Consider the following 144179-nt stretch of genomic DNA (forward strand, 5'->3'; position numbering starts at 1 on the left):
CTCCTACATACAAATACCAGGGATTTCAATAAATTAAAGTTTTACTGAAACTTTTCCCACAAAAAATGTCAGTGTGATCTGTTCATCCTGTTCTATAACATCCTGCCGCAGATGAGACGCCATGTTCTATATGACCGGCCCCATTTAAGAATGAATGACAGGAGCAGTATCATCTACTTGTTACAAAAAGTAGTAAATGTTCTGGTATTGATCAGCTGTGACGGGTAACAAGACAAGTTATCACCAAGGACCCCAAAGTCCAGCGCAAGAAATACTGAGGTGTTTGTCCCTCTTTAGGCCACGTTCACACATTCAGTATTCGGTCAGTATTTGTAAGCCAAAACCAGGAGTGGAACAATCAGGGGAAAAGTATAATAGAAACAAGTCACCAATTCTCTATTTATCACCCACTCCTGGCTCTGTCTTACTCAGTATTTCACATCAGTATTTGTGTGTGAACATGACCTTTATAAGTCTCCTCCGGCCTGCAGGGGCTATAAATGCCGCCTAGTGCGGATGAGCAAATCTATTCCCATAGTCCGTGGCCTCAGGACCAATCTCCAAAACTGAATGGCGCATCTTTTGATTTGTACGTGCGATATGACGCCTCATCAGAAAAGATGTCGGCAGGTGCTGTAATTTTGCAGATTCCTGCTGTGGCTGCTGGCCCCTACTATCTGCTCCTCTATATTATACCAGACCCAGGGCAGCGCGCTCTACCACCAGGTGCTCTGGCACAGGACGGCGCGATCTACCACCACGTGCTCTGGCACAGGGCGGCGCGCTCTACCACCACGTGCTCTGGCACAGGGCGGCGCGCTCTACCACCACGTGCTCTGGCACAGGGCGGCGCGCTCTACCACCACGTGCTCTGGCACAGGGCGGCGCGCTCTACCACCACGTGCTCTGGCACAGGGCGGCGCGCTCTACCACCACGTGCTCTGGCACAGGGCGGCGCGCTCTACCACCACGTGCTCTGGCACAGGGCGGCGCGCTCTACCACCACGTGCTCTGGCACAGGGCGGCGCGATCTACCACCAGGTGCTCTGGCACAGGACGGTGCGCTCTACCACCAGGCGCTCTGGCACAGGACGGTGCGCTCTACCACCAGGCGCTCTGGCACAGGACGGTGCGCTCTACCACCAGGCGCTCTGGCACAGGACGGTGCGCTCTACCACCAGGCGCTCTGGCACAGGATGGCGCGCTCTGGCACAGGATGGCGCGCTCTACCACCAGGCGCTCTGGCACAGGACGGCGCGCTCTACCACCAGGCGCTCTGGCACAGGACGGCGCGATCTACCACCACGTGCTCTGGCACAGGACGGCGCGATCTACCACCACGTACTCTGGCACAGGACGGCGCGATCTACCACCAGGCGCTCTGGCACAGGACGGCGCGATCTACCACCAGGCGCTCTGGCACAGGACGGCGCGATCTACCACCAGGCGCTCTGGCACAGGACGGCGGAATCTACCACCAGGTGCTCTGGCACAGGGCGGCGTGCTCTGGCACGGGGCGGCGCGCTCTACCACCAGGCGCTCTGGCACGGGGCTGCGCGCTCTACCACCAGGCGCTCTGGCACAGGACGGCGCGATCTACCACGTGCTCTGGCACAGGACGGCGCGATCTACCACCACGTACTCTGGCACAGGACGGCGCGATCTACCACCAGGCGCTCTGGCACAGGACGGCGCGATCTACCACCAGGCGCTCTGGCACAGGACGGCACGCTCTACCACCAGGCGCTCTGGCACAGGACGGTGCAATCTACCACCAGGCGCTCTGGCACGGGGCTGCGCGCTCTACCACCAGGCGCTCTGGCACGGGGCTGCGCGCTCTACCACCAGGCGCTCTGGCACGGGGCTGCGCGCTCTACCACCAGGCGCTCTGGCACGGGGCTGCGCGCTCTACCACCAGGCGCTCTGGCACAGGGCGGCGCGCTCTATAACTGGGATAGTCAGCTCTGCTACATCTGTCCCCCTCAGTGGTTTTCCTGTATGATGCAGGCTCCACTGCTTCCAATTTAATAGAAGACACTTTTATTTTTTTATTTCCACCATCCCTTTCTGCCTGCTATACAGTACACTGCCTCTATGCTGCACAGATTTGCACGATGCTTCCTCCAGTGCGGGAGCTGTCGTGACCTAGAAAAACCGGCTTTGGTTTCGGGTTCATTATACAGCAAAATCTGAAAAAGGGGCACAAGTAACGGCTGCTCCGTCCTGGCCCGTGACCTTACGCGATAAAATAGCGGAAATGTAAAGCTCGCTGTAATCATCGGAAGCCGGAGCAAGGACAACACGACCACTACGCGCAACCGAGCAAAACTAGTGACCCCGCCCAGCAGCGCAGAGTATATATAGTCACCTGACTATTAAGGCCACGCCCCCTTTCCACTTGTGCGTCTCCGCCCCCTCTTCCCGTCAGGCTCCGCTCTGCGTTCGGTCAGCTGATTTCAGAACTCCAAATGCTCGTCGGTGTTGTGCGCTGCTGGTTCGTGCGCCCGGTGCCATGCAGGTACGTGACCCCGTCCTGCCCGCGCTGCCAGCGGTCTCCCTCCTGCCAGGGAACCGCTGCTGATAGTCTCATCACCTGAGGGTTGTGGAACTGCAACTCCCAGCATGACTCGCAAGTGCAGCGCAGCCATTAATTCCTTCTCAGAGGAGAAAAATACAATCTGCGGTGTGTGATAGCAGCGTCCGGTTTACCGGTGCAGCCGCAGGAACCAATCACAGCGCAGCTTCCGTCCAGAGATGTCAGATTATACAGAGAGCGGCGGCCACAGAGACCTCCACTGAGGAGAGACCTCCACTGAGGAGGGACCTCCACTGAGGAGAGGCCTCCACTGAGGAGAGACCTCCACTGAGGAGAGACCTCCACTGAGGAGGGACCTCCACTGAGGAGAGGCCTCCACTGAGGAGAGACCTCCACTGAGGAGAGACCTCCACTGAGGAGAGGCCTCCACTGAGGAGAGACCTCCACTGAGGAGAGACCTCCACTGAGGAGAGACCTCCACTGAGGAGAGACCTCCACTGAGGAGGGACATCATCAACTATCACCATCACACATGGCAAAGGGGCTGTCCACTAACAAAGTATTAATAGACCTTAGAATGAGGTATTGAAATATTATAATGTTATGTAAGAGCGGAAAAAAACATATGGTCCAATGGCCTAATTTCTGTATGTAATAAAGGATAAAAACCTTGAATAATAAAGTATGATGCCAACAAAACTGGCCCTAAACACAGTAAGACACCCCCACAGTGCCCTCCACATGCACAGTATGATGACCCTACTGTAAACCCCCCCCCCCCCCCTCTTCTGGCAAAGTATGGTGACCTTACTGTACATCCTCCTCAATCAAAGAATAGTGACCCCATTACAATATGATTCTCTCAACTGTAATCCCCACACAGCCCTCCATACAGTATAATGGGCCCCACATAGTCCTCCATACAGTATAATGGACCCCACATAGTCCTCCATACAGTATAATGGACCTACATAGTACTCCTTACAATATAATGGGCCCCACATAGTCCTCCTTACAATATAATGGGCCCCACATAGTCCTCCATACAGTATAATGGCCCCACATAGTCCTCCATACAGTATAATGGCCCCACATAGTCCTCCATATACTATAATGGCCCCACATAGTCCTCCATGCAGTATTATGGGCCCTACATAGTCTACAGAATAATGGGCCCCACATAATCCTCCATGCAGTATTATGGGCACCACATAGTTCTCCATACAGAATAACGGGCCCCACATAGTCCTCCATACAGAATAACGGGCCCCACATAGTCCTCCATACAGAATAACGGGCCCCACATAGTCCTCCGTACAGAATAACAGGCCCCACATAGTCCTCCATACAGAATAATGGCCCCACATAGTCCTCCATGCAGTATTATGGGCCCCACATAGTCCTCCGTACAGTATAATGGGCCCACATAGTGCTCCATACAGTATAATGGCCCCACATAGTCCTCCATGCAGTATTATGGGCTCCACATAGTCCTCCATACGGTATAATGGGCCCCACATGGTCCTTCAGACAATATAATGGGCCCCACATAGTCCTCCATACAGTATAATGGGCCCCACATAGTCCTCCATACAGTATAATGGGCCCCACATAGTCCTCCATACAGTATAATGGGCCCCACATAGTCCTCCATACAGAATAACGGGCCCCACATCGTCCTCCATACAAAATAACGAGCCCCACATACTCCTCCATACAGAATAATGGGCCCCACATAGCCCTCCATACAGTTAAATGGGCCCCACATAGTCCTCCGTACAGTTAAATGGGCCCCACATAGTCCTCCGAATAGTATAATGGGCCCCACATAGTCCTCCGTACAGTATATTGGCCCCACATAGTCCTCCATACAGTATAATGGACCTACATAGTACTCCTTACAATATAATGGGCCCCACATAGTCCTCCTTACAATATAATGGGCCCCACATAGTCCTCCATACAGTATAATGGCCCCACATAGTTCTCCATACACTATAATGGCCCCACATAGTCCTCCATGCAGTATTATGGGCCCTACATAGTCTACAGAATAATGGGCCCCACATAATCCTCTATGCAGTACTGTTGGCGCCACATAGTCCTCCATACAGAATAACGGGCCCCACATAGTCCTCCATACAGAATAACGGGCCCCACATAGTCCTCCATACAGAATAACGGGCCCCACATAGTCCTCCATACAGAATAACGGGCCCCACATAGTCCTCCATACAGAATTACGGGCCCCACATAGTCCTCCGTACAGAATAACGGGCCCCACATAGTCCTCCATACAAAATAATGGCCCCACATAGTCCTCCATGCAGTATTATGGGCCCCACATAGTCCTCCGTACAGTATAATAGGCCCACATAGTGCTCCATACAGTATAATGGCCCCACATAGTCCTCCATGCAGTATTATGGGCTCCACATAGTCCTTCATACGGTATAATGGGCCCCACATGGTCCTTCAGACAATATAATGGGCCCCACATAGTCCTCCATACAGTATAATGGGCCCCACATAGTCCTCCATACAGAATAACGGGCCCCACATCGTCCTCCATACAAAATAACGAGCCCCACATACTCCTCCATACAGAATAATGGGCCCCGCATAGTCCTCCATACAGAATAATGGGCCCCGCATAGTCCTCCATACAGAATAACGGGCCCCACATAGTCCTCCATACAGAATAATGGACCCCACATAGCCCTCCATACAGTATAAAGGGCCCCACCTAAAAAAAAAACTCACCTCTCCTCATTCCCTTGCTGCTCCGGTCTCTGCAGCGCACCTTCGGATCCTCTGCACTGCTCGGTACAATGGGTGTGTTGTAATGACGTCATCGTGCCCACTGCACTGGGACGACAGACGCAGACTTAGAATGATGGCGGAGGGAACATCAGCTCACTCTCCCTCCTCCATAATTGCTTTCAACTGTATCAGCATCCAGCATGTCTATACAGTTGAAAGTGTGATGGCGGCGTCGCGGGCCAAACATACTCAGACTTGGCCTGTGGTCCAGAGTTTGACATGTGTGGGTTAGAGGAATAAAAACTGCGCTGTGATTTGTCGCCATGAGCTCTGAGGTGAGAAGTAGTAAAAAGTGATGGATGACGATCCTGCAATATTGTCTGTGTGCCACCACCGAGTGGGTCTGGTTCACTGTGATGTACATTTAGCACTGTCTGTGCCGATGTTATTACAGGGAGGCAGTACTGTCTGTGCCTTTATTTATTACAGGGAGGCAGCACTGTCTGTGCCTTTATTTATTACAAGGAGGCAGTACTGTCTGTGCCTTTATTTATTACAGGGAGGTAGCACTGTCTGTGCCTTTATTACAGGGAGGCAGCACTGTCTGTGCCTTTATTTATTACAGGGAGGCAGCACTGTCTGTGCCTTTATTTATTACAGGGAGGCAGTACTATCTGTGCCTTTATTACAGGGAGGCAGCACTGTCTGTGCCTTTATTTATTACAGGGAGGCAATACTAAGTGTGCCTTTATTTATTACAGGGAGGTAGCACTGTCTGTGCCTTTATTACAGGGAGGCAGCACTGTCTGTGCCTTTATTACAGAGAGGCAGTACTGTTTGTGCCTTTATTTATTACAGGGAGGCAGCACTATCTGTGCCTTTATTACAGGGAGGCAGCACTGTCTGTGCCTTTATTTATTACAGGGAGGCAGTGCTATCTGTGCCTTTATTTATTACAGGGAGGCAGCACTGTCTGTGCCTTTATTACAGGGAGGCAGCACTGTCTGTGCCTTTATTACAGGGAGGCAGCACTGTCTGTGCCTTTATTACAGGGAGGCAGTACTGTTTGTGTCTTTATTTATTACAGGGAGGCAGCACTGTCTGTGCCTTTATTTATTACAGGGAGGCAGCACTGTCTGTGCCTTTATTTATTACAGGGAGGCAGCACTGTCTGTGCCTTTATTACAGGGAGGCAGCACTGTCTGTGCCTTTATTTATTACAGGGAGGCAGCACTGTCTGTGCCTTTATTTATTACAGGGAGGCAATACTATCTGTGCCTTTATTTATTACAGGGAGGCAGCACTGTCTGTGCCTTTATTACAGGGAGGCAGCACTGTCTGTTCCTTTATTTATTACAGGGAGGCAGCACTGTCTGTTCCTTTATTTATTACAGGGAGGCAGCACTGTCTGTGCCTTTATTTATTACAGGGAGGCAGTACTGTCTGTGCCTTTATTTATTACAGGGAGGTAGCACTGTCTGTGCCTTTATTACAGGGAGGCAGCACTGTCTGTGCCTTTATTACAGGGAGGCAGCACTGTCTGTTCCTTTATTTATTACAGGGAGGCAGCACTGTCTGTGCCTTTGTTTATTACAGGGAGGTAATACTACCTGTGCCTTTATTTATTACAGGGAGGTAGCACTGTCTGTGCCTTTATTACAGGGAGGCAGCACTGTCTGTGCCTTTATTTATTACAGGGAGGCAGTACTGTCTGTGCCTTTATTTATTACAGGGAGGCAGCACTATCTGTGCCTTTATTTATTACAGGGAGGCAGCACTATCTGTGCCTTTATTTATTACAGGGAGGTAGCACTGTCTGTGCCTTTATTACAGGGAGGCAGCACTGTCTGTGCCTTTATTTATTACAGGGAGGCAGTACTGTCTGTGCCTTTATTTATTACAGGGAGGTAGCACTGTCTGTGCCTTTATTACAGGGAGGCAGCACTGTCTGTGCCTTTATTTATTACAGGGAGGCAGTACTGTCTGTGCCTTTATTTATTACAGGGAGGTAGCACTGTCTGTGCCTTTATTACAGGGAGGCAGCACTGTCTGTGCCTTTATTTATTACAGGGAGGCAGCACTGTCTGTGCCTTTATTTATTACAGGGAGACAGCACTGTCTGTGCCTTTATTACAGGGAGGCAGCACTGTCTGTGCCTTTATTTATTACAGGGAGGCAGCACTGTCTGTGCCTTTATTTATTACAGGGAGGCAGCACTATCTGTGCCTTTATTACAGGGAGACAGCACTGTCTGTGCCTTTATTTATTACAGGGAGACAGCACTGTCTGTGCCTTTATTTATTACAGGGAGACAGCACTGTCTGTGCCTTTATTACAGGGAGGCAGCACTGTCTGTGCCTTTATTTATTACAGGGAGGCAGTGCTATCTGTGCCTTTATTACAGGGAGACAGCACTGTCTGTGCCTTTATTTATTACAGGGAGACAGCACTGTCTGTGCCTTTATTTATTACAGGGAGACAGCACTGTCTGTGCCTTTATTACAGGGAGACAGCACTGTCTGTGCCTTTATTTCTTACAGGGAGACAGCACTGTCTGTGCCTTTATTACAGGGAGGCAGTACTGTCTGTGCCTTTATTTATTACAGGGAGGCAGCACTGTCTGTGCCTTTATTACAGGGAGGCAGCACTGTCTGTGCCTTTATTTATTACAGGGAGACAGCACTGTCTGTGCCTTTATTTATTACAGGGAGACAGCACTGTCTGTGCCTTTATTACAGGGAGACAGCACTGTCTGTGCCTTTATTTATTACAGGGAGACAGCACTGTCTGTGCCTTTATTTATTACAGGGAGGCAGCACTGTCTGTGCCTTTATTACAGGGAGGCAGCACTGTCTGTGCCTTTATTTATTACAGGGAGGCAGTGCTATCTGTGCCTTTATTTATTACAGGGAGACAGCACTGTCTGTGCCTTTATTTATTACAGGGAGACAGCACTGTCTGTGCCTTTATTTATTACAGGGAGACAGCACTGTCTGTGCCTTTATTTATTACAGGGAGGCAGCACTGTCTGTGCCTTTATTTATTACAGGGAGACAGCACTGTCTGTGCCTTTATTTATTACAGGGAGACAGCACTGTCTGTGCCTTTATTTATTACAGGGAGACAGCACTGTCTGTGCCTTTATTTATTACAGGGAGACAGCACTGTCTGTGCCTTTATTTATTACAGGGAGGCAGCACTGTCTGTGCCTTTATTTATTACAGGGAGGCAGCACTGTCTGTGCCTTTATTTATTACAGGGAGACAGCACTGTCTGTGCCTTTATTACAGGGAGGCAGCACTGTCTGTGCCTTTATTTATTACAGGGAGGCAGCACTGTCTGTGCCTTTATTTATTACAGGGAGGCAGCACTATCTGTGCCTTTATTACAGGGAGACAGCACTGTCTGTGCCTTTATTTATTACAGGGAGACAGCACTGTCTGTGCCTTTATTTATTACAGGGAGACAGCACTGTCTGTGCCTTTATTACAGGGAGGCAGCACTGTCTGTGCCTTTATTTATTACAGGGAGGCAGTGCTATCTGTGCCTTTATTACAGGGAGACAGCACTGTCTGTGCCTTTATTTATTACAGGGAGACAGCACTGTCTGTGCCTTTATTTATTACAGGGAGACAGCACTGTCTGTGCCTTTATTACAGGGAGACAGCACTGTCTGTGCCTTTATTTCTTACAGGGAGACAGCACTGTCTGTGCCTTTATTACAGGGAGGCAGTACTGTCTGTGCCTTTATTTATTACAGGGAGGCAGCACTGTCTGTGCCTTTATTACAGGGAGGCAGCACTGTCTGTGCCTTTATTTATTACAGGGAGACAGCACTGTCTGTGCCTTTATTTATTACAGGGAGACAGCACTGTCTGTGCCTTTATTTATTACAGGGAGACAGCACTGTCTGTGCCTTTATTTATTACAGGGAGGCAGCACTGTCTGTGCCTTTATTACAGGGAGGCAGCACTGTCTGTGCCTTTATTTATTACAGGGAGGCAGTGCTATCTGTGCCTTTATTTATTACAGGGAGACAGCACTGTCTGTGCCTTTATTTATTACAGGGAGACAGCACTGTCTGTGCCTTTATTTATTACAGGGAGGCAGCACTGTCTGTGCCTTTATTTATTACAGGGAGACAGCACTGTCTGTGCCTTTATTTATTACAGGGAGACAGCACTGTCTGTGCCTTTATTTATTACAGGGAGACAGCACTGTCTGTGCCTTTATTTATTACAGGGAGGCAGCACTGTCTGTGCCTTTATTTATTACAGGGAGGCAGCACTGTCTGTGCCTTTATTTATTACAGGGAGACAGCACTTATTTACAGGGTAAGACAGTATCTCCGTAAGGCTGGGTGCCCACGTAGCATTTTTCAAGCGTTTTTGATGCGGAATTTCCGCAGCGTAAACGCTTGAAAAACGCTTGGTAACACGCACCCCATGGTCCACAATGGGATTCCGCAAGTTCTATGCACATGCTGCGGATTTTTCCGCAGCGTTTATGCTGCGTTCAAAAATCCGCAGCATGTCATTTAATTTTGCGTTTCCGCAAGCAGAATTGCCTTTGTTCAATGCATAAAAAACGCAAGGCAATTCCGCATGTGGAAAACGCGTGATAAACGCGCGAAAAAAAGCGCGATAAACGCGTGCGGAATTCCGCATGCGTTTTTCCGGGAGAGGACTTGCATTTATGCAGCAGAAATTTTCTGCTTCATAAATGCAACGTGGGCACATAGCCTAAATGATGGAGGTACAGATAGTACTGAGGGCAGTACTACTTTTTGGTCAGCACCATCTGTCCCTATATTATTTATAGGGTGGCGGTACTGATCGCAGGAAGAGTGGGGGAGGCAGTACTATCTGTGCCTATAATACTGTGCTGCTTACCAGGTGAGCACTATGTGTATTCTTCTGCCTTGTCACCCCCTCCTCCCCATCATTGTAGATATGTAATGATGTCCTGCTGTCATTGTTTCCCAGCTTAGTGTCAGGAGAGGGGTCCTGCCGCTGCTGTTTATGACCGCAGACTGCGCTGTGCTGGGCGGGTTCATGCAGTAATTAACTCTGTCAGAACTAACCCCGGTGACTGCACTGACAGTAATGGCGCAGTCAGACTCTGCAGAGCTCCTCTACTGCACAAGTGAGAGGCGAAGGGCGTCTGCATCAGCAAAGGGGTAAATCCATCAAACCTGGTGCAGACACAAAGGGGAGCATTGTTCTTTTCATTATTCTTCGGAGCCCATCAGCACGGTTTTGGGTTCTGCCACTCAGATCACATTTGCTTGAATAGGAGCTGAGCTGCAGTACCTGAGATTGGCCACTACACAGGGAGCGGTGCTGTGCAGTTAGCGCTCCGTGCACGGTTTACATCTGACCATCGACCAGAGCTGATCACAGCTGATCGGTGTCGGGCACCCACCCGTCTCAGATTCATCACCTACTCTAAAGATTTCTCTTTTTCTTTCCTCAGATGCATTTTATTTTCTCGGACAATGTGACCCTGTTGTTTGACTTCTGGACGGTCCAGACCTTGGCAGGTAGGCAGAGATGTGATTAGATCCGGTTCTGGTTGCGTGCTGGAACCGATATTTGTATGTGGTTTTTCATGGAGGATTGTGTGCTCTGCACCCGGGCGATTGAAATGTAACCTCCGTCATTAATATGCTTATCTACCGTCTGTCGGTGACGAATACAATTTATCATATTGCACTTTGCCGGAAAAAAAAACCTTCTGGAAATGTCCTCCCCCTGCAATCTTGGTCCTAATTTTGCTCGATTTCGAATCCTGGAGTATTTTGGTTCTGAATGAGCTTTTAACAATAAAGGCACGAGAGCTGATGACGAGCACTAAAAAGCCAAAATACTTCTGCAAATTCATGTCAGACGTCACTCGGGGCCGCAGTCTTATGACTACAAGAATCACTTCCTTTTTCAGTGAATTTGCATTTGGAGAATAAAACAATACCCTCATCACAGAACATTGTTTGCTTTGGGCCAGGTTCACACAACGCAGCTCCGACGATGGTTGTAATGCGGCAACCAAAAACTTAAACCAGGATTTAGTTCAGTAGACCTTTGAGACGTTAAGGCTTCGTTCAGACACCCATTTTCCACAGTTAGACTATAATGGATGCTTCAGACTGTTACATTATTATTAGTGATGAGCGAGTATGTTCTGTTAACCCTTTCGGCGGGCATGCTCGGGTGCTCACCTAGTATTTGCGGCGTGCTCGAATATTATGTTTGAGTCACTACCTGTGCATGATTTGAGACTGTTTGACAGCTTTAATACATGTGAGGAATGCCTAACAAACAATTCCTCACATGTATTAAAGCTGTCAAACAGTCGCAAATCCTGGACACAGTTCGACTTAAACATAACACCCGAGCACGCTGAAGACACTCGGGAAACACCTGAGCATGCTCGTAAATCTCGAGTAACGAGCATGCTCGCTCATCACTAATTATTATGCATAGGATTAAAAGCGCTCTGCCAGATCATTAGAAGAATCGTGCAAGTCAGCGACTATTTAATGCCAATGGCCGCTTCCAAGTATATGCCCAGATAGCAGCCGGTGTCTCGCTGCTCCACATTATTGGACTGCTGGAGCAGTGAATAAACGTTCACATCCCCACTGAATGTAGCAGACTAGTAGCATCCACAGATATAGGTCATGGCTGGCTCCGGGTGCCGATCCACGTAGCAGACGGGTACAGGAGCTACCTGCTGTTTACATGCACTAGTCTGGTCCCTAAATTGCACCGGGCTAATACATTACTGGAATTTTTTTTTTTTTTCAGAAATACCTGAGCTTGATAATAGTCCATGTAAACCAGCACTTGGGAATGAAGAAAAAAATGTCAGCCTATCATACACTGATCGCACCTTAGGCCAAGTTCACACCTTATTTTATTACCGCCGATGAATGCACCTCTATAAATACATGTTAAGGAATTAAATCGGAAAAGGAAAAACAAAATACAGAAAGTATTTCTATGGGATGGGGGTGAACGTTTAAGGAAAACAGCCCAAGGCTCTTGTGCTGTGAGTGTTGGCACCAGGTGACAAGTTGGTAGCCGCAGATCATTACTCAGTTTTTCGTTCCCGGTGTGATACATTGTATTTTCTTCCTCCAGGTCTCGTGCTTTCCTTCGTGATCGTCCTGCTCCTCACCGTTCTCTATGAGCTTTCGAAGGTGTGGAAATCAAACCTCCTCGCCCGGGTCATCCAGACACTGCCGGTGACCCCGGATTCTGTACTTTGCCCCCCACTCATCTCTGACACAGAGAGTAACTTGCCAGCAAGTTCGGACACCTTGCTCACCCCCGATCCTTTGTTTCCTGAGGACCCCCCTGTTCCTTCCGTGCAGTTTTCGTCTTCTACCTGTCGGTAAGTTCCCGTTATGCCACGTTCTTCATATTTTTCGGTTCCTATCTTTAGTACACAGACCCCATTCTCCGCTCTCTCCACACACAGGTGGTGGCTCCTGCACTCTTTTCTTGCCCTCCTGCACACCGTCCAGGTTTTCCTTGGATACACGTTGATGTTGTGCGTCATGACCTACAACGCCGCCATCTTTATAGCCGTCATTCTCGGCTCTGCCCTTGGATACTACATGGCGTTTCCTTTTCTTGCCAAATACCCAAAGCCTCACAGTTTATAGAGGACCGAGACGCGAGGAGTAAGAAAACGTCTTCCAAACATGGCCGCCAAAGCCATTCTGGATAGTTCTTCCTCCATGTCCGCCTGTGGAGCTGAGCTTTTACTCCGGCACCATCAGACAAGCTGCCACGCCTCGCCAGTAACCAGTATAACCAGTCGTGTCTTGCTCACTGCTTTCTCCGCACAGTTCTAATTGCAGGGGTGCGATTCCTCAGTTTGGCGGTCTTCCACTTTTTAGATTGCACTTTAAACTCAGCAAGACGTAGATTTCTATGCTTTTATGATGCAGACGGCCCTTTATAAAGTGAATTATTTTATCGTTGTACAGGCTGTGTATACCTGCACAATATTTTTTTATTCTCCTGCCAGTACAGAAATTTTTATTAACATCATTGGTGTCCATAGAGCTGAAAAGCTTAAATTAGGAGCTGGTGCAAAGTTTTTAAAAAAAAAATTTATGCATTTAGTTGCAGAGGTCGACAGCCTTTTAGGGATTTTTTTCCCCCATGCATTGTATTGTCTGGGCAGGAAAATCTGCGGGGTATTACAATCGCACTTCTTAAAAAAAAAAAAAAAAGAAAAATAATTTGACCAATGCTTCAGATTTGGAATCCGCAGCATTATTAAATGTCGGCTGCAGTTTTTCCCCCTTTTGCAACGCAAAGTGTAAGGAAATTTGCAACGTATTTCTCTGCACAGATGTGTCCAATGGGAACAAACCCTTAAAGCCCCCCCCCCCCACCCAAACGAGGGTTTGGCCGATCACTTGTTCAGCAGTGATCTCCCATACACAGGAGCGCTCCTATGTTCTTTTTGAGAGAGCCGCTGTCCGACATTCTCTGGTGGCGGATTATCTTGGAGAACAAAGGATCGACAGTCTGAAAATCGGACAGGCAGGATCCTTTTATCCCCCCCCCCCCCCCCCAACCTCAGGTCTGAGGACCCCCATACACATTAGACTAACCAGCCGATATCGGTGGCTTTGGCTGCCATTGGTGTATGGAGGGGCTTTATGATAAAGGAGAGTACAGAACTGGTGGAGCCAATTGTACGTGCGGAGTCATTGTTCCTCTTGAATACAACACTGACGTAATGTGTTATTTCTCCAGCTTTATTCTTTTTTGGTTGGTGGTTTATCCAATTTACACTGGACTAAAATGTGTCTCTGTCTCAGGATATGGGGTGTAATCCTCATCCATAAAAATACACAGAAAATGTTTCATACGCCTCTGAATTTCTTATAATAAAGTTTTTATTTATTAATAATTAGAAGCTTTTTTTTGTTATTGTTTGTTTCTTCTTTAAAACATTTAAAAGTTTTAATAAAATATAATAGAGAGAAGAAAATCCGCAGGTGTGGATTGAGATAAAAAAGGCACTGCTCGGTTTAAAACATTAGGTTGCCCCATATTGGCGTGCACGGAGTGAGATTGCTCCCCACTTGTCTCTGTGTCCTCCATGTGTCGACTGGTCGGTGGTGGGTCCTTACTCCTGCCTTTTCATGGAAGGCTAAACTAACATGTCCCCAATCAAGCTTATCTCACGTTGCTTACCTGTGCAAAGCTTAGGACTAAACTGGATCTGGTCTTCTATGACCAGTTCACAAATCAAATTTTGATTGCACAGTCACAAGCCAGCACGAAGAATCGGGGATGTGCAGAGATACCTCAAGCATGAAGGTAGGAAAGAGTGACGTCTGCAATATCATACAGTTGGAGTGTTCGATCTGGTGCAAATCGATGCATAGAACCTAGCCAGTGGCCAGGGCAGTAATCCCGTGCCTGCCAGGGTCCCGGGCAGTAATCCCGTGCAGTAATCCCGTGCCTGCCAGGGTCCCAAGTGCTTCACGCTAGGCCAAGTAATCAAAAGAAGAGCCATGGATGCGGACAAGAAGCTCCTCTTCTGGTTCGGTCACTGGACCGGGTCATGCGAATCGATTTGCACCAAGTCTACGGAGTGTTAAATATAATTATTTCAAATCCAGATATTTTTCTAAGGGCAAAACTTAAGTGATAGGTGTGACTTTTCTCAATCTTGTGTGAAATCACTGTGGCATACTTCAGACCCTTCCACAAGGGGGGGACGACACTGAAGGCGGATGCTCGGGTTAGTGTTTATACAAGTGTGTGCGGTCATGGGCAGAGAACGTGTATACAGGAGGTGGCAGTAATGGAAGTGTGTAAGAGGCGACATCTAGTTAAAAATAATGAAGCTCTAGAAGTGTGATCTGCGTCAGCTCAAATTCCCCTCAGGACGGGCGTAAAGGAGATTTAGTGGCTGCCTTGGTGAATCGGACTAGCCTGATGGGTGTGTATACGGCAGCAGTGTAATCGTGGGGTGCAGTGACGTGTGCTGGTGAACATTAAAAACACTGACAATGGAGGAAAAAAAAAAATAGCAAAAATATCAGTCCTGGCATAGCAGAGAGTAGCAGAGCCAAAAAGCATTTAAATAAGTAGTTTTGTGCCAAAAGGAAGGAGCTCGGCGCCACTTCTGCCCTCCATAGAAGTTCATTGTACAACCTCAGTCTCTTATTACTGGTACTCAGAATTGTGTGATGGCCTCACCACCCTTCCGTGGAGCAGGTACAGGGATTTCTCTGTACCCCTCACCTTCCTCTTCCTCCTCACTTAGGGGTGACTGGAATCCGCTATCGTCAGGAGTGGAATGTACTATGTGTGTGACCGGAGATTGTGGCGACTGTGCTTGGCATTCTTCTGTGGGGGTGACAAGGGAAGAGGTTTCCTCCTGCGGTGATTCGGGATGGGTTGTTCCTTGTACTGTACGGTCTTCTGCTTCATTCTCATCGTGGTCTGGACTTGCACGATCTATTACGAGTTCCAGTGGAGGAGCCACGCTGTCGTGAATTGCAGATTTCTCCTCCGGAGCTAAATGGTCACTGGGCTCCTGTGCAGAATGATCATCTTCGTCCTCTAAGTCGTCTGTTACATGGTGGTATTCGTGGACCTGGTGATTTTCTGGAGCGGCCTCTACACTGTGCACAGCTGGTACGTTGTATTGTGGCAGTGTTTCCTCTGCCTGACTGTGATCTGGCGTATCTGTATAGTGCTCAAGCGGCTCAGCATACGTGTCCGGCTCGGCCGGCGGCACTTGCTCCGTGTGTGGCTGAATCACAGGCGTCACCGCCTCTTCTTCAGGTCGTACCTCCTCAGATTGCTCTGTAACGTCCTTCACTGGAACTTCAACATCAAATTGCTTGACGAGCATGTTGCGGATGGTGTGCACGTCGCTGGACCCTGGTTCCTCTGGGATGTCTTCATTGGTTGGTACTTCTTGGCACGATTCCAAGTATTCTGGCACTTCATCATCTTGAATAATAGAGACCACTTGGCGAGCTCTGGCATGTCGATTTCCAGACACTTCAGTACTGTTGGCATATTCATTAGTCCAGTTGATAGGAGGCCCCTCGCCGAGGAGATGAAGATTGGGGTCACTGTTATTCATCACCATACTATCCCGGTACAGGTTGTGCTTGCGCTGTGTGGCAGCGTCTTTAACAGCTGGAAACAGATGAGAAATATATTCATTATAGAGGGAACTATATGCCGCCCTCACCGCCGCAGCGTGTCCGATCTGTGCTCCATCCTTACCTTGCACTATATCTCTCATTACAGTTTGCAGTACAACTTCTTCATAAATATTCTCCAGCAGCACAAACCGGGACAGCTCCTCAAATATAAGTTCCTGGTAACGGGGTAATTCCTGTAGGAGGACAGAGAACAGAGCCATAAAGCTTAAATGCAGCAAGTCTTGTAGGAGCAGCCCATGTAATGGCAGGCGCTGGCCTCTAGGGTCATCTCCGGGAGGACAATGCTATCGGCAGTTCGAAACAGAACTTTCCCGATCAGCATCTCCCCCGACCATCAGTTGGCCGGCACCCCATACAAGAGGGGATCGCAGGTGTCCAACGTCCTTTTATCCAGTCCAGCAAGAAATACAGCTTTCCTATAGGCCCCATACAGTAGATAAAGGTCGGACAAACATTCGGATGAACGCTCTTTCCCAACTCAAGCTTGGCCAATCACTACTGTGTGCTCTATGAGAGAGCCACTGCCCGACTACGGGCGGGAAATTAAAAGTTCAGCAGCTGAAACTTAACCGGCTGGATCCTTCTTTCCCCTGACATCTATCAGTAGAGTCGGGAGGCCCCCCATACACATTAGATTATATCCTGCCAAACCTTCAGATTTCAGATAACCATGAGATTGGTTATGGGGCCTTCCTGACTCACGAAGGACGATTAAGTCAGGCGGAAGAGAAGGTGTTTCTTCACCGGATCACCTCCGTCTTCATGGGAGATGAGCCACTGTCGGAGGTGTCCGGTGGCTTTCTCAATTCGGCATCACGGAGCACTCGTGTATAGGAGAGAGTCGGGACAGCTGTCTGCCGAATGCACATTTGGGCTACTTATCTCTCAGGTATGGCCAGCCTTAGATTAGAAATCTGCCCACATACAATATTATTCATTAGTAGATAAGGACCACGCAAGGATATGTGCCAGGAGTACGCTGCAGACACAATTGATGAGGGATTTACACCGTGTCCACTTTTCCAGCACATTCATGAAGACTGAATTATCAATGTGTTTGAGGGTAACTTTTGTATCACCAGATAGTCAGGGACTTCCGCTTTCTGTGACCTCTCCCCTCCGCTGTGTTATGTGTCACACAAGCCTTTCTTATCTCTGCTGACATCGGCTTCCTGCCCACGTTCGGCCGCCCGTCCCGCCAGCCCCTGATTTCCTTCTCGCACTCACAGATTTGCAGGTTGGAGCCAACTTCTTCAGTAGAAATGGGATGATGATTTGTAGTAAGGCTTCTTGGAAGAACTTCTTGCGGACGGTGCTGCTGTCGTAATCGTATTTCTGTAAAATACATTAGTCATTAATGCTCTCATACCATGAATTCAATCTTCCAGAAATATTTAGAGGGTTTTTTTTTTTCCATGTGGCCATATGGTATTAATAAAGCACTTGGTAATGTCAGTATGACCATCCAGCCGGCAAGGTAGGGAAAAACTCTGGGCTCACGCACTGCTACCAGCTATGGACACTCATGCAATAATTCACACATATCTAAACTCCACCTAAGTCTTATCTGCAAATTGCAGAGGTGATTGCGTCCGTGTGCGGCTCCGGGCGACCGTCCACATTGTGGACTAGCAAAGTCTCATCTGCAAGCCACATGAGCACTGACCGAGATTACATTAGTCTGATCGTACAAGAATGCAGCTTTACTCCACTAAGGAGAAAATAATAAATCACTGCTAGAAACAGCTCCTAAGGAAACAAAGAATCAGACATGTTGAAGTCTAACATGCCCAACCCTTCGTTCCCCACATAGCTGCCTTTAGGGAACAATAGATTTGCATAATATGCATTACACTGCTGCTATTATCCCCAGGCTTGGCTGACACTAATATAATGTGCGTGGTCAGCTTTAACCCTACACCGCTCCCTTAAAGAGGACCTGTCACTTGCTCAAAAAATACCTTGTATAAAAAAAAAAAAAAAAAAAAAAAAAAAAAAAAAAAAAAAATCGCTGAGCTCCCCCGATTTTGCCGCTCCTTTCTATTTAGCGCTGCATCACTCCATTGCAGAGATATTCATATTTGTTTCTTTCGGAGAGCAGAATGTGAAATCTCTGCTTTGCAGTCCAACTGGGCTTTTCTTTAGAGTCTTCTCTGGGGTGTGCGTTTTCACCACTACCAAACACTGCCCATCACAGCACAGCATCATCCGAGACTGCTGTGATTGGCAGCCTTTAGGAGGAGAGGGATGAAAGTGCGCACCCCCAGAGAAGACTCTGAAGAAACGCCCAGTTGCGCTATAAGCAGAGATTTCACAAACTGTACTCCAAAAGAAACAAATGTGAATATCTCTGAAGTGGAGTGGCGCAGCCAAAAATGGAAAAAAGCTGAAGAATCAAGGATTTTTACAAGGTATTTGACACAATTTTTTTAGCAAGTGACAGATCTGCTTTAAATAATAACTAGGGACCCCTATTAAAGAAGCCCTCCTGCATTTAACCATTTAGTGCAGCACAGGCTACTTTTAAAGAACAATGTATGCCTCTTATGTATGCCTTTTAGTTGATACCCAGCGTATGCCATGTGATGTATACGGCAGAGTCTCAGTGTATCCTATGTGATGTATACGGCAGAGTCTCAGTGTATCCTATGTGATGTATACGGCAGAGTCTCAGTGTATCCTATGTGACGTATACGGCAGAGTCTCAGTGTATCCTATGTGACGTATACGGCAGAGTCTCAGTGTATCCTATGTGACGTATACGGCAGAGTCTCAGCGTATCCTATGTGACGTATACGGCAGAGTCTCAGCGTATCCTATGTGACGTATACGGCAGAGTCTCAGCGTATCCTATGTGACGTATACGGCAGAGTCTCAGCGTATCCTATGTGACGTATACGGCAGAGTCTCAGCGTATCCTATGTGACGTATACGGCAGAGTCTCAGCGTATCCTATGTGACGTATACGGCAGAGTCTCAGCGTATCCTATGTGACGTATACGGCAGAGTCTCAGCGTATCCTATGTGACGTATACGGCAGAGTCTCAGCGTATCCTATGTGACGTATACGGCAGGGTCTCAGCGTATCCTATGTGACGTATACGGCAGGGTCTCAGCGTATCCTATGTGACGTATACGGCAGAGTCTCAGCGTATCCTATGTGACGTATACGGCAGAGTCTCAGCGTATCCTATGTGACGTATACGGCAGGGTCTCAGTGTATCCTATGTGACGTATACGGCAGAGTCTCAGTGTATCCTATGTGACGTATACGGCAGAGTCTCAGTGTATCCTATGTGACGTATACGGCAGAGTCTCAGTGTATCCTATGTGACGTATACGGCAGAGTCTCAGTGTATCCTATGTGACGTATACGGCAGAGTCTCAGTGTATCCTATGTGACGTATACGGCAGAGTCTCAGTGTATCCTATGTGACGTATACGGCAGAGTCTCAGTGTATCCTATGTGACGTATACGGCAGAGTCTCAGTGTATCCTATGTGACGTATACGGCAGAGTCTCAGTGTATCCTATGTGACGTATACGGCAGAGTCTCAGTGTATCCTATGTGACGTATACGGCAGAGTCTCAGTGTATCCTATGTGACGTATACGGCAGAGTCTCAGTGTATCCTATGTGACGTATACGGCAGAGTCTCAGTGTATCCTATGTGACGTATACGGCAGAGTCTCAGTGTATCCTATGTGACGTATACGGCAGAGTCTCAGTGTATCCTATGTGACGTATACGGCAGAGTCTCAGTGTATCCTATGTGACGTATACGGCAGAGTCTCAGTGTATCCTATGTGACGTATACGGCAGAGTCTCAGTGTATCCTATGTGACGTATACGGCAGGGTCTCAGTGTATCCTATGTGACGTATACGGCAGGGTCTCAGTGTATCCTATGTGACGTATACGGCAGGGTCTCAGTGTATCCTATGTGACGTATACGGCAGGGTCTCAGTGTATCCTATGTGACGTATACGGCAGAGTCTCAGTGTATCCTATGTGACGTATACGGCAGAGTCTCAGTGTATCCTATGTGACGTATACGGCAGAGTCTCAGTGTATCCTATGTGACGTATACGGCAGAGTCTCAGTGTATCCTATGTGACGTATACGGCAGAGTCTCAGTGTATCCTATGTGACGTATACGGCAGAGTCTCAGTGTATCCTATGTGACGTATACGGCAGAGTCTCAGTGTATCCTATGTGACGTATACGGCAGAGTCTCAGTGTATCCTATGTGACGTATACGGCAGAGTCTCAGTGTATCCTATGTGACGTATACGGCAGAGTCTCAGTGTATCCTATGTGACGTATACGGCAGAGTCTCAGTGTATCCTATGTGACGTATACGGCAGAGTCTCAGTGTATCCTATGTGACGTATACGGCAGAGTCTCAGTGTATCCTATGTGACGTATACGGCAGAGTCTCAGTGTATCCTATGTGACGTATACGGCAGAGTCTCAGTGTATCCTATGTGACGTATACGGCAGAGTCTCAGTGTATCCTATGTGACGTATACGGCAGAGTCTCAGTGTATCCTATGTGACGTATACGGCAGAGTCTCAGTGTATCCTATGTGACGTATACGGCAGAGTCTCAGTGTATCCTATGTGACGTATACGGCAGAGTCTCAGTGTATCCTATGTGACGTATACGGCAGGGTCTCAGTGTATCCTATGTGACGTATACGGCAGAGTCTCAGTGTATCCTATGTGACGTATACGGCAGAGTCTCAGTGTATCCTATGTGACGTATACGGCAGAGTCTCAGGGTATCTTATGTGACGTATACGGCAGAGTCTCAGGGTATCCTATGTGATGTAAATGGCAGAGTCTCAGGGTATCCTATGTGACGTACAGTACAAACCAAAAGTTTGGACACACCTTCTCATTTAAAGATTTTTCTGTATTTTCTTGACTATGAAAATTGTACATTCACACTGAAGGCATCAAAACTATGAATTAACACTTGTGGAATTATATACTTAACAAAAAAGTGTGAAACAACTGACAATATGTCTTATATTCTAGATTCTTCAAAGTAGCCACCTTTTGCTTTGATGACTGCTTTGCATACTCTTGGCATTCTCTTGATGAGCTTCAAGAGGTAGTCACCGGAAATGGTCTTCCAACAATCTTGAAGGAGTTCCCAGAGATGCTTAGCACTTGTTGGCCCTTTTGCCTTCACTCTGCGGTCCAGCTCACCCCAAACCATCTCGATTGGGTTCAGGTCTGGTGACTGTGGAGGCCAGGTCATCTGGTGTAGCACCCCATCACTCTCCTTCTTGGTCAAATAGCCCTTACACAGCCTGGAGGTGTGTTTGGGGTGATTGTCCTGTTGAAAAATAAATGATGGTCCAACTAAACGCAAACCGGATGGAATAGCATTCCGCTGCAAGATGCTGTGGTAGCCATGCTGGTTCAGTATGCCTTCAATTTTGAAGAAATCCCCAACAGTGTCACCAACAAAGCACCCCCACACCATCACACCTCCTCCTCCATGCTTCACGATGGGAACCAGGCATATAGAGTCCATCCGTTCACCTTTTCTTCGTCGCACAAAGACACGGTGGTTGGAACCAAAGATCTCATATTTGGAGTCATCAGACCAAAGCACAGATTTCCACTGGTCTAATGTCCATTCCTTGTGTTCTTTAGCCCAAACAAGTCTCTTCTGCTTGTTGCCTGTCCTTAGCAGTGGTTTCCTAGCAGCTATTTTACCATGAAGGCCTGCTGCACAAAGTCTCCTCTTAACAGTTGTTGTACAGATGTGTCTGCTGCTAGAACTCTGTGTGGCATTGACCTGGTCTCTAATCTGAGCTGCTGTTAACCTGCGACTTCTGAGGCTGGTGACTCGGATAAACTTATCCTCAGAAGCAGAGGTGACTCTTGGTCTTCCTTTCCTCATGTGAGCCAGATTCTTTGTAGCGCTTGATGTTTTTTTGCAACTGCACTTGGGGACACTTTCAAAGTTTGCCCAATTTTTCGCACTGACTGACCTTCATTTCTTAAAGTAATGATGGCCACTCGTTTTTCTTTACTTAGCTGCTTTTTTCTTGCCATAATACAAATTCTAACAGTCTATTCAGTAGGACTATCAGCTGTGTATCCACCTGACTTCTGCACAACACAACTGATGGTCCCAACCCCATTTATAAGGCAAGAAATCCCACTTATTAAACCTGACAGGGCACACCTGTGAAGTGAAAACCATTTCCGGTGACTACCTCTTGAAGCTCATCAAGAGAATGCCAAGAATGTGCAAAGCAGTCATCAAAGCAAAAGGTGGCTACTTTGAAGAACCTAGAATATAAGACATATTTTCAGTTGTTTCACACTTTTTTGTTAAGTATATAATTCCACATGTGGTAATTCATAGTTTTGATGCCTTCAGTGTGAATGTACAATTTTCATAGTCATGAAAATACAGAAAAATCTTTAAATGAGAAGGGGTGTCCAAACTTTTGGTCTGTACTGTATATCGCAGAGTCTCAATGTATCCTCTGATGTAAATGGCAGTCTCTCCAGCTATCTCAAAGCTTTTTTTAAAAGTTATTTAATTTTTTTTTCTTTTTGTTTTTTAGTGGCAGATTTGGAGGGATGTATAGATGTAACTGAGGAGGGATGAAATAAATTAAACAGAGAGAAAGCATTATACATGCAAAAACATTTTCAAACCTATGACTAAAAACCCCAGAGTGCACACAGTGCCTTTATTACAGCAATCATCAGCATGCCTGCTGATAGACGCCTACACATCTTGCATGTCACTCAGAAAATGTCAAACTTTCCCTCCACTGTAATTATTCTATCCGGGGTGACATAAGGTACCTGACGATCACAGGTAAGTTCATAGAATTTAAGGGATTTTCTATTAATAGGTTTTTATCCGCAGATACTTGCTGTCCGGGCCTTTATCAACAGGCTGCAAAGGTGACGAGTACAGCGCACGTGACCACTGCTCCCCATCACAGGACTCTGTGTTAATTCTGATATAGTCAGCAAAAGACCGCCAATGACAGTGATTGACTGCATCGGTCATTGTGTGCTCAGTCATGATGCCAACAAACACCAGCGGCAGAGGGCGAGTAAAGCTGATTATTATTATTTATGACCCAGAACAAGCATATAGGGATAGGAGACTTAGTACAGATAAAACCTAACTCTTACATTTATGCATTAAGAATGTTAGCAGAAATTTGTAGACTTAAAAGGGGTTGTACCAAGTTTGGAAGTAATTCCCTATCCAGAGGGTAAAGGATAACTTCAATTTCTGGGGGTCTGATCAATGCTAAGAACCAGGGGTGTGAATGGAGCGATGATCGATCATGCGCTCTCTGATCCATTCTTTCCTAATGGGAGAGCAGAAGACCAGCCGGAATCAGCGCTCCGCTATCTCGGGTGGTCCCATAGAGAATGAATGGAGGGGCAGTGCGCATTTTTGGATCGGCATGGGTACCTGCAATCCTAATGAGAATAGATAACTTCCAAACTTGGAACAACCCCTTTTAAATATTCAGTGAAAGCGGACAGGCAGTATGGAGTCTGTGATCGCCGCTCTCCTGAGGGTCGTCACATATACACCCCACTAGAATAGCCGGAAGGTATACTCTTACCTTAAGGACTCGTTCCAGTATGCGCTGGATGTCTCTGCACAGGTTCTCCGTTCCTTCAGACTTGCCCAGCTCCTGATGGATCAGCTGCTCAAAGGTGAAAACTGCATTGTCTGTTTGCTACAAAGAAAAGATACTGCGTTATTATCCGTCATCCTCCACCACAGACTGTCAGAGAATACATTGGAATTGGCTGCAGCATTTCTGAGGCTGGGAACAGACGTTAGGGAGAGGGCTCTACCAGATTTATGCTGCATCAGAGGATCGCCGTCACGCCACACGTTGGATATGGTACGTGTAACATCAGAAAACCCGAGACAGTTGGTAAAACCAAACACATTTGTGCCTTTTGTCTGCAACTATTGTAGAGCTATTTGAAAAAAATAAAAATAGATTGCAGACAACACAAGTCCCCGTTGCAAGCAACTTACACCAGAGACAAGGATGGCAAAGTCTTTGCAGCCAAAAAGTTTGGATATTTTTTCGCAATGACGATCACTACATGGGGTGTCACGATGAGACGCTGCGATCTTCGTACAGATCAGACCTAACTTTATCCTATCAGCGTAAAGGGTGTACTAAGCAAATGGAGGCCGTGTGTGGTGCAGGAATCCACTGCTCCATGCAGACACATTAGAAATGATCTCGGTGTAGAAAGACTAACAAGGGTTCACCAAATGACACACCATCACAAAAGACCACTAGATGGAGCCACTGTTTCACTGTGATTGTAAAATACAGCATTGCCTTTTAAACCCCATCTCCCTCCACCACTGCCCCAAAAGGGATTTTCCAAAATATAGAAAAAAATTTGCTAACTGCATGGAATGCTCGATAATAAAATAAAAAAAATATACAAAATAAACAAACATTACTCACAGGTTCAACCCCCCCCCATCGCTCCTCCGGTGGTTCCCCGCAGCAATCACATGCCATCTACTCCAGCACCTCTGCTGAGACCGGTGATTTGGCTGCAGAAGTGTGCGGCACAAGAGCAGCGATCGCCATGTGATCACTGCAGGGAAGCACCAAAGCTGCTGCGCGTTGGTTTACATGAGTTATTTTATTTTTTAAAGCGTTCCCTGTAGTTAGGAGTTTTCTTTTTTTTTTTTTTATATCATGGAGAACCCATTTAAAAACTGCAACTCCAGTACATTTTTTTTTTTTTTTTTTATTAATCAGATTTTAAAAAGAAATATATCAGAAAAATTACCTATTCTTTATATTCAGTTTTTTGTTTCATGTACAGTATATGTTAAATTTGCTATTTTTGTCTTTTTTTTTTTTTTTTTCAAAATCACAATCTATAGTAAAAGAAATAATTACTGAATGAATAATCTTGCCATTTTCCCACTACTGGGGCTATTTTAGACTCTTACTTCCTGTCCTTTCAGGAAGAGTTTTCAGCAGTTTCTTTATCAGCAGAGACAGGATTACAGTGACAGGTTACACCTCTATGCACAGCTGATTGGATCCACCAATCACAATAGGCGATGTCACAGCTGTAAGTTGGGAGGAAGAAGATCGGTGCGCTCCTGAAGATGAAGATACGACCCCTTTTAATGGGAAGAGGTTTTTTCTTTTGCAATTTTTTTTTTTTGGTTTACTTCACATTTTTCTTGCAGTTTTGGCCATGCAATTGCTTCATCACTAAAGACAATAGACTGCAGTACTTTAGTATTGCAATATATTATGGCTGTATCTGCCACTGAAACCCCCAAGCACCCTGCTATCCCGATGGGTTGACAGAGAGCCCTTCTTCTGTCTTAACCCTTAGATGCTAAGGTCATTATTAACCGCGGCATCTAAGGGTTTATACGTCCAAGATCGGAGCTAGTAACTGCTACTATCCAACCCATTATAACAGACCCTGCACCATTCACAGTAATATCTACAGTGCTTCATGCCAAGACCCAGCTACCAGCACCAGAAATGTACAGCCCAGGGTGGGAAACATAAGACCTACCAGATGTAACACCACCAGCTCAGCTTATTAGTTCTGTTACCACTGTGTGCAGAGTTTTTGCCTTGTGACTCTGTGGCTTTGATGATGCATACAACTGAACATTTTATACTCTTATTATCTACTCTAGATGGTTGATAATCGCTGTGTACATGAATGCAGTCACTTGACGTCACCATCACTACAGACCATACAGTCCCCACACATCTTATAGATGTGTCGTAAGCCCAGAAGCTGTAGTCAAACAAGTGCTTAAATCATTATTGTGTGCATTATTATGCATTGAAATGCAGCCTGATATTAGGAGGTACCAAGACCACCTTACACACAGCCATTTGTGGCTTGTAACCCTGCAGGCTCACTCTACCCAACCCCGCAGGCTCACTCTACCCAACCCCGCAGGCTCACTCTACCCAACCCCGCAGGCTCACTCTACCCAACCCCGCAGGCTCACTCTACCCAACCCCGCAGGCTCACTCTACCCAACCCTGCAGGCCCTGTATGTGTTTACTCACCTCTCGCATGAGAATTTGTGCCCTTTGCTTGAAAACAGACGGACTTCCGACATCAAACCTCTGCTGCAGGCCTTCTAGGTTCAGGTGATCCATCTTCTCATAACACTGCTGCATTTTAACAGGATGATAACCCAGCTGGGATATTTTCTCCATATGCTGGTGGAAATTACACAAAAGACATTTTAATTATTTTTTTTCCCCATAAATCAATAGTAAACATGAAAATAAGAAACTTAGCTTTTTGCTCCTCCAGGACTGATCTTTCACTCTCAAAATTCTCAGTTCATGGGTAAAATTTGTCTTCAGTGAATACAGACTTTCCCATTACTGAGCAAGGAGATGACATTTGGTGCTCATAAAGTTCTATGGAGAACTTACAGTAGAATGTTGGTGTCGGCCTCTAGTTCCTCCGTAGAATTTTAGGAGCACCGACTGTCATTTCTTATTTCTGTAATGGGAATGTCTGTCTTTACAAAATACAGATTTTACCCATGAATGGAGAATGAAAAATCAGTCCAGAATTCTCTGATAAGATATATTATAAAGTTTCGTGACGGCTAGTCTTTAACGATAACGCCACTGTGTGTGCCCCAGCCTTTCTCCCCTTACCTCACCCAGCTTGTCCCGTCCTCCCTCATTCACCAGGTTCTTGTTCATTTCTGTGGCCTCAGTAAAGACCAGTTCTCGTACTTCAGAAAAGCCCTGACTTGTTGGCACCATCAGAGCCTCCAGAATAGATGGGATGTGGGACTGGACATGGTTTCTCACACACAGCTCCGCTTTGGGCAGCACCGCCGCTGTTAGAGAAAACATCTGATTCAGGATCAAGCATGAATAAAGTAATCATTTATTTATGGGTCACGTATAGTAAGTGATTTCCTCATTAACAGGGCTTTCTTGTAGGCCCCCACCAGCCATTGTAGTCCATTGTCTTTAATGCCCAACAAAATTTAATTCTTAACACTAAGGTCACACGGTGAAAATATAAACAGTAATTGAAGATTTAAGAGAAATAAATCTATGATGCATCTAAATGAATCGGCTCCTCCTGTACCTCGAATCTTGTTGGACACGTGCTCCTTGCAGGCAATGATCTGGTCCATGTCAGTTCGGATCTGACTCTCCATCTGTGCTCTCCTGTCACCACATCGCTTTTCCAGTCCCTCATAAAACGCACGTGCCTGCTCGTGGACCATCCGGTACACCGTATCAGAAATCTGTACAATAAAAAAAAAAGAATAAAAATTGTTTAAGGCGCATATCTATCTTATTACAGCCCAGCCCAAAGCTTTCTACAGACGTCTTTTCATAATCTAGCAGGTTTAGCAAGCGGACGAGGGTGGAGCGCAGCCAGACAAATGTGGAGCCTGCTTATCTCAGGGGAAACAATAAAGATTGTATAGAAAAATACAATAGAGATTTCCCTGCAAGAAACTAACCAGACCGACATCACCCATAGTAGTGACCCAAAGCCCACACACTACATGGCTGGCAGCTATCTAGCCAGACTGTCCCTGCTGAGCACTTGTGTTTTCTCTTCAAGAGGACCGCTGCCAGGCATCTCTCGTGAACGAAAAGATCGACAGTCCGAAATTGCCACCCATACATACTGACCATTAGCTGAACCCATCAATATCAGTGGGTTCAGCAGACATTAGTCTGATGTCTATGGGGGGTTTATGACAAACCAAGTAACTATTTCCAGGCAGCCGGCCAGACGACCGCCCAGCCGGCAGCCGGCCAGACGACCGCCCAGCCGGCAGCCGGCCAGACGACCGCCCAGCCGGCAGCCGGCCAGACGACCGCCCAGCCGGCAGCCGGCCAGACGACCGCCCAGCCGGCCAGACGACCGCCCAGCCGGCAGCCGGCCAGACGACCGCCCAGCCGGCAGCCGGCCAGACGACCGCCCAGCCGGCAGCCGGCCAGACGACCGCCCAGGTATGAGGTATCTGCATTTTTCTGGTATTTTTTGCAGCAGCCAATTTGCAAAATGACACAAATTTACTAAGATGTTAACGGAAGTTAAAATTTCTTAATAAACTGATGTTAAAAATCTCTCCGTCAATGACTGAATAGGGTGGCAGAAAGGACACTTAATTCTTACTTTGTGAAATAAGTGTACAAGAAGTCAATATGGCCGCACTTCCTATTTAAGAAGGAAAAAAACAGAACAATGGCAATATTGGTAACGTCTGATACAATAAATGGCCCGTATACATTTCCTGTCCATGATCAATTCTCTATTATGTATGGCCCATGTAAAGTTCCATGTATGAATGGGATTTGGCGATCGGTGTCCTCAGGCTCTTCTTGCCCGATCTACAATACACATTGTATCTGGCGCAGGGCTCTTGTGTCAGTCAAGTGTTTTCTCTGCCCTTATCTCGCTGAGCACTTGGGTTACAGATAATAACTGGCAAATACTTCAGCTTCACACCGGCGCTATCAGAGGGAAGGGAGCAGTCTCAGGAAATAAGTGACGGCCTCAAACGGCTGAGTAATAAATGGCAGATGCTACATTATGTGCACTAAAATCAGATGTTAATATGCAGATTTTATATGATGCTGCTCCTCCATATGTCAGTAATGTCAGCAGCTCATCTAACGCCCCAAAAGACACATTAGCCGGGGCTTCAATGCAGAAATCTCCCAGCATGCATTGTGCAAAGATTTAAAGGGGTTGTCTGGATGTGCGTCTGCACATACTTCAGGGACGCATGCAAGTGTCCTACTCTAATGAGCAAGATGGGCGCACGATACCTGCCGATGCAGCCCGAGTCCCGGCGGGTTTGTGCAGAAGCAGCGTCACCATCGCTGCCACTCACCTTCCCATGGGAAGTAATCAGATGTAGAAAGTAAAACTAACTACTACTCCCTCATAGGAGCTCGGCTGATCTGCTACGAAAGTGTGACAACTAACTTCTGGACTGTTTCTGACAACAACCAGCAAAATTGTAATTGCAGGCTGTAATTCAGAATCCATAAAATATACATAATGGAATTTCGGGCTTGGTTTCATCTGTGTTGTGGCTTTGGTTTACAACAGAAGCCGCAACAGCAGATCTTTTACATTATAGACCCCAGCGGTACCAACAGTCCCCACTTAGAATGGGGTCCATCATTTTGACATGGGGAAAAAAATATAGCAGCAAAAGGGCCTGTAAAACAGATGTGAACTGAGCCCTAACTCTATATATAGACTAGTGTTTAACGGTGGACATACCTTTCAGGACTGACAGGGGAAGTTATATTTTAGGAATAGTGACCTTTCCTGAAATGTGAAATGACAAGTTGCACTCCCCCATCTTACAGAAATTCATCTGCAGTTTCCTCCAATTGACTTTCACAGGAGAAATCTATTGTACGCTGAAAAATAGCACAAAAGGCCAAATACCCTGTGTGAGCGGCTCCTGGAGAGCCAGAAGATAGTGCATACAGTATTGTGTCCCCCTAGTCACCTTAGACTGAGTTCAGACACATGTATTTTCAGTCTGGGTGCTCTTTATATACACATGACAGACTGCTTGCGGGCTAACGAAAATCAACGGCACCAATTCAGACTGCTCGCGGACTAGTGAAGGTCAACGGCACCGGTCAGACTGCTCACAGACTAGTGAAGGTCAACGGCACCGGTCAGACTGCTCACAGACTAGTGAAGGTCAACGGCACCGGTCAGACTGCTCACAGACTAGTGAAGGTCAACGGCACCGGTCAGACTGCTCACAGACTAGTGAAGGTCAACGGCACCGGTCAGACTGCTCACAGACTAGTGAAGGTCAACGGCACCGGTCAGACTGCTCACAGACTAGTGAAGGTCAACGGCACCGGTCAGACTGCTCACAGACTAGTGAAGGTCAACGGCACCGGTCAGACTGCTCACAGACTAGTGAAGGTCAACGGCACCGGTCAGACTGCTCACAGACTAGTGAAGGTCAACGGCACCGGTCAGACTGCTCACAGACTAGTGAAGGTCAACGGCACCGGTCAGACTGCTCACAGACTAGTGAAGGTCAACGGCACCGGTCAGACTGCTCACAGACTAGTGAAGGTCAACGGCACCGGTCAGACTGCTCACAGACTAGTGAAGGTCAACGGCACCGGTCAGACTGCTCACAGACTAGTGAAGGTCAACGGCACCGGTCAGACTGCTCACAGACTAGTGAAGGTCAACGGCACCGGTCAGACTGCTCACAGACTAGTGAAGGTCAACGGCACCGGTCAGACTGCTCACAGACTAGTGAAGGTCAACGGCACCGGTCAGACTGCTCACAGACTAGTGAAGGTCAACGGCACCGGTCAGACTGCTCACAGACTAGTGAAGGTCAACGGCACCGGTCAGACTGCTCACAGACTAGTGAAGGTCAACGGCACCGGTCAGACTGCTCACAGACTAGTGAAGGTCAACGGCACCGGTCAGACTGCTCACAGACTAGTGAAGGTCAACGGCACCGGTCAGACTGCTCACAGACTAGTGAAGGTCAACGGCACCGGTCAGACTGCTCACAGACTAGTGAAGGTCAACGGCACCGGTCAGACTGCTCACAGACTAGTGAAGGTCAACGGCACCGGTCAGACTGCTCACAGACTAGTGAAGGTCAACGGCACCGGTCAGACTGCTCACAGACTAGTGAAGGTCAACGGCACCGGTCAGACTGCTCACAGACTAGTGAAGGTCAACGGCACCGGTCAGACTGCTCACAGACTAGTGAAGGTCAACGGCACCGGTCAGACTGCTCACAGACTAGTGAAGGTCAACGGCACCGGTCAGACTGCTCACAGACTAGTGAAGGTCAACGGCACCGGTCAGACTGCTCACAGACTAGTGAAGGTCAACGGCACCGGTCAGACTGCTCACAGACTAGTGAAGGTCAACGGCACCGGTCAGACTGCTCACAGACTAGTGAAGGTCAACGGCACCGGTCAGACTGCTCACAGACTAGTGAAGGTCAACGGCACCGGTCAGACTGCTCACAGACTAGTGAAGGTCAACGGCACCGGTCAGACTGCTCACAGACTAGTGAAGGTCAACGGCACCGGTCAGACTGCTCACAGACTAGTGAAGGTCAACGGCACCGGTCAGACTGCTCACAGACTAGTGAAGGTCAACGGCACCGGTCAGACTGCTCACAGACTAGTGAAGGTCAACGGCACCGGTCAGACTGCTCACAGACTAGTGAAGGTCAACGGCACCGGTCAGACTGCTCACAGACTAGTGAAGGTCAACGGCACCGGTCAGACTGCTCACAGACTAGTGAAGGTCAACGGCACCGGTCAGACTGCTCACAGACTAGTGAAGGTCAACGGCACCGGTCAGACTGCTCACAGACTAGTGAAGGTCAACGGCACCGGTCAGACTGCTCACAGACTAGTGAAGGTCAACGGCACCGGTCAGACTGCTCACAGACTAGTGAAGGTCAACGGCACCGGTCAGACTGCTCACAGACTAGTGAAGGTCAACGGCACCGGTCAGACTGCTCACAGACTAGTGAAGGTCAACGGCACCGGTCAGACTGCTCACAGACTAGTGAAGGTCAACGGCACCGGTCAGACTGCTCACAGACTAGTGAAGGTCAACGGCACCGGTCAGACTGCTCACAGACTAGTGAAGGTCAACGGCACCGGTCAGACTGCTCACAGACTAGTGAAGGTCAACGGCACCGGTCAGACTGCTCACAGACTAGTGAAGGTCAACGGCACCGGTCAGACTGCTCACAGACTAGTGAAGGTCAACGGCACCGGTCAGACTGCTCACAGACTAGTGAAGGTCAACGCCATCTTTAAGACTGCCCGCGAACTAACAGAAGTTACAGTAAGCGTAAAAAAATATATAGCATGCACTAGTCAAGTCATAGTTGAGGAAGACTCTTACATTTAGCTCAACAGGTGCATAAAAAAGAAAAATGGAGACCACAAGGACACAGAGCATTGTGGACATGACAGAACAGATGTTATCCATATGGGGTTGGTGTCACAAGTAATTCTTTCAGGATGCAAAACAGACAATTTTTAATCTGCTCATCAGAACTCAGACTTCGATAAGTTCTGACCAAACACTTGTTCAGCTGACGGCAATCTCTCCTGACCCCGCTCCTACATATGCACGCTCAGTTCTGCCGAGCATACATGTGGTTTCAATGAGGAGAGCAAAGGAAGACATCTCTAGCGTCAGCTTGTCTCCTGCAGGAACAAGAAGACCAGGTGTGGAAATTCAAGAGCCCCCTATACATGAGATGGTCTGTTACTCCCAACCCTTCCCCCTAATGTTGTGTTTCATGGCATTGCAATACATCGCTATAGAACAGACACGATATTACATGACTGCTAGGAAACTAGAAGTGATCCTACAAAATACAAGACCGGGAAGATGAGAAATACTGTTCGAGCCACATGTACGGTGCTCGTGTAGGGGAGGGCGGCTACAAGCTTCGGTTTCATAACTCCAATAATTATTTTATCCATTATATTTAGAGGTCATGATTGTGACTCACCAACCACCAGGTCCTCTGCCGTTCTTGGGGTTTACCCCTTAATCTGGGGCCAATGATGTTTTTCAAATCAGGAATAAGATCCTCCATCACCAGATTGCAGAGGACCTGCACAATAAAGACAGACATATGATGGGAATATAAACAGTATCCTGAAACTATAACAATAGAACAGAGTCGGATTTTGTATAGAACAATACATTTTATTGGTCCGATGGCCGTAGATACGTATCGTACCTGTACTTGGTTGCCGCACAACATGTCCCAGGTGCCATACTGATCGCGTGCTTGTCTGTACAGCCTGACCGAGTCTGTAAAAGCTGCCGATTCCACGCGAGCGTCTTCAGGGATTCCTGAACGGTAGAGAGAGAAATCTACTATTAATCTTCACCTACTGTCGTTTCCAACCATATTGTGTTCTGGGTGTTAAGATTAGGTGGTTGACAGTGTTAAAAACTAAGGGTAGACATGATTATTAACAGTACAGTTTAATTGGACACTGTAGTTTTCTTTACTTTTACTTTGAGAACTTCAGGTTTGGATAAAATTAGGACCTCAGCCATCTTTCTACAACTTAAATCAGTCAGCAGGTTTCTTCTATGTAATCTGACAGTAGCATGGTGTAGGGGCGGAGACCCTGATTCCAGCAATGTATCACTTTGTTTACTGGGTGCAGCAGTTGTGATACAATCCCTGTTTTCTCTACTGCAGATCTAGCAGAGCTCTGAATGCTGAGCTATGTATAACCCCACCCACACCACTGATTAGCAGCTTTCTACATTGACAGCAAGCTGCCAATCAGTGGTGGGGGGCCTGGTTGGACCAGGAGGCATGAGACACCTAGTCCTGTAGTGATAATCTCCTGCTAATAAAACACTGATTGTATTGAAACAAAAACACATAGTCTAGTCAGTGACATCACTGGAATCATGGTCTCTGCCCCCTACATCATGATGTTCCCAGCTTACATAGCAAAAACCTGCTGATAGATTCCCTTTAAAAGGTGGTTGTCCACCCCTTATTAAATGCTAAATTCCCTATATAAAATTAAAAAAAAAAAACACTTACTTGTCACCTGGACCAGCACTTCCAGCATTGTTGCATCACGTGAGCGCTACAGATAATCAGCAGCGGCCCTCACACTTCAGATTGAACTGTGAAAGTTGCAGCTGATCAGCGGTCACTGATGGGCTGCAGTGCTCTTGTCACAATGTTGCGACTGCCAGGAGACACTGCCCCGATATCGCTGGAACGGCGCCGGTCCAGGAAGTAGGTTTTTCTTTTCCATTTTTATAGAGCACTTTAGCATTTAAGAAGGATTTGGCAAGTAGTGGACAACCACACGTACAGATATTTTACATGGGACTGCTACCAATTGCTGATCTACAGGTAATGTGACGCGCCATGTGGCTATAACCTGTGTTTAATGAAGCCCATTGGCACACAGACTTGTGAAAGTGCAGAATTATTGTTGTGGAATGAGAGGAAATCAGCAATGGACGTCCCAGACATTGAATAGACTTTTCAGACAGCTGGATTGTGAAAGGATAAATGCATGCATAGCCGTAGCCCAAAAAAAGTTTGACATTTGCATGAAACAAAAAGACCGAAAACTACGGCATTCTCTGCTCGCTGTGTATCCGCACTACAGCGCACGGCTCTCTACCTCCCCTGCAGACAGGGATTTGTATTTACAGGTGTGCACTATAGAGGTGTAATTGTGTGCATCAAAGTGTACAGCGGAGTGCACGAGTGCGGAGGACGCGGCAGAACAAGCGGGAGACGAAAGAATAGGAAAAAAAAGTCTACTGAGATAACAAGGCACAGTCCATGGAGTGGCTATGTAGTAAGGAGAAAAGAATTGGGATGAGTTCAGGACCTGAAATTTTCCACCAGTAAAATGCTGGGCTTCATCCAGTCTAACCAGTACGAGCTCAACCACAGGCGTGCTAATTTCTGACGACACTATAGTCAATGTTAGACTTATTACAATAATGTAACGTGTCCCCTGTAACATTTTCCGTGCCTCCTTACCTATTACAGTTTATTGCAGGCTCCATACTTACCATTATTGCAATGACGTACACAGTCCTGAAAAACGGCGCTCCATCGCTGTTGCTCACGCTCGGTCATAAAACAGAAGAAGTAATGACGGCAGTACGGGTGCCACAAGATTACGGGGAACTGTGTTGCACATCTCATCTGTGCACTGCCTGCCTTTGCTTTTCCACCTGCACATGACATGAGCATCAAATTATATTCATTCCTTGTGGTTTTACAATATCATACAAACAGCAAAGAAGCATAAACTTGAATGCTGTGTAATACACCAACTATCCAGTCATCTCATTGCTACCTGAATTTGCCATGTTTCAGGACCCCACTTATGAACGGGCTCTTCAAAATTAGGATAAAAAAAGCCGCCGTCACACATTTCAAGTGGCAAGCCACCATGACATATGTGACGGCGGCTATTTTTATCACATTCTCGGAATACCCCTTTAATGCATTGGGATCGAACACAATGAGCTTTATATGATGACCAAAACATTGCATAGTTCAGACCTTGACATTTAAGGAAAGGCTTAAGCAATTTCAGTACATAAGTGACGGCACAGTTGAAAAATCAAGAATCCAGACATAGGAACACATGATATACTGCATCCACCACCTTATGAGAAGAAGTACATACCTGGAATTGTGCTATTAAGTATTTCTGTGTACTGATCCAGGGAGGTGAGGACTCTGTACCCAGCGCAGTTGATGCCAGCTCGGGGTTGCAGGCCACGCTCATAAGCCTAGTATGATAAATTACATTTTAGTAGCTAGAACCACCTGTAGGCCGCTCATGAGGACTATGGACAACACTTACTATTTTATTCTCATACAGTACTGGGCCATAGTGGTGAGGAACGACGCAGAAACGGTTCCTCCACTTTTTCGTATCATCTAGATACTGGAATAGGTTCCCAGAAAAGATCACCCTGTCCTTCAGCGGGATCTTAAAAATGAGAACAAGAAAGAACAAAACGGATTTATTTTCTTGTCCTCTTGAGAGTTGTACATCTTGAAGTCCCATATACACCTGACAGTACATGCCCAAGGGTATGAAGGAGGAAGCTACTTGACAATCCAATCTTCAGAGTTTGATATTTTGCCATTCCTACCTTTCGATGGAGTAGTTGTGTCTGCGGACCTCCATTCCCTTCAATCTCATAACGGACACTGTTAAACAAAGCAACTCCATATTGTTCCTCGTATAACTTCCCAAATTCTGCCAGCAGTTTTCCTGACCGTTCTGTAATAAGAGAGGACAGACGGTCAACGTCTAGAAAAATGAGTATATCCTTTCATAGATGTATTTAATAAACTTGGGACAGCACATTTCTCTTAAAAGGGAGTCAGTCAGTCACCCCCAGTACTCCGTGTAAACTAATCAGATTGTCATGTAGAGGACTTAGCCCTTATAAATCACATTCCTGTTAATTTTTTTTAGTTTTATATTTTCCAGAAAATTACCTTTAATCCCTAAGCAAATGTGGGTGCTCAGTGCACCCTTGGCATGGCTGAAAATATCAGTCCCCCTTTACTGATTGCCAGTGCTGTGCATTTAGGGTTTTGGCCATGCCAAGGGTGCACCAAGAACTCACATTTATATAAGGACTAAAGAGAATTTGCTGGATAATCAAAGCTAGGAAAAGTAATCAGATATGGTTATAATGGGGGCTAAGTCGCCTATATGGCCATCTGATTAGTTTAAACTGAGTTTTGAGGAGTGACAGACTATACTTCATGGAAACACATAAAGACGGACTCCTCTACCATGAAGTTCATCTTGTCCATGGTACCGAGATTTTTAATATGTATTATGACATTTCGCACATTTGTTAAAGACTGAACTGAGTAGCAAATAAAAGCAATTTTCACACCAATTTATTATAAGGCTGTAATAGAGGACAGTAATGGAAATGTCCTGCGGGTATGTGTTCAGACTTGCGTGCAGCGCCGGAGTGAGACCGGGATAAGTCATCAGATCCATAAAGAATACTTTTGGATTGGGGATCAGCGTAGATGCACGAGAAGAAGAACTCATTGAGGATTATCGTTTGACTAATGTTGCCAAAATCATAATAATGCGGAGAGCAGCTGACTAAGACCGAGGCAATGTGCGAGTTGTCACTGTCCGCACACCCCCTGACAGCATGAGTCACTGGTCATTGATCATATTCCAATGAATAAGATGCAGAAAACATCCGATAAATATTCGGATTACCAGTTCCTGTAATTGCCCTGACCGGACTGGAAGCCGAGCAGCTGTGGTATTAACCAGAAAAACAGTGCGCTCTTTCTTCAGGAGTGCACTGCTCCCCTATCTCCTAGCTTGTGCGCTCCTGCAGGTCGACAGATCCGGCTGGCGGCATGTCTCAGCCACTGTCCTCTACAAGGGTGCTGGAAGAGTCAGCTTTGCCTCTGTAGCATCGTAGGAGCGCAGGGGTACGGAGGCTGTTCAGATCCAGCCAGCTTTAGAGCTGCGCTTGCAAGCTGTATAGCAAACCGCTTGTAAGCGCTGCCCTTTTTGCCACTGCTGATAGACTTCAGAAGTGGCCAGAAACCTCAGCAACAAGCAGTAAACTATTTCAAATTAGAAATCCCTCTATTCCTGAGAAGGGAGAGAATTTTTAAGAAGTGGTAAAATGTCAAAGTTGCTAATTTCTACAAGAACTTAACAATTTTATCCATTTACACAGTTGAGACAACCCCCTTTAAAAAAGGGAATCTATCAGGATGTTTTTCATTCTGAAACCTGATATATGGCTGAATAGGTAGGACAATAAAAATAATGACAACTGTCTTGCAGTAATCCAATATGTCAGTGCTAAGAAATTAAGCTTTGAAGAAACATGTAAATTAGCCTGGAAGTGCATTGATGCCCTCTGAGTGCATTGACACGCCCCCAATGCACTTCCAGGGTAATTTACATGTAACTTTAAAGCTTGATGTCTATGTAATAGGTATCGTGTTTATTGTTCTATACAATCATATCACTAGTTTCAGTAGGAAAATCTTCCTGAAATGATCCTTTTAACTCATCCAGCTGTGCATCCTTTACAGAGAGGTGCCAAACCTTAGGCCTCTTTGTATCCAACTTATAGGCCAGGATAGTACAGGCAGCAGTCTATGTACTATCCACTCTATTCTGAATATACCAAGCCAAAAAGAAAACTATAAAGTACATTATGCATTACAGGTCACATTGTAACCACCATGCTTGGCCATATAACGCTGTGTTAACAATACCTGATTATATGGCTACATCTTCATTATCACAGTGATTTTAGTTATAATTAAACCCTACCTGCAATTTAACACAGTCACACCCGCTATACTACATGACTGCTCACAATACTTGTTTGCCACGTGCTCGACATGCATTAATAGGTGTATCTGAAATGACCGATACCATAAAAAAGTGCAGGTAGGCTGAACCAAGAGCGAGATAAACAGTAATGCCCCGTTCACACCCTGAGCTCGGGAGTTGTTTTCAGAGGTTATTAGTCAATGGGATTTTATAAATCTCAAATCACATTGTAATCTAGCCAACCAATTTTTATATTAAAGAATCTAATAATATTTCCTGCAACCGGTGATTGGCTGCAGTGGTCATATGTCAGAGGAGGTAAGGAGACCCAGGCAGCGATGGAAGATCAGTGGCGGAGGATATCAGTTGGGTGAGTATATTTTCAGACAGTAATCAATTCTAGGAAAAAATTGGGGATAGAGGAATCCCTTCTGTCATGGTATTAAAAAAATAAATAAATTGAAAAATATATGTATATTTGCAGAAGGAACAATCCCCATCAAGAAGGAAGGCCATTACTATTGTCGCATCTGATCCGATTGTCATACAAGGGGACAACGCTAGCTGGTTCTTCTGTACAATGTTGGGGTAAAAGCTGGTAACCTTTGTATCACATCTGTTACAAAGTATCATCGATCCAGTTATGAGACTTTAATCCGGTTCTATAACAAATCATATATTCTACCGAACCACCTCACTCTGTCCGGGAACACGTTATTTACAGCAGTCAAACGGTTTCAATGTACTGTGACTCAGTATAGGAAAATGCAAATCATTTCATGAATTCAGGACATTTAACATACAGTGCACCCGTCTCCATATCTTAAGAAAAGGAGGACATTCTTATGGATACAAAAAGGTGGCTTACACCAGGGATCAACTTATTGCAGAATCGGTCTGATCCTAAGGCGCTGGGTATACCATAGTGTTATACTAGTCCCTGGCTGAAGGTTGTATGTCGACATTATTACATATAATGATAGTCACACTCCCACGAAAAATGGCCAGTGTACATCTAGCAGTAACCACCTCAGCTCAAGAAAACAGTATGGCAATTTAAGAATTAATGCCGCCCTCATACACAGACTAAAGTTGGACGAACTCGCCAATTTCAATGGGACTGGCTGATCATCTGATCCATGGGAGCCTGCCGACTCCACCGGACAGCTGACCGGGAAGAGGAGAATGAGTCCATGGGACCGCTCATTTTGTTTCCAGGGAAGATAAGCCGCTGTTATAGGTCTCTGGCAGCGGCTTTCTCCTCTCGCCTAGTAGAAAATGCAATCTTGTGCATGGCGGCGTTGGGAGCATCTGTGACCTGGAGTGATATCTACAGAAGGGTCCTTTTTTTTTGAACAAGCGTGAATTAGGAAAATGCCTTTTCAGCCAAGAAGGGAAATTTGTGATAATTTTTCATTGCACCTCTTAAAATGATTGTGTGAGATCAATGTGCCTGGCAGAGAACACAGTGCAACTACCCAAAAAAAGGCAGCTACGTGCAAACATCGGGAGATCCGAACACATATGAACCAACTGTATAGAAAAAGGAGGAGAAAGCATTCTTGTGCTTGAGGCCCCACATGAACGTACAGTAGGAGGTGGAAAATAATGGAAACCAGAATATCATCCTGATGTGGCCCGGCATTAATACATATGGAGGGCAGATTGCTGCTGCGGCAAAGAAAAAACACTCAGCCTCAATATCCGTTATGAAACTTTACATCACAAGTAGATTCCAGTCCAATCGGTCGTGAATATCATGAATTTCTACAAACCCCACAGCATCATAAACCATCTGCTGGACGGATGCTCCGCCGCTGTCACTTATACTAAGAACTTCTGTGAAAGGTCAACATTTTTGGCCTTCGTATCCCCTGTGGCCGACACGAAGCATTTGGTCTACGCCAAATACACGTACACTGTGTTTTCATTCAAGATTCTGAGCTTAAAGCATCTACGAGACACAAGTAAAGCCCGGTGGATTAACCCTTAAAACACTTTTTTTTTTATGACAGCAGAGGCTGCAAGAATCACCACAATCCGTGGCCTCGATTCATCATTGCCGTTTTGCCACTTTCCTTGAGTAATTTCCTCATTTTTTTAGTATCCGCAATTTATTCTTCGTTTCGCAGCACTTTTTAAGTTGTTACTCTTCTTTCCCTGAACAACTTTGCTTATCCAGATGTTTTAGTCAAGAGTCACGAAATGCTACTTTTAGCTAGAGGAGGCATGGACAACCATTGTGCCACCAATGTAAGTCAGAAAACTAGTAAAAGGTTCTAGATGAAGCCTCAAATGGATGCGCCTGTTAATAAACTTGTCGCGCCATCATCCAACGCGCTTTAGGTTCATGACTTGTCTTGATTCATTTTCCTCTTTAAGTGATAGAATCCAAAAAACAAGCGGAGAATTTTAGTAGCCAAAAATAAAAAGAATGCAAAGCAACCAGTATTTACTAGGAAAGAGACAAGAAAAAGGCAATTTATCATAAGAGATGAAACTTTCCAGACCTTTCTGCACCTTTACCTCTTTAACGCGCCTTGCTTCTTTTGGCTGACCTCCTTACTAATAACCCAGTGAGGTTAACATGGAACACAAAAACATCCCAAGTATTTTGGAAATTGCAACACATTGAAAGTCACCCTCCCTGCCATCAGGACACGTATAGAAAGGGTTGGAGACAAAATACAAAATAGCATAGAAAACAAAAACATCCAAAAAGAAGGCATAACCGTGTCCCACAGCCAATCGCCAGACCAGTAAACTGTGTCGCAACCAATCAACAATGTCCGCTTCTGTGTGGCGCGGCGTAGTATGTGGTTGGAAAATTAAAGGTGGTTTCTGAAACCCGCTCCCAAGATTTTTTTTAATGAAATCACTGACTGGTCCAGCTTCATTTTCAACCACTTCGGAGGCTCCGTCAGAAAATCCGCTATGTTTGATGGGAAGAATAGCGCAGCGCACAAAACTGCTTTTCCTGGGAAACATCACAACATAAGACCATCAATGGGGTCCATCAGCGCCCTTGTTGTAATAGCACTGGAACTTTATTATTTTCGTTTTTTTGCTCCTATGAAATAACTTTAAAATGTATTCACCCACAGTAACACAAACCTGTGTGACCCTTTACATGGCTCACTCCCTTCTTCTTTCCATCCATCTTTTGTGCCGTCCAAGCATCCGGAAAATGAAACCTACAAGCCATGAGCTGGCATAGATTTCAGCTACAATGCCTGTTTTCTGGTGCCCATTATGGTACACTTGTTGTGTATGGATAGGTTGTGCCCTATTTTGGTATAGGGGTTATCCGGCACCATCCAAAGTTTCTCACTTTCAGCATCAGAAGTGAGAGGCGTCAATGACATCCCGACCCGCACACTTGCACAATCGTTAGATATAATGTATGTGTCTGGCTCATCAGAAGAGACAAGGTCCACGCGTTTTGACAAATATGTGGGTAGTAACCTCACCGGCACAGATCACTTCCAATGCAGAAGTGAGTGGCTAAGAATGTCGCCAGATAATTCCTTTAAGCTCCACCAACTTTTTTTTTTTTTTTTTTTTTATAGAATAGTTCCGGACAAAGCAAAAAGGGCAAAAAGTCTGAAAATTTGGCGTAGAGATGATGCCCCCAATGTGCACAGATATGAATGATCCGGGAACATAGGGGCAGTATAATCCATAGGTCTAAGTTCTGGTGCCTTTGTAAAACCTCACACATGGTAAGAAGAAGCCACTGAGATACTAAAGACTTTACAAGAATCCGGCTTGTGCCGTTTCCTGCAGAGCTTGTTGCTAATAATTGGACCAAACACATCCAGCGTACGGAGGGATAAAAATATTCCTCGAAGAAGTCCATGTATCCCATAAAAAATAAATAAGACGTCAAGATTTCTTTTTGCTACCGGAGATTCTCATCTTAGACCTGAAGGCCTAAGAAAAGCAATAGTCTCTCGGATGTTTATCTTCTGTGGTCACTTAAAGAAAAAACGTTACGAGGAGGAGGTGTGGACTTTTTATAAATTTGGCTCTGATCTATTCTGAGAAACCACAAGAAATGTCCACATTAAGACTCAAACAAGACGAAAATGTGGTTGAAAATTAGCCTTAGCAATTCCTAGCCTAAATCGCCAACCCCCGCCCTGCTAACCCACCTACTCACCCCTACTGGAATTTCATTACTGGAGTATGACATAAGCATGTGCAACATCTGGTAAAAATGGACGGTCTGCATGCGCCATGCATTTTTTCCATCGACCTGAGTTGGCTAACATACCTAAAAGTGACCATATATTTTTTGGTATAGTCACCCTACTTGGTGGCGGCTGAGGAAGAGGAGGGGGTTCACAAATTGGTAACACCTGCAGCTTAACCACAAGCAGCAAGTTCTTCCTTTTCTCGATTCACTAAACATCTCAGCAGAAAGTGCAACTGGAAAGATCTTCTCCGATAAAAATAGACGAGGCTGCACAGAATGTGACATTCAGGCCTGAAATTTCTAGAGAGGCCAATAAAGCTACCGGCGGTCAAACTCTGTTTATGGAGCAGAATTTTACTCAGGCGGGATGTAATACCAGGCACCACCCATGAACAAGGGTGGCACAGTTTCTGGAACAAGAATATCTTTACACTCCTTCATTCCAAGTACTGTGCTAAATGTCTTGTGGATTTTTAATTATATATACATATATATATATATATATATATATATATATATATATATATATATATATATATATATATATATATATATATATATATATACATATACATATACACACACACACACACACAATATCTACATGGCTTGTCGGTGAACATTGTCACTTTCGACAATAAAGCCATTGGTGACAACAAAACAATCACTATCTGCCTTGATCTTGGGTTTAGTATGGGTAACACATTACTGAGAAAGGAGATGACAGTTGGTGCTTTTAAAATGCTATGGAAGGGGAAGAAGCTAGAGGCCGACAGACATTCTACTGCAAGTTCTCCATAGAATCTTACAAGCACCAACTGTCATCTCCTATTTCACTGATGGGAAAGTCTGTATTCACTGATGACACATTTTATCCGTGAATTGAGAACTTGGAGAATGATCAATCCAGTACAGTAGAAGTCATACGAGTAGTATCAGTACTGATGGTGGTAGTAGCATCGGCAGGATCACTAGTGATAATTGCACCAAACATGCCAGTATTAAGAGACGCAGCAGAGTTAGGGAAGGGTTTACACTAGTCGGTGGCGGCCTTTATGTGGGAGCTGATCAGTAGTCATTTAATAGCCTGTTAAGGTTGCATTCACACTAGCCGGTCATCATGAACGAATGTTCTTTTTCCGATAATCAGCCAGCGTAAACAGTCTGCCAGTCAAAATGCTTGTTCTGTGTGCATGGAAGTGTGGTCGGCCCGTCTACATAGGATATAAAACAACTGCTAATCAGCTGGCATGGAGCCTGATCGGCAATCGTATGACAGCCACCATTGGCTAGCAGAAACCTTCCCTTAGATATGCTGACTAAATTCCATGTGTACAGAACGATCTGGAACAGACTTACATTGTTCTCGGCAGCACACGTCCTGTTTACTCAGTATGATGTGCTGCCGAGAACGATGATTTTTTATGCATTTTGGTTATCCATCAGGCGTCTGGAGTCTGCTTACACTGGAGGAACGGGAAACAAGCGTTCCTGGGGATGCTTGTTGCCGATAATCGATCAGCGCAAGTGCATACCAGTAGTGATAAAAGCCATAATAATATTACCCGTAATGATAACAGAAGTAGCAGTAGAAGTTCAGGGAGTGATCTCAGCTGTAATAATGTCCAGATGTCCCAAACTGTCTGAAGGGGGCTTCAGAGAAAATAACTTTACCCCAGTTCTCTGCAGACTATTACCTGCACTTCCTGCAAAGTTATTTTTTCGGATGAAGCCCCCTTCAAAAGTTTGGAACATCTGGAAGAACAGTTGAGCGCTACCATGAGTCCTGTGTCTGCAAACAGTAAAGCATCTCGAGACCATTAGTGTGTGGGGGCTTCTCATCCAAGGAGGGGTCTCCCTCACAATTCTGCCTAAGACACAGCCATGAATAAAAAATGAGATCTAAACCTCCTCCAAGACCAACTTCTCCCAATGATCCAGGACAAGGTGGTGAAGATGCTTTTTCCAGCATGAAGGAGACCAGGTCACAAGGCAAAAAGGGATAACTAAAGCGGCTGAGTGAACAAAACATTGACATTTTGGGTTCAAGGCCAGAAACTCCCCAGATCTCAATCCTGGTGAGAACCTGTGGTCAATCCTCAACAAGCAAACAATAATCACCGAAATTGTGATAAACTCCAAGAGCTGATTAGAGAAGAACGGGCAGCCATCAGTCAGGATTTAGCCCAGAAGTTGGGATTCAGCTGCCAGGGCGAAGGGCAGAAGTCTTGAGAAATAAGGGGCAGCGCTGGAAATATTGAGTCTTTACCTAAACTTCATGTACTTGTCAATAAAAGTGTAAAAACTTATGGAATGTTTATAATTGTCCTTCAGTAACCATAGAAACATCCGACTAAAAGATTCCAAAACACTGAAGCAACCAAACCAAGATTTGTGTTAGTCTCAAAACTGTAGTATCAGTAATGATAGGAGCAGTAGTAGTTACATAAGTACAAGCTTTTTACACAAGATAGGATATCGCCATGATGCAAAATGCCCTAGGTGCGGGATTGAGGAGGGACACTTGATGCACATGATGTGGGAGTGTACACAGATAGGTCCATTTTGGGATGAGGTCATCTCCTTGATAGAAAGGGTGCATGGAGTGAAATTGTTAACAGATCCACGTATATGTATATCTGGAATATTTGAAGATGAAATGGATCCCAACTTTCCCCTATTCCTAGGTATCTGTCATATCTTATTTCAGGAACTTAAACTTATTGCATTTCACTGGTTAGACGCACAACCTCCATCTACGGGAGAGCTACAACGAAGGATAAATAATATAATCAGGTTGGAAAGAGGAGTCCATCATAAACGTAACTATTCGCAAATTCAAAAAGATATGGAGTCCTTGGTTGGATCCTCCAGGGCTGCCCACAAATCTTCTAATTAGAGATAGAATATTTACGATGCTATCCCTTTAATTGTTGGTCACTTTTTTTTTTTTTTTTTTAATCTTCTTTCCCCTTCTACGAATTTTATAATCCATTATTCTAGAACTGCTCCGAAAATGGTCTCCGGGAATTGTTGGGATTTGGGTTTAGGAAATTGAAGTTGAGATACTTTGTTCATGTTTTATACTATGGCATTCCTAGGTCATTTACAAGTGCTTCTCACTAAATTAGAATATCATCAAAAAGTTCATTTATTTCAGGTCTTCAAGACAAAAAGTGAAACTCCTTATATTATATAGAGTCATTACAGAGTGATCTATTTCACGTGTTTATGTCTGTTAATGTTGATGATTATGGCTTACAGCCAATGAAAACACAAAAGTCATTATCTCAGTAAATTAGAATACTTTATAACAACAGCTTGAAAAATGTTTTAAAATCCGAAATGTTGTCCTACTGAAATGTATGTTCAGTAAATGCCCTCAATACTTGGTCCGGCTCCTTTTGCATCAATTACTGCATCAATGCGGCAATGTGGCATGGAGGCGATCAGCCTGTGGCCCTGCTGAGGTGTTATGGAAGCCCAGGTTGCTTTGATAGCAGCCTTCAGCTCATCTGCATTGTTGGGTTTGGTGTCTCATCTTCCTCTTGACAATACCCCATAGATTCTCTATAATAGATTCTCTATGGGGTTAAGGTCAGCCGAGTTTGCTGCCAATCAAGCACAGTGATACTGTTGTGTGTAAACCAGGTATTGGTACTTTTGGCAGTGTGGACAGGGGCCAAGTCCTGCTGGAGAATGACATTTCCATCTCCAAAAAGCTTGTCGGCAGAGGGAAGCATGAAGTGCTGTAAAATGTCCTGGTAGACGGCTGCGCTGACTTTGGTCTTGATAAAACACAGTGGACCTCCACCAGCAGATGACATGGCTCCCCAAACCATCACTGATTGTGGAGACTTCACACTAGACCTCCAGCAGCTTGGATTGTGGCCTCTCCACTCTTCCTCCAAACTCCGGGACCTTGATTTCCAAATGAAATGCAAAATTTACTTTCATCTGAAAACAACACCTTGGAGCACTGAGAACAGTCCAGGTCTTTTTCTCCTTGGCCCAGGTAAGACGCTTCTGGCGTTGTCTATTGGTCATGAGTGACTTGACACAAGGAATGTGACACTTGTAGCCCATGTCCTGGATACGTCTGTGTCTGGTGGCTCTTGAAGCAATGACTCCAGCAGCAGTCCACTCCTTGTGAATCTCCCCAAAATTTTTGAACGGCCTTTTCTTAATCTTTTCAAGGCTGCGGTTATCCCGGTTGCTTGTGCACCTTTTTCTACCACACTTTTTCCTTCCACTCAACTTTCCACTAATATGCTTGAATACAGCACTGTGTGAACAGCCAGCTTCTTTAGCAATGACATTTTGTGGCTTACCCTCCTTGTGTAGTGTGTCAATGACTGCCTTCTGGACATCTGTCAAGTCAGCAGTCTTCCCCATGATTGTGGAGCCTACTGAAACAGACTAAGGGACCTTTTTAAAAGCTTAGAAAGTCTTTGCAGGTGTTTTTTATTATTTTAATTCACTGAGATAATGACTTGTGTTTTCATTGGCTGTAAGCCATAATCATCGACATTAACAGAAATAAACAATTGGAATAGATCACTCTGTGTGTAATGACTCTATATAATATAGGAGTTTCACTTTTTGTACTGAAGAACTGAAATAAATTAACTTTTTGATGATATTCTAATTTAGTGAGATGCACCTGTAGTAGTATCAGCAATAATAGGAGCAGTAGTAGAAGTAGTATCGGCAATGATAGGAGAAGTAGTAGTATCCGTGCCAGTAGTAATGGCAGAAGTAGTTACAGGATCTGTGTTAATACAAATCACCAGATGTGATAATAATCACCAATGGATAAAGCACAGTACAGTCTGAAATATCAGCACAAATGAATACTGAATAATCCTTTGATAGGAAATGTGTATTTAGGGACTGACACCTGCGGGTATTTTACATATCCGTATAGTATGGATAGTGACTCATCACCATCAGATTATTTCTCACGCTTACTTTATATATTTGAACAAATAAAATCCCTTAAAATAAAACTTTGCAGATCGATAGAGCATTTTTTTTGGTATTTTTTTTTAGCATTTTGATTTTGCGGTGGGAAGGATGTCATAGACAGGAAGAAGGAGTTCTGCTAAGAAATGTGTGATTCACCAACACCCCCATGTGACTCATACAGACATCTGCTCCTGGGCACGTGACCGAGCAGCCTGGAGCGCGGACCCCAGTAATGTGTAATACAGACAATACAGCTGCGGTGAGCGCTATGGTCAGCCGTACATGTGAATACAGCCTTGTCCCTGGATACTCTGTGTATCCATCACTATTTCGGTTGCAGGTGTGCCCACTGCCTTGTTTATTCACTCCAGTTCTGTAAGCGTGCCACATGTCACAGCCTGCGATCTCGGGGCGCTCAGCCACGCGTTTGTGGGTTTTACCAACATATCATTCCTTTTCCATCTTCTGTTTACATTTAAAGGTTATTAAAAGTCATCTGAAACAGTTTTCAACAAATATTGATATGTACATGGGACCCTCTGTTTTCCCTCAAGGGCAAATTTCGAGATGCCCGATCCTACATTCTCATAAGAGACAAGCGGCCTCCAGTGATGTCTACTCATCGAAATAAGTATGGATCCTCTTCTCAAGCAGAAGGCAGATTAAATCTTTGCATTATGGCAGTATCCTAGCAAGTAAGTGAAAGGGGAGCGGGCCTCATTCCTGTAGTCTCACACTGACCGGAGGAGAACAGGCAGGTAGAGGTTGTAGTGAAAAGAAGGAGCAAACACGCCAGGAATGTAACCTTGTGCTGGAAGGGTCAGAGAGTGGGTCAGAGCGATAAACGCTGAGAAAATATTCCACGAGTCCAGTACTAAACCCGGCCTCAAGGCCTCCAATACATAGAGGAAAGTCAGCCGGGCCCACCTTCTATAGCGGGACAGGCTGACCACCTGATGTGTACAGGGGGGTCCAGACTCTTCCCCTAATCCAAACACCCGATCCTTTTATTATCCGACTAGATAGATATGTCCAGCTTTCTCTCCTCTCCCCATTGAAAACACACGCACGCCTCGGTCAGCTGATTACAATATTCACGTGTATGGGAAACTTCGGGAAAAATGGGGGTCAGCTGAAGGAGTTGTCAGAAGTGCCTGGCAGCAGCTCATCGTCACACCCTATTGAAATAAACATGCACGCTCAGCCAATCCCAGCACTCTTTTCAGCCTAGCGTATTTTCGGTGCCGTGTTGGTCAGCCTGCAGATCGTTGTGCACAACCGACCAAAGAAAGTCAACGAACTAAAGCGCAAGAACGATTTTGAAAAAAAAAATTGCACCATGCAAGTTAAATAGCGGACAGCTCCAGCACCCATCCGCAACGTGGACAAGAGAAAGAGGAGTACAGGGAACCAGTCACATCCAAGAATGGCCGGCCAAAGGCTCATTCTCACATACATTTTTCGCATACAAATTCTGCGTTTTTCACGGACAGAACTCGTACCCATTTCTCCGTTTACATGTCCATGTATTTTTGCTGACCAAATTGTTCAGAACCTAAATTCAGACACATGTGCAATTTTTATCCAAGTCACAGATCAAACTCGGTGATGCAAGGCTATGGGTCCATGAAAAAAATTGGATAATATTCGGATGCCATCTGTGCGCTGTTTGTTCACAGTCTGAATGGAGAAGCTTGAGAAACCTCCATTTTTTTACATATAAGGAAAGTTGACGGCAAAAACAGACACGCTGACCAAATACTGATGAAAATTGGCCTGTTTTGTTTTACATACGAGAAAAATCGCTGACGTCTGAATGAACCTGAATAGTGATAACAAGGTTAACATTACAGTGCCCGGGGGGATTCTCAGGGTCTCTGGTGACAACCTCTCTGGTAACTGTAATGGCGACCATTGTGGTTTTCAGTTGTTGCTCATTTTATATGGAAATTCTCCGTAATCATTCATGTGTGTAAGAACCACGTAATGCCGTTCTCCATGTGACTCATTTGTCAAGTTTTCCTTTTTTTTATGTGACCTGGCATTGACTTTAGCACACAGCACATACTGTATAGCTCCGATTGCAGGGACCACAATTGCAGAGAAGCTGGGGGCATTGTCCTTATCCGAACAAATGATATTTACACGTGAATGTCACTTCAGATAAGGCTAAGTGTGAAGAAATATTTCAAGAACTCTATAGTTTATAGGACTCTTTGATTGTTACTCACCCCCCATTAAACCAGCATCCGATACGCGTGCAGATTAATACCCCGGGTACGGTATGCATCATGTTCACGTTTTAAAGAAGCAGCAAAGAAAAGGGAGAAGGGACACTGGACGGGAAACAGAACAGGCAGGAAGCTGATGAACGCAGGACTGTTCAATGTTTGACAATAGCAATAATATACAACAGAAAGTGACTGCAGGCGATCCTGGGACACCAGCAACTGTCTGAGATTCCTAAAATATCTTCTGTCCATATAGTATACATCACATACTGGGGAGAGAACAGAAGTATGTGCCCCCTTGTAGATGTGCATTATATCTACAGGAGCTTTTGAAACATACATAGACATTAATATGCAGTCTGCTCCTCTGCAGATATAACAGCTCCTGCTCTTCTGGGAAGGATTTCTACAAGATTTTGGAGGCGTCTGTTTGAATTTGTGAGTATATGTGAGGTCAGAACCTGATATTGCGGAGACATCGAGCTCACAATCCCCGTTCTAGTTAATTGTTAAGTTGTCGGAGGGGATTCAAGTTGGGGCTCTGTGCAGCCGATCAAGTTCTTCCCTCCAACCATGTGCGTATGGACCTTGTGCACTGGGCAGAGTCAAGGGTGACAGAAAGGGGCCTTCCCTAAACTTTTCCCCACAAAGCTGGAAGCTACAACTGTCCACAATGTCTTGTGCTGAAAAATTTAAATTTCCCTTCACTGGAACTGAGGGGCCGAGGCCAACTCCTGAAAAACAATCTTGATTATCCTTGACATCAGTGAGTTCTTTACCACCAGGCGGATGGTGCCATCCACCGGGGAGCGAGGGCCCGGATGGTGCCATCCACCGGGGAGCGAGGGCCCGGATGGTACCATCCAAAGGTGGGCAATGGGTGCATCCCAATACTTTTGACCATTTGCCCCGTGAGGCATGTGATAAATCAAGCAGCATCAGCTGCCTCCATTGAAAAAAAAAAATAAATAAATGGATGTGGCACTGCAATGCGCTAGTTTCTCTGTTACTGGAAACTGCCAATAGAGGGAGAGCACCGTGCTGCAGATAGGAGAGAAAATCTGAAAAAAAAACAGGGAGGCAGGAGTATAGAGATCCTTCTATAACATTTACAAGTGACTTTTTGTGCGATTTTAATCACCTTGAAAATACAAGTCCTTGAATTGACCGATGGACTTCTTAATATAGATTTATTTTTTAGGTTTAGTATGCGTTTCATTTTTTTCCCAAAAATGTTACGTTAACTGTCATCGAAATCAACAGCAAGTCGCTCGCTGTCAATCATCTTTCCAACACTTCAAAAGAAATGGGTGCGCACAGATACTTTCACTACAACACAGTGCCGGGTCAGAGGCTGGGTGCTGAAGGGCCTCCGCCTTAGGTCACAAGCCCAGAGTCCCACTTAGCATACCAGTGACTTAAAGGACATCTCCCAACCTGAGACACCACAAGAGGCTCAGGGTTACGCAGGGTACAGGCACAGCAACCCTGGATCACACAAATATGATCATCTTGCAAATCTACACATCTAAGCCAAAAAAAATGTGCTTCTGGCAGCAGACATCAGACATTTGTACCATTGCTATGAAGATTAATGAAATCTGCTCAGGCTGAGTACATATTCTCTGTTCTCCCACAGCCGATTTTCTGTGTAACAGTTGCTATATTACATTGATCAGCCATATTGTTAACACATGTCGGATTTGCAAAATGCAACTACAGAATCGGCAGCAGAAATGTAACAATCTCTGCTCTGGAGGTGCAGTCTGAAGTGCCATCAATCTTCACATGCGCCGGATTTTCAGTGTAAAACCCACGGGTGGCCTCATTTTCTTGTGGACAAATATCTGAATTTTGCATAGTTAGTGAATTGGGTTGAGCACATCCATTCCCGTGAATAGGCTGCTTACCCTCATTTCTTGCAGTAGGGATCGAAGCAACTTTGACAAAGGCCAAATTGTGATGGCTAGGTGGCTCGGTCAGAGCATATCCAAAACAGAAGATTTTATGGGGTGTTCCTAGTTTGTAATGGTTAGTACCTACCAAAAGTGCAAGCGGTATAGCGCTTAGCCATCTCTGCTAGTCCTATAGACTTAGGATAGTGCAGCACGGCACATGCACAACCAATGCTTCATTCAATCGGATGGCACGGGGAATCCTATTCTTGTGATCGGTGGGGATTTCAGTGGTGGAATCACTTGTATATCCAATAGATAATGTTTCCAGAATCACAGCCTAATTTAATAGGACCTGCATACTCTCACATCCAAAGATGGCAGCAGTCGGTTATAAACATTTCTATTTCTTTTGCCACATTTCCAAAATTACAGTCTGATTTAGATGTGTGCAAAAAGACATACAAATGAGGGTTAAAAACTCCAAAAACACAATTTCCAGGCTTCCAACCCCTTTAAATGGAATGTGTCAGCAGTTTTTTTTTGTTCTGTAATCTGAGAGCAGAATGGTGTACAGCAATGTGTCACTTACTAGGTTGTGTTTTGCTTTTTCAATGCAATCAGTGTTTTATCAGCAGGAGTTTATCACTACAGGACTAGGTATCTGGTTCCTCCTGGTCCAGCCCCGCCCCCATCACTGATTGGCTGTTTTCTGTATACATTGCATAGTGACAGAAAGCTGCCAATTAGAGTTATACACAGCTCGACATTCAGAGCTCTGCTAGATCTGCTGCAGAGAAAACAGGGATTGTATCACAACTGCTGCACCCAGTAAACTAAGTGACACATCGATGGAATCAGGGTCTCAGCCCCTACATCATGCTGAGGTCAGATTACATAACAAAAACACTGCTGACGGATTCGCTTTAAAGAAAGCCCCTGGTCCTTTCTGCACCAGCAGACACGTGATTTATTGCGTTGGCTTTTACATCCTGACATTCTTAATCCAATGCACAAATCAGTAAAATACAATAAATTACTCAGATGCACCAAACAAACAGACACGCCAATGCAAACACATAAAAGGAAATTAAAACACAGACAGATTTCCCAAGAAGAATATTAAGTGAGTAAGCGGAACAGGAGAATGAATGAGCGCCTGTCTGCTTGACGTTAGATCTAGATCTATCCGAGAAGTCATCCGCAGTATATCACTTTATGCTGTGGTTTTGGACCGCAGGCTTCACCGCTTTTCCATAGTGCAGTTCACGCGATTTGGTGCAGGTATTGTCGCTGTGGAAAATCTGCAGCACATAGGTCCTGTGTGCACATGCCCTTAAGTGACAGAGCAGAGAGTGAGGCTGCAACTCTGCCCACAAGGATGGCAAACGATCACATGATAGTCAAAATTGTGCGGCCACAGACCACCTCCTTATCTGACCCTTAGGCCACGGCCCCACTATCAGTGTTCGGTCAGTATTATTTCTCAGGAGTGGGAGCCAAAACCAGGAGTGGGTGATAAATGCAGAATTGGTGACTTGTTTCTATTATACCTTTTCTCTGTTCCTCACCTGGTTTTAGCTCTCACTCCTGAGCGCGAATAATGACCGAATACTGATAAAGAAGCCATGGCCTTACACTTACACTGTAATGACAAATCTGCTGTGATGTGCAGCCATGAGAGAATAGGAGCTAATCTACAGTAAAAGGCCAGAATTAGTAACAGCTGATCAGTGGGGGTGCCAGGTGTCAGACCCCCACCGATCTGATGTTGAGGACCTATCCTCCGGATGAGAGGACAGCCATTTTAACCGCTAAAAATAAGCGCTAATTTTTTTCATATTTATTAGATTAAAGTATTTAAAAAAAAACTTTATGATTAGTAATAATCAAGTCCCTAATAATTAATGAGCAATGGATGCAATTTCTATCTGTTGCAAATAATGATGATCAATTTGATTGGCGCTGCACTGATCCATCATCCAGTCCGATCTTCACTTCTGCACCCTGCATCCTCGGTCTGGCATCCTGGCCAAATGGGGCTTAATCTGCCCAGCGGCCACATGACATAGTGGGGCCTAATAATCGCCAGAGGTGCCCAGGATCCCCGGGCACAAACGTGAAAACCAGCTGGACGACAGACAATCGAATTGCTCATCTCCAGACAGAACAAATAGTTACACACCAACAAGTTTTAGTGATTGTTTTTTTTGGCCGCTGTTGACGTTTTTGATACATAGGCACCTAGAGCAAGGAGCGTACCCCCAAAAACGTCACCCTGTAACACCAATCCTGGTAATTTTGCAATTTGAAATTCCCCCTGGGGTAACATCATTGGTGATCTATAGTATCACTGTGGAGTCCCGGCTTTTATGTTCCAGAGACTATAGGGTACAACTCGAGCATGAGAGGAGACAGAATAGACGGCTGGAAGCCGAGCACATCACACACGGTATAACAAATACCCACGAACGTCCTCGTCACGGTGAGGGAGCTCTATTGTGATGCGTCTTCTGAAGAGAAGAACTAGCCACAGGCTTTTGTTGCAGGTCCAGACCAGTCATAATTGTCTAGTACAGCCTTTAAGACTGTAACCCTTTCACGACGCTTCCAAAATTACATTACATTGCTGCCAGTACCTTCAAATATTCCCATCTAGGAGCTAGGGAACCCCTAAAATGATGTGGCCCGATGGTAGTTACTGTGATGTATGCTCGTATTGTAGCCATCAGGTTTGACGTACCGAGGCCAAGTCATCTTCACGTTCCCAAAGGTGGAGAGATCCACCCGAGACGCCTATAGCCAACATCTGACTTCCTAGGTCATGGTAGCCTGCAGCTTTTTTAGTAATCCATCAACCGTGCTCATTTGATCCTGCACATCATTGCAAAAAGGGGTTCATGACTGGTCCAGACAGATCGGCTCTCTCAATGGAAAGCTGAAGAATAGGGATGAGCAGACCTATGGAAGTTCAGGTTCTGGTATCCTACCTGAACTTTATTACAAAATTCGGTTCTGGTAACAGAAATTTATGCAAACTTCAATCAGAACCCCATTAAAAACAATGAGGACCTGAATTTTTGAGCTGGAAAATATTCATTCTCTCTCTCGCTCTAACTTTGTAACAGACTTCCAGGAGAAGTCTGTGTTCGGAGTTAAGCACCGGACACTAACCGTCCGGTACGAACCCTGAACTTTTAAGTTCAGGTTCACTCATCTCTACTGTAGACTAGTATATGTGGTGGCCTGGACATCTCATATTCTTGCCATGTTCTCTTACACTAGTCATTGATAACGTATGCAAGGAGAGAAGGCGGTCGATGCAGTCAACATAGGTAAAGTAGCCTTTCTAGATTCCTCACTTGTTATGTGACATGCAGAAGAAGTGTTGAGCTTCTGAAGCATCCAGCAACTAGAGGGGTTAACACAGTCACAGGAGATAGGGAGTGTTTTAGCAGAGCCCCAGGGGGATTGTGGGGAACTTGTTATTGTTGTCTGGCAGAAGCCGAAGAGAAAGGTAGTGTGTTATCTGGATCTGACAGTAGGCTACTGAACAGGATTCAGATCAGGAGAGAAACTAAACACAGGTCATATAAACTCCCTGAACTAACAGTGCAGAGTATTATCAGGCAGGAAGATAAGGACTGGAAGGAATTGTGTCACAGGGATCATCTCCCTCATCAAACCCTCCCCCCTCCATCTCCATGCAGGATAAAGAATTCTGTGTACTATTGTGTCCTTGTGAAGGAAAAGCCTGTGGTTGTGTATGTATAGAAGTGTGCTGATAAGAGACCTAATCTATGCAGAATTATGCTACTGAAGAGACTAATACTGTGCCTTGGGAAAAAACTACTGTATTGTTACTGGAGCCGGTTGCTCAAGAAACTCAGACTGTACTGTAATGAAGATTATTACTGTAATATCCCTGAACTGCACTGGCCGTGCTTCAGATTAAATTCCACTTTTAAACTGTTAAAAAAAAAGACTCTTGTCAGATGTGTCTGGTCAGCAATTGAATCTATCATGTGCCTGAGAGAAGCTGCAGCACATGGTCTATGGTCGCCCTGAGTAACGGTTCCCCCAGGATTCCAAAGAATTCATGAAACCCGTCTCGCCCTATCTAAACCTAGTGGCGTGCGTGTAACACTTAGACAAGTTAAAGAGTTCATTTTTATTTCCTAAAGCAATAGTACACATGAAACTCTAATATATCTTATCAGAGAAATCTGCTTCTTTCTCCTCCTGGATTATTCAAAATTCATGGGCAAAAATCTGTAAAATCTGAATTCAGGAAGGACAAATTTTCCCATTGCTGAGATAGGAGATGGCAGCTGGTGCTTTTAAAATTCTATGGAGAGGTAAGAGCTTGTGGCAGACATTAACCTGAAACAGTTTTATTTCTCCATAGAACTTTATAAACACCAACTGCTATCTCCTATTTCAGTAGTGGCAAAGTCTACATTCACTTAAGACAGATTTTACCCATAAAATTGACAATTTTAAGAATAAAAGATCTGTCCAGGAGGAGAAGGAAGCAAATATCTATAATAAGATATATTACAAAGTTGCTTATTTTCACACGTACTATTGATTTATGTAATTAAAATGATGGTTACTCTTTAAGTGTCAATAATCTAATAATGTGCATCCAGGACATTTGGAGCCTCCGCTGTCCTGCAGGACTGACACCTATCGGAATTGTTGCCCAGTGTGGCAGATGCAGCAGAAGAATCTTGCCCGACCAGACCTGGATGAAAACAAATATATATTGAGCCAAGATCAGTTCTCCACCCTGAATCCTGTCAAAGAGAGAGATGAAAAGCACATTCTGTGCCAATACCCAACCACACGCCTGCTCATTAAATGACGACAGCCCTCAATTACTGTCCACGCCCAGACCCCGGGGAGAAAACTTACTCTGCCTCTCTGAAATCACAATGAGAAAACCGCTCTGTTCTCAGAGTAATTTCCGATATAATCCTGCTTCCTACAGCTAGATTTATTCATGTGTTATTTACAACAGCGCCTTATGAAATCCAGATGACCTGCGATCCACAGGTACCAGCTCTTCTGAAAAATCTGAACCCCTCCCCTACCGCCACACCCTAATTCACACTGTAATGCAGCCCTCTCGTCTACAGGCAGCCATATACACAAAGGCATTTTTCTTTTTTCTTTATTTAATTTACTTTTCTTTTTTTATACTGCATTTATTGACTTTTTTTTGCACCAAATTTTAAAAAAATGGTGCATGCGGTTTATGACTTTTGCACAAAATAGACAGAAATAAATTAAAGAGCAATTTTTTTTAAAACATTTTCTGCAACTCATAAGCTCAAAAAGTTGCACGTTCCGCTAAAATGTCGCACAAATTTCAGGCGAGGACGAAACGTATTGTACAAATTGAAATAGAAAGTACCTAATTCCATCCACCATCTTATAGATTTTCTTACTTCATTTTATGCGCAAACTATCATTTTTCAGGCGGATTCCGCCTGGAACCTGCTTGAAAAAAGTGCTAAAAAAAAATGCCAAAAAGGAGGAAGATATGCACACCAATGTCAAAATGATATTGCTGTGGACATGTCCCATTCCTTTTTCATGTTGTTTTACTGCTTAAGGCTTCGAAAGCCGCAAAGCGGTTTAAAATAAGTGACCAGTCTGTTCTTGAGGCGGCTTCTGCTTGAAAGATGCCAATAAGTTATATATAAAATTTAATGCTACAAAAAGACACCAAAGATGATGCTTCAGGAAACACACCGCTGGCATCTTCTGCTTCAAAAACGATGTGTGTGAACCAGCGTCTGTGACATTGTGTGCATATGCCCTTAGAGGGGTCAAGAACAGAGCCTACAAAAGTTAAGCTGCCATCAGGACCTGAAGGAGGGTTTCCAATGGCACAATTTGTGCCAATGGATATAAAAGGACATACGGTAATTTGTGCCAACGTTCTACATTCAGAAAGTTCCCTTCTCTCTCTCTCTACCCAATATTTTCCCTCTCCACATGTACAGCTACTGTATAACCTACTTCACTAGTCCGGTAACTGGGTATGTACATTGCATCACCCACATTCCCTCAATATGGAGTTATAGCCTATAATATACTCCAGTGCTGCATTCATAATTCTGCAGGCAATCAAAACGTACAATAGAGTTGCGTTGTGGCATAAGGAAAGCCACAGAATACAGCTTGTTTCACTCATATGGCAAACACATTTGGTACCCCAATGACTTATACTAGGGTCCATCGATGTGTCTACCACTTTCACAAGAAAGGTAGCGTGGCACCCAATGATATTTTTCCTGTCCGACAGACATTAGATGTGTACAGAGCTTTAGCCGAGCTCTAATAGTGGGACGGGTATGTTTTTCTCTATAAGACTACCATAGAGTGCACAAGATAAAGGCTTATTACTACACCAAGCTGTGAACACTGTATCTACTTACAATGTCACCAAGCATTTTCTGTATAGTTTATGGCATACAGCTGTGTATAATTAATATTAATCTGATGAAATGGTTCAAGAAAATAGATGATTTAGCAAGTACTGGTGCCAATAGGAGCTGTGCGACGAGGCTGGGCCGCATTAAGCAATTGGATTGGAACAAGCATGGGAATAAGCACAGAAACTGGAGAGATGATGACATTGTATCTTGGCCACAGAACGCAAGACTGCAGTTGCAAAATTCTTCTGACCTTTTCTTTAAAAAAGGAAATTTGGGGAAAGGGTCTTGTTTTATTAAAAAAGATACCCAAACTCCGATTTGGCCACCCGCCATCTATACAGACTCTCCCTTACACACACTACCCGTGGCAGCGGGTATCGGCAATTCCCATAGGTCATTTAGTCTGAGTATTTATTGCCAAATGCAATGGACATTAGTTGGATTGCATCCTTTAAATTCACCCCAACTCGTGCAAACTCTTTTATTTCCAACTTTGACCTGGAGAAGGGAACCTGACATGTTGAAAACTGTATCTGATCTGCAGACGAGATGTTATAGAGCAGGAGGACCCGATCAGACCCATAGATATTTTTATGGGAAAAGTTATAGTATAACTTGTATTTTATTCATTGAAATCTCTGGCATTTGTATGTAGGAGTCCAGTGGGCAGTCCTACTCTGTGGGCGGTCCTACTCCATGATTGACAGTCTTTCTTGGACCACCTACTAGACTCGTATTCTTCCAGACACTCACCACAAACCTTAATATCATTCTGATCAGCTTCTTCTCTATACCATTTTATGGCACTGGAATGTACAACTTGACAGGTCCCCTTTAAAAGCGTCCACAGACACACATCCAGTTGAAGTATATTGCGGTCCACAGACCCATCGGGTCCATGCAAAACAAGACACACTGCTGGCCAATCATAGGCCAGCATCTGATGTAGGAGGGCACGTGACCGGGGGCGCATGGAAGTGACGTCATGCGTTCCCGTCGCACGCCGAAGTCAGCTGCTGGCTTCAGCAGATGCGCAAAGGAAAGTATTTTTTTAAATCAGTGGCCATACTAGTACGTGGATGACTATGGGGAGTGCATTATACTACGTGGAGGGCTATGGGGAGTGCATTATACTACGTGGAGGGCTATGGGGAGTGCATTATACTACGTGGAGGGCTATGGGGAGTGCATTATACTACGTGGAGGGCTATGGGGAGTGCATTATACTACGTGGAGGGCTATGGGGAGTGCATTATACTACGTGGAGGGCTATGGGGAGTGCATTATACTACGTGGAGGACTATGGGGAGTGCATTATACTACGTGGAGGACTATGGGGAGTGCATTATACTACGTGGAGGACTATGGGGAGTGCATTATACTACGTGGAGGACTATGGGGAGTGCATTATACTACGTGGAGGACTATGGGGAGTGCATTATACTACGTGGAGGACTATGGGGAGTGCATTATACTACGTGGAGGACTATGGGGAGTGCATTATACTACGTGGAGGACTATGGGGAGTGCATTATACTACGTGGAGGACTATGGGGAGTGCATTATACTACGTGGAGGACTATGGGGAGTGCATTATACTACGTGGAGGACTATGGGGAGTGCATTATACTACGTGGAGGACTATGGGGAGTGCATTATACTACGTGGAGGACTATGGGTGGTGCATTACACTACGTGGAGGACTATGGGGAGTGCATTATACTACGTGGAGGACTATGGGTGGTGCATTACACTTTATGGATGACTATGGGGAATGCATTATACTATATGGAGGACTATGGTGGTGCATTATACTATATGCATGACTATGGGTGGTGCATTATACAACATGGATGACTATGAGCTGTGCATTAAACTACATGGATGACTATGAGCTGTGCATTATACTACATGGATGACTATGAGCTGTGCATTATACTACATGGATGACTATGGAAAGTGCAGTATGGAGGACTATGGTGCCACCTCCTGCACCGCTCTTCTGTACTCAGCGCAGCGTCCTGTGACAGCCTGCCTGGATCAACGTCTGACCGAGGCGTCACGTGACCACTGCAGCCAATCAATGGCCATCAATTGGCTGCAGTGATCTCAAATTTAGTCTTACTAGAGAGGAAGAAACTATAACTTACGGTGGCGTTGAGTTCGGAGAAGCGGTGCTGGTCTGAGGTGTGTTTATCGATTAATTTTTTCTTCACCTCCCGGTGCCCATTATTAAGGGATTGTCTAGCAGTGAACAATCCTTTTAAGTTAAAATACCTATTAATACTTTTCTTGTACCGATCTGGAGCTGTGACTCATTTTTGTCACCATTTACACTAACAGTGTGGGTACATGTGTCACAGCTTCCATCTTCCCGGCCGGTAAGGTGACCAAAAAGCCCAATTCTAACCCCGAAACTGGCACCTGAGTTTTAGTAACTGGAAATGGGAGGAATGATGAGCCTTCATCTCAGTAATGAGAAACTCTATATTCACTGAATAAGATGTTACCTTTGACTTGAGAGTTTTGAAAATAAATGATCAGTTCAGTTGGAGAAAAAAGAAGCAGATTTCTCTGATAAGATATTACAAAATTGATTATTTTCACGTGCACTATTGATTTGTGAAATAAAAATCAAAACGACGGCGATTCTTTAATCAGATGGTGCCGAAACTGAACAACCCTGTTCCTGGTTTGAATGAATGGAGACAAATTCAGTGCTAATCCACATTGCTTAATGGATGAGACATAGATTTGTTTTATTCAAAGGGCGCTGGCCAGAAGCCAACAATGAGAAAGAATGATATCATGCAAGAAAGGTTATGGGGTTAATGAGAGACGCGACTTCTCCGCTGCAGATTATCGCTCACATTGAGAACGGCATGAAGAACAGTGGCCCCAGCGCCTCGTCCCAGTGCCACGATAGCCGGGTAGATCTGAAAAATCACGTCATGGACAGAGGCCCCATCACAGATGACTTTATATATGGCCCACTGATTTTCCCATACAAATCTCACATTATCTTTTATGTTACCAGTCAACAAAATCTCAACAACTGGCTCCCTGAACTCCACCTTTAGCACCAGGAGAAATAAAAAATTAAAGAAAAAATACAAAAAAAGTTTCATATATATTACTAAATATTTCCACCACTCCCCAAAATGTCTTCATCTAAACGTACACAAACAGCGAGCCGCTCGGTGCAACAGAGGTGTCATTGTGACGCCGTGTACAAGGGAACCTGTGACAGGCCCAGCGGGCAGGACTCGGGACATTGCCACCTCCTCCAAATATCTGCAAGACTCACAAAACAAACAGAACCAGTTTACACCAAACACCGGCTCTGCAGTTTAAACTCTTCGCTGGCAGGGATCTGCCTGCATAATACAGGAGCTTCTGTGTGCAGGTTATGAATGCCGGGGTGTATATCTAGAAGGCACATGGGTGTAGCCACTTCTATATCACCGCATATACCCGAAAGATTGAATATACGGATAAAGAAAAGTTATACACACAGTCATGGGTAAAAAGAAATAAAAAGCTAGAAAATAATAAAAAAATAAGTTTGTCCAACCCTGCAGATATTCTGCTAACCATACTCATCCGCTGAACCAATTTAATCGGCGGACCATCGAATGTTTATGCAGCCCATTAGCTCATCATAATGCACAATTCCACCTGCTTTGGGGTTGGGAATGGCCCTTTACCTCTTGGGCCACTGCAACAAAAATCCAACAGCGGATTTCAATTGGTCAAGTTTTTTGTTCTTGGGTTGGCCATAAATGAAATAGCCGTCATTTGGCGGCCTGATCTCTCCCGGCTGCCCCATGCACATAAGTGCTCGTCTCATCCAAGCCTTCATGTTCTTTCAATGGGGAAAGTCAATGCCACACTCTTCTGGTAGTGGCTTATCTTACCTAAAAATAAAGGGATCAGGCATTGATAATCAAGCGACCCAATGCGTATAATGTTGGGTGAGAGGCAGGTGCCCCCCATATAAATCAGATGGTCGTCCAGTCCTACTGACCATCATCTAATGAGTATGGTGGCCTTATTCCCCACTTCTCCGTGAAAACACATACATGTTGGGCCAAGCCTTTATGGGAGAGATCATTACTTACTAGATTGTTAATGTGCTCTACCTTTACCGTTCCTACGGGTGGCCATGCCTATCAGAAAGCTGTAGGGCAAACCGTTCTCTTGGACCCTGTACACATATCTGCTCAGTATGGTCAAGTACGTATTGGGTAGAAGAGAGTAAGTCGCTGAGGGTGGCTTATCTCCAGGGAGAGCTATAATTCAATATGGCCCATTCTTTCCATGCCCCAGAAGATAAGTTGGGAGACCCCCATATATGTTAGATGATCGCTCCTAGCAAGTTTGGTTGAATTCACCAGTGAATGTGGGATTTTAAAAGGGTTGTCTCATCAGCAATTTTTTGGCCAGTCACAAAGTCATCATCAGAGAACTGGAGACATCGTGGCACAGAGCTTTCCTAGCGCCTCAGCCACCATTACATCGATCAGATCGCAACATTCAGATCCTAGTAGTTTGCCATCAGTGTGCAAAGTAACAACCCTTCTTGGCAGCTTTACATTGGGTGCTAATCAGGAGAGGACACAGGAGAGGGCCCCAGTGCAAGAACAATATATGGGCCCTCTGCAGCCCATTAGCTCATCATAACGCACAATTCCACCTGCTTTGGGGTTGGAAGTGGCCCCTTCCCTCTTGGGCCACTGCAAGAAAAAAAAAAAAAACAAACACAATCAGCTAATTTAGAAAAAAAAAAAAAAATCAACCAACAAGGAATAAGATGGTCACTGTTCAGTAATGTCACACGCGGATATCTGACAGTTAATGCTCATTGTGTGCGCTGACATTTCATCAGACAGCCCGGCGCTCTGGAATTTAGTTGCCACAAACACGAGAGTAAGCGAAGAGCAGATGTCTGCAGCACAGCCTCAGATTTTATGTATGTCATCTGTGCATTTATAGCAATATACCACTGGGGGAGGGATTCGAGGTTATTGCTGTTTTGGTGAGTGGCGGTACATTTTGGAGTGACAGGCGAGTGTATACTCTATGTGCTGACAGTTTGGTGACATACCCGTTATAGATATAGTTATAGATACCAGACAATCAGTTCCAGATGAATCTCCTCCATCAGTTCAAGTCTTCTGGCTGCCAGACCCAAAACGACCAGACATTCCCCCCCCTTCAAAGACTTTTTACAGTCTTCAATGTATAATCCATGGGGGTCCAACTGAAGGAGAGGGCTGGACCCCCCACTGAGTACATCATTGTGACCTATCCTTGGGGTGGTTACTTTATAGTCGAAGCATGCACACACTTTTTACCCTGCATGTTATATCCAAGTCATCTTCTGTAAAATCAGATACACTCTTACCCCCTTCCCCCACGCAAGGCGACACTCTTCCCCCTCACCCCCTTCCCCCACGCAGGGCGACACTCTTCCCCCTCACCCCCTTCCCCCACGCAGGGCGACACTCTTCCCCCTCACCCCCTTCCCCCACGCAGGGCGACACTCTTCCCCCTCACCCCCTTCCCCCACGCAGGGCGACACTCTTCCCCCTCACCCCCTTCCCCCACGCAGGGCGACACTCTTCCCCCTCACCCCCTTCCCCCACGCAGGGCGACACACTTCCCCCTCACCCCCTTCCCCCACGCAGGGCGACACTCTTCCCCCACGCAGGGCGACACTCTTCCCCCACGCAGGGCGACACTCTTCCCCCTCACCCCCTTCCCCCACGCAGGGCGACACTCTTCCCCCTCACCCCCTTCCCCCACGCAGGGCGACACTCTTCCCCCTCACCCCCTTCCCCCACGCAGGGCGACACTCTTCCCCCTCACCCCCTTCCCCCACGCAGGGCGACACTCTTCCCCCTCACCCCCTTCCCCCACGCAGGGCGACACTCTTCCCCCTCACCCCCTTCCCCCACGCAGGGCGACACTTTTCCCCCTCACCCCCTTCCCCCACGCAGGGCGACACCCCCCCACCTACACAGGGTGACACCCCCACCCCCTCCCTATGCAGGGCGAGAGCAACAATCTCCCCCCATATGCAGGGCGACACTCTCACTAATTGAGAGCTAAGTTTAAAGAACGCTTTCCTAATAATCATCTCCATAAGGACTAAAATTAATTTATGGTAATCCAACCGCACAGAGAGATTTAACATTTTCCTAACCAAGAACAGTCCGTAAAACAATAAAAACCATCTGCTGCCCACCCACTTTGAGCCAGAATGGAGAGGTGATTTTGTAGGAACGGGTCCCATTTTTGAGCTATCCATGTATTAATGATTTCTATTCACCTGTCCCATCAGACACCTGGGAGAGTGATGGTGTCTGATGGGAGGCCACCTTCACAGAACCCTCTTAGGTATATCAAATTCTGATGTTAAAATATCCACAGAAATGGTTTATCCAGCAGCTCTCGCTTTGGCACAGGGAGGCGAGAGGCGCTGCTGACGTGGTGGCTGTTGGCTGCTTGCACTTGTCCTATTACCTAGAATAGGACCATGCACAATACCTGCAGATACCAGGCAAGCATCATACAGACGCCATGTTACCTGCATCGCTTACATTTTTATGAGAAAGTAAGAATAAATGGATGATCTTCTTAAAGGGAATCTGTCAGCAGGTTTTTGCTATGTAAGCTGAGACCAGCATGATGTGGGGGCAGGTAGCCTGTTACTGGACTGCTTGCTGTAGTTTTGATAAAAAAAAACACAATATTTTCAGCAGGAGATTAATCACAAGAGGGGCTAGTAAACCTGCTGCTAGGTAGTCCAACCCCGCCCCACCACTGATTGTCAGCTGTGTACACTATGACTAGGCAGAAAGTGTGTGAGGAGTTAAACAGAGATCAGCTAGATCTGTAGCAGAAAACACTGATTTTATCCAAACCAATCAGACAAAAAGTGACACATCACTTGAATCAGGGTCTCTGCCCCTATCTCATGCTGCTCTCAGATAGGGTAGCAATAACCTGGTGAGCGATTCCGTTTAAGCCCTTTTGCACATACTGTCATTTTACTAATCCGTGTTGTCAGAGGCTTAGCTAGAGAAGGTGGCAAGTGCCAGGGAAGATACCAACATCTGCCAGGGTACACAGATACAAGGCTTGAGCAAGAAAGTGAATCTTTGACCCAGGTGAGTAAAATCTTTGGTGCATGACAGAGGAAGCATATGGTGGTACAAGGAGTGCCTAAGAGCCCGCACCGCTGTGCAGGGTCTCTACATATGGCTATGATTTGTGTACGGACCCTGCATAAATAACATGCACCATAATTCCCAGTAGATATACGTATCGTGCACTGTAAAAGTAGAGAAAATATATATACTTGGGTATTTTTTCACCTCTTCCTCGTCCATAATTATTGCATTGTGGAGGAGCTTTAAATCCTGACTTTGGAATATAACGGTAAATGTTGTTCTCCATCAATACAAACTTAGGACATGAAAGGAAGGGAGTGATTAACTTGTCCTTTTGTTTCAGCCAGACATTGTTCCCATAGGAACAGCAGTGACACTTTCATTACTAATCAACCAAGCAATGCTAGCATGTATGACTGGAGCTGTATGAAACACTAGTTTAAAAAAAACAAAAAAAAAACTATAACCTATTCTTGAAAGAGTTAATAAGTTTGACAAATGCAAACAGCATATCCAGCAGATCTTATCGTAAGGACTTGCGTCTGCAGAGAAGAATCTAGTGTATAGGGTTACATTATGGGTTTTGCACTGCATTCATTACCCATGGCCATTTTCGGTAATATCCCATTGTGCTGATAATCACTCGGTGTAAATGAGCAACGTGAAAGGCGACTTCAGGTGCGAAAGTAATCTAACTTGTGAAAAACTTTACAACCTACTTATCAGTCTTACTGCCGCAGTTGTAGTATTAGACGGTAATAAAACAGTAAAGCACCACTGTGGGGAAGAGAAGGCTTTATTCTGCCACAATCCGATTGATATGGCTTCAGATTTTATCTGTGTGTAAATAAAATTAGATGCTTCTTCGGTGGGACCCACAGCCCATGGATGTGCCATAAACGTCTCCCCCTTTAAGGATCACCAGCATTTCTGTCAATTTCTGTTTTTTGCTATTTAATCTGAGAGCAGCATGATTTAGGGTCGGAGATCCTGATTCCAGCAATGTGTCGCTTACTGTGCTGTGTGTTGTTTCAATAAAAATCAGTGTTTTATCAGCAGGAGATTATCACTAAAGGACTAGTTGTCTCGCGCCATGTAGTCCACCATATTCATATGAGCATGTTATAACCCAGCCCAAACCACTGATTAGCAGCTTTCTGTGTACATGGGTACAAAGCTGCCAATCAGTGGTGTGTGTGTGTGTGTGTGTGTGTGGGGGGGGGGGTTTATACACAGCTCACCTTTAATAAAAATCAGGGATTTTATCAAAACTGCACCAAACAGCCAAGTGAGTACTACATCACTGGAATCAGGCTCTCTGCCCCTACACCATGCTGCTCTCAGACTACATAGCAAAAACCTGTAGACAGATTCCCTTTAATGTAGCAGGAGTGAAATTGCCTGTGAACCGATCACAAAACGCCTATGGGATTTTGGGCTAGGATTGTATATGGACTGGCGCTAAAAAAATCAGATGAAGGAAAAAGGTGAGGTTAGACAAAGGATCAGTCGTGTCGAAAGTTTCCAATTTAGTTGTAGTTTTGCGGTTTAAATGCCTATCCTCCAGCAAAATTGTACATCTCTTAACACATAGGGCCTGAAAGAGACTCTCACCAAGTTTTTCCCACCTAATCTGAGAACAGCATAATGTAGAGAGGGAGTCCCTGATTTCAGCGATGTGTCACTTAAGGCTCCGTCACACTTAGCGACGCTGCAACGATCCCAACAACGATACGACCTGTCAGGGATTGTTGCTGCGTCGCTATTGAGCTGTCAAACAGACAGGCTCACCAACGATCAGGGGAGCAGCGACATCGTGGAAAGAATCTTTCCACAATGTGCTGCTCCTGGTCACCAGCCTGCTGAAGCAGGAGCAGGCTGGTAACCATGGTAAACATCGGGTTACTAGGGGCACACACGCACCTAGTAACCCGCTGTTTATCATGGTTACCACTCTGCTACAGTGAGCGGGAGGTTACCGCTCACTTTAGCAGGCTCGTAACCATGATAAACAACGGGTTACTAGGTGCGCGCGTGCCCCTAGTAACCCGATGTTTACCATAGTTACCAGCCTGATCGCTGCTCCCGCTGGTCATACACAGCGATGTGTGCTGACCAGCGGGAGGGCAACGACCAAAAAATGGTCCAGGACACTTTGCAGCGATCAGCGACCTCACAGCAGGGGCCTGATCGCTGCAAAGTGTCACACATAGCGACATCGCTGGTGAGGTCGCTGTTGCATCACCAAAACCGTGACACAGCAGCGATCTCTCTATGTGAGATGGGGGCTTTACTGGGCTGCTTGTTGTAGTTTTGATAAAATCACTGTTTTATCAGCAGGAGACCTTCACTAGAGGACTAGTAATCCTGCTGCCATGTAGTCTTTCATACGCATGTGCTCAGTCTCTCCTCTTCCAAAACACTGATTAGCATCTTCCTGTGTACACGGTGCATAGGCAGAAAGCTGCCAATCACTGATAAGGGCATGTTATATAGAGTTCAACACTGAGAAGATGAGAAGATTAGCAGAGCTGCAGCAAGTAATGGAGTGAACTCAATAAGTGAACATGCAGACAGCTATTATACCAAAAACCTCGCAGCCATTCACACTCCATGAAAATCGCACCAATGAACATATCAGCCGCTCGGACGATGAGGTGCTGATACACGTCGTTTGGGCTTCTGACAGGCGGCAAAGACACTGCTGTACTTCTTTAATGTGTTCTTTTTTTTTTTTACTTCATTTACAAAAATTAATAACATTGCATAGGAAAGTTTTTATTTAAGTGTGATAATCCTAAACACCCAAAAAGTGAAAGATGGTGCCTCCGCTGCACAAACCTATTGACCAACAAGAACTAAGGGGTAAAAGAGCCGGGGGATCCCAAAATTTGACTTTAGTCTGCACGAATAAAGCCACCTCCCCCTCCCCATCCATACCCTGGAATTTCCGTCCTCTGCATCCTGCTCTAACCCATGGAAATGTCTGGCTCCTTCCCCCCCCTTCTTCCCTCCTTGCAAATCTCTTACTGACTACGTGGTACTCTTACAAGCTTCCACCTCTGGAACGAGCCCGAATTCTAATAGACATACTCCGGGGTATACTCAGGTATCATAATCGTGCAATCACTTGGCATAACTTTCAATATCTTTTGCAGACAAAAAGGCATATAAAAAACGCTGGATTTTTAGCAATCGCCACTGCTCGGAAAACACAGAGTCAGAACCGGTAAAGACAATGACCGTGATTGCTCAACCGTATCGTGCCACGTAAGGATCTAACCGTCTGTAATGAAAAAAAGTCATTTCGGACAACAGTCAGATACAAGGAATCTGTTCATGCATAGAAATAAAGAATAAAAGATATAAAAATGGATGCACTGGTGTAGAAAAATGCAATGTCAAGTGCAAATACTGCCCTACCATGGGGTCTACTACCCAGTGGCAAACAATCAGTGCAACTTATCCTCTCTGGTAGGTCTACAGATGAAGACTGGACGTTCATACAGAATTGCTTATAGCTACGACATAAGACCCTCTCGGGCTCCCTCTATAGTAGGGATGCAATTGCATCGGGGCTCAGAGGGGGCACAAAAAGTCCCTTTGGCCCCTATAAGAAGAGCCTCGTCATAGTTGGTGGCCCCGTTGGAGATTTTCCATACGGTAGAAGTTACACCACTTGACATTACATTATGTGATCAGCTGGTTACTAGGGATGAGCGGACCCATAGAAGTTCGGGCTCTGGTACCCAACTTGGACTTAGTCCAAAGTTCATTTCGGGCACCAGAACAGTGCCCAAACTTGATCCAGAACTTCATTGAAAACAATGGAGACTCAAACTCTGGAGCTGAAGAAATATCTCTCCCTCTCTGGCTTCTCCCGGAACTCCAAATATTGCAACTGACTTCGGGTTCGCTCATCTCCACTGGTTACCAATGCAGCAGTTTCCATATCTGGGTTACTCCATGTGTCCCCTCTGGTCCCAGACTATATGATGAGCACTATTCCTCCAGATCAGAAGCTGTGGAAGCATGCTGGGAAACATAGTTCAGCAAGGGCCGACTATAGAATTTGTCTATAAGTGCCGCACGTGATAAATAAGAATAATGACTGATGATCTCAAAGTTGATGAAAGACGAGAAGTGTTTGCAAAGCAAAACACAAAAACCCAATATAAACCTCTTTGAACAATCCTGGAGAGAATGATCTTCAATGAATCCACTGCCCGCTATTAAAGTAAGCACGAGCACATAAAAGATGGCTTTTGATCAGCCATGTAAATGAAAGCAGGACTTACATGTTCACCCCATAACTACCACACAGAATATTTATGCCGTTTCCATGCTGGTAAAAGACGCAAAGCATAATTACAAGAGCGAGGAAAGTAATTGGTTCTGGACCAATGGGTGAAAAAACATCAGACAAATAGCCCCTGCTAGTAGGGAGGGCTGCGATCCTTGTGATTGACAGTTCACTGTGCGCTTTCCCATACAGCTTTTCCTCTGCAGCGTCAGTGGTAAGGAGGAGCATTGAAGGTGGCCGGATCCAGGGCATGCAACATGGCGTTCCTTAGTCTGCTGCAACGGTGGACAGTAATGCAGAAGTACACAACAAATCCCTCTGTTCTTTGGAATGGAGATGATTTTTAACAATTCTGCTGAGAAATTCCTTTTAAGAGTTTGGCCTGACAATGAGGTATTCTCACCTAAGAGTATGTGCACACAACATCTTTTCCAGGCCGGTAACCTCTCCGGGTTTTTCAAGAGGAAGACTACCAGAAACACTGGCGTGTTTTTTTCCCCTTAGTCCACGGCCCCACTATCAGTATTGGGTCAGTATTCGGTCAGTATTTTTTCTCAGGAGCCAAAACCAGGTGAGGAACAATCAGAGAAAAGGTATAATAGAAACAAGTCACCAATTCTGCATTTATCACCCACTCCTGGTTTTGGCTCCCACTCCTGAGAAAAAAAAATGACCGAATACTGTCCAAATACTGATAGTGGGGCCTGTGGCCTTAAGCGTCTTTTTTAGTTGTTTTAAACCTTTTTTCAACATTTTTGGCAGCTGGTGGTTTGAGAACGTTTTTCGGGTATCTTTTACTGGAATTTTTTTTTAATGCCTTTAAAAAATGTAAAGTACAGAGGGTCTTCATAGAAGAAGATGCCTGAAGAATGGTCGGATCACTTCTTTTAAATCTTTCAAAGTCTGAAGAAGTTAAAATACGCTCAAAATACTAAACATATGCACAGCAAGTCTTTTGAGCAATTTTTTAAGGCCTTTTCAGGCAGGTTTCGGGGTTCACCCACCTGAAAAAGATGTACAGTGCACATATCCTTAGAAATATATATATCAATGACACGTGGGCACCCTCTTTGTCTAGAGGAAAAAGACGTAGTCATCATCACAGACTGCAGATTCTTTACTCTATGAGCAGAGAAACTGCAGATTCTTTATAGTACAAGCAGTGAGACTATGAAACTCTCTGCCACATGATGTTGTAATGGTCAATTCACTGAAGAAAGTCAAGGAAGGCCTGGATGCCTTTCTTGACTAATATATTATATTAATATATATATATATATATATATATATATATTTATTATATATATATATATATATATATATATATATATATATATATATATATATATAGATATAGATATATATAGATATAGATATAGATATATATAGATAGATATATAGATATCTATCATAGGATATGGGTAGATTCTGTGATGGGATGTTGACCCAGGGAACTAGTCTGATTGCCCTCACTGGAGTCTGAGTTTTTCCCCTAATATGGGGCAATTGGCACCCGCTCCATATTTTTTTTGCCTTCCTCCGGATCACAATGTTGGGTTCAAGTTGAACCTGATGGATTTGAATCTACTTTCAACCTCCGGGACTGGGATACTGATTGCGTATCCGTATGAGTCACCAATATCATATCAGCGGGGGTTTGACATTACAGACCCCCCACTGATCCGCTGTTTGTAGCTCCTGCTGCCGCCTGTAGTGTATGGATCCGGATCACTTCATCTCCGTACTTCATGTAGTAGCCTTTCTGTGCGGCTCAGCTCCCAGCCACTTCAATAGGAGGTTCTTTTTTAACCACAGCAGATCGGTGGTCCTGCAGGGTGTCAGACCCCCCCCACCCACTGATCTGATATTGACAACCTATCCTACGCCATCAACATCAAAGTAATGGACAATCCCTTTAATGTGCATATACATGAGCATCCGATTAGAATCTATGGGTGATTTTTTATTTTTTATTTTATCGCCTGGTGGCTCTCGCTCCTCCGATTTCCATATGAATTACTTTATATACACACACGTATATACCATTACTACTTCCTTTCCTTCCAAGCTTGGCTCCATCCCCAGCGTGCTCACTTACTCCTTTCCTGCACAGTGATGATTACATTCGTCACTAAATATCTCCTGTAGGTGGATGACACATAAACCATCAAAACCCCGCTGCTTTTAATAGGTTCCCATGTGGGAAACGGCAGCAGGTAATTACGACACAATCTTCCCATCCCAAGATTTGTTTCAAAGTCTCCAAGTTCACAAGACGAGCCTTGTTCTCCAATGTCAGGCATCATTACACCACAAACCAACCTAGCTATTATTCCGCGCACTCATAGAAAAGCGCTTATTGCGCAGGGAAGAAAAATGGCAACTGTAAGTGAAATAAGCAGTTAAATGACCTCCATCGACCTTCCTGCAGCCGCAGAGCTGTAATTGCACTGCTCATGTTCGATCGATCACGTATGTCACTGCAGTATCCGGTACGTGTGCCGTGTTACACCCCTGCGAGACCCAGAATCTGTATGGAGGGGCAATACAGCTGTCTGTACCCACAGTTATGAAAGTGAACCTGTCATCTCCAGTGAAGTAATTTATTAACCCCCCACTCATAAAAATCTGATAATGTATTTTCCTTTAGGCAGCATTTTACACATTGATAAAATCAAAGTGAAAAAAAAAAATTGCAAAGTGGCAGAAAAACAAAAAAGATGTTCTTGAAAATTGCTTTATAAAATCAAGACGTCTTGTGATTTACAGAATGCAAAAGGTGAAATCTGCCGCAGATAAAAGCCGTGTGCACGTACTCCAAGGCCAAATTCAGACTTTATAGATTTAGAGACTGAACTGCTGTTTTCCCGACCTTAACTCAGCCGCCTGCTTATAAGGTGGTCAAGTTCAGGACAGGTGATCCACGGCCGGTCCATGCATCGTGGTCTAAATAAGCCTTAAGGAGAGTACCCATCGCCAATTTTATTTAATAAAAAAGTGGGCAGCCCCAGATAATTGGTGATTTTCTAAATAACACCTTAAAAAAACACCTGGGGATAGGTCCTCTTTAACGCGGTTTTAACGTGCTTTGAAATTGCAAAGTTTTTTCCAACATTGTTCCGAAACCAAAGCAAAAACGTTGTTTTTTTTTTTTTGCTTCAATTGGATTCCAGATTTGCAGCATGAAGGTGAGACTTCATGAAACGTCATCCACATCATACGGTGTTGAGGATGACATTTTTTCCTCCATAAAAGCTGCTGCTTAAGTCGCGTGTGCACATACGCTTAGACTGGATTCATACATGGTGCATTGCTTCACCACAGGTTTGGCAGCAACGAATCTTCCGCGATATGTGCTTGCAATGAGATGGGCACAAGAGACTCATCCATTGTGGATTTTATTATAGAAATGCACTGCAAAGGCTGAACTCTGTAGCATAAATTGACATGCTTCAAATCTACAGTACATTTTGATTTGGAGAAAAAAAAAAAAAGATGAGATTTTGTAATACACAGTGGACTTTTCACTGGACAGAAGGGTAAAATATGCAACAATACAGCTGCAAGTCTGCTTGTGCTACATATGGATTTTACACAAATCCAGCAGCGGCTCTTGCTGTTTTTTTGAGTGTAATCCAGATGTGGATCCAGAAGGATATTTTTCCCATTCCTTTTGCATCCACTCCTGGCTTTGGCTCAAAAACTGCATAGGTTTCCAGCCCTAAAGCCCTTCATTATCTATACTCCTAAGTACTTCTTCTGAACACATACTGAGAGCCAAAGTTGCTGTTTTATGGCCAATCAGATTTCAGCAAAAATTTTCTGGTACAAATTAATTGGTTGGTAGCATACAATATCTGCAATAATTACCCACAAGGTCCAAAGTGCGTTACATGTGAAGACAGAAAAAAAAGCTTCACCTAAACTAAGTGAAGTAAATCTGCCACCAGATTTCACAATACAAACTGCATATATTATTAGATAGATCGCTTGGACCTGATGAGGCCGGTGTACTTACTTTGAAGAATCCACGTCAGAGTAGCTGTATAATCCATTGTGAAAGTTTTCCCACCTAATATTAATGTCAGCAGTTTGTACTGTTAAATCTGGTGACAAATCCAATTTAAATGACATTTCCCTGCGGGATACATCCAATGGATATCTACTTGTTTACTTTTGTCATGTACAAGATGGTTGACAAGCTGTATAGACACCTTGAGATTTAACAGATGGCACATTTACCCAATACAAATTTTCTTTTCGAGGGGTTGTACAGTAAAAAAAAAAAGTTATCAACTATCCACAAGATAGCTTATTGATCAGTGGGGGATCCGACCGCTGGGACCAGAATCGATCAGCAGAATGGAGATCTTTTGTGCATGATCGATCGCAGCTCCATTCATTCTCTATGGGGCTGCTGATCGCCGAGCGCGCGCACTGCCGCTCCATTCTAATGGATAGAAAAGTGCCCTGGGGGGGAATAGGGGTAGGTCCCAGTGGTCGGACCCCCACAGATTAATAACTTAATACCTAGCCTGTGGATAGGTGATAACTAGTGATGAGCGAGCATGCTCGCCACTGCTCGGAACTCGCCTGAGCATCTCAGTACTCGAGATGCTCGGAGCTCGCCGAGTACTTGCGCGATGCTCGGGTGGGAGCTCGGGTCCCCGTCCTGCATGTCTGGCGCTATTTAGAGCGCCAATCATGCAGGGATTGTCTGCAACTCACTGTAATGCCACAGCCATGGTGGTTGTGGCATTACAGTGATTGCCCAAATCGATGGGAACAGTGCGCACAGTGAAACATGAAAAGCCGGCAATTCAGCAGCGGCATACACCGGTACCCGACAATTTAGAACAGAAAGAATAGAGCATCACACATAGATTAGATAGAAACATATCAGTCACATATATAATAAGTACAGTGATAGGGTTGGTTACTGTACTTGTCATTTAGTGTTAAAATAAAGGATTTATTAAAAAAAAAATTGGCGTGGGATTCCCCGTAATTTTAGTCTCTAGCGGACATTAAGCAGACGGCTGCGGCAGAAGTTTAGATGTTTGAAGCCTGGGAAGGGGGTAATACCCACAGAGCTTCCCAGGCTACTAATATCAGCCCCCAGCTGAATACCTAGCCTTTACTAGCTATTAAAATGGGGGACCCCCCAAAAAAATGATCTGGGGTCCCCCCTATTTTTAATAGCTAGCAAAGGCTAGGCAGACAGCTGGGGGCTGATATTAATAGCCCAGGAAGGGTGCCATGAATATTGGCCCCCTCCCAGGCTAGAAACACCAGCCGTCAGCCGCCCCAGAAATGGCGCATCCATAGGATGCGCCAATTCTGGCACTTAGCCTCGCTCTTCCCACTGACCTGTAGCGGTGGCAGGGGGTAATAGGGTTGGGGTTGATGTCAGCTTATAATGCCAGCTGACATCAAGCCCAGGTTAGTAATGGGGAGGCGTCTATAAGACACCCCCATTACTAACCCCATAGTCAAAGTTAAAAAAAAACACAAACACCCAGAATAAAAGTCCTTTAATTGAAATAAACACACAGTTCTTTAAGGTTCTAAATTAAACCATACTTACCATCAGGCCCATTCCAGCTGAAGCCAACGATCTCCTGCAATAAAAATAAAATAATAAACCAACCTCATCCTTACCTTTCCATGGTTCCCAGGACAGCTTCACCTCTGCTACATTCAGATGACAGGCTGGATCGCAGCCGAAAGTTGCCATCCAGCTGGCCATGCCGCAGACACTGAAAAGCGCAGGCATGCTTGCGCTCCTCAGTGTCTGGCTGTGACGGCATCCAGATGAGCCGAGTTCATGTGCAATGAACTCAGCTCACCTCATGCACGTCACTGACAGCGTGGGAGAATTCTCCTGCGCTCACCGCATGCGCAAGAGAATTCTCCCACGCTGTCAATGACGTGCATGAGGTGAGCCGAGTTCATTGGACATGAACTCGGCTCATCTGGATGCCGTCACAGCCAGACACTGAGGAGCTTCACTGAGAAGCTTCTCAGTGTCTGCGGGATGACAGGCTGGATGGCAGCGTTCTGCTGCGATCCAGCCTGTCATGCGAATGTAGCAGAGCTGAAGCTGTCCTGGGAACCATGGAAAGGTAAGGATGAGGTTGGTTTATTATTTTATTTTTATTGCAGGAGATCGTTGGCTACAGCTGGAATGGGCGATACGGTAAGTAGGATTTAATTTAGAACATTAAAGAATTGTGTGTTTATTTCAATTAAAGGACTTTATTCTGGGTGTTTGTGTTTTTTTTTTTTACTTTGACTTTGGGGTTAGTAATGGGGGTGTCTTATAGACGCCTCTCCATTACTAACCTGGGCTTGATGTCAGCTGGCATTATAAGCTGACATCAAACCCAGCCCTATTACCCCACTGCCACCACTACAGGGCAGTGGGAAGAGCGAGGCTAAGTGCCAGAATTGGCGCATCCTATGGATGCGCCATTTCTGGGGCGGCTGATGGCTGGTGTTTCTAGCCTGGGAGGGGGCCAATATTCATGGCACCCTTCCTGGGCTATTAATATCAGCCCCCAGCTGTCTGCCTAGCCTTTTCTAGCTATTAAAATAGGGGGGACCCCACGTCATTTTTTTGGGGGGGTCCCCCATTTTAATAGCTAGTAAAGGCTAGGTATTCAGCTGAGGGCTGATATTAGTAGCCTGGGGAGCTAAGTGGGTATTACCCCCTTCCCAGGCTTCAAACATCTGCCCCAGCCGTCTGCTTAACCTCCGCTAAAGACTAAAATTAAAGGGAACCCCACGCCAATTTTTTTTTTTTAATAAATCCTTTATTTTAACACTAAATGACAAGTACAGTAACCACTGTCACTGTACTCATTATATATGTGACTGACATGTTTCTATCTATCTAATCTATGTGTGATGCTCTATTCTTTCTGTTCTAAATTGTCGGGTACCGATGATGAATTGCCGGCCGGCTTTTTTAAAGAGACGAGTGCATGAAAATCGGAGGGCACTAGTGTGTTCCAAGTGCCCTGCTATGTTTCTCATGCACCCTCCTACATACCCTGCCTGCCTGCCTGTCTGCCTATATATTCTGCCTGCCTGATGTTTAATTGAGCACTGTTTCCATCGATTTGGGCAATTTTTGACCTTCTGCAGACCGCCGGGGGGGGACCGCCAGAAAAATGCTCGAGTTTCCCATAGACTTACATTGGGCTCGTTGCTCGGGTCGAGCACCCGAGTATTCCAATGTGCTCGACCCGAGCTTCGAGCACCCGAGCATTTTAGTGCTCGCCCATCACTAGTGATAACTTGTTTTAACTGGAGAACCCTTTTAAGGCTGAAAAGTTGTTGTACCACAAAATGAAGGAGTTCCTCAATGATTCACCTTCCTTATACAAACAGACACCTGCTACACGTTCAGTTAAGAATCTATAAAGTCGGCCAGCACCCACTCACTCCCTAAGGAAAGATGTTCTACAAGACGACACCACTTCATGGAAAGAACCCACGCAAACAAGAGGTGCAAAAGACATTCCAGTGTGCAAGAAAACATCTCCCTCTGCTCGGCCATCGCTGCCAGAAGGTGACTTTCGCGGCATGCAGACTTACCTGTGATGTACTGGCGTCTGCTTTCATCCAGGTGACTCGATATAACATCCCCCATGGCCTACTACTGGTGATCACAGCAGGTCCTGCCTGGGAGACACAGATGAGATTTAGAGGAGGTATCAATGCTGAGATAGAGGGTGGTGTGGAGAGGTGGGATTAGCGGAGGATTGTGGTGGGAAGTGGGTGTGAATTGGAGAGGCGAGCGAGTTGTCATGGCACTGAAGACAAAAAAAGATGGCAAGTGAAGAGAATATGAGATTTTCAGGGAAAGAAAGAAACAGGAAGGCGGTGATGTAGGAGATAGCTGGCGCAAGAAAATACTAAAGTAGACAGATGGTGCCAAAAAGTTAAATATAAAACATGAACAAATGCACATGGATGAATTAAAGGAGTAAAAAGCAGAACAGTCGCCAACTTTAAGTATAGATAACCGGAAAGTGAAGGACCACAGTGAAAAATCCCTGAACTCTTGGCTCTGTGGTCTTCTCATATGGGCCATAGAGACCTTTCAGGTGCCACTCTTACACCCACTAAAGTAACACTCCTGTCCGGCCTTTCATGCTTACTTTTCAACGCGGTCACTGAGGTCTGAGCAAAAGGACCACGGATTCTGGGGATATTTCATCCTCCATAGGCTTCTATGTCCAATCCATATGGATAAGAGCATATAAACACTGCAGCCCCTCTGTATTTTCTGATCAGCCCCCAATACCACTATTGTGCCTATTAAATCCCTGTGGATATGTTCTTTATAACCATAGTTGGGGACATGTTTTTCTCTTAATTGCATGAATTTGGGGCTAAAAATCATTTTTGCATTTGGGTTTCGTTAAAAATGTTTCACTGTTTGGCTTTTAACCGGCACAATCAGCTTAAAGTGTTCTGTGGTCATAAATCAGCTGAGAGGAGCTCAGAAAAAGACAGATAAATGAGTTGCAAACTCTCCTATTTATTTTACTCACTTATATAGCACCATCATATTCTGCAGCGCTTTACAGACATTATCATCACTGTCCCCATTGGAGCTCACAATCTTAATTTCCCTATCAGTATGTCTTTGGGGAGAACATACAAACTCCTTGCAGATATTGTCCTTGGTGAGATTTAAACCCAGGACCTCAGTGCTGCAAAGCAACAAGTGCTAACCACTGAGCCACTGTGCTCTCCTGTCCGATCCAGCTCACTGACTGATTCTCAATTGACTCATTAGGCAGCCAGCAATAGATAGTGAAAACAAAAAGGTCCAAAATACATGAATTTAATTTAAAAAAAAACTTTCCTAAAAGGTAGACAGACCCTTTAAGTAAAACAACAAAATATCTACTTCTGAGTATTTATAGTACAACTACGGACAAAATCTGGGTTATTGCATCCCTTTCAGCACGTCTTTTTTTTTCCATAAGCGTCACATGTGATCTGTTAGTATAGTAGTATTAAAAAAAAAAGCGATAACCCCTACTGGCCAAATGTACTGTAAAAAATACAATACTGATCTGCCAATGAAAGCAAACATAGGTGGAGATCTAGCTTGCGGATGTGTTAGCTGGCATGCCAAGTTTCAGGCTTGCTCATCATAGCAGTGTGATTTTCCAAATGAAGGGTGGCATGACTGCCCCCATTACCATCGATTCATAGGGTTAAAGTGAGCAAAGCATGGCTTGTACTTCTGATTAAGAGACAGGGGGGAGACGGGTCTGGCTGCTTCCCAGAGAGACAGTCTGAGAACAGAATGTGTCTGACCCTCCACACCCAGGCTGTCTCATTCATTGTCTGACTCATTCCTTGTCTCCATATACAGTATACGGTCTATATGGGACGCGCCATAGAAGCCCCAAGTGTTCCCAGTCCATATATCCATGCAGCAATGGTAAATCACAGACACTGGAGGGGACACAACTTTGTAAGCTCCTGGTATATGACCCCAGTCCTGACTTGTCTCCCACCACCTGCTGCTTCCTACCATGCCCCTGATGTATAAGACCCCATCACTAGGACCCCCAGCCCCCTGTGGCTGCAGTACATACCTAGCTGGGGAGCCTGTCTCTCTTGCTGCCTCTCTCAATGTGACACACCCAGCAGTCTCTGAGCTCTCAGCCTCTGCTGTCTCCTCCCAGTACTACACTCCCTCCAGCTCTTCTCCCCTCCCTATTCCTCTCTTCAAACACTTCTGTATCTCTTTATTTTCTCCAAGGCTTTAACAATGTGACATTACGAGACATTTTTGTAGCAAGTCTTTTCTATAATAACTCAGCTTTTATGAAACCTGCTATGGAACCTGTAAAGGAAGGTATACATTTTTTTATTGCAATTAATTTTCCCAGCATAGAGATCAACATAAAGGGCTTGTTCAGATATTAGTGATGTTTCTCGTAAGCAAAAAAAAAAACGGATCGATTTTGGGTCAGTTTTTACCTTCTGTTTTTTTCTCGTATGCAGAAAAAAATAACAGAGGTTTCTCAACCTTCTGCTATCAGTCAGTGAAAAACGGATGCAGCCGAGTGTGGTCCAGTTTTTTCATGGACCCATAGATTTTCATCAGCGAGTTTAATCCGTGATTTGGATCAAAATCAGACTTGTCTCCGTGTTTTGGTGCAGATCCACAAAAATACACGGACATGGGAACAGCTCCATAGACTAAGAGGTACTAGTTCTATCTGGGAAAAATATGGCTAGAAATCAGATGTGAAGAACGGATATCTTAATGAGCCCTATGTTAAAATTGTGACTCGCGGGCTTTTTTAGACAACCCGATAGTTGTTAAACGAGCGATTATTTCAACGCTCTTTCCCAATTATCACCGAACAATTCGAATATAGGTGATCAGCGCTCATTACTGACCATAATTTGCAACATCTCAGCAATTTTTTTTTTAAGTGTTGCAAATAGAGTTGGTGTGACTAGGAGCCGGTCCATAGGCCCCGTCAAAAATCTGTGACGGGAGCCCTGATGACCACATCATACCAATTGGCATCTGTGGCTCTTTTGATTAGCTGGTCTGGCGCGACAGTGACGGACATGTGACATCGTGCCAGGCCTGCTAATCAGAAGAACAGCCGCGGATGCCAGTAGGAGGAGGTGGGTCTTAGCGCTCCAGTCCAGCTCCCATAGATTAACGACCAGGCCGACAGACTGGGGCCTGCAAATCAATTTGCACCAACTCTAGTGGCAAATCCGAAATCACATGTGACTCAAAGCCAAATCTCACCCTGAGAATTTGTGCGACTTCATTAAAACTGCAAGTTGCATATAAATCACATATATATTTTTTTGGGGACACCCAACCTGATATCGTACAACCAAAGCTGTGGTGCAGCCAGGGGCATAACGACCATAGTCACAAAGGTCGTGACTGGGACCATGCAGATAGAGGCCCGCCGACTCCAGCACAATCTTCAACTGGATGTGTGTCCTCGATCACACATTCAGCTAAAGTGTATTGTGGAGCAGAGACCCGTCGGGTCCGTGCACTGCAATACACGCAGCCAGCCAGTCAGAGGCCAACAAGTGACGTTGGCATGCACGTGACTGGGGGTGCATGGCAGTGACATCATACGCTCCCATCGCTTGCACGCTGAAGTCAGCTACCGGCTTCAGAAGAGGACGCCTCGCTCGGCGGGGGAGCGGAGGGAAGGTGACCATAATGGTTTATTTTCTTCTATGCATTGAAGAAAAGCGGCAGAATGTGGGACATATACGAGGATGGGGGATATATATATCAGGATGGGGCCCAGGATAAGGGACATATATATACCAGGATGGGGAACATGTATACCAGCATGGGAAATATATGCATAATACAAGGATGGGGGATGTACAGTATATACCAGGATGGGCCCAGGATAAGGGACATATATATCAGGATGGGAAAATATATACCAGGATGGAGGAGATATAGATATATATATATATACTGTATATATATATATATATATATATATATTATATATATATATACTAGGATGGAGGGGTCCTGTCCAAATCTTGCACGGGGCCCATTGGACTCTAGTTATGCCACTGGGTATAGCTATAGCCGAAAGACTGCATCACATTAGATGAGGGTCAGTGGGCGAAGTGTCCGGCAGCACATGAATGCTTGGCCATGCTGAGTGCTCATGTGTATGGGGGTCCGGAGAGCTGGCTGTCAGTTCTCCAATGTATATGGCCAGCTTAAACCCCCATTTACATTAGGGTAACAGTTATCTAAGATGAAAAGGCTCAAAAGTAAATGCACATGCTGTGTATTTTCCTGCAGCAAATTTGCACGTGTTACACGCAGTTTTGGGTGAAAAAAACGCCGTCATTATGTGCATAGACAATTTCTTGCCGTACACAACTTGCATTGCAGTCTATGACGTCAAAGTTGCATGCAAAACCCAAAACCACTGTTGCACTAAAGTCGTGGGTCACAATTGTGACGATCATTAGATGGTGTCCTGGCTGTAGTGTTGCAGATTTTTTAGCATCTTATTTTTTTATCGTCATGATAAGAGGTGCCAAAAATGGTAGTTATTACTGGATTCTTAAAAAACGAGTGACAGCCATAGGTCATGGTGACAATTGTCCAGCGTTCCCAGAAACTGGTACTAAAACACACCTTTATTGTGGGAAAAAAATATTAAAGTCCAATAAGCAAACACATAGTTATTATTTTTTTTTCATACAATTTTTTTTTTTGCAATAAAGGTGTGAAGGGTTTTTTTTGTACCAATTTCTGGACATGCTCGATAACTCTCTCACAAGTTATCCGAGCATCTCGTCTTATAAAATTTCTGGATCCACTTTTATTTCTAATTATATCGAGTCAAGGTGCCACTTTTGTGCCATCGTAGTGGATCATCATCACGGCATATAATCAGTTTCATAAAAATAATTGAGGAATTCGCAACTAATATTAGGTACAGGACATACCAGCACTGACATTTTACCTCAGATATGTGACAATCTGAGTAACTACCTAATGCCTCAGGCTAAACAGCCCTGGCACCATTTATTTCCCGCCATATTCCAGCCCCTCCATAAAGATAGGAGCCATTTACTCCATACATCATGCGCCATCTAGTGGCCGCAGCGTGTAAGCGCACCGCTGTTTGGTGAACTAGAAGTCTCAGCATTCATCATCCTACTTGTTTTCTATATAAAGCACAGCAGGGTTATAAGCAGATGGCTGCTTCGTGCTGCTGTGACATAATTTTCTGTACGTCAGAGATGGGAGGGCGGACATGATTATTCTGAGGAAATTGCACAAACAAGAGGCGGTGACGCAGCATAAAGGAGGCAGGAATGTCAGGAATGAAGTCAGATTTGGGGACGAGAAGACGATGTATGAGCCATGACAGCTCCTTGTAAGAATGCAGGGTGACATTTACTGAGATAAGACACACAATGGAGCAGGAGATAAGTGTGAGACATAACAAAGACGGAGGGGAAAATAAAAGAGATAACCCTCTGCTAATTACACCCAAAAAAGGGTGTCCACAAGAGGTGGCTGGTTGCCCATAGCAACAAGAGTATCGTTTTCATTGTTGCTATGGGCAACACGGCCCTTTTACTCAGTCCAGACCTGGAGAATTTTTCGTTTTTGCCCTTTTATTTTTCCAGTCTAATCAGCGCTTATAATTTTTGCAAAATGAGTTGTAGTTTTCCATTCACTTTACCATATAATTCCCTGGAAAATTATTAAAAAAAAAAAAATTACAAGTGAGGGGAAAAAAAATTCTTCCATTGTGTTTTGTTCACAGACAGTACGTCAGTCCCCGATGAGACCAGCATCTTATATGGCTCAGTTCACACAAGCGTATAAAAAAAAAATGATCCGTTTTTCACCCAGACGATTTTTCTTTTGTATTGTCGTCCGTTTTTATACAGCAGCAGTGAATATACAAGACCGGCTACAATATCCCATATTAATAAATGCAATGTAAACGTCAAAATTTGGATACTATACGGTTGATTTATACAGGATTTGATTTTTTTTTTCACACCCATAGACTTGAATAGGCGAGCCTCATCCGAAATACGGACGGGACCGGTGTACGCTGTGATTTTTTTTTTAATTTTGACATTCGGTCAGGCATAGTTCACACAGACAGAAATTAGAGATGTAATGAGTGAATCGCTTTGCAGGACTCTGGCCCAGCGGCCATGTTAGTCGTCCGTGGTCCATGGACAGGAGCCCAGTGAGCTTCCTCCTACCTGCCGGCATCACCGGCTCCTCTCCCAATTAGTATCATCATTGCGGCATCAGGTGCACTTGACGTTGCACCAGATATATTAATCAGAAGAGACACTGAGGAGGTCCGCTGAGCTCCCGTCAAGTGGCCATGGACTAGTGATGAATCAGAAGAGATGCTGAGGAGGTCCGCTGAGCTCCCGTCAAGTGGCCATGGACTAGTGATGAATCAGAAGAGACGCTGAGGAGGTCTGCCGAGCTCCCGTCAAGTGGCCATGGACTACTGATGAATCAGAAGAGACGCTGAGGAGGTCTGCTGAGCTCCCGTCAAGTGGCCATCGACTAGTGATGAATCAGAAGAGACGCTGAGGAGGTCCGCTGAGCTCCCGTCAAGTGGTCATGGACTACTGATGAATCAGAAGAGACGCTGAGGAGGTCTGCCGAGCTCCCGTCAAGTGGCCATGGACTAGTGATGAATCAGAAGAGACGCTGAGGAGGTCCGCTGAGCTCCCGTCAAGTGGCCATGGACTACTGATGAATCAGAAGAGACGCTGAGGAGGTCTGCCGAGCTCCCGTCAAGTGGCCATGGACTAGTGATGAATCAGAAGAGACGCTGAGGAGATCTGCCGAGCTCCCGTCAAGTGGCCATGGACTAGTGATGAATCAGAAGAGACGCTGAGGAGGTCCGCTGAGCTCCCCTCAAGTGGCCATGGACTAGTGATGAATCAGAAGAGACGCTGAGGAGGTCTGCCGAGCTCCCGTCAAGTGGCCATGGACTAGTGATGAATCAGAAGAGACGCTGAGGAGGTCCGCTGAGCTCCCGTCAAGTGGTCATGGACTACTGATGAATCAGAAGAGACGCTGAGGAGGTCTGCCGAGCTCCCGTCAAGTGGCCATGGACTAGTGATGAATCAGAAGAGACGCTGAGGAGGTCCGCTGAGCTCCCGTCAAGTGGCCATGGACTACTGATGAATCAGAAGAGACGCTGAGGAGGTCTGCCGAGCTCCCGTCAAGTGGCCATGGACTAGTGATGAATCAGAAGAGACGCTGAGGAGATCTGCCGAGCTCCCGTCAAGTGGCCATGGACTAGTGATGAATCAGAAGAGACGCTGAGGAGGTCCGCTGAGCTCCCCTCAAGTGGCCATGGACTAGTGATGAATCAGAAGAGACGCTGAGGAGGTCTGCCGAGCTCCCGTCAAGTGGCCATGGACTAGTGATGAATCAGAAGAGACGCTGAGGAGGTCCGCTGAGCTCCCCTCAAGTGGCCATGGACTAGTGATGAATCAGAAGAGACGCTGAGGAGGTCTGCCGAGCTCCCGTCAAGTGGCCATGGACTAGTGATGAATCAGAAGAGACGCTGAGGAGATCTGCCGAGCTCCCGTCAAGTGGCCATGGACTAGTGATGAATCAGAAGAGACGCTGAGGAGGTCCGCTGAGCTCCCCTCAAGTGGCCATGGACTACTGATGAATCAGAAGAGACGCTGAGGAGGTCCGCTGAGCTCCCCTCAAGTGGCCATGGACTAGTGATGAATCAGAAGAGACGCTGAGGAGGTCTACCGAGCTCCCGTCAAGTGGCCATGGACTAGTGATGAATCAGAAGAGACGCTGAGGAGATCCACTGAGCTCCCCTCAAGTGGCCATGGACTACTGACACGGCCGCTGAGTCCTGCATACATTTGGGATAATTTCTACCAGTAAGGATATGTTCACACATTGAGTCTTTGCAGCCTCCACTATGTGCATTATTTTTTCTTGCAGTATTTTTACTTGCTTTTTTTCCACATTCATTGATAAGCGCTGAAAGGACTGGCATTCTGTGTCTTGATAAAAATGCGGTGAGGTTTAAAATATGCGATGAAAAAAAAGGCAGGGTTGTACATGAGATTTCAGAAATCTGATTAATTACGCTGGTACTGCAAAACGCTGCATATATTACACCCAGCAAAAACACCATGTGTGAACATACCCTAAAACATTCTTCTAGCTCCCATTAATACTAGCGCCTCACCTCCAATACTTCTTTTTACATTGGCTGCAGACGTCACAGTCCATTGTGATAACTGCGGCCAATCACTGGCCTCAGTGGTCTTGGTCCTTATACCACTGTGGCAAGTGACTGACTGCAGAGGTCACGTGGGGTATACATCTATGATGTCTGCAGCCAATGTAAATAAAATCATCGGAGTGGGGGGGGGGGGGGGACCTACAATGTAGGAGCTGCTGGGAGATAGAAAAGTGAGTTTATACTAGTTCATTATTTTACATGCATTGCTGTACACATGGGCAGAATTCCGTTATTTTGGGCAAGTCCTATAAAGTTTATCCTATGTACTGTATTTTTAGGACTATAAGACACACTTTCTAGCAAGAAAAAAATCTTGCTTAAAAGTACATACGCCTAATAGTCCACAGTCTAGGGGAGATAGGCATTGCCAGATCCCCTTCACTGTTTCCTTAAAGGATTGAGCAGAGTGATCATAAAGCGCTGTGCCTGATCATTGCAAGTACTATGCAGCTGTTCATAGCTGCACAGTTCTCACTCTCCTACCTGGCACATATCTGCATGAGGGCAACAGGAAAAGCTGAGCACCACGTGCCTAACGCATCCAGCTCACCATCATGAACAGAACGCATAGCTGCCAATTTCTTTCCTATTCTTTGCCCTTCAGTGTAAGTACATGTTCACAAGTAGCCTCTTTGATGTGTTTTATTTTTTTCCTGTATGAAAAAAAGTATCTATGGCCTAATAAAATGCAGAGTTTTTGGTGTTTTTTTTTTTTTGTGCTAACCCATTTTGATCTCAATGGGGAAAAACTGCAGCAAAAATGCTAAAAGTATTGACATGCTTTTAAAAAATGCATCACAGGACAAAAAAACGTAAAGAAAAAAACACCATGTGAATGAAATTTTAGAATTCTCATTTATTTTTCTGTTGCTGTAAAATGCTGCTTTTTTCCTCCACAAAAAAAAAAATGCACAGAATAAAACGGATCAAAAATGCAATGTGTGAATAAGCCCTAGGGCAGGAATGGAAGGTAAAGGGGATGTGCACTGTGTCTCCGCTACTATACTCAATAGCTTCTGCTCTGATTATTGTAATTTTGCTGCATTTTTTTATGTGTTTTCCCCAATTCTTGATGTGTTTTTGGTGAAGATTTGCCACTGTGGTTTCTTTTAATGAACTTTTTTATTTCAGAAAAGTTCTTCAAAACTCAATTCCGTGCATTTTTTTCAGACTCTACGTAGAAGCCTATAGGGAACAAACGCACCAAATAAACTCACAGTTCAGCAGCATCCATCGCACAGTGGTCCTGAATGTTCACAAAATCGCATCCACTTTGTTTGACCTGTTAAACGCAACAAATGTTCTGCACAAAGGAATAAAAAAAGCCTCAGTGTTTAAACTATGTGGGAACATGGCCCTAGGGTTATTCCCATCTTACAAATGAACTATGGGTGTCCAATCTCTGGGACCTCCACCAATCCTAAGAATGTATTCGCTGCATCATTTGTCTAGCGATACATCTCCTTTACTTATTTTTCCCTCAATAGTGTAACCCAAGACCATAACCTTGGCCGGGAACTGCAGCCGGTTTCATTCCTAGATATCGGACCGCCATGGTAAAGGCTCATTCAGACATCCACGAATTTCCATCTCGGACCCTAAGTCACAGACTGGTCGTCGATCTCTCGACCCAAGCGCGACAGCCTCCAAGAAACATGTGAAGCTGTCACACTCGTATCGAGAAAGCCGTGGCCAGTCCGTGCTTTAGCGGTCTGTGATCCGGCCGATTGGCGCAGACATCTAAACAAGCCTTAAAAAGATTGCCCACTACTTTTACATTGATGGTCTATCCTTAATATAGGTCATCAACGTCCGATTGGCCGGGGTCCGACACCTGGCACCCCCGCCGATCAGCTGTTATAAAATGGAGCGATGGCATACATGCCAATAGAGAATTTCAGACCCTGTTTTGGGTCCAACAACCTTTGGATAGTTGGTAATTTTTAATGATTGGAATAACCCTGTAAATGTGATTAGTACTATATGCCACAAGGGAACGGCGCCTAGTCAGTATATGGCAGCACATTGCTTATTGTGTACACAGTCCGCTAAAAACAATCTGTCTTATGCTCTCATATAAAAAGCGATCACTAAAATATTCTACTTATTATGAACCAAGAACAGCTTCTACTCGGAGAAAATGTCCCGGTCACGCCATCTGCTCCTTTTACCAACAGAGAACTGGACCAGCTCCAGATAAAATACATTGAGGTTCTGTGTTTTGCACGGATGACACATACTGGACAGCACTCCGACTGTCTGCTAACAAAGAGGGCGAGCAGAAATGCTTCAAGCTGAAGAGTCGGGGAAATCAGCTGCCTTGTTATAAACCATTGAGCATACATGGGAACAATTAGCCATTTGCAATCTAGTTGCTTTCTTTTACTTTCATGCTGGAGCCATTGGGTTACATTATATTTGAAACGAATTTCCACCCTTGAATAGATTCTTGTAAATTGATAACATATTGGTGATCTGAATAATCGTTAAACATATATTTCAGTGTCATCTGTCATTTTGCAAACAATTTTTTCAAGATGGACAATCCCTGTAAATCTATGTTTATGCAGTGAATTTGCAATAAAGACATACTAAGAAATGAATCAGAACAGAATATTGTAACTAAAAATGATAAAACTTGTAGATTCACTTTTTGACCTTGAAGTATGGACTTTACTGGAAGGAATAACCTTCACACTTAGGAGCACAGTCTCCAACAGCAAATGTGGACCACAGGAGAAGCTGAGATACCGGATACACTGTACAAAACCTTCAGCAAGTAGGGAAAGCACAAGGGTATGGGTCAGGGCAGGCAGCAATAGGCAACTCACACAGGTCAGAGCAGGCAGAGGGAGGAAAGGCTGAGTTGGTAATGGGCCAGAAATAAGGCAAAATAGTGCAATTTAACAAATTACTCAGGAATGTTATAAACTTAGTTCGGGGAACGGATTGGCACAGGGAATTTCTAGGGATATATAGGTGAGTGCATCAAAGGACAGACCCTTTACATATATTAAGTGTATGGTGAGCTACCGACATATGATGGCTTTGGACAACAGTCTAATGCGTATTGGGGCACCGGCCGACTGATCAACGAGGAAGATGTCAAGCGGTGGCTTTCTCATAGAGAACACAAGAGTAGAGATGAGCGGGGTTTGTACCGGACAGTTAGTGTCCGGTGGTAAAGTCAAACACTGGCTTCTCCCAGAATGACCAGCTATAGTTGATGTCGGGGGACAGAAGGATCAGGCTTTTCACAGGGAAGGTAAATCACCCACTAAAGTGTCTGGCAATAGCATACTCCTCTCTCCATTGAAAACATGAATGTTTAACCAAGCCAAGAATGCCTGTGTATCAGACAGCTATTCTTTACTGTATGTGTAGTGAGACTATGGATTCTTTAGTGTATGTGTAGTGAGACTATGGATTCTTTACTGCACAAGCAGTGAGACTATGGATTCTTTACTGCACGAGCAGTGAGACTATGGATTCTTTACTGTTCGAGCAGTGAAACTATGGATTCTTTACTGCACAAGCAGTGAGACTATGGATTCTTTACTGTACAAGCAGTGAGACTATGGATTCTTTACTGTACGAGCAGTGGGACTATGGATTCTTTACTGTACGAGCAGTGAGATTATGGATTCTTTACTGCATGAGCAGTGAGACTATGGATTCTTTACTGCACAAGCAGTGAGACTATGGATTCATTACTGTACAAGCAGTGAGACTACAGATTCTTTACTGCACAAGCAGTAAGACTATGGATTCTTTACTGCATGAGCAGTGAGACTATGGATTCTTTACTGCACGAGCAGTGAGACTATGGATTCTTTACTGCATGAGCAGTGAGACTATGGATTCTTTACTGCACGAGCAGTGAGACTATGGATTCTTTACTGCATGAGCAGTGAGACTATGGATTCTTTACTGTATGAGCAGTGAGACTACGGATTCTTTACTGTACGAGCAGTGAGACTATGGATTCTTTACTGCATGAGCAGTGAGACTACGGATTCTTTACTGTACGAGCAGTGAGACTATGGATTCTTTACTGTATGAGCAGTGAGACTATGGATTCTTTGCTGCATGAGCAGTGAGACTACGGATTCTTTACTGTACGAGCAGTGAGACTATGGATTCTTTACTGTACGAGCAGTGAGACTATGGATTATTTACTGTATGAGCAGTGAGACTATGGATTCTTTACTGCATGAGCAGTGAGACTGTGGATTCTTTACTGCATGAGCAGTGAGACTATGGATTCTTTACTGCATGAGCAGTGAGACTATGGATTCTTTACTGCATGAGCAGTGAGACTATGGATTCTTTACTGCATGAGCAGTGAGACTGTGGATTCTTTACTGCATGAGCAGTGAGACTATGGATTCTTTACTGCATGAGCAGTGAGACTGTGGATTCTTTACTGCATGAGCAGTGAGACTGTGGATTCTTTACTGCATGAGCAGTGAGACTGTGGATTCTTTACTGCATGAGCAGTGAGACTATGGATTCTTTACTGCATGAGCAGTGAGACTGTGGATTCTTTACTGCATGAGCAGTGAGACTATGGATTCTTTACTGCATGAGCAGTGAGACTGTGGATTCTTTACTGCATGAGCAGTGAGACTGTGGATTCTTTACTGCATGAGCAGTGAGACTGTGGATTCTTTACTGCATGAGCAGTGAGACTATGGATTCTTTACTGCATGAGCAGTGAGACTGTGGATTCTTTACTGCATGAGCAGTGAGACTATGGATTCTTTACTGCATGAGCAGTGAGACTATGGATTCTTTACTGCATGAGCAGTGAGACTATGGATTCTTTACTGCATGAGCAGTGAGACTGTGGATTCTTTACTGCATGAGCAGTGAGACTATGGATTCTTTACTGCATGAGCAGTGAGACTATGGATTCTTTACTGTACGAGCAGTGAGACTATGGATTCTTTACTGCATGAGCAGTGAGACTATGGATTCTTTACTGTACGAGCAGTGAGACTATGGATTCTTTACTGTACGAGCAGTGAGACTATGGAACTCTCTGCCGCAATATGTTTTAAAAATCGATTCACTAAATAGGTTAAAGCAGGGCCTGGATGCCTTTCTTGAAAAATATATTACATAGCATAGTATGGGCACTACATCCTGGAGATGGGACATTGGCACAGGGAACTCCTCTGATTGCAATATATGGAGTTGGGATGGAATTTTTCCCCTAATATGGGGCAAGGAACATCTGCCTCATGTCTTTTAGCATACCTAAAGGGCTGACTTCACTGGCACAGTGCCGGTTTGGGAGGTTAGTATGTACTATTTTTGTTTTATTGGGGTCATTTTAGCATTTAAGAAGGGGTTGTTGAGTAGTGGACAACTCCTTTAAAACTCTGAAATTATATGTATTGGGCGTTGAGGAGGAATAGACGTTAACTGTTCGGCCGCCAAGTATTGATGGTGCATAGGTATCTATAGTGTGACTAATAATAGTCAAATGGAGGAGACTGTCACCAAGAAAAAGAATTTCACTTTCTAGCTAAGAACAAATAACATAGTATTATGAAATGCATTATTGTATATCCAATACATACAACAGTATGAATAAAATGAGAAAATTCCTGATCTACAAATCATTCAGTACATCGTTGGTATGGAAGCGGCCAGAACAACATTGAAAAGCTCTGCAGCAAAGGCGGAGAATGAAGAAATTCTACTAAATAAGGGAAACTGCCGGCAGGCTCCGACTACATCAGAATAAGAACAATTTATTTTTAGTTTACCCCTTAACCACACTATTTCTGGTGACAGTGGGATGACAACACAAGCCTACAGAGAAATCCTGTGGAATACATTAATAATGTTACTACTATGATTTCACTTATGAATTAATTCTGGTGTCTCAGTGGTTAGTGCTGTATCCACTGGGGTCCTGGGTTCTATCCCACCAAGGACATCTACAAGGACGTCTATATTCTTCCCATGTTTGCGTGGGTTTCCTCCAGGTTCTCCAGTTTCCTCCCACACTCCAAAGACATACTGATAGGGAATCTAGATTGTGAGTCCCAATGGGCACAGCGATGATAATCGCACTATATAAATGAGTTAAATAAATAATACATAAAATCCCTGGACAGAAGTAGGAAGCCACATGTTTACTTGGGGTTTATTAGATTTCATATCTAGAGAAGACACCGCGGCAGCTGCAGCACCTAAGTTCCTAAAATGGACTGATTTAAAGTTCTCTATTAAAACTTTAATTGTTTTCCAAGGATGCGAACAAGTTTTTGGAAATGAACAAATAAGTAGGAAAAGATGACCATACACCTTAAGGCCATACGTGACCGCACATTTATAGGGGATTTAGAAAAGATAGCTGTCAGGCAATCAATCACTTGGCCTTTAGCCACTATGTGACTTGCTGATAATTGTGATAGTGAATAAATTGGATATTATATTGTGTTTATTAATATATAAAATTAGATGAAAAAAAACACAAAAAAAAACAGATTACAAATAATTTAAATTACAAGTAATTTAAGGCTCCGACCAATCAGGAGACTCCATTGAGCATGGAGCCGGGTTTGGCACCGGTGCATTCTACCGGTTTGCCGAATCAGCTGTCATTTTAACAACCAGTTCGCATTCCTGAACGCAACCAAATAACTTCATCTCAACTATTTTCAGTACAAGCCTTATCTAATTTATATACGGTATACATGAATATAAAATATCTATTTTACCATCGGAGAATCTGTGCTTTCCAAGCTGCTACAGTAATACTCCTTACATCGCTGTCTTGGGCTTTGAGGTCGCATCACCTCCTTTTTCAAGCAGTCTAAACATAACACGGGATTTGTATATTTTATACTGTCATGCTTGCATTTGGTGACCTTATTTATTTGCAGTCACTTCTAACTTTTTGTGGTGAACAGACATATCAGGCGGACTACGAGACTCCAGGCTCCATTTGTAAAAATGTGATTTTGGAGTCAAATTTTGTGTTAAGAAGGCTGTATGCCAAGTTCCATGATTTTCTTCCAATTCTTATCCAGATATTTTTTTTGTTGGGAGTTGTTTTCACAGATTATGTTTTCCAGCTAACATTAAATGCTGCTATTATATGAGACTTCATGACACAGTTGTCCTGATCTAGTTATGTCTATAAGAAATGTGCTATCCTTATTGTATATATCTCATTTAATTTTATGTATAACCCTCCCTTCCTAGTTAAGGTGTCTTTAGGATGATGGATATTCCTCCTGACTTCTCCATAAACATGTGTGCTCGGTTTGGCTGAGCATGCATGTGTTTTCAATGGTGAGACGGGAGTAAACTGCTTCCAGTCATCTTTGATGGCGACTTATCTCACCTGGGTTGAAAGGAAATTCAACATGCCCTATTCTTATTTCACCCAAGCTAATCTGTAAATGGAAAGTTGGGAAACCCCAATTGTCTGGTCACTCCAAAATCGCTGGATTTGTCTGACTTTGTTCTAATGTGTATGGGCACTGGTGTCATGGCTACAGTAGATGACATAGTAGAGGGGGAAATAAAACTACACCCACTGGTGTACAAGAAAAAGAAGAAACCATGAACCATATACCCTTTTTTGGGTTGGAAGGGGTGCATGGGAATACACCAGAACAAAAGGAACATTTGAATTGGCTTTATATTCCGCTGCTGTCATCCAGTGGGGTTGAGAATTCTGGGCCCACAGCTTCGGCCTCTGCCTGCACCATCAGCAGCAGATCCACTTTGGTTTTGTGTGAATGGCATAGAGATGGGTGGGAAGTCATTCACCCTACCTCCCCTCAGAATGTGACTGAGCTAGGTTAAATGCTCAGTCACTATTTTTTTTCTGTTGTTGTGTGTCTGGAGAAGCAAGGTCTCCAGACTGGAAAGCTATCACTCAGGAAGCGCTGAAGGCTGTGCTACAACCTGTGTGGGCGAACCCCACAGTCCTACAGACTGTGCTATCGTTTATCTTTTTGCCGTTATGCCCGGAAGGCTGTGCTTATTATCCTGAATCTGCAGAGCTTTATGCCATAAAATTGACCCCTCTCAAGATATGAAGCACACAAAAATACACAACATTTATTCATTTTCGGATGGAGTCGGCTACTGCTTTTTCTCTTTGTATAACCCATCTCTTTAACCATAGAACTCACGAATAACCGGAATCTGAAACGGTATGCACCACCGGACTCCCAGTGGGTAATCTGTCTTAAGCTCCATACTCTCCAAACCGCAAGATTTTATCGCCATCTGTGACTTAAATCCAACAAACCAACAAAAGACTGGGGGCATAACCTGGGACAAAAAAAAAGATTCTATAGCTCAGAGGGAGGGGAAGGAGTGCGTGTTGGGAAAAAACACCCCTCTGAGACCAGTATGCACATTTATAACAAGAAACCCTCAATACATCAGCCACGAGGGAGAAAAGGGGGATGAGAAAATATAGAGAAGGGAGTGGGAAAAAGGGAGAAAAAGGAACATCAACTACACTACCCATAGCCTCCGCAGTCAAGGACCCCTTCCCTATGCGGCTTGTGGTCCACAGGTCACCAAGGTAAAATAGCTTGTAAAAAACAAACCATGCTACATGTAAGAGAATCCTTTGTGGCACAATGTAGACTAGGGCGAGATGTCTAAAGAAGCCCTGGTTTGACCCTCGTTGCCGAGATGCCTGAAGTCAATCCAGAGATGCAAGTCAAGACAAGGAAGAGGATGTACTGAATCAGACGGCAATAAAATGATACAGCAATAATACAGGAAAGAAGGTTACAGCCAGGAACACTTTCACAAGCTTAAATCGTAGGTAATCCCCTGGTGTGCTAAACTTCCTACTTTAAGGAAGTCCTAAAGCATGGGACATGCGCCAAGTTGGTATTACGGAATGGTGGAGGAAGACAGAGAAGCTACCACTCTCATTGACACCCCTTTGTGTTTTATATAATCTACATAAAAAAAGTTTAAAAACTATTTCAGTATATTGCTTTCCTTTTCTTGCTTTGATCCTGTTACAGCCTGAATTTCACTTGCTTGCTGACAGACACATCCGTGTAAGATCATTTCCTATATTGTAGAATGAGAATTGACTCTCAAAACCAAGATTTACAGACACTCCATCGCAAGTGGGAACATTCTTGTCCTCTTCTCCTAGCACAAATCAGTCTCCTTAAGCCACTAAGAAACAAATTATAAACTCCTGACTGAATGGTATTGCCTTCCCACGGTTTTTAAGAAGAGTCTTCTGGGCCGTACATTGCAAGCACTTTTTACTATTTATTTTTCGCGTCTCCACTATTCCCTCATAGATTGTAGCCTGTAATCAGGGCCCTCACTGCTATTGGTATCTGGTGAATTATGTGTTACTCTGTAGTGTCTTTATTGTCTTTACAATACCCTCTGAAATGTAAAGTGCTGCAGAATATGTTGGCGCCATAAAAATAAAAATGATTATTATTCTAGATAAAAGAAGGTGCCATCTTGCATTTCTTCAAGTCCTTTCTCCACCCTTGCTCCTTCTTGGCCAAGAATAAGATCATTGGTTGCTCTCTGCTGGACAATGTGGAGCTCATCCTTCTCCATCACAACAAAACTGGCCTTCAAAAATATAATTGTTCCTTTCTCAGACATCTTCTCACTGTTGCTAAGCCGTCCGTGTATGCTGGCCCTCTCGAAATACTCAACTCCACCAACTATCTCCCAGTAGTTGCCCCTGGTTAATGACAACACTCTCCTATAATGCTTGGCAACTAATAACTATTCCATTGTTGATAAAACTTGGTTTCTTTGGCTTCAGTAGCTATTCCCTTCCCATCTATGCTTCTTTCCCCATTCTAGTCCTTTTTATTAATTCAGTGTTTTTCTTTTCCTTCTACGATTGAATGAACTGTTGTTATTCCTTGTATTGTCTCATTAGCTACAATGAGCTCCTTTTTGATAAATGTTGGCCAGTGAGTCAGCAAGAAATGCTGTAAGATTTCGCCTCTGAAGAATAAAATATTGTGAATGGAGTTAATTCTAGTAAAAAATAATTAACCCCTTTACAACCCAAGGTGGTTTGCACGTTATTGACCAGGCCAATTTTTACAATTCTGACCACTGTCACTTTATGAGGTAATTACTCTGGAACGCTTCAACGGATCCTCCTGATTCTGAGATTGTTTTTTCGTGACATATTGTACTTCATGATTGTGGTAAAATTTCTTCGATATCACTTGCGTTTATTTGTGAAAAAAAACGGGAATTTGGTGAAAATTTAGAAAATTTTGCAATTTTCAAAATCTGAATTTTTATGCCCTTAAATCAGAGCGATATGTCACACAAAAGAGTTAATAAATAACATTTCCCACATGTCTACTTTACATCAGCACAATTTTGGAACCAACATTTTTTTTTTTGTTAGGGAGCTATAAGGGTTAAAAGTTGACCAGCGATTTCTCATTTTTCCAACAAAATTTACAAAACCATTTTTTTAGGGACCACATCACATTTGAAGTCACTTTGAGGGGCCTTTATGACAGAAAATACCCAAAAGTGACACCATTCTAAAAACTGCACCCCTCAAGGTGCTCAAAACCACATTCAAGAACTTTATTAACCCTTCAGGTGCTTCACGGGAATTTTTGAAATGTGGAAGAAAAAAATTAACATTTAACTTTTTTCACAAAAATGTTACTTTAGACCCAATTTTTTTTTATTTTCGCAGGGGTAACAGGAAAGAATGGACCTCAAAATTTGTTTGCAATTTGCAATTTCCCCTGAGCACGCAGATACCCCTTATGTGGGGAAAACCACTGTTTGGGCACACGGCAGGGTTCGGAAGGGAAGGAGCGCCATTTGACTTTTAGAATGTAAAATTTGATTGAATAATTAGCGGATGCCATGTTGCATTTGGGGAGCTCCTGATGTGCCTAAACAGTGGAAACCCCCCACAAGTGCCACCATTTTGGAAACTAGACCCCTTAGGGAACTTATCTAGATGTGTGGTGAGCACCTTGAATCCCCAGGTGCTTCACAGAACTTTAGAACATTGAGCCGTAAAAATAACATTTTCACATTTTTCCCACAAAAATGTTTTTCAGCCCCCAATTTTGCATTTTCATAAGGGTAACAGGAGAAATTGCACCATGCAGTTTGTTGTGCAATTTCTCCTGAGTAAGACGATACCACATATGTGGGGGAAAACCACTGCTTGGGAACACGGCAGGGCTCGGAAGGGAAGGAGCACCATTTGACTTTTTGAATGTACAATTTGCTTGAATAATTAGCGGATGTGCCCCTGATGTGCCTAAACAGTAGAAAACCGCCACAAGTGACACCATTTTGGAAACTAGACCCTTCAGGGAACTTATCTAGATGTGTGGTGAGCACTCTGAACCCCCAAATGCTTTACAGATGTTTATAACATGGAGCCGTGAAAATAAAAAAATCTAACTTTTTCCACAAAAATGATGTTTTAGCCCCAATTTTTTTATTTTCACAAGGGTAAGAGGAGAAAATGGACCCCAAAAACTTTTGTGCAATTTCTCCTGAGTACGCCAATAGCCCATATGTGGGGAAAATACAGTGTTTGTGCACATGGCAGAGTTCAGAAGGGAAGGAGTACTGTGTGACTTTTTGAACGCAAAATTGGCTGGAATTGAGAGCGGACGCCATGTCACGTTTGGAGACCCCCTGATGTGCCTAAATAGTGGAAATTCCCCACAAGTGACCCCATTTTGTAAACTATACCCCTCAAGGATTTTATCAAGGGGTATAGTGAACATTTTGAACCCAGAGGTACGACACAGAATTTGATAACATTAGGTAATCATATTGAATAAGTTGTCATTAGTCTTGAGCACAAGTGGCCACTACTTGAGTTTGCATCGAGTACTCAGGCATGCACCATGTATCAAGGGTGCTCGAGTGACATGCTCGAGTCCCCGCCCACATGTTTCACCCGCGATACTCAATGCATACCCGAGCACCCGATGCAAACTCAAATAGCGAGCACTTGCACTCAACACTAGTAGCCATATCGTCATCTTTTTTTTTTTACTTTTGAAAAAAATCCCAACCCTAACCCCAACCCTAATACAACCTCAACCCTAATACAACCTCAACCCTAACCCTAGCCTAATCCTAGCTCAACCCTAACCCCAACCCTAACCCTAGCCCAACCCTAACCCCAACCCTAACCCTAGCCGAACCCTAACCCCAACCCTAACCCTAGCACAACCCTAACCCTAGAGTTTATTTTTTACGCCGTTCCTTGTGCGGTATTAGTGATTAGACGACTTTATTATTCGGGTCGGTGCGATTACAGCGATACCAGAATCATATCGGGTTTTTATGATTGACAGCTGTCACACGCTAAAAGACGCATTTTTTTGTAAAATCTAGTTTTTGCATTGCCATATTTTGAGAGCTATAATTTTTCCATATTTTGGCAGACAGTTATATGACGGCTTTTTTTTTGCGGGATGAGTTGATATTTTTATTGGTACCATTTTCAGGCATGTGACATTTTTTTGATCGCTTTCTATTCTTATTTTTGGGAGGCAGAATAAACAAAAAAAAATTCAGGAATTATTTTTTTTTTACATTTTTTTATGCTGTTCCGCGTGTGGTAAAATTGATAAGGCAGCTTTATTCTTCGGGTCAGTACGTTTACAGCGGTAGCACATTTATATAGTTTTTCTATGTTTTGGCGATTTTACACAATAAAAGCTATTTTATGGAAAAAAATATTTTTTAGCATCGCTTTATTCTGAGAACTATAACTTTTTTATTTTTCGGCTGATGGAACTGTATGGTGGCTTGTTTTTTTGCAAGACAAAATGTCGTTTTCAGCGGTACCATTTTTATTTATATTCGTCTTTTTGATCGCGTGTTATTTAATTTTATGTTTGGTGGTATGATGGTAAAGCATTGTTTTTTGCTTCGTTTTTTTATTTTTATTTTTTACCGTGTTCACTAAAGGGGTTGATTGGTGGGACAATTTTATAGGTCAGCTCGTTCTGGACGCGGCAATATCAAATATGTGTACTTTTATTGTTTTTTTTTTTTTTCATAATAATATTTATTGATGGGTACATTATATTTTTATTTTTGGTGGATTATTTATTTATTTTTTTTATATATATTTTTAAAACATTTTTTTTTTCATTTTTAACACTTTTTTTACTTTTATACTTTGTTCCACTATGGGACTTTCACTTTTTTTCCTCTAATCGCCTGTATAGCATAGGGATGGAGTACCCATCATGTGGCTGCAAGGAGATGGAAAAGTGAGAAGACCCACAAAGTTAATGTATAACATAGTGTCTGCAAGTGAACACCACAATCTGCTGGTCAAAGATTATAGGAAAAGGGAAAGCAGAGAGAAATGCATTAGCAAGAACTGTAGAGCGAAGTGCATGTTCCCTGGTGGTTGCAGTTAAGAATTATTAAAGTCCCAGGAGGGCAGAGAAGGGGATGGAGTTGATGGCTAAATCAGTATCAGGACAGACATATAGAAGTAGCTGAGCCGGCTTATGGCTGCAACTACCAGCACGGGCTAGGCTACTGAAGTGAAGCCTCAGCCTTGAGTGAGGAAGAGGGATCTGAGAGAGAGAGCTGACCAGAGAAATCAAGATGACCCGAGAAATAGAGACGACAAGAGAAATCAAAACGACCCGAGAAAGAGAGCCGACCAGAGAAATCAAGATGACCTGAGAAATCAAGACGACTCAAGAAAGAGAGCCAACCAGAGAAATCAAGACAACCCGAGAAAGAAAGCCTACCAGAGAAATCAAGAAAACCCGAGAAACAAAGACAACCAGAGAAATCAAAACGACCGAGAAAGAAAGCCTACCAGAGAAATGAAGATGACCCGAGAAAGAGAGACGACCAGAGAAATCAAAATGACCTGAGAAAGAGAGCCGACCAGAGAAATCAAGACAACCCGAGAAAGAGAGCTGACCAGAGAAATCAAGACAAACCGAGAAAGAGAGCCGACCAGAGAAATCAAGACAACCCGAGAAAGAGAGCTGACCAGAGAAATCAAGACAACCTGAGAAAGAGAGCTAATCAGAGGAATTGAGAGGAACTCAGGCAACTGTGGTTTAAATTACAGTACAGAGGGGGCTTGTGGCTGCGCTTCAGGAAAAGGAGGTGGTCGGAGTAAAGGCGACTAGTCGACAAGAGACTTGTGGCCTATTAGAGTAGTGTCACTGACTCCTGTTAGGGTCTGTACTGTGATCGTTACTACCGAAGTACTGACTAAGTTATGACGGTGAAAAGCATGACTGTGGGCCCTATAGGCCAGGGTATGAGAGACGCCATTACCTATCATGATTGTTTGTTGCCTTTTATGATAGAGTTTTATTGTTAGAATTGTTATAGCAACTTCCACCCTCAAAAGGATATACATTTCCAATTATAGGGATGCACTGTCTCAGGTAGGCATTAGGCCTTAGGTAGCATTCACACAGGCAATGCAGTTTTGGTCCAAACATGCAGTTGTTGTTGCTTTTCACAGGTTGCACAGCACCAAAACAAAATCATAAACATAAATCCCTTGTCCAGATGCTAACTAAACAGAACAGACCCTGGCTACTCATACACGGCTGAGATAGCCCCATTTTGGTCAAACAAAACAGCTATTGTCCATAGCAACCACTGATATTTCTGTTCTCTGCACACGGCTTGTGCAGATTCTTCTCAGAGAGGGATTCTGGATTTCCAGCACTTTTCAGCTCCAAGACACATCCAGTCTGGTGCGCACGGTCTGTCCATTCACCAGTTAACCCATTTCCCTATACTACATCCAGCAGACTGACTGTCTCCTCAGTCACTTCATTCAGAGACAGACCTCGGCACGTCTCTCTCTCAGCTACAGCTCACATCTTGACTTGTCCCACAATGAATCTACTTCCTGCTTCTTAGAGAAACCATGCAGGCGCTTCTAATCAAACACTGCAGAGGTGGGATTTAAGCCTTTTCTTCCCAGCTATGCATATGACTCGCCCCCTAGGCCATGGGGCACGCGGATCCGGGCGATAGGGGAACGATGGGGGTAGTAGTGGCGGCCCGGTCCCGCGGCTCAGGGTGGTCAGACCAATGGTAGTCTGCTACGTGCTTCAGATAATGTCCGACTACGCCACCCGTGGATTGCGGCTATTAGGAACCGCCGCTGCAAGGCAGTCCGCTGGGGCCGATGACGTGTGCAGCTGGGATGGTGTGACTCCCCACGGGAAGAGTGTGGCCCCAGGGCAGTGTAGTGGATGGTGGGAGTGATGGTGGTGAGAGTCCCAGTACTGGTAGTGCTGGAGGCGCGAAGGAGCACACAGACAACAAGTTACAGTCCAGGGTCTTTACTCACAGTTCATTTGTTCCGGGTCACTTCTGTCAGCAGTGACCGCCTGAGCCGTGCTGCGTCCACCAGGTGTGGGGCTCGGTCAACTCCCAGGCTGTTCAGGAGCATGGCACAGGACCCCCTTTAATCCTTTCTCTGGCCTGCCTCACCAGTGACCCACTTTTGTCCAGGTGCCGCGGACTTGTGCGGTTAAACGTGGGCCCCGTCCTCCGCTGTCCTATATGGTGCCTTCCTAGCAGGTTTGATGAGGTGTCGCACCAATAGATGATCACGACGACCGGTCTTTGGCTGAGGGTAGTTTCTCCTCCACCAACTTGGGATCCGGTACCCTTAATCTGCCTGACCCTTCACCCTGGATTCTCGTGGGTTCTTAGGGTCCCTTCCACCTTCTTGTTCCTGAGCCCTTCTGTTTCTCTGTCTCTTCTTCTCCCTTTCCGTTCCTTCCTGTTCCTTTCTGTTCCGTTCTCTTGGAGCTCAGATGAGCCAAAATCTCAGCTCCCCTTCACCTCCTCCTCGGCCTCTCACTAGGCCCTCCTGGAGTAGAGCTCCTACAGAGCCTCTACTCCACCTTCTCCTCTCTGGACAGAACTGAACTTCTCTTCTCCTAGAGCTAAGATGGTGCCCACCTTTTATACCTCCCTCTGACCATGAGCCCAGGTGACCAGCAACCAATGGGCTCCTACCTACGCTCAGGAACCAACCCCTATCTGCCCCTACAGCACTGGGTGTTCCACCCCCCTCCCCACTCCAGGCAGGGACATAGTCGGTCGTGCCTGCACTTCTGTCTAGTGGGAGCACCGTTGAGCTGTCCCTCGGAAATGGGGTGTGTGTGCTGTATGCAGCTAACTGAGCCCTGGTCCATACTCCATCCTTACCTGGGAGTGGAATATCACACCTCTGGTCTGAGGTGCAATACCCCTGTAGCGGCCGAACCCTCGGGGCGCTACATTCCCCCCTGGTAAAGCACAGCACGTCCTCGGGCTGGAAAAGAGCAAAACCAGTTAATTACAGGACATGCAAAACTTTTTAAAACTTTTCACATCAGAAAACAGGCAATACGGTTCAATTTTCTTTATGGGAAACGCTTTTCTTTTCTTGTCACACTATTATAAAACGCTTACTAATACTTCTGGAACTCTTTTGACATATAAACACTATTAGAAAACATTCACATTACTATCTAGCAGCATATAAAAACTTTTCATATAAAACATTTGCAGGAAAACATTTTTACAACACATTCTTGGATCCTGGCGGCGGTGCAACTTGCGACCAGGTGTGCACTCTTCTTGTAAGTGCAGGAACTTTGGCAAACTTGTAAACACGAGGGACTTGCTGTCCCGAGGTAGATGTGGTAGTCTTTTTTATAAAACCAGTAGGGGGCGCTTTAGGAAGCGCAACTATATACAAGGGATTGACCGCTCTCAGTCCTCGGCCAGTTTTGGGAAGGGAATGGCTGCTCACAGTCCTCAGCCTGATAGGGGATGAGGGGCACAGAGGTAACAGTCTCTTAACAGTAATCAGTTCTCTGTACCCTGACGGGTAACTATGTACACAGGTACGTGGCTACTTACTAGTAGCGGTGTCCTCCATATGCTCCTTCTTCCTCCTCATATGGTTCTTCAGACCCGTCCGGGTCCTCTTGGCTCTCCTCATAGCCGCGGTGTTGTAGCTCCTCCTCAGTGAGCCGATGAACATGTAGGGCGTACGGTCCTTTTGCGCCTACGTGGCGGGTAAAGGCGACCACATCACCAGGGTACAAGTCACGGCCACGATGTCCCTCAGGTAGATGACTCTCAACGTCCCTGCGGGTCACAAAGACGTCGCCTGCGGTTTCTGGGCCCCTGATGAACCCCCAGCCGTTTTCCATGTGGAATTTGACTATGGTCCCGGTGATTCGGGGACCACGGGCTGCTTGGGGGTCTTGGCGGGCCTTACATTTTTGTTCAGCACTCTGGGCCTGGAGCCGTTCCTCTCTGACGCGCCTCTCTCGTCGCTCCCGCTCAAAGGTCGCCAGTTGCTGATGACAGGCCTCCAGACGACGGACCGCGTCTGCCCGGGTCTCTTGAGAGAACCCCATCAAGTTCTCGCTGGTGGGGTCCCACGCAAATTGGACGTCCTCCAGTAGGGGTAGGGTGACCTCTACGGGTTCTGGAGCCGGTATCAGAGGCTCGCGCGGGGGCTGGGCCTTCCATGGCTGACTGCCGGTCACTTCCGCCGGCCACTCCAGCGGCAGTCCATCCGGACCGGTATGATGTGCCAATAGGTCCACGCCCAGCGATGGTATAGTGGGGGGACGTGATCTGGGAGCAGCGCCCGGGGGCACTCGGCCTTGCGACCAGGCCGGGGGTCTTTTGGCTGCGCTAGGTGGCAGTCCCATCCGGGACAGGGGCGCAGGCTTAGCGATGGCGCCCGGGTCATCCAGACCTTGCGACCGGGCCGATGATGCTTCTTGCTTTACGGCGCCCAGGGTCAAGGGGCGTGGCGCCGGGCGGGGCGTGGCCGCGGCGCTCGCCGCTTGAGGCCTAGCTGGGAGCAGTGGCGGCGCGGCAACAGGTGCGGTGAGTGGGGCTTCGGGTGCTGCGACGGGAGGCTGGAGCAGGCTTGCGGTTGCTGGGCTTGGGGTGGTGACGCCCCCTTCACTTGCCTCAGTCCTCGTGGCTCCCTCCGCAGCATCGCCTCCGGTCCTCTCTCCTCCTGCGCCGTCCTCAGAGGCAGGCAAACTCCGGGGTGCGGTTGAGGCCTGTCGCTGGTGGGTCTCGGCCTGCCGGGCCAGTTCCTCTCTCCACTCAGTGAGTGCATCCCGCTGCGCCCGGACCATCCTCCGCTCCAGGTCCTCCAGTGCAGCTTGCGCACGCTCCGGGTCTCTGGGGAGCTGCGCTAGGACTTCTGCTAGGCTGCAGAGCGGTTCAGCCTGCCGCAGGCTTCGGGCCAGGAGGCTGGTGCTGCTGAGGGGTCCATCCCCGGGTGCGATCTGTCTGGACTGATCCAGACCACCCCCTGCCCCACAGTTTTCTTCTCTTTCCGCCCCCATGGGGGGTGGTCCTGGGGCATTCTGCTGACAATCACTCTCAGGGGCAGCCCTCCCACTTTGACGGACATTTCCACAGCCGTACTCATGGTTGTTGGGAGTGGGCTTCCTCTTTGGCGCCATTCTGGGACCCGGCCCACGATGGGAGGTGGCCTCCTGTGGTCTTTTGGCGCGCACATTATGGCGCTCGTTCTTCTAGGGCGGGCGCCATCTTTAATACACCGAAACAGTCTCTTTTCAGGCGCGCAGTACCCGTGGTTAGCGGGCACGAAATCCTGCCGACTACGCCAAAGCTGACTCGCCCCCTGGGCCGTGGGGCACGCGGATCCGGGCGATAGGGGAATGATGGGGGTAGTAGTGGCGGCCCGGTCCCGCGGCTCAGGGTGGTCAGACCAATGGTAGTCTGCTACGTGCTTCAGATAATGTCCGACTACGCCACCCGTGGATTGCGGCTATTAGGAACCGCCGCTGCAAGGCAGTCCGCTGGGGCCGATGACGTGTGCAGCTGGGATGGTGTGACTCCGCACGGGAAGAGTGCGGCCCCAGGGCAGTGTAGTGGATGGTGGGAGTGATGGTGGTGAGAGTCCCAGTACCGGTAGTGCTGGAGGCGCGAAGGAGCACACAGACAACAAGTTACAGTCCAGGGTCTTTACTCACAGTTCATTTGTTCCGGGTCACTTCTGTCAGCAGTGACCGCCCGAGCCGTGCTGCGTCCACCAGGTGTGGGGCTCGGTCAACTCCCAGGCAGTTCAGGAGCATGGCTCAGCACCCCCTTCAATCCTTCCTCTGGCCTGTCTCACCAGTGACCCACTTTTGTCCAGCTGCCGCGGACTTGTGCGGTTAAACGTGGGACCCGTCCTCCGCTGTCCTATATGGTGCCTTCCTAGCAGGTTTGATGAGGTGTCGCACCAATAGATGATCACGACGACTGGTCTTTGGCTGAGGGTAGTTTCTCCTCCACCAACTTGGGATCCGGTACCCTTAATCTGCCTGACCCTTCACCCTGGATTCTCGTGGGTTCTTAGGGTCCCTTCCACCTTCTTGTTCCTGAGCCCTTCTGTTTCTCTCTCTCTTCTTCTCCCTTTCCGTTCCTTCCTGTTCCTTTCTGTTCCGTTCTCTTGGAGCTGAGATGAGCCAAAATCTCAGCTCCCCTTCACCTCCTCCTCGGCTTCTCACTAGGCCCTCCTGGAGTAGAGCTCCTACAGAGCCTCTACTCCGCCTTGTCCTCTCTGGACAGAACTGAACTTCTCTTCTCCTAGAGCTAAGATGGTGCCCACCTTTTATACCTCCCTCTGACCATGAGCCCAGGTGACCAGCAACCAATGGGCTCCTACCTACGCTCAGGAACCGCCCCCTATCTGCCCCTACAGCACTGGGTTTTCCACCCCTCCCTCCCCACTCCAGCAGGGACATGGTCGGTCGTGCCTGCACTTCTGTCTAGTGGGAGCACCGTTGAGCTGTCCCTCGGAAATGGGGTGTGTGTGCTGTATGCAGCTAACTGAGCCCTGGTCCATAATCCATCCTTACCTGGGAGTGGAATATCACATCTCTGGTCTGAGGTGCAATACCCCTGTAGCGGCCGAACCCTCGGGGCGCTACACATACTTCACTGCTTTTCAATAATTCGTCAAACCTTATTATTTCTGTATCCTAATAAATAATCTTTGGTTAAGTTACCACTGTGTCCTCATCTTCTGCGCTGTTGCATCCAATGTTGCATCTGCGCTGTTTACATGGCCCTGTAATGCATAGACTACTGCGGGCCCATAAAATGAATCCGCATGGCTCTGAGTTTATACAAAGGCAAACAAACATTTTAATTGATTTATGCAGAATCTTCATTTGCATGTAGAGCAGAATGCAGTGCCATTCTAAAGCATCACATGGCGAACCTACTGGTCCATGTGCCACTAATACTGAGTGTGTGTATGCGTTCTCACAATACAAGCAACATACATCAAAATCTCATTTCCAAGCTCTGACATCCCCTCATCCTCCCTCTGCACTTACACGGACATAACTTATAAAATGAAAGACAAGTGGAGAGGTTTCAAGTAAGACAGCGATCTTTATCAGCTCCGTAGGGAGGGCAGCAGTCATGTCACCTCTGTTTCAACGTGTTGGTTGGGCAGATTGTACAAAACATGATCTCATGTCATAAAAACTTATGAGTTTGCATTTGCATGTGAGAGGGCTTGTTGCAATCTCTGTGCAGATTACATATTTCCTTACAGACTTTGCATACAATTAATACTTAGTGCTCCAAGTCAAAATGTCGATGGAATTATGAAATTTCAGCATTGACTTGAGGAGTCGTAGGAGAAAATTACATCTCTGTTCAGTTAAAGGAGTTGTTCAGTGAAAACAAGTTATCACCTTTCCTCATGATAGGTGATAACTAAGTGATCGGCGGAAGATCGGCACCGATCAGCAGAAGGGGGAATCGTGATTTGCCGCTAGCAAACGGAGACCTAGGATATGCTAAGAAATTGAAGGACAAATTATACCAAAACATCCGAGGATTCTGCAATATGCAGTGATACGTGCATCACTTAATAAGGTCGTCATTTCTGTGACATGTTCACCTCGGAGAGGATTATTTCCTTGCCTGTTACTTTGCATCAACAGAGGATTATATAAACACCTGGAGAGGAATGTCTGTCACCGGTGCTACCCTGATACTAGGAAGGAATGAAAAAAATCCAGTGTTGGTTTCAAGCAGCATGAATCAGCCTTGTATTATTTATTGCAGCATAGTTCTCCCATTTAAATGAAGAGGATAGTATGGTGACATAATAGCATAAATGCATAATAGAAGTACTATGGGTGCTAGATCCATAATTAAGGTGTGTTCATGAGGCTGAATATTTTGCACCTACGTCGATACATGTAAACAGGTTGTCTCATCAAGGCAACCCCTTTTAAAATGTTCTAGTGTGGTACTGAGATGTAAGCTTTTCAGGTAGCCATGGGTGAGCACTATAGGTGTTGGAACTTCCTTCCACTAACTTCCCAGAGTGCATTGCTCCTGCAATTGTCCAATTGCTTGCCAACCCTGAACTGAATGGCCGGCTCTCTATTATGCTTGTATACAGCTTCACAGAAAAGAAGGCAGAAGGAAAGAGACAAAGTCCCGGCCCCACTTCCTGTAATCCGTCTACACCACGGGTCCCCAACCTGTAGCTCTGGAGCCACATGTGGCTCGCAGTCCCATGAATTGTGGCTCACGGCTGTCTGCCAGCTTGGTGCATTTTCTCCAGGGCTAGCAAACAGGTATAAAGAGTACATCTTAAAATGGTGAACTTTGTGTGTAGCCCTGCACAGAAGAGCAGATTTGGATGTGTGTGACGCTCACAGCCCTACCCTGAGAGATGGGGGTACTTGGAGCCAGGTCAGATGTTGGGGAAGCAGTCATGGCCTGGACCCGTTCCGTGCCCAGGGCCGTCACATTTAAAAAAGGTGTAATGGGCTTTCAGGGTTGAGTGGTTATTAACGACTACGCCACCTGTGGTGTCTGGTGATGGCCACCAGCGCTGCAGTAGTCCTCCGAGGCGGAATGTAGTGGCAGCTGTAGATGGTGCTACTCCCCACAGGCGGAGCAGGGCCTCAGGGCAGAGAGGCGGATGGAGGGAGTAGTCGTGAGAAGTCCTGGTGCCGTGCGGTGCAGAAATAAAGAGACCGGAGGCCATAGGGGTAGACTTCCAGGGTTTTTACTCACGGTAGAGCATGCAGCTGCAAGGCTTCTCCCTGCTCCTCACGGGGCTCTGTGGCCACCAGGACTGGGGGTCCGACATCCTCCGAGTAATTCAGGTGCTTTAGTCAGGACCCCGCACCAGAGTGTTCCTAGACTTCAAACTAAGTCCTCTCCTATCCGTGTGTGTAGAAAGGCCGGGTCTCCCTCTGGACTATGCACAGAACAAGGGTACGGGTGGCGACTCCGCTCCGTTACCTGGTGGGATCCACTGAGCCTCCAGGCTTCTCCGACTGAGACATAGAGTAACAAAGTCAGATATCGGGGGCCGGTACCCCTTTTGCAGCAGGAATCCCTCTGACTAGGCCAGAATAGCGAGGACAGGTGGCGAATACCACTCCGTCTGCATCCCCCTGGGATCCTTTAGCGGTGGAGCTAGACTCCTCTGCTCCAGGCCTTCTTGGGTAGGGACCTTGACCGGGTACAGACAACCGTTAACTCTTGCCCGCTCCTCGACTCAAGGCCAGAGTGCGAGGACCGTGTCCCCATCAACTGCAGGTTCACACAGAAAGCCACGTTCAGCGATGAAGATCACAATCAAAAGACCATAAGCCCAAGATGGCTGTTTATTAAATATGAATTATTACATGTAACCTAAATGTGCATCCTCCACCCTCACCCACTACATGGTTCCCCCTATGTTTTGGTTCCCCCCATCTCCTCTTATCCCGGCTGGGGCAGCACACTGGTGCATATAGGCCCCCCCTCAGGTGGGAGAGGTGTAGTGTCGGATGTAGAGGTGGGATCCTGTCAGTCGCACCATCCTTACCTCGAAGGGAAGATACCACACCTCATTAAAGAGATGCAGTACCCCTGTGGCGGTCGAACCCTCAGGGGCGCCACAGATGCACATATACTGGTCTTAGGGGTTTAGAGATAATTTAAGTACAGTACGCTGCAGACAGGATGATGCCACACGTCAGAGGAGGTGTTTGAAGCTGGATGCAACAGTGTGTTGGGAGTGCATGATGGGAGAATACTGAATCGGGGTATTGTCGGAACCCCTGTACCCTGGTGTTCTGCTTTGGGGTGATTTCTGTGGAAAAGCTTTGGTCATCATTATACCTGTAATGGGGGCTTTGGTTGCCAATAGTGTGAGGGGGGGCAGGAACTGAATGTGTCTCACAACCCTTTCTCAGAGCTCAATGTGGCTTTCAGGGGCAGAAAGGTTGGGGACCTCTGATATAGACAAAGACCCACCCCTGTAAGAGGGTGACCGGGACGGTCATGTGCTTCTCCCTTGATTAGAAAAACGGTTATAACCTGTGTATACGAAAAAATGTTTTCTATTGCATAGAACCTTATAGGCACCAAGGTGCACAGTTAATGTATTGCTATAATATGTGGATGACTCAATGTGTTCTTATAAATGTACTAGATATAGGGAAAGGATGAGATTAGTACATAGGACTTAGGTTAAGAGGAAATTGAACGGTGAATCGCATAAGGGAGTTGAGATGGGAATCATGGAAGCTGCAGAGCCGGACGGAGTATCCCAGGGGCTAGAGATGCCAGAGAGGAAAGGGATAGCTCAGGGCGAGCGAACTGCAGACATCAGAACGTGCTGTGCTATGGACTTTAGCATGATGAAAAATGGACAGTTAAGTAAACTTCTTTATTATAAAACAAATTGGATGTCCCCTAATGTGTGTGCGACGGTTCCTGAAGTTGAAGAAACAGAGACAGCAGAGGCCTGTGACCAAAACATGAGTTTTACGCACCTCACGCATTGCACAGGAGAACCGGGACTCCATTTATTTGTAGGGTGCCAGGGTGTGGGAATACAGCGGCCCCTCGCCCATGACTGTCGCCCTGTGCACCTTACACCCCCTGTAATCCTGTAATCCGTCAAGACAAAGATTCGCCCTCACTTCCTGCAATCCGTCTCTTTGCGTGATGATTACACTTGACAACAGGCAGTGGATATGCAATTTATACCAAAGGGGAACACCTATTGGCCGCCACTTTAGCAGTATTTTTTATGGGTAATTTAACAAGGTTTTTGCTCCCCCATCTGAGAGCAGCATGATGTAGGGAGAGACCTTGATTCCAGCAATGTGTCACTAACTGGGCTGCTTGCTGTACTTTTGATAAAGCCCCTGAGTTCTCTGAATGCTGAGCTGTGTATAACCCTGCTAACACCACTGATTGGCAGCTCGCTCTCTGTGTGCACTGAGCATAGACAGGAAACTGCAAATCAGTGGTGGGGGAGGGGTTAAACACAGCCGGTTTACTAGTCCTCTAGTAGTTTAATCCGAGGACGCACATCCAGCTGAAGTATTTCCTGGCGTTGGCAGGCCCCTCACCCGCCGGGCCCGGTTGCAGTCTCTCACTACGCTCTTGATGGAGCTTAATAATTCAAATTTAAATTTATATAAAATAGACTTTAGCATGAAGTGTATAGGAGCTCTTTGTTAAAAAATACAGTAAAGTAGATGATCCTGTGAAAATGTTCTTCTTACTGACTGTCCAGTTTGTAAAACCTATTTTATTAAACATTTTTAGACAATTGTTAATTAATATAAGGAATCCTGTGTTCAGATTTCCCATCTATTGGTCAGAGTAAAAGTGGTTACAAAGAGTTTCTCTCTCTGGAGGACCCGTCTTGTATGGCACAGACAGCCCAATGGTGTGAATGGACGTGTGTTTCTTGGTCTGTGTGTCTGTGTATCTCTGTGTGTGTGGTTGAACATAGAATGTATGAACTCTTGGTGGTATATAAATATATATGTGTATATTGTAAGGTGGCTAATGGATGCATAGTTGATGGGAGGTATGTATCACAGAGATGGCTGTCCTCTGTGATGTAACCCGGAGCATTGCTATAGTGCACGTAAGCACTAAGAGGATTGTTTGGTGCACCTGGGACCGGGTTACGGGTAGTTTGAGAGATGGGTGGGTCTTGCTACCCACATACCTCACCTCTGGGTGTGGTTAAGGTATAAAATGGAGGCCGTTGTTTGGCACATGGTCTCTGTGTTTGGAGGGAGAAGGCCTCCTGTGTGTTGTGGTCTCCCAACTGAGCCAGTGGACTGGATGCTACCCAGCCTGTGTGCCCACAGGACTGTCTAACCAGGGACTTTGCCTTAAAGACTCTTTATTTTATTTTTGCCTGAACTAAAGGCTGTTTGTATTCCTTTTGCTTTTGCCGGGTTTATAACGTAATAAACCGACATGGACATTTAAAGGAACATGCCTCCTGTTTGCCTCCCTGACGCAACTGAGTGAATATAACCCCCACTATATATACAGTACAGACCAAAAGTTTGGACACACCTTCTCATTTAAAGATTTTTCTGTATTTTCATGACTATGAAAATTGTAAATTCACACTGAAGGCATCAAAACTATGAATTAACATATGTAGAATTATATACTTAACAAAAAAGTGTGAAACAACTGAAAATATGTCTTATATTCTAGGTTCTTCAAACTAGCCACCTTTTGCTTTGATGACTGCTTTGCACACTCTTGGCATTCTCTTGATGAGCTTCAAGAGGTAGTCACCGGAAATGGTCTTCCAACAATCTTGAAGGAGTTCCCAGAGATACTTAGCACTTGTTGGCCCTTTTGCCTTCACTCTGCGGTCCAGCTTACCCCAAACAATCTCGATTGGGTTCAGGTCTGGTGACTGTGGAGGCCAGGTCATCTGGCGTAGCACCCCATCACTCTCCTTCTTGGTCAAATAGCCCTTACACAGTCTGGAGGTGTGTTTGGGGTCATTGTCCTGTTGAAAAATAGACACAAAGACACGGTGGTTGGAACCAAAGATCTCAAATTTGGACTCATCAGACCAAAGCACAGATTTCCACTGGTCTAATGTCCATTCCTTGTGTTCTTTAGCCCAAACAAGTCTCTTCTGCTTGTTGCCTGTCCTTAGCAGTGGTTTCCTAGCAACTATTTTACCATGAAGGCCTGCTGCACAAAGTCTCCTCTTAACAGTTGTTGTAGAGATGTGTCTGCTTCTAGAACTCTGTGTGGCATTGACCTGGTCTCTAATCTGAGCTGCTGTTAACCTGCGATTTCTGAGGCTGGTGACTCGGATAAACTTATCCTCAGAAGCAGAGGTGACTCTTGGTCTTCCTTTCCTGGGGCTCTCCTCATGTGAGCCTGTTTCTTTGTAGCACTTGATGTTTTTTGCAACTGCACTTGGGGACACTTTCAAAGTTTTCCCAATTTTTCGCACTGACTGACCTTCATTTCTTAAAGTAATGATGGCCACTCATTTTTCTGTACTTAGCTGCTTTTTTCTTGCCATAATACAAATTCTAACAGTCTATTCAGTAGGACTATCAGCTGTGTATCCACCTGACTTCTGCACAACACAACTGATGGTCCCAACCCCATTTATTAGGCAAGAAATCCCACTTATTAAACCTGACAGGGCACACCTGTGAAGTGAAAACCATTTCCGGTGACTACCTCTTGAAGCTCATCAAGAGAATACCAAGAGTATGCAAATCAGTCATCAAAGCAAAAGGTGGCTACTTTGAAGATCCTAGAATATAAGACATATTTTCAGTTGTTTCACACTTTTTTGTTAAGTATATAATTCCACATGTGTTAATTCATAGTTTTGATGCCTTCAGTGTGAATGTACAATTTTCATAGTCATGAAAATACAGAAAAATCTTTAAATGAGAAGGTGTGTCCAAACTTTTGGTCTGTACTGTATATATATGTGTGTGTAGACATATATGTGTATGTATGTGCTCTGTATACATATGTGTATGTGCTCTGTGTATAAGTGTGTGTGTGCTATGTATGTCTGTACATATATGTGTGTAACATAGAATGTGTGTGTCACATATGGTGTATGTAGCATCCACATTTATAAACACCGGCAGCGCAGACGACAGTTCATAACTTATTCATCTGAGAATTGGATTGTTTTCAACAGCACATCCCCTGGTGTAAACGGCCGATTTGCTGCTGATAACATGATGCTGTATGGGGACTGATTGATCTATTAGTAATTGTTCTGTGCCCATCATTTTTCCTCAGCCTGTGTAAAGAGGCCGGGAAACAAGCACCGAACGACTTCAATATTGTCAATCACACTCATTTAACGTTTTGAACTCAGCGCGTATAAATGCAACCTAAGGCTGCGTGCCCACGATGCGTTTTTCATGCGTTTCCGCTGCGGAATTTCTGCAGCGGAAATGCATCAAAAACGCTTGGTAATACGCACCACATGGTCCTCAATGGCATTCCGCAATGTCAATGCACATGTTGCGGATTATTCTGCGGCTCTCAAAAATCCGCAGCATGTTCATTAATTTTGCGGAAGCGCAGCGGAATTGCCGCCATTGACTTGCATTGAGACGCATATAATCCGTGTCTGTACATTTGTACACGCGGATAATATGCGATTCAATGTGCGGATGGTACCCAGTTCTGGAGGAGAGAAGACTCTCATCCAGACCTGGGTACCATTGTACCTGTGAAAAAAAGAATAAAATAATAAATAAAGTTTATATTCACCTGTCCGGCGGCCCCTGCAGCGCTTCTCCTTCCAAGACCTGAGATGACGTCGCGGTCATGTGACCGCAGGCTGTCTCGCGATATGCCGGCAACCCGGAAGGAGCGCGACAACACACGCGGCAGCACACGCGGCGGGGGATCGGTAAGTATAGCTTTATTTTTTACGGTCACACTATATAAATCCATGCCATTTGCATGGATTTATACAGTGTGACCTAGTTGTGAAGCACTTTCCAAGTGATGCTATCGCCTGGAAAGTGCTTGTAGTCCGCATGCGTAAACGCATGCATAAACGCATGTGAATACGCATGTGAATACGTGTGTATTCTGCAGGAAAAATGCATGCACAATCTGCATGCGTTTTTTCTGGCAAGGGAGATGCAGAAACGCTGCAGAAATTTTCTGCTTCATTTCTGCATCGTGGGCACATAGCCTAAATGTTTGAGTGTGATGGTGCAATATGTGATCATTTAGGGACCTACTTTAAACTTTTGCCTAGGGCCCCACTTTGTCTAAAACCGGCCCTGAGAAAGATGCTATCAATACCATGGATGACAAGAAGAGCAAACAAATCAATTTTGGAACAAATCAAGACAGACGTGTGACTGAAAGCAAGGATCACCAAGCTACGACTTTCCTAATTTGGACTCATCATACGAAGAGAGCAATCACTGGAGAAGGACATCATGGTCAGAAGAAGAGAAGGAACAAGGAGAAGAGGAAGACCAGCAACCCGATGGCTTGATACTATCAAGATAACGGCGGAGAAGACCCTGGTAGAACTGTCTAGGCTTGCACAAGATCGATTTTCCTACTGATCGTTCACCCATCAAGTCACCATAACTCAAGATCGAGCTGAAGGCCATTAAATAAAATAATAAATAAATTTGCAGAATGTCTATTTGCCTCATTATTGAGAATGAGTTGTCTTTAACCCCACATGATTATTTAAGTGATCCAGTGCATCAAGTATGACATGATAGATTATCTGCACTGATGAGAAGTCTAATAAATTCATTTATAAGTACTAAACCAGCCATATACGTGTAGTAATCAGAACAGAATTCTCTTTGGGACACTAAGTATAATCTGCACATACTGATGTTCATGTATTTTCCTATAGAATAACAGATAAGACATCTAGGACCAGCTGATGATTGATAAGTCATCTAGCCATATTTTTACGTTTGTTGTGTCTGTCGGCACCTCTACTTCCTTTGAGTCCTGTATTTTGAAGACCTATAAGATCGTTTTCCCAAAAGATGTCTCCCAAGTGCCATGTTCACCTGCTATCTAAGAGGCTGCCTAGGAGATACTCACAGGGGGAATTTACCGTACAGACTCCTTAGAGACTGATAGCTAAAGGGCAAAACAGAAATAGACATTTTCCTCCGCTGACAATTAGGTGACTGCAGTAAATCATAAATATTTTACTTGTATTCTGATGCTTTTTTTGTCCCGTTGGTTTATCTAGAGCCTGATATATATAAGTACACATGTAGATAGATGTATGCATTTATCAGATCTGTTCTTAAGAGGAATCTATCAGCAGGTTTTTACTATATAATATGAGAGCAGCATGCAGTAGGAGCTGAGACACTGATTTCAGCAATGTGTTACTTATTTGGCTGTATGCTGTTCTTTCAATACAATGAGTGTTTTATCAGCAGGAGATTATTATTACAGGACTAGGTGTCTCGTTCCTCCTGGTCCAACCACTCCCCCACCACTGATTTAGCAGCTTACTGTCAATATACAATGTACACAGAAAGCTGCCAGTCATTGGTGTTAGCTGTCTGGGCTCTGCTACATGCTACATCTAAAAACTCTGATTGTATCACAAAGTGATACATTGTTGGAATCAGGGTTTATTTCTCTACATTATGCCATTAAAAGATGAGGTATCAAAAACCTGGAGACCGATTCCCTTTAAATGCTATGTCTACCTTCGTAACCATTTTTTTCATTCTCTTAATGCATATAAAATAAAAAGTGAAGCAACTTTGCAGAAGATCCTGATTACAACTTTCCTTCTATTTTGTTTCTACAGCTCCTACACAGACCATGCATCTCCATGCCAACAAACAGCAAACTCTGTGTAGTGCAATTCTGAAGTCACGCTCCCTTGCATCTGTCCTCTATTTCATGTTAGGATGAAGTAGGGGACAGATGAAAGGAAGTACAACACTACAAGACTGCAGGAATACACTAAACAGAATTTTCTGTCTGTTACAATTGATTGGCATAGTCTGAAAAGGAGCATTAGAAATAAAATTATTTATTTTATTTGGACCAATTTCAAAGTTGTACTATGTTTTTTTCATGTTGCATTGACTAATACTTGCCACGGCTAATGCACAATTGGCAGGTATCATTCACGTATCCTGGCTGGAGTCTGCCGTCGGAATAGTATCAGCACCGATTATCTCCCAATATCGAAATGAGCAGCAGCAATCAGCACAGGGGTTGGTGGACATACCTTTCGTGCAACCTGTACAGCTGCATAGGGCCCTAAGAGGTACGAGGGCACTCATCTAGCTCCAAAGCAGGTGGAATTGTGCATTATGATGATTTACTGTACTGCAAAGGGCCCATATGTTGTTCTTGCACAGGTGCCCTCTTCTGCCTGGATCAGCCTCTGAGACAACCCATCTAAGTTTTATTATGTCTCGGATGGAGAAATTCATAAAAAAGGAAGAATTTAATTATTTGGTCAATGTCACAGATGAAAAAAAAATCTGTTACAGAATCTGGTCCGATGGGTGTCTCTGGCCTTGATCCGGCGCAGGGCTGGGACAAGAAGTAGGCAGGGTAGGCACCCGCACAGGGCGCTACCTCCTGCCTCCCCAAGGGGGTCACACTTTGGGGGGAAAAGTGACAATGCTGATGGCCGGGCATACAGGGGAGCCGTTTCAGTCACTGACACCACTCACCCCTCTCTCTGCCTGCGCCCCGGCCGTTGCTCCTTCCCCATACTCAATTGTATTTTCATCTGTCAGATGGTGGTTCTGGTGACATTTACATTTACTGGTGTTGTATTTATTTACTAAAGGTGATTCACATGATGTATTCATGTATTGGTTGAGGTTCTGGTGAATCATTAATGTACTGATGGGGTTTCTAGTGATGTGTTTGTGTACTGATGGTGGTTTTGGTGCCATAGTCATGTACTGATGGTTGTTCTAGTGACTTATTTATTTACTGATTATAGTTCTGGTGCTGTATTTATGTTCTATTGATGGTTCTGGTGTTCTATTTATGTACTGATGATTATTTTGACTTTGTATTCAAGTACTGATGATGGTTCTGTTGTTGAATACAGCACCAAAACCATAATCACTACACAAATACATCACCAAAGCCATCAGTAGTATATAAATACAGCACCAGAACAACCATCACTACATGAATATATCACCAGAACCACCATGAGAACAGGAATAGAGTACCAGAACCACCATAAATTTTGTTGCAAACTGCATTTGTCGCATGACGGATGTAAAAACCATCATAAGTATCCCTTTATCCATAATAGGATCTGTTTAGTTTCCATTAGGGTATCTAGACACCTTAATTGAAACCAATTGGCCCCCATTATAGTTAAGTTATATTAGTTTCCATAACTGTCCTTGTGTCTGACATATAAAATATAGGACGTCAGGGATGAATATCACTATTTGTCACTGGTATTGTGTAAATGGTTTCTAAACAATCAATGATTCTATATCTAACTTTGAAAACGGACTCTCCGTTGAGCCTCACCCCTAAAGTATATCACTTTTTTTTTTTACTTTTGGCAGTATTATTTGGTGAATAAGGTAACAATTCTAGTGGAAGTGGTCATCAGAACTTGTTACCTGACCCATCAGAGGGGGCGGGGGGGTGTTAGGGCTACTTTTACTTTAGTCTCCCACTTATTCCTTTACTTGGGGGCTGTTGATTCATCGGGGAGAGGGATGGGGGAGTAAGCACCATCGGCTTCATCTGTATAGGGCACCAAAGTACCTTGTACTGGCCCTGATCCGGCGCCTCCTCACTTCTTGCTAATGCCACCCTCCTTCACTACTTTTTGTGGATATGTAGCGCCCCGAGGGTTCGGCCGCTACAGGGGTATTGCACCTCTGCCAGAGGTGTGATATCCCACTCCTGGGTAAGGATGGAGTGTGGACCAGGGCTCGGTAGGCTGCATGCATCACACACATCCCATTTCCGGGGGACAGCTCAACGGTGCTCCCATTAGACAGTAATGCAGGCACAACAGAATCTGTCCCTGGCTGGAGTGGGGAGGGGGGAGGAAAACCCAGTGATGTAGGAGCAGGAGGGGACGGTTTCTGGGCATAGGCAGGAGCCCATTGGTTGCAAGTCACCTGGGCTCATTCACAGAGAGGGAGGTATATAAGGTGGGCACCATCTTAGAAGTTCAGACAGTCAGAGGAGAGGGGCTCAGCCAGAGAGGGCTGACAGGGAGCTGTGGCTCAGTCTGGGCCCAGCTCCACGAGGCAGGCCTGGAGTGAAGGCCAGAAACAGCAGAGAGGAACAGAAAGGAAAGGAAGAAAGGAACGGAACACTAAGAGAGGCCCAGAGATACGAAGGCAGAAGGAACCCCAAAGGCCCAGGGGATTGCGGGTGACGGGTTGGCAGAACAGGGTACCGGATCCCAAGTTGGTGGAGGCGACTAATCCTCAGCCAAGGACCGGCGGTCGTGATCACATCTTGGTGCGACCCGTCACTACACCTACTAGAAAGGCATACCACATAGGGTCAGGGAAGTGGACATCCAACATCCCAAGAGAAGGCCCGAGGCAGCTGGACAAAAGTAGTGTCACTGGTGGGGCACAGCCAGAGAAAGGAGTCGAAGGGAGTCCTGTGCCACACTCTGGAATTGCCTGGGGGTTGACCGAGCCCCTTGCCTGGTGGACGCAGCACGGCTTGGGCAGTCACTACCGGTACCGAAGTGATTTGGAATATAAGGAACTGTGAGTAAAGCCTTTGAACTGCAATCCCACGTCTCTGTGCTTCATCGCCGCGCCAGCACTACTAGTGCTGGGACGCTCGCACCATCACCCCCACCATCTACTACACTGCCATTGGGCTTCACTCCTCCCGTGGGGAGTTACACGACCTCAGCTGCATACACCATCGGCCCCAGCGGTCTGCCTTGCAGCGGCGGTTCGCGCTGACCGCAATCCACGGGTGGCGTAGTCGGACATTAACCCATAAAAGCCTCCACAAAAGACCGCCATTGGCCTGACCACCCTGAGCCACGGGACCGGGTCGCCGCCACGGAGACTACAACCCCCAGAAGCCCGGTTCCGGGTTCCCCACGCGGCCCAGGGGGCGAGTCAGATAACACTCTCTACATCATCCACACAGTGGCCCCATTGCGCACCTGCCCTGCCGAGAGCAGAGGAAAATACTGTAGTGTGCATGCGCTTGCTTTACTTCCAGGACATCGGTGCTCTTTGGCCTTCCCCGACGCATGCACGCTACAGTACTTTGCTATACTCTCGGGAAGGCAGAGAGAAGTGCAGGAGCACGAAGGGGCTACTGTGTGGATAACGTAGGATACGTCATCCACACAAAGCAGGAAAGGAGTACTGCATTCGCAAGAGGAGAGGAAGAGAGGTGTGGCATTGGCGTCTCTGCCTCCTGCTAGGCAGAGACGCCGTCCCTCTCACCTTCCTGTTCAGCGCGCGGCGTCCTCCAGCGCTCCTTCCCTCGCTGCTAGCGGCGCGCGCCCCTTCCCGGGCACTGTGCTTAGGGCGCGCGCGCGCGCTCCCCCTCTCTTAATGGGGCCGCGCGCGTCGTCCTAAGGAGTCCCCGGCCAATTGCCGGAGGACTTCCCATATATAAGGCACCTCCTCCAAAATGGAGGTGCCCGAGCAAAGTTGTTTGCACTGTGTCTGATCTGTGCTTCAGCCCTCAGGTCCCGCTGCTAGCCTGACTTCTCATCCTGCCTGCCAGCCTGTTATCTGTTCGTTACCTGCCGAGCCTGCCAGCCTGCTCACCTGGAGCGCTCACCTGTTACCTGCCTGTTACCTGCCTTGGCTATCTGTCCGCTCACCTGGGAGCATCCGCCTGCCCTGTCTGTCAGACCGCTCACCTGGGAGCGTCCACCAATTACCTGCCTGTTACCTGCCTCGTCTGTCTGACCGCTCACCTGGGAGCGTCCACCAGTTACCTGCCTGTTACCTGTCTCGTCTGTCTGCCTGCTCACCTGGGAGCATCCACCAGTTACCTGCTGTGTCTGTCAGCCCGCTCACCTGGGAGCGCCCACCAGTTACTTGTCAGTTACCCGCCTCGTCTGTCTGCCCGCTCACCTGGGAGCACCTGCCTGTTTTCTGCCAGCCTGCCTGGAGACCCTGCCGTCACTTGCTGTGACCACCTTCCTGGTAAACCTAAAGACTGCTACTTGCCCTGCTTTCTCGAACTGTGACCACCTATCAGCTACCAGAGACTTCCGCCTGCTTGCCGTGTCCAGCCACCATACCGGTCAGTCCCAGCCATCTGACCCGTGGGAGCCACCTGCTCTCTTACAAGGTCGTCCCCAGAGTAGCACCTGGTCCCTCTGCCCGGATCCTCCCTGGTCACGGTGTCGTTAGCTGCAGTACGACCAGGGTCGGTTCGGGTGGATACTTAGTCACGCCCCTCTGTGTCCCTCCTTGCACCTCGGCACAGAGGTTCCACCACCCGGACCCGTAACAGTTTGCTCGGGCCATGGAACCCGGTGGCACCCAAGCTCCCTCGCTCTCTGACCTATACCAGGAAGTCTCCCGTCAGAGATCCCAACAGGAGTCCATCCTGGGTCACCTGCGGAATGTCAATACTCGCCTGGACACTCTGACTGCTCCACCAGCAACCACCGCCAGAGCCATGACTCGCAATCCGGCAGCTCCGCTGCCCATCAATACCATGGCATCCTGCTCCGGACCCCGGCTTTCTGCACCTCCTCGTTTCGGAGGCGACCCCGGTCAAGCTCGGGGCTTCATAAACCAGTGCACCCTGCACTTTGAACTCTTGGCACATCACTTTACCACCGACCGGGCCAAAGTGGCTTTCATCATGTCCCATCTCACTGGGGAAGCACTGGCTTGGCTAAATCCCCTGTGGGAGATAGGGGATCCCCTAGTATCCAACTTGTCAGCTTTCCTCACTGCTTTCCGGAAAGTCTTCGATGAACCGGGACGAAAGACCTCGTCAGCCTCCTCTCTGCTACGTCTCCGCCAAGGGAGTCTCACCATAGGCCAATATGCCATACGGTTCCGTACCCTCGCTTCTGAACTTGCCTGGGATAATGAGGCCCTGCTGTCCGTCTTCTGGGAGGGTCTTTCCGGTCGGATTAAAGATGAACTTGCCGGTCGAGACATCCCTACCACCCTGGACGACCTGGTGTCACTTGCTACCCGGATTGACATCCGGTTCCAGGAACGTACCAAGGAAACCACCCGTAAGAGAAAGTTTCCCCGCCTTGCTCCTAACTTCCAGAGACCTGTCTCTTCTTCAGTCACTCCCCGGGCGCACTCACCCGAGCCCATGCAGGTCGACCAGACCAAGTTGGTCAAATCCCGCCAGGAGTCACGCCGGGCCGAAGGGAGCTGTTTCTATTGTGGCAGCAAGGAGCACCTGATCCGTTCCTGCCCGGAGAGGCCGGGAAACGCCGGTGTCTAGGATCGCTCGGAGAGGTCGTCCTAGACAAAAGTAAGTCCTCTCCCTCTCTGACTTTGTCTGTCTCTCTTTCCTGGGGAGAGGATCGGCACTTTGAAAACACTCACCTGGACTCTGGAGCGGCTGGGAACCTCATTTCCCAGTCCTTAGTAGAGAGATACCGTATTCCCACCAAGCCTCTCACTGAACCTTTGTCAGTCGCCTCCGTGGATGTTAAACTCCTTCCAGTATCCATCCTGCTCGTCACTGAACCCTTAACTCTGCAGGTGGGAATGCTGCACTCTGAGAAGATCTCCTTCCATGTGCTATCCAGACTCTCTCACTCCCTGTTGCTGGGTCTACCTTGGCTCCAGACACATGAACCCGTATTGAACTGGCGATCCGGCGAAGTACTCCGGTGGGGTTCTGACTGCCATAAGACCTGCCTGGTTCCGGTCCACCCATCTCGCCCTACGCCTACTCCAGATAATCTTCCCGGTCTCCCGGCTCCATACTGGCCCTATGCGGACGTCTTCGGTAAAAAGGAAGCGGAGACGTTGCCACCCCATAGGCCATACGACTGCCCGATCGACCTGGTACCTGGCGCCACTCCTCCCCGTGGGCGTATCTACCCGTTGTCTGCGGCCGAAACCCGGGCCATGTCTGAATACATTGAAGAGAATCTGGCTAGGGGATTTATCCGAAAATCTACCTCCCCGGCTGGAGCCGGCTTCTTCTTTGTCAAAAAGAAAGACGGCTCGTTACGTCCCTGTATTAACTACAGAGGACTCAATCTAATCACTGTGAAAAACAAATACCCCCTGCCACTCATCTCCGAATTGTTTGACCGTCTCAAGGGCGCCAGGATCTTCTCCAAGCTGGATCTACGAGGAGCATATAACCTGGTCCGTATCCGTCAAGGAGACGAGTGGAAGACAGCATTCAATACCCGGGACGGTCACTATGAGTACCTTGTGATGCCCTTTGGTCTCTGTAACGCCCCAGCTGTCTTTCAAGAGCTGGTCAACGACATCTTCCGTGACCTCCTGTACTCCTGCGTAGTGGTTTACCTGGACGATATCTTGGTCTTCTCTCCGGATCTCCCCACACACCGAAGGGATGTTCGTCAGGTCCTGCTTAGGCTCCGGCAGAACCACCTCTATGCCAAATACGAGAAGTGCCTCTTCGACCAGACCTCCCTTCCATTCTTGGGCTATGTTATCTCCCAGACAGGTCTACAAATGGATCCAGAGAAGCTCTCTTCTGTTCTAAAATGGCCCCGTCCAGAAGGTTTGAAGGCGATACAGCGATTCCTGGGCTTCGCTAATTACTATCGTCTTTTCATCCCACACTTCTCGTCCCAGACTGCTCCCATATCTGCGCTTACCCATAAGGGGGCTAATCCCAAGGTATGGTCGCCTGAAGCCGAGGAGGCCTTCCTTTCCTTAAAGAGAGCCTTCGCCTCTGCCCCCGTCCTGCATCGTCCGGACTGTAATAAACAATTCTACCTGGAGGTTGATGCCTCCTCCTCCGGAGCCGGAGCGGTACTCACCCAAAAATCTTCTACCGGGAGAATGCTAACCTGCGGCTTTTTCTCCAAAATCTTCTCCTCGTCTGAGCGCAACTACTCCATAGGAGACCGTGAATTGCTAGCCGTCAAATTGGCACTGGGGGAGTGGCGCTATCTGCTAGAAGGGGCTCTTTACCCGGTAATCATCTACACGGATCACAAAAATCTGGCATATCTCCAAAATGCCCAGAGACTCAATCCTCGCCAGGCCCGGTGGTCGTTGTTTTTTGCCCGCTTCGACTTCATTCTTCATTTCCGCCCGGCGGATAAGAACGTCAAAGCTGATGCCTTGTCCCGGTCCTTCCTGTCCTCTGATCAAGAGGAGGAGCCTACGCACATCATTGACTCCTCCAAGGTGATGAATGTGGCCCCCTTGGATCTGACTCGTCTTCCACCCAGTAAGACGTTTGTAGCAGTACCAGATCGGGAGAGGGTTCTTCACTGGGGACATTCTTATAAACTAGCTGGCCATGCTGGCCAAAAGAAGACCTTCCAGCTCATTGCCCGGCATTACTGGTGGCCTAGCCTGCGTAAGGACGTTGTAGACTTCGTCGCGGCCTGTTCATCCTGTGCCCGTAACAAAGTTCCTAGACATCTACCAGCTGGCCACCTCTTGCCCCTGCCCGTACCTGCTGCTCCATGGCAGCACATTGCTATGGACTTTATCACCGATCTTCCTGTTTCTGCCGGTTGTACAGTCATTTGGGTGGTCGTTGACCGCTTTTCTAAAATGGCCGACTTCATTCCCCTGCCTGGTCTCCCATCTGCACCCGAGCTGGCTAAAGACTTTATCCGCCACATCTTCCGTCTCCATGGCCTACCCCTCCACATTGTGTCGGATCGTGGGGTTCAGTTCACCTCACGCTTCTGGAGAGCCACATGTAAGCTGCTAGACGTCACTCTGGATTTCTCCTCCGCTTACCACCCACAGTCCAATGGTCAAGTGGAGCGGATCAATCAGATTCTGACCAGCTACCTCCGGCACTTCGTTAATGCCCACCATTCGGATTGGGTGGATCTCCTACCATGGGCCGAGTTCTCTTATAATAACCATGAGAGCGAATCCTCTTCCAAATCCCCGTTCTTTATTGTCTATGGCCAGTACCCCCGGATTCCAGTTCCTGTCTCCGCTTCTGTGGACAACCCTGCCGCAAAGTCTCTTGTCAGCGAATTTTCTACTATTTGGGAGAGTACCAGGTCCGCTCTTCTTCTGTCCTCCGAGCGGATGAAGAGATATGCTGATAAGAGATGTCTAGATCCACCTCAATTCCGTGAGACAAGGTTTGGCTCTCTTCCAAATATGTGCGGCTCAAAGTACCCTCCTACAAGTTGGGCCCTCGGTTCATCGGACCCTTCGAAGTCCTCAGGCAAATTAACCCAGTGGCCTACAAATTAAAACTCCCGGCCACCCTATGCATTCCCAACTCTTTCCACGTATCCCTCCTCAAACCCGTTGTCCTTAACACTTTTTCCGACAATCCAGGTACTCCTCCTACTTCGGTTTCTGCTGAGGACGTCTTTGAAGTGGAGAGTATCCTGGCCACCAAGAGGGTAAGAGGGAGAACCTTTTTTTCTGGTGGATTGGAAGGGGTTTGGTTCTGAGGAAAGAACTTGGGAACCCAGGGAGAACATCAACGCTCCGCTTCTCCTTGAGAAATTTCTCTCTGGCCTAAAAAAGGGGGGGCCTAAAGGGGGGGGGGTACTGTAGCATCGGCGTCTCTGCCTCCTGCTAGGCAGAGACGCCGTCCCTCTCACCTTCCTGTTCAGCGCGCGGCGTCCTCCAGCGCTCCTTCCCTCGCTTCTGCCGGCGCGCGCTCCCTCCCGGGCACTGTGCTTAGGGTGCGCGCGCTCCCCCTCTCTCAAAGGGGCCGCGCGCGTCGTCCTAAGGAGTCCCCGGACAATTGCCGGAGGATTTCCCATATATAAGGCACCTCCTCCAAAATGGAGGTGCCCGAGCAAAGTTGTTTGCACTCTGTCTGATCTGTGCTTCAGCCCTCAGGTCCCGCTGCTAGCCTGACTTCTCGTCCTGCCTGCCAGCCTGTTATCTGTCCGTTACCTGCCGAGCCTGCCAGCCTGCTCACCTGGAGCGCTCACTTGTTACCTGCCTGTTACCTGCCTTGGCTATCTGTCCGCTCACCTGGGAGCATCCGCCTGCCCTGTCTGTCAGACCGCTCACCTGGGAGCGTCCACCAGTTACCTGCCTGTTGCCTATCTCGTCTGTCTGCCTGCTCACCTGGGAGCGTCCACCAGTTACCTGCCTGTTACCTGCTGTGTCCGTCAGCCCGCTCACCTGGGAGCGCCTGTGGCACCCCAGGGGTCTGGTTTCCACAGTAATAGCAATATTATGTCTGAGAGCAGGTGGGAGGTCTCCTGGTCAGGAATCCTATGCATGCCACACCTCCTGCCCAGTCCTGGGAGGGGAAGAACTTCCCCTATATAAAACTAGGGCTGAGGCAGGGTTAGAGGAGAAGAAGAAGAAGAGGAGTCCCAGATGTAGACATAGTCTAGTCTGGAGAGGAGCGGCTATAGGAAAGAAAGATCAGGAGCTCAGTGGGAGCAGTGCTAAAAGGAATCAGGGGCTGGAAGCTGTAGAGCTCGCCCTGATTGAAGAGTTCTTACCGGACCCGGAGTCCGAGGCTGTGGGGACTAATCCTTACCCAGCAGCAGAAACCGCCCGGCAGGGGATTTCAGGTCCTCTGGCCAAGAAACCCGAAGGCACGGTCACACGCAAGGGACCAGCACCGCCGTCGTGGAGCGGAAGCTACCAGAAGGCCCCGAGTCACCGGCCATACGGGTGAGCACCACACGGTACACTCAGGGACGTGGGCTACTTTTATCAGCCTCTAGCAAGGTAGCCAGAAGAGTACGATTAGTTGGGGAGGCCTACAACTCCACCTGGCCAGGGGAGATTCCATCTGCTCACGGACTGACCAGGCCCCGATCGCTAGCCAGTACTCCGGGAGGGTCTACCTTTGCCACCAGTAAAGACCCTGAACTACACCGCACCGTCTCTGAGTGTTTCATCATCCACGTCCGCTGCCCTGAGGCCATACCCCTCCCGTTGGGGGTTATACCATCCCCGCTGCACAACCGTATCACCGGCCTCAGCGGTCTGCCCTGCAGCGGCGGTCTCATGACCGCATTCAACGGGTGGCGTAGTCGAACATTCTAACATCTACTGCTAAATACTGCCGCTCAGTTTGACTCCCTGGGCACGGACCGGGTCACCGCCACGAAACTACTACCCCTCTCAGATCCGGCTCCGGGTAGGCCCCCGCGTGCGCAACGCTACTCAGCACAGGCCCAGGGGCGCGTCAACTTTGGCGTAGTCGGCAGGATTTCGTGCCCGCAACCACCGGGTACTGCGTGCCTGAAAAAGAGACTTTTAAACTTACCTGTGGTGAAGATTCCCGCCATCCGACGCCATCTTCTACCTTCTTCCCGCCATCCGTGGAGTTTTCCCGCCGTTGGACGCCATCTTCTGCCTTCTTCCCGCCATCCGTGGAGTTTTCCCGCCGTTGGACGCCATCTTGAAGACGCCGCGCGGGAAGAAGAGGGGCGTGGACTCCGAAAAGCCCGCAAGAACTGAAGCCCCGCCTCACGTCCGGACGTTGCGTAAGGTCCTGGAAGGAGCCCAGCAGACGCCGACGTCACAGGAGCGCGACGGAAGGTCCTCGACCCTGACGATCCACTGCGGAGCCGCGGCCTACGGAAGAGGATCATCGCAAGGTAGGCCACGGTCCACTAGGGGGGAGGAAGATGTCGGATACGGAGGAGAGCTTCACTGCCGCAGCCACCGCCAGCGCCACCGCTGCTGCGGTCATGCCTTTCACTATGCCCTATATCCCGGGGGCAGCCTGGCTACCCCAGTACTCAGGGGAGTCACATACCCTGAATGACTTTAGAGAAAAGCTGGATAGCCTCTTCCAGGTGTACCCCCTCACAGAAGAGCAAAAACTGAGCATCCTGGTGGCCCAACTAACCGGGGCAGCCCAAAGGGAGGTAAAGTCCTGGCCACCTGGGAGGAGGACTGTAGCAGGGATATTAACCCGGCTGAAGGACACCTTTGATACCCGCACCTCAGCTGAGATTAAGCTTAGATTCTACGGGTGCAAACAGCGAGCACATGAGAATATAAGGGACTATGCACTAAACCTACAAGAGGCCCTGAGAGCCATTAAGCAGACCGACCCTGACGGCGTGGGAAACGAGGACAGGCTGTTGACCGAACAATTTATAGAGGGACTATATTGCAATGCCCACCGAACCCAGTTGCGGGCAATGGCCTTACAGGATCCTCATCTGGACTTTGCACAGTTCAAGGACAGAGCCATTCGGGTGCTCCGAGAACCGGCACCGGGTGGCGTTGTGGCCCACAGGCGCCCTACTACCGCTTACCACCAGGAGGTGGCGCCCTTGTCGGCAGGGCCTGTGGGAGCTGATGCGCAGGCTTTGAACAATGACCCGGCTCCAGACCTGCACCATCAGGTCCAAGAGCTAGCTAAAAGCGTAGCTGCGCTAACCCGAACTGTGCAGTCGTTACAGGTTTCTGCTCCAGGGAAGATCCAGCTGGCATCCGGACCGGAGGACATCCCGTGGCGTCGACCAAGGAGGACCCCACCGGCCAGAGGAAGACCCAGCGACCGATACAACGAGGACGGACAACCCATCTGCCGCCGCTGTAATCAACCCGGACATATGGCAAGGTACTGTCCTTTAAACTGGCACAACCTGGGGTAGAGGGCCAACCCCTAGGAATAAGATCACCAGGCCCATCGAACTGGCGTGACAAATATGTGGGAGGACGTCCAGTCTTGCCTGTGGTGCTGGATGGCATTCCTATGAGTGCCCTACTTGACACCGGGTCACAGGTCACCACCATCCCGTACGTGCTCTTTAAGCAGTACTGGAATGACTCGGATATAACCCGCTACCCTGACGACGACTTGAGTATCATCGCCAGCAATGGTCAACCCGTGCCACAGATCGGATTCAAAGAGATGACCATTAAAGTCGGTAGAGTCAAACTGGCAGCACAGGGACTGATCATTGTAGACATTGACAAGCGCGAGAGTCACCCAAAGATAACGCTAGGAACTAATGTGATTGAAAATTGTCTTGCAGAGGTGATTTTCATTTTACAGCAGGTTGCCAAGAACGCCAGCTCCGGCCAGCAGCGAGTGCTCCAAAAAGAGATCCGGGCACTGATGCGGCGGCAACAGGTGGAACTCTCCGGTGGTGAGATTGGAAGCGTGAGAATGTGTGACCCTTTCCCAATTGCCATGTCCCCAAAAAGTGAAATGATGATTTGGTGCCGGGCAGCTATTGGTCTAAGAGGTAGAGACTACCAAGCAATGGTAGAACCCGTCTACTCAGACAGTAGGCCCACCATTTTGACAGCACGGGGGGTGGTTGATGTACGCCATGGGAGGGTGCCCGTTCGCATAATAAACATCGGGAAGAGAGAAGTACACCTGCCCCGGTATGCCACGCTAGCTAAATTGTTCACCATAAACCAGAATTCTGTACAGGCCGTGGAACCCTTGCCTCCATCTCAACAAGAGGAAGGTAACGGCTCTAAGAAAACAATAGAGGACTGGTGTCAGCAACTACATTTGGGTACTGACTCCACTCCCTCACACCAGAAACAGGGAGTCTATCGGGTGGTTCAAGAGTACGAGAGAGTGTTTAGTAAACACCCGTTAGACTTCGGGCGAGTAAAGGGGGTAGAACACCACATCCCCACGGGAGACCATCCTCCCATAAAGGAGAGATACCGACCCGTACCCCCTGCACACTACCAACACGCCAAGGGGATGCTTAGAGACATGAAGGAGGCTGGGGTAATCAGGGATAGCTGTAGCCCCTGGGCAGCTCCACTAGTCTTGGTTAAAAAGAAAGACAACACCATGAGAATGTGTGTAGATTACCGGAAAATCAACCGTATCACACACAAAGATGCGTACCCCTTACCAAGGATAGAGGAGTCTTTGGCTGCTTTAAAATCTGCTAACTTCTTCTCTACTTTGGATCTCACTAGCGGGTACTGGCAGGTTCCTGTAGCAGAGGCGGACCGGGAGAAGACCGCATTCACCACCCCGATGGGACTTAGCGAGTTTACCTGCATGCCGTTCGGACTCTGCAACGCACCAGGAACCTTCCAACGGTTGATGGAATGCTGTCTGGGACACCGAAACTTCGAGACGGTCCTGTTATACCTGGACGATGTCATCGTCTACTCCAAGACCTACGAGGACCACCTGAAACACCTGGCAGAAGTGTTCGAAGCCCTGGCAAACTACGGCCTAAAGGTGAAACCCTCCAAGTGTCACCTCCTGAAACCAAGGGTGCAGTACCTGGGACACGTGGTGAGTGCTGACGGAGTGGCTCCCGACCCTGATAAGATCACCGCAATTAAGGAATGGCCAAGCCCCTCCAGCGTAAAGGAAGTGCGGCAGTTCCTCGGGTTGGTAGGCTACTACCGAAGATTCATTCCCGGTTTCACCAAAAAGGCAGCTCCTATGCAGGACCTCCTGATAGGCCAGTCCAGGAAGGCCAAGAACCAGAAGCCGCCCTTCAGATGGGAGAAGCTGGAAGAAGAGTCCTTCCGCCAGCTGAAGATGGCCCTCACGGGGGATGAAATCCTGGCGTACCCGGATTACAGCCAGCCCTTTATCCTCTACACCGACGCAAGTAACATCGGGCTAGGAGCCGTACTGTCCCAGATCCAGCAGGGGAAGGAACGGGTAATTGCTTACGCCAGCCGAAAACTGCGACCCACCGAAAGAAACCCTGAGAATTACAGCTCATTCAAGTTAGAATTCCTGGCCGTGGTGTGGGCAGTCACCGAACGCTTTAAGCACTACCTCGCCTCTTCCCGGTTCACCGTGTACACGGATAACAACCCGTTGACACACCTGGATACGGCAAGACTCGGTGCCCTGGAGCAGAGATGGATGGCCCGCCTGTCCAACTATGAGTTCACGATCAAATACCGGGCAGGACGCTCCAATACCAACGCGGATGCCCTGTCCAGAATGCCAAACCTACCGGAAGTAGGGGAAGATCCAGAGGAATTGGAAGAAGTTGAACTCCCCGCGTTCCACCGTCATGGGACTATCCAGTATTCCCACCGTGTAAGGGGTAAGCAATCTGCTACGTTCAACCCCTTACCTCATTACAACTGGGCGGAAACGCAAGATAGTGACCCCGCCGTCCGACTAGTGAAGGAGATGCTGACTCAGCCAGATGCCCGCCTTGACCCAGACGCTCCGGAGGAGACCAAGCAACTGTGGGCTGAGAAGAGTCGACTGTTCCTTTACAAGGGGAAGTTGTGCCGCAGAATGGTTAACTCACGGACGCATGAACTGATCTGGCAAGTAGTGGTGCCAAGAAGAGACGCGGCTATGGTACTGGAGGCATACCACAACGGAGCTGGGCACTTCGGATGGAAGAAGCTGGAGTTCCTGCTGCGCGGGCGGTTCCACTGGGTAGGCATGAGAGGAACCATCGAGAGGTGGTGCAGAGACTGTGGACCATGCCACCTAAGAAGGAAGGACCGTGCCAGCCAGAAGACTCCCTTGCAGCCCCTCATCACCCGACAGCCACTGGAACTGGTAGCCCTGGACCATGTGAAACTGGCTCCAAGCAGATCTGGGTATGTCTACGCCCTCACAATCGTAGATCATTACTCCCGGTTCCTGGTGGTGGTCCCGGTCAAGGACTTAACGGCTCAAACAGCAGCTAGAGCCTTCCAGCAGCACTTCTGCCGTCCACACGGATACCCAGAGCAGGTGCTGACGGACCAAGGACCTGCCTTTGAAGCGGAAGTCTTCCAGGAGTTCTGCACTCTGTATGGCTGCCGGAAGATAAGAACAACACCCTATCATCCGCAAACCAATGGACTCTGTGAGAAAATGAATCAGGTGGTGATAGACCTTCTGAAAACATTGCCCCTGGAAGAACGCAATCTGTGGCCTGAGAAACTGCCTGATCTGGTGGACCTATACAACCACATCCCGGTAGGTTCTACCAACTGTACCCCGGCTTACCTAATGAGAGCAAGACCTGGTAAGCTCCCTGTTGATCTGGAGATGGGAGTCCTGACACCCGAGGACACTTCACCAGAAGCAGACTGGGACACAGAAAGGCAGCAGCAGTACCGGAAAGTACAGGAGATCGTGGAGCGAAGTCTCTGTCAAGCTAGAGAGAGACAGGAGAAGACTTACAACCAATATGCTCCCGCTGTTCCCCTGGTACCTGGAGAGCAGGTCTTGAAGAGGAAGAGACGGCTCCACAAGTTGGACGACCAGTGAGAGAAGGACCCGTACACCGTACTACCCTCAAGCCATGAGAACCCGAAAGTCTGCACAATCAGTAAGGACGGAGGAGAAACCACAGCCATTGTGTCCCGAACAGCTACGGGACCCTGAAGAAGAACAAGAAGACCCTCGACCCGCAGAGGAAAGGGAGGAGATGGTTAGTACTGTACTCGGAGACTTCCCTCGGTCTTGGACTCAAGTAAATGGCGCTGTTGTGGTACCCGTCCTCACCTTCCTCCAACCAGCATCCCAAGTGCCTACGGAGAAACAGGTAGAGCTGGAAGAGCAGCCGGTCCAGGAGGCAGAAGACCCCACACAAGCAGACCAGGAGGATCAACCCTCTGCTTATAGTGAGCCTGCCGTACCCCTAGTGAGCCAAAGAGCCCGTAGACAGCTGCCCAGTTTATCTTTGACAGCTCCTACACCCCGTAGCTCAGGACCAGTCAGTCAGCTCCGTAGGTCCACTAGAGCCACTAGAGGCCAGTTGCCCGTACGTTGGAGGATCTAAGTGTTTAGACTGCTTTATTTGTATTTACCTGTTTATTGTTGCCTGTAAATAATTGTGTATTTTTAGTTATTTTATAGGTGTCGTTTAGGGATTATCCGGAATCCTTTGTACATATGTTTGGAGCGTAACCCAGGAATGGACTAAAGACTGTTAAGGACTCGGGGCAGGACAGACCCCTACCTGGTTACGGCTCCCTGTTCCTTGGTGAAATGGACACCCTTGTTTTCTTCAAAAACTGCACCCGGTTGCGGACACCCCGTGACCATCCTAATGTGTTTTTCTTTATTATGCTGTTTCTGTTTATACTTGTTATGTTTACAAAAATATGTTTAGTCCCGGAGTACTAAATTTTACTAGGGGGGAATGTGGCACCCCAGGGGTCTGGTTTCCACAGTAATAGCAATATTATGTCTGAGAGCAGGTGGGAGGTCTCCTGGTCAGGAATCCTATGCATGCCACACCTCCTGCCCAGTCCTGGGAGGGGAAGAACTTCCCCTATATAAAACTAGGGCTGAGGCAGGGTTAGAGGAGAAGAAGAAGAAGAGGAGTCCCAGATGTAGACATAGTCTAGTCTGGAGAGGAGCGGCTATAGGAAAGAAAGATCAGGAGCTCAGTGGGAGCAGTGCTAAAAGGAATCAGGGGCTGGAAGCTGTAGAGCTCGCCCTGATTGAAGAGTTCTTACCGGACCCGGAGTCCGAGGCTGTGGGGACTAATCCTTACCCAGCAGCAGAAACCGCCCGGCAGGGGATTTCAGGTCCTCTGGCCAAGAAACCCGAAGGCACGGTCACACGCAAGGGACCAGCACCGCCGTCGTGGAGCGGAAGCTACCAGAAGGCCCCGAGTCACCGGCCATACGGGTGAGCACCACACGGTACACTCAGGGACGTGGGCTACTTTTATCAGCCTCTAGCAAGGTAGTCAGAAGAGTACGATTAGTTGGGGAGGCCTACAACTCCACCTGGCCAGGGGAGATTCCATCTGCTCACGGACTGACCAGGCCCCGATCGCTAGCCAGTACTCCGGGAGGGTCTACCTTTGCCACCAGTAAAGACCCTGAACTACACCGCACCGTCTCTGAGTGTTTCATCATCCACGTCCGCTGCCCTGAGGCCATACCCCTCCCGTTGGGGGTTATACCATCCCCGCTGCACAACCGTATCACCGGCCTCAGCGGTCTGCCCTGCAGCGGCGGTCTCATGACCGCATTCAACGGGTGGCGTAGTCGAACATTCTAACATCTACTGCTAAATACTGCCGCTCAGTTTGACTCCCTGGGCACGGACCGGGTCACCGCCACGAAACTACTACCCCTCTCAGATCCGGCTCCGGGTAGGCCCCCGCGTGCGCAACGCTACTCAGCACAGGCCCAGGGGCGCGCCACGCCCACCAGTTACCTGTCAGTTACCCGCCTCGTCTGTCTGCCCGCTCACCTGGGAGCACCTGCCTGTTTTCTGCCAGCCTGCCTGGAGACCCTGCCGTCACTTGCTGTGACCACCTTCCTGGTAAACCTAAAGACTGCTACTTGCCCTGCTTTCTTGAACTGTGACCACCTGTCAGCTACCAGAGACTTCCGCCTGCTTGCCGTGTCCAGCCACCATACCGGTCAGTCCCAGCCATCTGACCCGTGGGAGCCACCTGCTCTCTTACAAGGTCGTCCCCAGAGTAGCACCTGGTCCCTCTGCCCGGATCCTACCTGGTCACGGTGTCGTTAGCTGCCGCACGACCAGGGTCGGTTCGGGTGGATACTTAGTCACGCCCCTCTGGGTCCCTCCTTGCACCTCGGCACAGAGGTTCCACCACCCGGACCCGTAACAAAAGGAAGCACCGGATCAAGACCTGAGATGCCCATCGGTCCAGACCACCCCATCTGTGAGTATAATAAAAGCTCTTTTTGGGCTCTGCAGACCGGATTGGGACTTTTTTTTACAGCATTCCTGGTATACCATAAAAAAAAACCTAATGGTGGTGGTGGCCATACTTTATAGGGGAAAAACCTTTGTCAGTTTCCCTTTAATTTTTTTAGTGCTTTTTTTAGGCAGACTCCACCTGAAAAAGACACCATGTCCACCTACCTTAACAGGGTGGCAATGCAGACCAGTGAAAAAACTTCTAAGAAGCAATGAAGCAGTAGCCAGAAAACTATATTGTGGCTTTCTGAGGCACTTGGGCATTGAATGAGCTCTCTTCCTCTTATCTGCTTTCCGACCTTGTGAAATTGTAAAATGTTGATCTGACCAGAATAAGGAACAGTAGAAAAACCTAACAAGTAGTGAAACTTTCATATTTCTCTAAATAATAGTTTGCGTTTCTCTAAGGTCAGGTTCAGACTATGGCAGTGCCTACGTTAATTTCTCCTTTGGGGGGTTTCCATCTGAATCCCTGAAAGAAGAACTGACTCAGACGTGACCCCCGACGGGGGTTAAGCAAAAAGTATCCAAAGCATGGAACTTTGGAGTCGGTTGGATGGGGAAACTGACTTGGTCTGAACACAGCCTAATTTTCAAGACTCTAGAAGTAAGAGTAAATGGATTTTTTTTTTTTTCTGCTTTGTCCGGCTGCTACATTATTCATGGTCTTATACAATGGACTGATTCCTACTTATATACATTTACAACTAGAATTACCTGGGCCCTGGAAACTGCCCTGAAAGAAAATCATAAAGGAAGCAAGCAAAGTAAGCAAACATCTGCACTATAATAAGTGCTGAATCGGATGATATCCCTTCTTATAATATGAGTAATACATACATAGGCCTCAGTAATCGAATAAATGACTGATCATCAGATATTAGAAAATTTGCTGTTTTAATGTAATCAGTAAAAGCAAGGTGTTAACAGGCGGTGATCCAGCCTGGTCAAAAATTGATTCTTCCCTGGTCAAAACTGTGTATGGGGGTCTCTTTCCATTTTCTGGGAGAATAACTTGAGGAAACCAGACTACGGCCAGTTTTAGCCAGGTGTAAGATGGACCCATTTATGCGCTCGTACTACAGATGCCAGTCCTGCCCTCTCCATCATGAGTCCATGGACCTCCACTGAAAGCTTCACTGGGATCTCACAGGTCTCTCAAAAGCTTAAATTTAGGGTTCGCCCACACTGCTGTATAACACTGCCGAGTGCTATGCGATGTTTTATCGGATAGCTCTGGGCCCAATGTTACACTATGGAGCAAGTCAGATCTGCGATTATTTTCTCATACCGATTCGGCATGAGAAAATAATCCCAGCATGCTGCGAGTGGTTCTGATATTCGGATCACGCGCCCCCATACAAGTCTATGGGTGCGTATGAAACATCGGACTGCACTTGGATGTCAGTCCGATGTACGGTCAACAGAGACAATGGAGGAGATGAAGAATTGAAGTTCTCCATCTGCTCCATACCTGTGCTGTATATTCTCTCATGCGAGAAAATCGGATCACACTCACATGACACTCGGATCAAACTCTGCTAGATTTGGAACCGAGTATCATTAGCATAATCGGCTCAAAGAGAATATAGACCAGTGTGAGCTAACCCATGCAGTGCAAATAACAGTACCATGGAGGGTGCTCATACCACTTTCATAACTGTTGGCCGGATGTTCTTACCGCCTATAGCTATTCCACCATGCATGCTAGGTTTAGCCAAGTGTGCATTTTTTTTCTCAATGGGAAGAGATAAGTGCAAGTAAGTAAGCGCAAGAGGAGCCTAGGATGCCACGCCGAGGATGCCGTGTGCAGAAGTGAAGACCGGCTGCCACGGAGGGCAGGACTGGATGCCGGACTAAGGCATCGTGAATAGAATTCTTCTTTCCCACGACATGGGGTAGAATCTGATGAACACCATACACATAAGATGGTCGGACCGTCCTGTTAAAATCAGTGAACTTCATGCACTTTACTGCAATGTGTATGGGCAACTTAAACATCAGTTTGGCTCTCTGCCCAATACTCGGGTCCCAGTTCTCCAACCAAGCATGGCAAGCTGGAAAAAGAACCATGTCTGTTTGTGACAATGAGAAAAAAAGGTTGTATTTTTTATTTCTCTGATTTACATAGTACTGGAGCAAACAAGACAGTACAACTTTCCAACTCAAACCGCCTCGTCCTCTCCGCACGGTTGGTTCTAGAATTCCAAAACTGGATGCCATCACTTTAATCCATCCATAGGTAATGCCAGCGTTCAGATTTTATAGGATCAAAATTCAGCTAATTTGGAATTCTATAGAATTGAAAGTTAAATAGTAGACTGAATGCTTCTGTTATTGCTACCACCATTACCATCGTACACGTGCCCCCACCAGCCACAGTATTGCAAGATACATGATAGATATAGACCAAGAAAGGAAGCGCCTGTGTTATGTTGCGGTTAAGGGCAGATTTCCCTTTCCCATTACTAGTAAATATCGACATCCAGGAGAACACTTGCTGCCATCACAATAAAGGAAAATTCTTCAGACCTGATGTGATTAAAGAAGAAAAAAACAAGGCTAAAGTGAGAAACTGCATGTAACAAAGTAAAACACGTACGGGCTGTGTCACTGAGGTTTCCCAATTAGATGAGTCACTCGGGCTTTATTCATATATACATTGTTGCTATGATGACACTGATGTTTAGAGGAAGTATACAGAATGTTGTAGCATGCATACATTTCATTTTACAATGCCCTTCATTTCCTATGGATTGAAAACCTAAGATTAACGTTCTTAGTCCCTGATTATGCCATGCGGATGATGTATACTGCATGCATCACCTATAGGAATTGCACATGTAACAAAAACTGTATACACTTTGTATAGGTATATATGTATGTATATATAATAATAATAATTTTTATTTCTATAGTGCCAACATATTCCGCAGCACTTTACATTTTAGAGTGGACTTGTACAGACAATAAAAGACATTACAGAATAACAATCACATAAATCAACAGATACCAGGAGAGTGGGCCCTGCTCACAAGCTTACAATCTATGAGGAAATGGGGGAGACACGAAAGGTGGATGCATAGGCGGATCATAATGAGGGCAATCTGGGCTACCGGGGGGTCCATGGCCAGATTTCCCTCATTATAATATGTGCGGCTCCGCGGCACATATCGGCAGTCAGAGGCGGGGGGCCCCCGGACCACTCCCCCAGCAGCTGCGCACTGCCGCTGCTTCTTCTTCGGCCAGGCCAGCACTCACCTGTTAACTTCCCTGTGCTGGCCCGGCCGCGTCACAGCTAGGAGACACGGCCCTGTGCGCGGCCGTATCTGCTAGTGTGACGTCAAACAGTGCGCGCCCTGCACTGCTACTTACGACCGGAGAGGAGCTGGACGACGGGAGCCGGGGGATGGTGAGTGAGTGTGTGTGTGAGTGTGTGTGAGTGTGTAGATATCATTGTGTGATGTCTGTTTATATGTATTTTTGTGTTTCAAATGTGTTTATGCGTGTATGTATGTATATGTCTGTATATGTTTGTGTGTGTGTGCTTGACTGCGTGCGGCCTCCCGCTGCCTCTGGGGGGGTGCCGTGCGGCCTCCCACTGTCTCTAGGGGTGCGCTGTGCGGCCTCCCACTGTATCTGGGGGGCGCCGTGTGGCCTCCCGCTGTGTATAGATGGCGCCATGTGGCCCCCTGCTGTGTATAGATGGCACCGTGCAGCCCCCTGCTGTGTATAGATGGTGCCGTGCGGCCTCCTGCTGTGTATAGATGGCACCGTGCGGCCCCCTGGTGTGTATAGATGACTAGGTGCGGCCTCCTGCTGTGTATAGATGACACCGTGTGGCCTCCTGCTGTGTATAGATGGCTACGTGCGGCCTCCCGCTGTGTATAGATGGCGCCGTGTGGCCCCCTGCTGTGTATAGATGGCGCCGGGTGGCCTCCCGCTGTGCATAGATGGCGCCATGCGGCCCCCTGCTGTGTATAGATGGCGCCGTGCGGCCTCCTGCTGTGTATAGATGGCGCCGTGCAGCCTCCTGCTGTGTATAGATGGCTACGTTCGGCCTCCTGCTGTGTATAGATGGTTACGTGCGGCCCCCTGCTGTGTATAGATGGCACCGTGCGGCCTCCTGCTGTGTATAGATGGCATTGTGCGGCCACCTGCTGTGTATAGATGGCTACGTGCAGCCTCCTGCTGTGTATAGATGGCGCCGTGCAGCCTCCTGCTGTGTATAGATGGCTACGTTCGGCCTCCTGCTGTGTATAGATGGTTACGTGCGGCCCCCTGCTGTGTATAGATGGCACCGTGCGGCCTCCTGCTGTGTATAGATGGCATTGTGCGGCCACCTGCTGTGTATAGATGGCGCCGTGCGGCCCCCTGCTGTGTGTACATGGCGCCGTGCGGCCTCCCGCTGTGTATAGATGGCACCGTGTGGCCTCCCGCTGAGTATAGATGGCGCCGTGCAGCCCCCTGCTGTGTATAGATGGCACCGTGCAGCCTCCTGCTGTGTATAGATGGCGCTGTGCAGCCTCCTGCTGTGCATAGATGGCTACGTGCAGCCTCCTGCTGTGTATAGATGGTTACGTGCGGCCCCCTGCTGTATATAGATGGCATTGAGCGCCATCTGCTGTGTATAGATGGCACCGTGCGGCCTCCTGCTGTATATAGATGGCTATGTGCGGCCCCCTGCTGTGTATAGATGGCTACGTGTGGCCTCCCTCTGTGCATAGATGGCACCGTGTGGCCCCCTGCTGTGTATACATGGCGCCGTGCGGCCTTCCGCTGTCTCTGGGGGGGGCGCTGTGTGGCCTCCTGCTGTATAAGGGGGGTGCCGTGCGGCCTCCCGCTGTGTATAAATGGCGCCATGCGGCCCCCTGCTGTGTATAGATGGCACCGTGCGGCCCCTGCTGTGTATAGATGGTGCCGTGCGGCCTCCTGCTGTGTATAGATGGCGCCATGCGGCCCCTGCTGTGTATAGATGACTATGTGCGGCCTCCTGCTGTGTATAGAAGGCACCGTGCGGCCTCCTGCTGTGTATAGATGGCTACGTGCGGCCTCCCGCTGTGTATAGATGGCCGTGCGGCCCCCTGCTGTGTATAGATGGTGCCGTGCGGCCTCCTGCTGTGTATAGATGGCTACATGCGTCCCCTGCTGTGTATAGATGGCTACGTGCGGCCTACCGCTGTGTATAGATGGCTACGTGTGGCCTCCCACTGCGTATAGATGGCGCCGTGCAGCCCCCTGCTGTGTATAGATGGCACCGTGCGGCCTCCTGCTGTGTATAGATGGCTACGTGCGGCCTCCTGCTGTGAATAGATGGCTACGTGCGGCCTCCCGCTGTGTATAGATGGCTACGTGCGGCCTCCCGCTGTTTATAGATGGCTACGTGCGGCCTCCCGCTGTGTATAGATGACTACGTGCAGCCTCCCGCTGTGTATAGATGGCTACGTGCGGCCCCCTGCTGTGTATAGATGGTGCCATGCAGCCTCCTGTTGTGTATAGATGGCTACATGCGTCCTCCTGCTGTGTATAGATGGCTACGTGCGGCCTCTCACTGTGTATAGATGGCTACGTGCGGCCTCCTGCTGTGTATAGATGGCACCGTGCGGCCTCCCGCTGTGTATAGATGGCTACGTATGGCCTCCTGCTGTGTATAGATGGCTACGTGCGGCCTTCCACTGTGTATAGATGGCACAGTGCGGCCTTCCACTGTGCATAGATGGCTACGTGCGGCCTCCTGCTGTGTATAGATGGCTTCGTGCGGCCTCCCGCTGTGTATAGATGACTACGTGCGGCCTCCCGCTGTGTATAGATGGCTATGTGCGGCTTCCCGCTGTGTATAGATGGCACCGTGCGGCCCCCTGCTGTGTATAGATGGTGCCATGCGACCTCCTGCTGTGTATAGATGGCTACGTGCGGCCTCCTGCTGTGTATAGATGGCACCATGCGGCCTCCCGCTGTGTATAGATGGCTACGTGCGTCCTCCCGCTGTGTATAGATGGCTACGTACTGCCTCCTGCTGTGTATAGATGGCTACGTGCGGCCTTCCGCTGTGTATAGATGGCACTGTGCGGCCTTCTGCTGTGTAAAGATGGCTACCTGCGGCCTTCCGCTGTGTATAGATGGCTACCTGTGGCCTTCCGCTGTGTATAGATGGCTACGTGCGGCCTCCTGCTGTGTATAGATGGCTATGTGCGGCTTCCCGCTGTGTATAGATGGCACCGTGCGGCCCCCTGCTGTGTATAGATGGCGCCATGCAACCTCCTGCTGTGTATAGATGGCTACGTGCGGCCTCCTGCTGTGTATAGATGGCACCGTGCGGCCTCCAGCTGTGTATAGATGGCTACGTGCGTCCTCCCGCTGTGTATAGATGGCTACGTACTGCCTCCTGCTGTGTATAGATGGCTACGTGCGGCCTCCAGCTGTGTATAGATGGCACCGTGCGGCCCCCTGCTGTGTATAGATGGCGCCATGCGACCTCCTGCTGTGTATAGATGGCTACGTGCGGCCTCCTGCTGTGTATAGATGGCTACGTGCGGCCTCCAGCTGTGTATAGATGGCTACGTGCGTCCTCCCGCTGTGTATAGATGGAGCTGTGCGGCCTCCCGCTGTGTATAGATGGCTACGTGCGGCCTTCCGCTGTGTATAGATGGCACCGTGCGGCCTTCTGCTGTGTAAAGATGGCTACCTGCGGCCTTCCGCTGTGTATAGATGGCTACCTGTGGCCTTCCGCTGTGTATAGATGGCTACGTGCGGCCTCCTGCTGTGTATAGATGGCTGCATGTGGCCCCCCGCTGTGTATAGATGGCTACGTGCGGCCTCCTGCTTTGTATGGGAGGATTATGGCAGCTCATATTGTGTGTAGGGTCTCATACTGTATAGAGGGGATGTCAGCAATAATTGTGCTCAATATTAAGTCATACAATTAATGTAAAAAAAATATATAATTAATATATTAATATTGTGCCAAATTAATTTCACGTGAACTATCACATGATCACAGGGGATCATATGACATGTCACGTGATACATCAGGTGTGTGTGTGTGTGTGTGTGTGAGTGAGGGCGGGGGGGGGCCCGCGCCTTCTAAACTGCCCGGGGCCCTTGCTACTCTTAATCTACCCCTGGGTGGATGGTAACAATTGCTTGTATTGTACGGTCAACCATCAATGTAATAAAAAGGGTAATCACTTAATGCTAAATGAACCAGTCACCAACCAGTATTTGAACAAGTACAGACACAGTAGTCTACTAGGTGATGGGGTGTGTGAACAGAAGATATGAGGGACCTGATTTGGAAGGAAGTTTAGTATGGCTGTGTGCCCACGATGCGGTTTTTAAGCATTTCCGCAGCGGCAAAAACGTTGCAGAAACGCTTAAAAAACGCATGGTAGAAGGCCTGCCATGTTCCCCAATGATAATCCGCATGTGCTGTGCACATGCTGCGGAAATTTCCGCTGCGGGTTATCATTGCAGAAAAAAATGCAGCGCTACGAATTATTTTGCGGAAGCGATGTGTTTTCGCCGCCATTGACTTGCATTAGAACGCATGGAATCCGTATCACTGCATCTGTACATGCGGAATCCAAGCGTTTCAATGTGCGGATGGTACCCGGGTCTGGAGAAGAGGAGACTCCTGCAGACCCGGGTACCATAGTACCTGTAAAAAAAAAAAGAATAAAATAAAAAATAAATATTATATTTACCTTCTGATGGCCCACGGTGCGCTTGTCTTCGTTTGCTGGCAGATCGCGGTGGACTGAAGGACCTGCGCTGACGTCATAGTCATGTGACAGCAGGGCCTTCAGTGTAGTGTACCGCGATCTGCAGGCAAGCCAGGACGGAGCGAAGCAAGACTGCGGGGGCCATCAGAAGGTAAGTATAGATTTATTTTTTATTTTTTACCATTCTTTACTGTCACACTATATAAATCCATGCCGTTTGCATGGATTTATATAGTGTGACCAAGTTGACAAGCACTTTCCAAGTGATGCTAAAATCGCTTAGAAAGCGCTTGACAACCCGCATGCGGAAATGCATGTGAAGAACGCTTCACATCCGCATGTCCCTGGCAGGAAAACACATGTACAATCCGCATGCGTTTTTTCTGCCAGGGAGATGCAGAAACGCTCAGGAAAAAATCCTGAGCATTTCTGCATCGTGGGCACATAGCCTATGAGGGGGAAAAAAAAGGGATAGTTAGATAGGTGAGGTGACAGGCCAGTCTAAAGATATGAGTTTTTAGGGCGCTCTTAAAACTGTGGGTATTGGGGCTTAATCGAAGAGTCCTGGGTAGTGCGTTCCAAAGAATTGGCGCAGCACGTGAGAAGTTTTGGAGACGGGAGTGGGAGGTCTAGATTATTGAGGATTGTTAATCTTAGGTCATTATCAGAAAGGAGGGCACAGGTAGGGTGGTAGACAGAGACAAGAGAGGAGATGTCAGGTGGTGCTGAAGCATGGAGTGCTTTGTGGATGAGGTTGATGAGTTTCTATTGAACTCTAGCGGATAGGTAACCAGTGCAATGACGGGCACAGGGTGGAGGCATCGGTGTAGCGGTTGGCAAGGAATATGATCCTGGCTGCTGCATTTAGGACAGATTGGAGAGGGGAAAGTTTAGTAAGAGGGAAACAGATTAGTAAAGAGTAACAGTAGTCCAGACGAGAATGAATCAGAGCGACAGTAAGAGAGTTTTTGCAGAGTCCAAGGTAAGAAAAGGTCGAATTCTAGAAATGTTTTTGAGGTGTAGATGACATGAGCGAGCAAGTGATTGGATCTGTTGAGAGAAGGAAAGATCTGAATCAAGTATAACCCCAAGACAGCGGGCGTGCTGCAGGGGAGTAATGGTGGAGCCACACACAGAGATGGCAATATCGGGCATAGGTAGATTAGTGGAGGGAGGAAACACAAGAAGTTCAGTTTTTGATGGGTTCAGTTTCAGATAGAGGGAGGACATAATGTTAGAGACGGCAGAAAGACGATCACCGGTGTTTTGTAATAATTCAGGGGTGAGGTTAGGAGACGACGTGTATAATTGGGTATCATCAGCATAGAGGTGGTACTGAAAACCATAATATATATATATATATATATATATATATATATATATATATATATATTAGTACAGACCAAAAGTTTGGACACACCTTCTTATTTAAAGATTTTTCTGTATTTTCATGACTATGAAAATTGTACATTCACACTGAAGGCATCAAAACTATGAATTAACACATGTGGAATTATATACTTAACAAAAAAGTGTGAAACAACTGAAAATATGTCTTATATTCTAGGTTCTTCAAAGTAGCCACCTTTTGCTTTGATGACTGCTTTGCACACTCTTGGCATTCTCTTGATGAGCTTCAAGAGGTAGTCACCGGAAATGGTTTTCACTTCACAGGTGTGCCCAGTCAGGTTTAATAAGTGGGATTTCTTGCCTTATAAATGGGGTTGGGACCATCAGCTGTGTTGTTCAGAAGTCTGGTGGATACACAGCTGATAGTCCTACTGAATAGACTGTTAGAATTTGTATTATGGCAAGAAAAAAGCAGCTAAGTAAAGAAAAACGAGTGGCCATCATTACTTTAAGAAATGAAGGTCAGTCAGTGCGAAAAATTGGGAAAACTTTGAAAGTGTCCCCAAGTGCAGTTGCAAAAACCATCAAGCGCTACAAAGAAACTGGCTCACATGAGGACCGCCCCAGGAAAGGAAGACCAAGAGTCACCTCTGCTTTTGAGGATAAGTTTATCCGAGTCACCAGCCTCAGAAATCGCAGGTTAACAGCAGCTCAGATTAGAGACCAGGTCAATGCCACACAGAGTTCTAGCAGCAGACACATCTCTACAACAACTGTTAAGAGGAGACTTTGTGCAGCAGGCCTTCATGGTAAAATATCTGCTAGGAAACCACTGCTAAGGACAGGCAACAAGCAGAAGAGACTTATTTGGGTTAAAGAACACAATGAATGGACATTAGACCAGTGGAAATCTGTGCTTTGGTCTGATGAGTCCAAATTTGAGATCTTTGGTTCCAACCACCGTGTCTTTGTGCGACGCAGAAAAGGTGAAAGGATGGACTCTACATGCCTGGTTCCCACCGTGAAGCATGGAGGAGGAGGTGTGATGGTGTGGGGGTGCTTTGCTGGTGACACTGTTGGGGATTTATTCAAAATTGAAGGCATACTGAACCAGCATGGCTACCACAGCATCTTGCAGTGGCATGCTATTCCATCCGGTTTGCGTTTAGTTGAACCATCATTTATTTTTCAACAGGACAATGATCCCAAACACACCTCCAGGCTGTGTAAGGGCTATTTGACCAAGAAGGAGAGTAATTTCATAGTTTTGATGCCTTCAGTGTGAATGTACAATTTTCATAGTCATGAAAATACAGAAAAATCTTTAAATGAGAAGGTGTGTCCAAACTTTTGGTCTGTACTGTATATATATATATATAAATAATTACTATTATTATGTAGGAAAGGCAGGTAGGCTAGTGTTAAATCTTAGCACTACAGGTCTTGATTAGATGCACCTAGATATCTATGACTAGAACCAGGCCATGTGTTCACTGGTCAGTCAGCTGGAGGAAACCGAGCAGAGAGGATTATATTGAAGCTGCAGAGAGACGTCAGAATTTCTCTCTGAGAAGAGACTGCACAAGCCGTGTGCACCAAACTGAAAGTATCACTGGTTCTTATGGACAATTGCTGTTTTATGTGACTGAGTTGGGGCTAGCTCAACGGTGTCTGAGTAGCCAGGTCCGTGTTGTTTAGTTAGTGCCCGGACAAGGCAATGGATTTATGTTTATGGTTTTGTTTTCAGTGCTGTGCAACCTGTGGAAATAAACAATATTCCTTGTTTAAAACAAAGCCTAAAAAGCAGTGTTGAAATTCTGTTATTTTTACCATTTCACCAAACTTTTTTTCTGTTTCAGGACATCATATGGAAAAAAGAAAGGTGTCATTAAAAACTACAACTTGTCCCACAAAAAAACAAGCCCTCATTTGACTATTTTGATGGAACAATAAAGAAATGATAGCTCATGGAGGGAAAAACAAATGCACAAAAAGAAAAAAAAATCGCCTGGTCATGAATTGACT

At 46.5% G+C, this 144179-nt stretch overlaps 2 protein-coding genes across 2 annotated transcripts; one reads left to right on the top strand and one right to left on the bottom strand.

Moving 5' to 3' along the window:
• The first annotated feature begins 2389 nt into the window (after positions 1–2389).
• On the top strand, positions 2390–15362 carry SLC31A2 (solute carrier family 31 member 2). Its single transcript, XM_073639889.1, has 4 exons — positions 2390–2518; positions 10775–10841; positions 12442–12694; positions 12782–15362. The coding sequence occupies exons 1-4, from the start codon at positions 2513–2515 to the stop codon at positions 12966–12968; spliced, it is 513 nt and encodes a 170-aa protein (XP_073495990.1). The 5' UTR covers positions 2390–2512; the 3' UTR covers positions 12969–15362.
• Positions 13881–79446, bottom strand: NIBAN2 (niban apoptosis regulator 2). Its single transcript, XM_073639887.1, has 15 exons — positions 79312–79446; positions 77288–77374; positions 36272–36402; positions 35977–36105; positions 35797–35902; positions 35171–35335; positions 33342–33457; positions 33108–33212; positions 27674–27836; positions 27229–27416; positions 26620–26775; positions 24145–24261; positions 17745–17852; positions 16579–16690; positions 13881–16488 (listed from the first exon to the last, which is right to left on the bottom strand). The coding sequence occupies exons 2-15, from the start codon at positions 77340–77342 to the stop codon at positions 15512–15514; spliced, it is 2628 nt and encodes an 875-aa protein (XP_073495988.1). The 5' UTR covers positions 77343–77374; positions 79312–79446; the 3' UTR covers positions 13881–15511.
• Positions 79447–144179: the final 64733 nt, after the last annotated feature.

The sequence above is a fragment of the Phyllobates terribilis genome, unplaced genomic scaffold (genome assembly GCF_046119375.1).
Source record: "Phyllobates terribilis strain yellow unplaced genomic scaffold, ASM4611937v1 Scaffold_7__3_contigs__length_470593459, whole genome shotgun sequence".
NCBI classification, from domain to species: Eukaryota; Metazoa; Chordata; class Amphibia; order Anura; family Dendrobatidae; genus Phyllobates; species Phyllobates terribilis.

Excerpts from the sequence above, each read along its gene's own strand:
- SLC31A2 (XM_073639889.1), top strand. Across the intron at positions 10,842-12,441 it reads GACGGTCCAGACCTTGGCAG|GTCTCGTGCTTTCCTTCGTG; the intron begins GTAGGCAGAGAT and ends TTCTTCCTCCAG. Across the intron at positions 12,695-12,781 it reads TTTTCGTCTTCTACCTGTCG|GTGGTGGCTCCTGCACTCTT; the intron begins GTAAGTTCCCGT and ends CTCCACACACAG.
- NIBAN2 (XM_073639887.1), bottom strand. The coding sequence starts at position 77,342 with ATGGGGGATGTTATATCGAGTCACCTGGATGAAAGCAGACGCCAGTAC. Across the intron at positions 27,417-27,673 it reads CGTGTCCAACAAGATTCGAG|CGGCGGTGCTGCCCAAAGCG; the intron begins GTACAGGAGGAG and ends TTTCTCTAACAG. Across the intron at positions 24,262-26,619 it reads CACAAATTCTCATGCGAGAG|CAAACAGACAATGCAGTTTT; the intron begins GTGAGTAAACAC and ends TTTTCTTTGTAG.